At 59.9% G+C, this 121,896-nt stretch overlaps 1 protein-coding gene across 11 annotated transcripts; it reads left to right on the forward strand.

The window, feature by feature from the left end:
* The first annotated feature begins 21,201 nt into the window (after positions 1 to 21,201).
* PTPRS (protein tyrosine phosphatase receptor type S) lies at positions 21,202 to 117,244 on the forward strand. 11 transcript variants are annotated; one of them, XM_055344151.1, is made up of 35 exons: positions 21,202 to 21,400; positions 29,819 to 29,955; positions 58,421 to 58,619; positions 63,927 to 64,072; positions 64,587 to 64,728; positions 69,329 to 69,517; positions 75,376 to 75,486; positions 86,598 to 86,867; positions 88,283 to 88,864; positions 89,771 to 89,904; positions 90,623 to 90,767; positions 95,419 to 95,724; positions 96,992 to 97,185; positions 99,639 to 99,756; positions 101,262 to 101,867; positions 102,307 to 102,404; positions 103,157 to 103,410; positions 104,043 to 104,136; positions 104,231 to 104,446; positions 104,874 to 105,031; positions 105,695 to 105,706; positions 105,956 to 106,068; positions 107,642 to 107,689; positions 108,721 to 108,818; positions 108,900 to 109,023; positions 109,545 to 109,720; positions 110,395 to 110,514; positions 111,774 to 111,928; positions 112,005 to 112,290; positions 112,447 to 112,625; positions 113,282 to 113,408; positions 113,482 to 113,607; positions 115,120 to 115,274; positions 115,442 to 115,577; positions 115,908 to 117,244. In XM_055344151.1, exons 3-35 carry the CDS (start codon positions 58,529 to 58,531, stop codon positions 115,974 to 115,976), a joined length of 5,778 nt encoding a protein of 1,925 aa, XP_055200126.1. In that variant the 5' UTR covers positions 21,202 to 21,400; positions 29,819 to 29,955; positions 58,421 to 58,528; the 3' UTR covers positions 115,977 to 117,244. The 11 variants fall into 11 exon arrangements, with proteins under 11 accessions (XP_055200126.1, XP_055200125.1, XP_055200129.1 ...); XM_055344153.1 differs by lacking the exons at positions 21,202 to 21,400; positions 29,819 to 29,955 and adding exons at positions 51,901 to 52,033; positions 52,793 to 52,821; XM_055344156.1 differs by lacking the exons at positions 21,202 to 21,400; positions 29,819 to 29,955 and adding an exon at positions 51,902 to 52,033 and having other exon boundaries at positions 95,419 to 95,477; positions 95,610 to 95,724.
* The last annotated feature ends 4,652 nt before the right edge of the window (positions 117,245 to 121,896 follow it).

The following is a 121,896-nucleotide window of genomic DNA, read 5'->3' on the forward strand; positions in this document are numbered from 1 at the left end:
GTTGGAATGACAGTGAAGAGGTCCATGTGTCTGGAGCAGAGAGATCAAGGGGGAGATGGGGAGGAGGGAAGAGGCACGGGGCGGGTCCTGCAGGGCCTGGGGGACTGTAGGGAAGACTTGGGCTTTTCCCCAGGGAGGTGGGAGCCCTGGAGGGCTGTGGGCAGAGGAGGGCAGGACCTGGCTCGGGGGCTCACGGGCGCCCTCTGGTGGCCGCTTCTGGGAGGGCTGCCTGTCAGGGAGCCCGGCGTCAGGAGTCTGGCACTAGGGCAGACGGGCCTGTGGGGTCCAGGCTGCGCCCTTGGCGCTGGACCAGAGGATGTAGAGGAGGGAGGAGGATAGATCATGAGGGCAGAGTCAATGGAACGTTCTAAGGAGCTGGTTGTGCAGAGTAGGCAAAGGAGGAGAGCCGAGGGCAATGCCAAGGGTGTCTGCCCTGGGCGCCTGGGAGGGTAGAGTTGCCCTCAGCCTACAAGGGAGGATGGGGGCTGGGTGAGCTGGTGGGGGTGGGGTCAGATCTGAGGTCTGGTTTGGCCTCCTAGCGGGCACCCACCTGGGGATGTCAAGGGGCCAGCTGGATATTGGGGTCTGGGGTCCAGGGGACAGATGCCCTCTCTTCACGGTGGTCCATGATAGGAGAAGGTGTTTGAACCCCTGGGGACAGACCAGGGGGCAGGGTGCAAAGAAGATGCCCAAGGGCTGTCCTGCGTTTGGAAACTAGCAGAAACGGGGAGAAGCTGGCGGAGACATTGACGGGGTCCCACAGAAAGGACAGGGTGGGGCTGGGGGGGAAGCCAGGTGAGGTGCAGGCTCCCGGGGCCCAGTGAGGACAGAGTCCCTGGGAGCAGAAGGAGGGACTGGCCAGGTGAGACGCTGCTGGCGGTGAGCGCAGGGTGGGGGCTGAGGAGTGACTGCTGGATTTGGACGCTGGGAGGTCACCCTGGCAAGGGCAGTCTCGGGACGGCAGCAGGAGGGGCAGAGGTCTGAGGGAAGGGCTCTCAGCCTCCGGCCCGCAGATGCCCCAACGCAGGAGTCAAAGCATCAGTCTGAGGATTCGGTGAGGTCGTGGGCTCAGGACACACTCTGCTGGGTGAGGCCCAGCCCAGCGGCCTACCATTGGCTATTGTCGTTAGAGTTAGGAACGCTGTTTGTCCACCCACCCACCCACCCACCCATCCACCTACCCAACCATCCATTCATCCATCCATCCATCCATCTACCTCTCTCCCCATCTACTTATCCATCTGTCCATCCATCCAACTATCACTCTGTCCATCCAATCATTCACCTATCAATCCATCCATCCACTCATCTACCCATCCATCCATCCATCCATCCATCCATCCATCCATCCATCCATTCATCCATCCATCCATCCACCTCTCTTCCCATACACTCATCCATTTATCCATCCGTCCATCCATTCAACTACCACTTTCCAGGCAATCATTCACCTATCAATCCATCCATCCACTCATCTACCCATCCATCCATCCATCCATCCATCCATCAATCCATCTACCTCTCCATCCATCCATCCATCCATCCATCCACCATCCACCTACCTAATCCACCCAGCTACCTTTCCATTCATCCACTCATCCAACCATCCACCTCTCCCCCCATCTATTCATCATCCATCCACCCATCTATCCACCCTTTTTTATCCATCCATTCTACCACCCATCCCTTCAGCATCTACACACACTGGGTCCTATGCTCTGCTCAATCTCCAGGTCTGACCTGCTCCCTCCCCTGCTCCCTCAGGGCATCCTCCTCAGATCCTCAAACTAGTGCTAACATTCACCTCCATGGTTCCCTCCCCGATTCCCTTGCTCACCATCCTCTACCTGAGTTTGTCGAATGGACCAGAGCCAGCCAAGCTGTGCCTTCCTGCTCCCTGGCTGCGGGCCGTGCTCCATGCTGGACAGAAGTCTCTCCACCTGAGCCCTTCTCTGAAGGACCGGCTCTGGGGTTCAAGCCTTGGGGTCCACAACACTCATATCAGCTGAGAAAAAAAAAATCCCTCCCTTTAGGGGGCTTTTCTGGCCCTGGAGCGAGGTTGGAAAAGCCGACCTCCTCTTGCACCACAAACTCTGAGCGCTGCTGTTCTCCGGGATCAGAAGACCCCTTAGTACCTGCATCAAACATTCCTTCCTTTGAACTGTGTCTTATTTCTGTGTCTCTTATCCCCTGAAAAATGGACAGAATTAGATAGATGGGGGGAAGTGCGAACCCTCAGAGGCGTCTCGCCCCGGCCCTGCCCCTCCGTGCTGCGTGAACTTCAGACACGTCCCCTCTCCAGGCCTCAGTTTCCTCGTCCATACAATGGGGTCACCATCACCCCCACCTCCAGACTAAACAAGTTCTCTTTTTTTTTTCTTTTTATTTATTTATTTATTTTATTTATTTATGATAGTCACAGAGAGAGAGAGAGAGAGAGAGAGAGAGAGGCAGAGACACAGGCAGAGGGAGAAGCAGGCTCCATGCACTGGGAGCCCGATGTGGGATTCGATCCCGGGTCTCCAGGATCGCGCCCTGGGCCAAAGGCAGGCGCCAAACCGCTGCGCCACCCAGGGATCCCCAGACTAAACAAGTTCTGCATCTAAAGCACGTCACGCTTAGTAGTTGCTTAGTAAGTATGATCACTAGATTATTATTATTCAATTGGTAAGTTACAAGTGTTATTTGAATTACTATACAGTGGTTATAAAACACTAATAATGCTTATTACTTATACCGCGGCTCCCAGATAGCAAGCACCACGACGGCTGCCGGGGTGTGTGTTCGTCACATGTTTTTCTAGGCAGGAAAATAGTTTGGGGATCACAAGTGGGGTCGTGTTTAAGACCGCTCTCGCCCGGTGAGATGATTAATCGCAGCAACAATACTCCCAACAGCCCTGGAGAGGAGATGATTTTATTAGTCCTAATTCACAGCAGAGGAAAGAGGCCCGTGACCAGAAGAAAGTCTGGGTGTGAACCCAGATCAAGCAGGGTGGGCAGGCCAGGCCAGGCGGCTGGTGGGAAGGGCGAATGGGGCTCCTCCAGGGGCGCCCCCGGGGGCCAGGCTCCACCCCAGACCCAGACTTCCTCCTGAAGCCATGGCAACCAGCTCCTTCGAGATGCTAATTACGGGCGAGTAGGAGCCGATTCCCACCCTCAACCCTCCCCTGAGGACAAAAATGCCTGGAGGGCCCTCCCTCTCCCCATCCTCAGCGCTGGCAAGGTGTCGCAGGAGCCTGTGGCCGGAGGGACTCGGTTTCCCCAGGTTGCGTCACTTGTTCTAAGTCTGGGTCCCTGGAGGCTGAGGGTGGGAGCAGAGAGGGGAAGGGGTGAGCTCACCAGCTCGGGGATTGCAGATGCCAACCATGGGCTGGGTGCCAGGCCTTACGCACTCTCCACGCACCGTTCACTCGATGTTCCAAAAATTTAGTCTTAGAGATTTCTTTGTTTGGATTGGCCAGGAGAGAACAGAGTGTACAAGTCAAGAGCAACCCTTAGGTGGCACCCGCCTGATGCCAAGCCCTATTTTCAGCACCCGATGGGTGTTAATTCGTTACCTCCTCATCTGCTCGGCCCTCCGAGGCGGGTCTCACCATTCCTGTTTTGCAGGCGAGGATACCAAGGCACAGAGGGGTTAAGTGACTTGCCCAAAGTCACACAGCTGGTCAAAGGCAGAGCTGGGCTTTTTACCAGCATGCTTTTCTGCCTTTTGGACTACGAGAGAGCTCACAGGGTTTAAAAAAAAAAAAAAAAAAAAAAAACACCCAAAAAATAAAAAAACAAAAACAACCCAGTCCTGCTCTCCCAGCTGGCCCCAGCCACCCAGTGCCTTTCCCTGGAGGCAGCATCACTCTCGGTCCCTGTGTTCCTCCCCAGGACCACCTGTGCGCGCAGGAGCCCTGTGTGGGGTGTGGGTACCCAAGTGCTGTCCCGCGCTTTCCGTGCTGTCATTTAGCACGTTCCAGAGAATGTCATCTGGGGCCACGGCCTCTGACCTACGCGGCTGCCTCACTCTCCTCTGACGGACTCACCCAGGCTCTTCTCTCTCATCGTCGTAAGACTCCCACAGTATAAAATTCACCATCATAACTGCCTCTAGGCGCACAGCTCAGGGCACGAAGCACGCTCACCCCGCCACCTACCCTCCCCCACCACCGCCTCCAGAACCTTCCATCTCCCCACACGGAGACCCGTCCCCAGGAAGCACTGACCCCCCGCCCCTGCCCCAGCCCTGGCTCCCACCTCCTCTCTGTCTCTGTGCACGGGCCTCCTCTGGGGACCTCCTGGGAGTGGGGTCCTGCAGGAGGAGTCCTTCTGGGTCTGGGTCCCCTCCCAGAGCCGGGTGTCCTCGGGGTCCATCCACGCGGGGGCAGGTGTCGGGCCCCTTCCTCCCTGAGGCTGGACAATATCCCAGTGTGAGGACGGCCCACACTGTGTTATCTGTTCGTCTGTCAGTGGACATTTGGGCAGTTTCCACCTTTTGGCTACTGTGGCTCGTGCTGCCACGAATCTGTGCCCGCGGGTTGTTGTTGGGACACCTGATTGCAATTCTTTGGGGCTATTAAACCAGACTGTCGGAACCGGTCCCTGGGGAGGGACACTTAGGTGGTGTGCATCTTCGACTCGCTGCTGCCGACGACACGGTGGGACGTGTCCTTCCCCGCTCCGCACCTCAGGCGACACATTCCCTCCCTCGGTTCATCAGCTTCCCCGCCTGGAATGTGGGGCTCATAACACCTCCCACCCCAGAGGACGGTGGGAGAATCAAACGTGGAGGCAGGGCCCGGTATACAGTAAGAGCTTCATTAATGTGCATCCTCCTGGGAATTTTGGAAGAGCCTCGCCTTTCACCCAGGTCCAGAGTGTCCGCTGGCTGACTGTGTGAGGGGGGCGGCGGGGCGGGGGGGGGGGGAGATTAATAGGGCGTGTTCTCAGGGCAATCAGGAAAGGCTTCTTAGCGGAGGTGATATTTAGGATGAGGGCTCAGGGATGAGAAGAAGCTTGGGGAAGCTGTGTCAGCCTGACCTAGTGCATGCAAAGGTCCTGGGGCAGGACCGGGCCCGGCGTGTTGCAGGAGCAGCAAGGAGGACTGGGTGGCTGGAACAGAGTGAGCAAGGGGGAGAGAGGTCGGAGGTGAGGGCAGGGAGGGGACGGGGCAGGTGGTGCAGGGGGAATGCAGAGATTATCGAGAGGGCCCTGGAGACCTGGGGCAGGGGTGACTTGATCTTCTGAGTTAGGTTTTTGTTTTTTAAGATTTTATTTATTTATTCCTGAGAGACATAGAGACACAGGCAGAGGGAGAAGCAGGCTCCCCACAGGGAGCCCGATGCCGGACTTGATCCCGGGACCCTGGGGTCACGCCCTGAACCAAAGGCAAATGCTCAACTGCAGAGCCACCCAGCCCCCCCCCCCCGAGTCAAGTCTTAAAAAAACTCCTGCCACCGCATGTCACACAGGCTGACGAGTGTGATTCACTCATTCGTTCACTCATTCATTCACTCAGCCATTCCCTGAACGTGTGTCGCCGCCGCCACCATCCGCAGAGGAGGAGCCGGTCCAGGGAGGGTGGGAGCCCCAGATCCAATGTCCCGCGGGGCAGCCAGGATGTGAGCCCAAGTCTGGGGGGGCAGGCCTGAGTTCTAGTGGTTTCCATCAGGCCCAGGTCTGTATCTGAATCACGGGAACCTACCCGCCCCCCAGAAGCAGCACCTGAGAGCGACAGGAATGTCACCCAGGACGCACATGTGAGCCGGGAGCGTAGTGATGACTGGGGCTCCGATGGTGCCACGCAGGCTGTGGTAGCAGCCCTGGGCAGGGGCATCAGGCCTCTCCGGGGGTGGGGGCGAGGGTGGAGGGAGGAAGGGGAGAGGGGGGCCCGGGCATGGGGTGGAGGGCCCCTCCGAGGATGTGTGGGATCTTGGACTGAGCCCGGGGACGAGCGCAGCCACGGATGGGATGGGGCTGTGCCAGGATGGGGGGCTCCGTGGGGGGAGCAGGAGGGAGGCTGGGAGAGGCCACCCCTGCCTCTGGTCCCCAGACTGCTTCACCTCCGTGGCCACCCCCACCTGCACTGCTTCCCAAAGTTCCCCCTGGGTCACACACCAACAGGATGCTCCTGAGGGGCCCCCTCCTCACAGTGTCCCCCCAAGGTCCCTGCAGTCTATGCCGCGTGGCAGAGGAGGCAACGCGCTCCCGGCCACCTGCAGATGTACACGCTGATGATGGGACGGCAGTCCAAGAGCTGAGGGGACGGTCCCTACTCAGGTTGGCAGGAGCAGCCTCCCTGGCAGGCCCAGGTTCGGGGGGGGGGTGGAGAGGGGAGCAAGAGGAGGCCAGGTGGGAGACACCCCCTCCCCCAACACACACACGCAGAGTGGAGTCCAAGGCCCAACTGTCCCTGTGCCCATTTTGTCCCACGCATGCCGCCACCAGGTGGGGGCATGATGATGGTGGATGGCAGACGCCAAGGCCCTGGCAGTTCTGGAGGCAGAGCCCAGGTGCAAGATGCAGCCTGGCGGACCTGCCAGGTCCAGAGGGCCGAGTTGGAACCAGACCTGGAGCTGTGTCTGCAGATAAAACTGATTCGGTCTCCGACCCTGGGCTGCAGCAAGGGGGGTCTGGGGAGGCCGACACCAACCTCGGCCGAGCCCATCGCCTGCGGGGCGGTCACACATCCCACTTCATGCCGTCCACGGGATAACAGCACGAGGGCGAGGTTTCTCTGCCTCCTTTGCAGAGGAGGGACGGAAGCTATGCACAGGGAGCACCTTGCCTAGAGTCAACAACACGAGGAGGAAGCAGTCCAGCCGACGTTTTGAGCCCAGATCAGAGCCCAGGATCTATCCCGTTGTCTTTCCCAGAAGGGTGCGGAGGGTGTTCTGTGGGCAGAAGCACCCCCTTCACTCTGGGATGGCTCCCCCACAGCAGACGTATCAGAACCTACCTTTTGGTGCCCAAGACAGGCATCACCAATCAATGACAGAACTCCTTCCCCGGGAGGCAGGGCCCAGGCATTGCTAATAGATTGCAGCATCCCTTTTCTCCCCAGAAGCAGCCGTGGGCTCAGAATCCTCCCCAGCACAGCCCCCGGCAGGCAGCGGCTTCCCGGCAACGAGCAGGTGTGCAGTGGGGAGTTGGGCGGTAAACACAGGCTGACTCCTCTTTTCAGGAAACGCGGAGTCTTCATCTTCTGGAATGACATATATTTTTTTAAAGATTTTATTTATTTATTCATGATAGACACACACACAGAGAGAGGCAGAGGGAGAAGCAGTCTCCATGCAGGGAGCCCAATGCGGGACTCGATCCTGGGACTCCAGGATCATGCCCTGGGCCAAAGGCAGGCGCTGAACCACTGAGCCACTGGGGATCCCCCCGGAATGACATTTTTAAGTCACACGTATACTCTTTCCCTGTTAGACAGCCCTTTAGCTTCATTTCGTCACCCCAGGGATGAAATCCAAAGTCCTGGCCCTCGCTCAGCCCTCGCCAGGCCTGTGGCATCTCTGAGCGCCTCGGGGAGACCTCCCCTGCCCCCCACCACCCTGGCTCAAGTTTCTGCCTCACCCTGCTTTTATTTCTTGGGAGCAGTTGCTGCGATGATCTGCAATGATCCTCTTTGTTCTTCGGTTTGCTTGGCCCTCCCACGAGGCAGGGTGTGGTCCGCGGGGGCTGGAACATACACTGGGTGCCTTAGGGCCCTCTCTTTAACCCTCTGCCCCTCCACCGGAGTGAATAATCGGATTAGCTCAGCCGGGCCCCTGGTCCAGTCCATTGGGACAAGAGGGTGGGGGTCACACTGTGAATGAGGCTGGGGGAGGGCGGGTCACTGCGTTAGTAAGGCAGACAGTTGGGCAATTCTTAGGGTTGGGGAGACACCCCAGAAGAGGGATGATAACAGTAACCACAAAACAATAAGAAGAGCTAATAATAATAGCAAGGAATCGCAGTTAATGTTAAAATTCCAATAGTAAATATTACCCATATGTGGCAGATGGAGAAACTGAGTCACAGGGAGGGAATGCAATGCGCCCAGGCTCACACGGTAAGTAGCCAGGCTGGTTTTTTTGCTTTTTAATTTAGAGACAGAGAGAGGCAGAGACATAGACAGAGGGAGAAGCAGGCTCCCTGCAGGGAGCCCGATATGGGACTCAATCCCAGGACCCCGGGGTCACGACCCGAGCCAAAGGCAGATGCTCAATCACTGAGCCACCTGGACACCCCAGTACCTGGGTTTTCACTAGAAACTTTGCTCCACAGGAGGATAAACGTGCCCCTAAGACCAGACCAAGACAAGACCCCACGCGTGATCGACGACAGGACGCAAGAATCCCGTCCCCTGGGGGCTGTGCCCCTGCCCTTGGCATCTCCTGCCAGGCCCCAAGGACGATTCCCTCCCCACGGCGTCTCCGGTCCTCTGTGACCTTCACTCAGCCTTGGCAGGGCTCCGAGAACACAAACACGTAGGGCTTTAACTCCGGAGCAATTACGTTCCCTTTGTGGCTGCCCCCGCCCCAGCCTCCCTCCAGGGCGGGCCTGCCCCCCCCCCCCGCCCCCCCTGCAGCTGTGGGTGAAGTTTGCGCCTCGAGGACAGGAAGTGTCTATCTTTATATTCCCGGCGCGTTAACTGAGCCCGTCTCATTGAAACGACATTTTCTTTCTCCTCCTAATAAATGAGACCATTTTTTTTTTTTTTAGCTCTTCCGCCATCACTTGATTCTCAAGTCTGAACTGTCTGAAGGCTTTGAAACCCTTCTGACTCCGTCAACGCATTTTTAACGTTTTCCACTCCGGAGTGAGAAAGACAGGAAAAGGGGTTGGGGTGGGGTGGTGGCAAGTGAAACCGTTGTGATTGTATTAGCAGGGGTATGGAGCGTAAACACGGGGAGGTGATTGTGCCACTTCCTCTGCTTGGACCTTCACCGAGGGGAGTGTATTTAATTCAGAAAACTGATAAATGGGAGCACAGAGGAGAAGCAGGCAGGACTGGGTACAACATGTGTCGTTCAGGTGTTTTTTGTTTTTTTTTTTTTTCATTCACCAGCACTGCTTGAGCACTGAATGTGTGTCAGGTGTAGTCCAAGGTGCCGGGGATACAAGTGTGAACAGGCAGGGCGCACAGAATGTGGGGGGAGACAGATGTTCTGAGGTTAATTAGACAATTAGCGCTCACAGTTAATGATTTAAACACAAGCCGTGGCAGGAGGCAGGGAGGCAGGACCGCAGCTGAGTTCTCAGTTACCAGCGAGAGCCAAGGGCCCGGGAAGAGCGTGCCCAGCAGAGGGAACAGCACGTGCAAAGGCCCTGAGCCAGGAAGGAGCTCGCGGTGGAGAAGGAGGAGACAGAGCAGAGAGAGGGGTTGGCTGGGGCCCCGGGGATCCTGGGGATGGGGAGTCACCCTGTGGAGCCCTGGGGTGCTCTAGAGAAGGGTCAGGTTTGGAGCATGCGAGGAATAATCAGCGGGCTGACCCTTGAGAGAGAGAATACTCACTTGACAAACGTTTCCTGAGCATCTGCTGTGGAGCTGGGAGCCACAGGCCTATAGGACCAGCGAGAAGGGGGATATTGCCCTCTCTCTAACAGTTGGAGGAGAAACTGAGGCTCCAACAGATGACTTGGCTTGTCCGGGGCCACGGAGCTGCCAAGCGGCAGGTGGGTGACTCCAAACCTGGGATTCATCTGGTCTCCCATCCTGCTCCTTAGTGAGAAAAGAATCTGAAGGGCTGCCTGGAGGAGGAAAGAGGGGAGAGGGAAGGAGGATTTGGGGGAGGAGGGAGACTTTCCGAGCACCCTCCAGGCAGCAGCGGAACCAGGCCAGGGAGAAGACGTTGACCAGCCAGGTTACAGGAAAATAGCTCTTCGCGACGCCCCCGAACCAAAGTGGCTCTCCCACGTGGGGAGTGAGGGTCCCATCACTGGAAGTGTGCAAGGCCAGCCCGTGTCAGAGAGGGGTTTCTTCTCAGGGAAATGCACTGTCCTCCCAGCCCCCCTTGACTGTCTGGGAGCCCGTGGTGGGAGGGCAGAGGGTGCCTGGGCTGAGACCCCGAGGCAGCCCCCGCTCAGCTGCCCCCAGTGCCACCAAGACCCGGTTTCCAATTCCAGCTCTGCTGTGTGGGCCCCGGTGGGTTCTCAGCCTATTTGTGCCTCACCGCACTTCAGACCCGCCAGGGCTGCAGGGGGTCCCCGGGAGAGCACCAGGAGCGGCGTCTGCAATGGACCGTGCGCCCGGGGGACATCATGCCCGGTGATATCCCTGACTGTGGTCCTCAGTGGGACCGTGGGCGTCGCCACCATGGCCTGAGTGGGTCTGGGACTCACTGCGACATGCCCAGAGCACGTGGCAGGCCCCTGGGAGCAAGGTCGTGGGGGTCCCCAGCTCAGCCCTCGGGGACTGCTGCTCAAACACCTTCACTGAGTCCTGGAGCACACGCGGCCCTGCCCGGACTGTCTCACAGCATCTGGGCCTGTCATCTCCCCACCAGCTCCCACTCTCCCTCCTCCACCCTGTGGTCCTCCCCTGAGCGACCAGAGAGCACCTGTAAACACCTGATCAGGGACCACACTCCTCTGCCCTCCAGGGGTCCCTCCTCTTTGGGTAAAAGCATGAGATTAAGAGCCCACAAAGCCCTGCATGACTTTCCCTGTTCCCTCCCTGCCCCCCTGCCCCCTCTCACTCTGCTGCGGCCACAGGGGTCTCCTCTAACACGCTAGGGTCTGCCCTGCCCCAGGACCTTGGCACAGCCATGCCCACTGCCTGGGATGTTCTTCACCCATTGCCTTCAGGCCTTTGTCCACACCTCACAGCGAGGCCTTCCCTAATCACCCTATTTAAAGGCACACCCCCAACCCTTCCCCTTTCCTGCTCCATGTTCTGTCCTAGCACTCCCCACCCTGGATTTGTTTGTCTGCTTTTGTGTCCGTCTCCTCTTAGCAGAGTCAGCCAGGGATCGTGGCCTATTCTGTTCCCTGCTATGCCCCCAGGGCCTGGCACACAGTAGGTGCCCACTAAGTATCTGTCAGACGCATGGATGGATCAAGGAATGAGCTAAGTGAGACCCGGGACCCAGAGCCCAGCCCCGCGTCTCCCAAGCTGCATGAATGTCAGGCCCCCACCCACCTCTACCCTGAGCCTCAGTTTGCTCTGCTGTAAAAAGGGCAGAAATCCTCAGTCTTGGTGCGTGAAGATGATTCTGGCAGCTCGGCTCTATGGGAAGCTCTCAGCACTCCCCACCCCGCCGCCGCCCTGCCAGGGGCCCATGGGATGGAAGTTTCTGTTGTCGGGTGGGAGACCAGCCCCCCTTCCCCTGGCCAACCCCTCCGGCTAGCGTCCCAATATCTCAGTGTTTTCCTGTTCCAAGGAAAGTCATGACACGACTGGGGTGACAAGGACAGCGACCGTGGGCTGGGGGGCCCAGTGTGTGCGGCGTCTGAAAGGCGGCAGCCCTTGCGTCTCTCCAGCCCCGGGGGGGCGGGGGGAAGCGCCCCCCTCGAGGGCCCTGGAGCGCCAGGCACCCGGAGAGGAGCTGCACGGGTAACTGGGACGCCAGGCGAGCGGATTTATTTAGCACTTCCCGTTTTATCCTGCGCGACATCTCCGCTGCCAGGACGATCCCACTCGCAGCCGCGTGGTCGGGTGGGAGCTTGAGAGGGTGGCGGGGGGAGGGAAGCTCCAGCAGGCCCACTGTGTGTCCTGGCCCAGCTACATCCCCTCTCCCCAGAGAGGCACATTTCCTTGGGAGGGGGGCGGGGGTGTGAGACAGCAACACCTTGATGTCTACCGCGTGCCTACCTGCCTACTGTGCGCCAGGTACAGAAGCACAGGTGACCGAAGAGGCCAACCCAGTGACAGGTGCACCGTGGTCCACACAGGCTGGGTTGGATGCCCTGCCCCGGGCTGCTCCTCATTCGACTTCTGGAAGGACACAAACCCCGGATTAAGGATAGCTCTGTAACCTTCTGGGGGAGAAACACGCTTCTAAACGCCTGCTCTGATTGGCTTGTCCTGGGGACACAGGTGCCCCCCTGACCCACCCCACGGCAGTAAGAGTGATCTGTCCCTCATCCTGCCCACTCGTGCCAGCTCAGAGCCTTCTATCTCTGCCCAGAATAAACCCGTCGCCCCTTCATCTACCTGTCAGGGTGCTCCTGGGCTAGCCCCCACCCCAGGCAGCTGTGATGCAGCCTATTCCCAAGATGCACCTGGGTGTGGTATGCAAATGACGGGAGTTAACCCTTTCCGCACAGAGGGGAGGGCCCGCCCACTCAGCAGGTGTTCAGCTACCCCCAGGGTGCGCTGGGCTCTAGGGATGGGCCCATGAGCCCCCTGCCATCCCCTGTCCCCAGGTCCCCTGTCACCTTTCATAGTGACTTCCACACGGAAGACCAGGGGTTAGGGCTGGAGGGGTTCAGGAGGGCTTCCTGCAGGCGGAGGGCAGGGAGAGGCAAAGACCGGGAGTGGCCAAAAGGGACAGAGAGGGGCGCCTGGGGGGCTCAGTTGGTTCAGCATCTGCCTTCGGCTCAGGTCATGATCCCAGAGTCCAGGGATCAAGTCCCACATCGGGCTCCCTGCTCAGCAGAGTCTGCTTCTCCCTCTGCCCCTCTCCCCCCTCCCCTGCTCCTGTGCTCTTGTTCTCTCTCTCTCTCTCTCTCTCTCAGATAAATGAATAAAATCTTTTTTTTTAATTTTTTAATTTATTTATGATAGAGAGAGAGAGAGAGAGAGAGGCAGAGGGAGAAGCAGGCTCCATGCACCGGGAGCCCGACGTGGGATTTGATCCCGGGTCTCCAGGATCGCGCCCTGGGCCAAAGGCAGGCGCCAAACCGCTGCGCCACCCAGGGATCCCTGAATAAAATCTTTAAAAAAAGAAAGAAAGAAAGACACAGAGAGGGCAAGCCTGGCAGTAGGCACAGGAGGGGAAGACGTCCAGAGGCAGGACCGTCAGGGCAGAAAAGGTTATGGTTTCTGCAGGAAGGCTGCTCTTTGCTCCAGTCTTGTCCCCTGAGCCCGTGAGGTCACCTCCTGGAGCCTCAGTTTTCTTATCTGTAAAATGGGTCTCAGGAAGGCCAGGTTTCAACAAGATAATTCAAGGTGTGTTGGGCTTTGGTGCTCCTCAACAGCAATCTCTCTGCAGGGCTGGACCACTAGTTACTTAGTATTTTCCTTAGATCCACGTGCTTCCAGGTAAGTAAACATCCTTTTTTCTTTTTCTTTTTTCTTTTTTAATTTTATGTATTTACTGGAGAGAGAGAGAGCACGCGAGAGAGCACCAGCCAGGGGAAGGGCAAAGGGAGAATGAGAAGCGGACTCCCCACTGAGCGGGGCTGGATCCCCGGGGCCCTGAGATCAGGATAGCAGCAGATGCTCGAACCCACTGAGCCCCCCAGGCGCACCCCCAGGAAGTAAACTTGCTTAAAAAAGGACCGTTGTATCACACCTCTCCAGTGCAGGATGCAAGTATAAACGGAAGGGATACAAGACAAGTAAAAATAACAAGTCAAAGGAATAAGGTGAAGTTTCAGGAGACAAACAATCAAGTCCCAGGTGCGCAAAATTAACAAATGTTGATGAGAGAAATTATGAGATGGGAGCGGTCTGCCTGTGTTCTCCCGCACGGACTCCAGAGCCAGGCCGCTCTCCTTGTTGGGCAAAGCGTGGAGCAAATGTTAGCAGGTCGGCATTCGGGGCTCACCCAGCACCCACCTGAGACTTTTTCCCGGACAGAAGATACAGGTGCAGAGCTCTGGCAGTCAGCGACTCCGTGGTTCTTCATGCTCTGTGCGAAGTATCTCAATCACCCCGTGTCCTCCTGGGGTCCAGCTGCCAAGTGTGGGGCCTGTGTTTTGTTTAAAGATTTTATTTATTTATTCATGAGAGACACACACAGAGAGGCAGAGACAGAGGTATCAAGGAGCCTGATGCGGACTCGATCCCAGGACCCCGGGATCACTCCCTGAGCTGAAGGTGGATGCTCAACCACTGAGCCCCACAGGCGGCCCTTGGGGCCTGTGGGAAAAGTGATGGGAGGCCCCTGGCTTGGCGAGGCTCGTGGCAGGGGGTCTGGATGGCAAGGCTGGGTGCATCCCTCGGGCCCTGGATGCAGCAGCCAGCACAGCCCCCCACCACACCCCACCCTGCGGAAAATCCAGGTCTCTGTTGCTGAGAACAGAGCCCCGTCCACTCCAGCAGCTGGTAGGGCATGACAGCGGCCAGTTTTGAAGACTGTCATCGGATTCCCCAGTGAGGTGGTGCCATAAAGCCCCTTGATCTCTCCATGTGCCCACCAGGACCCAGACCCGGTCCCTGGGATGGGGTCCCCCAGCCTTCCCCAAAGCCCCAAAGCCCCAAAGCCTGGATCTCATTGCCAGGGTGCTGGTGATTTAGGGTCCGGGCCCCGGCGTCTCCAGCAGTGTGTCTCGGGGATGCCAAGCCCCTTAATTATCCAGGAGCAGCGAAGCGCTAGATGCGTTTAAGCTGAGTCACCTTCTGGGCATGGTTCTGTTATAGCTTGAATTGTGCTCCCCTAAAAGAGATGCATGGGAGTCCTAACCCCCGGGGGGGGGGTGCTCAGAATGTGATCTTATGTCAGAAGTCGGTTCTTTTCAGGAAGTCATTAAGCTAAAACACCGTCGTGTGCGTGAGCCCTAATCAAGTATGACTGGTGTTCTCGTGAGCAGGGACAAAGGACACAGAGGAAGACCATGTGAGCCGTCCAGGGAGGAGAAGGCGGCCGTCTACAGGGCAAGGAGGGGGTCCTGGCCCAGATTCTCCCTCGAGGACTCAGAAGGAGCCAGCCCTGCCCACAGGGCTTCTGACTTAGGGTTTCTGGCCACCAGGGCTGGAGACAACGTGATTCCACTGTTTGCCACCCCAACGGGTGGTACATCATTATAGCAGCCCCAGGAAACAAACAGAGGCTCCCGGGGCTGGGGGTCCTGCAGGGTCCGGACCCTCCACCCCACTAATGCCCTCTGATCTTCTTGCTCCAAAGATTTAGGTTCTGCCTTGCTTTCTTCTCTCACAAACTGTCCCTAAGCACTTACACGGAGAATGGCTGGGATCTGATGGAGAGTTAGGGAAAGCAGCTCACAGGGAGCGACCCGAGGCGGAACGTGCAGCCTGGCGTGGTTCACAGGCCCCGAAAATCGGAAGCAACACTCATGCCCAGCCATGGGGGACACCCTGGACACGCACGCCGGGGGCATGCGTCTTAGCCTTTCGACATGCTCCTTTAAAAACACTTTATTCTGAAACAATTATAGGTTCAGGAAGAGTTGCAAAACTAGTACAGGAGCCCACGGAGCCCCATCCCCAGCTTCCCGCAACGGTCACATCTTCCAAAATCGGAGAACACTGTCAACATCCGGAAATTGGCGTGCTACAACCTACCCATGTCTTTGGGACTTTTGAGGTTTACACATGTGCGTGCGTGTGTGTGTGTTGTTCTTCACCGGTTTTCACACAGCTTTCCGGGACCATTACCTCAACGGAGATGCACAAGTATTCCATCACCACAAAGACAGAAGGTTCCATTTTAAGAAAGAATTGTTTGAACGACCCGTCAATTCCACTCCTCATTTTATGTGGATGGTGGTGCTGACCTGGGTCTGCCCTGACATGCGGATACATGCATTTGCTCGTGTTGCAATAATGGAAAGGTAAGCCGAAAACTTCGATGGAAGGCAGAACACGATCATCAAAGCTCTCCACTTGCATTCGTCACTAACAAATTATCCTGGAGATCCTTCCCCTGGAGCATGGTGTCCATGCTCCCGATCCTTTTTCATAGCTGTAGGCTACATTCAACCGTGCTGACTTCTGCCTTGTTGAATTCAACCTCGTTCCCTCCTCTGGGATATTCAGATTCAATTATTTCTTTACACTTTCCCCTGCGTCATGGCTCTGGTGACCCTTGCAAAAACCATCATCATCACCGACCACCCACAATCTAATTTTAGAATATTTTCTTTCTTTTTTTTTTAAAACATTTTGTTTATTTATTCATGAGAGAGAGAGAGAGAGAGAGAGAGAGAGAGAGAGAGGCAGAGACACAGGCAGAGGAGGAAGCAGGCTCCATGCTGGGAGCCAGACGTGGGACCTGATCCCAGGACTCCAGGATCACGCCCTGGGCTGAAGGCGGCTCTAAAGTGCTGGGCCACAGGGACTTCCCAGAATATTTTCACCAGCCTGAAAGAAACCCCAACAGAACTCATTGTTTGATCCAAGATCATCAAGATCTACACCTATGTTTCCACCCAAGAGTTTTAGCCCTTCTGTTTAGGTCTGTGATCCCCTCTGAGTGAATTTTTATCTATGGTGTGAGGTAGGGGTCCCAATTCATTCTTCTGCATGTGGATATGCAGCTTTCCGGAGACTACTTGCTGAAAAAGACCATTCTTTCCCTCACTGAATTGATGACCTTGTTGAAAATCAATCGACCCTGGGGTGCTTGGGTGACTCAGCGGTTAAATGACTGATTCTTGATTTCGGCTCAGGTCATGATCTCAGGGTCAGGCTCTGAGCTCAGCAGGGACTCTGTTGGGATTCTTTCTCCCTCTCCCTCTGTCCTTCCCCACCCCTCTCCCCCTCAAATAAATAAATCTTAAAAAGAAAAGAAAACCAATTGACACTACATGTTTATTCTGAGCCCTCATTTCTATTCCATTGATCTACATATCTATTTCTACGCCAGGACCATGGTGCCTTAGTGACTGTAGCTGTTTTTTTTTGTTTTGTTTTGTTTTGTTTAAAGATTTTTTTATTTATTCATGAGAGACACACAGAGAGAGGCAGAGACACAGGCAGAGGGAGAAGCAGGTTCCCGCGGGGAGCCCGATGTGGGACTCGATCCCAGGACCCCAGGATCATGCCCTGAGCCAAAGGCAAAGTAGCCCTCAACCACTGAGCTACCCAGGCACCCGTTTTTTGTTTTTTAAGTAGGCTCCCCACCCAGTGTGGAGCACAACACAGAGCTTGGACTCATGACTTTGAGATTAAGACCCAAGCCAAGGGGATCCCTGGGTGGCGCAGCGGTTTGGCGCCTGCCTTTGGCCCAGGGCGCGATCCTGGAGACCCGGGATCGAGTCCCACGTCGGACTCCCGGTGCATGGAGCCTGCTTCTCCCTCTGCCTGTGTCTCTGCCTCTCTCTCTCTCTGTGACTATCATAGTCTCCAGGATCGCGCCCTGGGCCAAAGGCAGGTGCTAAACCGCTGCGCCACCCAGGGATCCCGTGACTGTAGCTTTGTAATACCATTGGGAAATTGCGACGTGCAACCCCCCCCACCCTTTGTCCTTTTTCAAGAGTGTTTTGGTTATTCTGGGTCCCTCAAATTCTCATATGAACTTCAGGATTAGCTTATCGGTTTCCCCAGCAAGGCCAGTTGGGATTTTGATAGGGACAAGATCGAGTCTGTAGTCCAATGTGGGGAATACTGCCATTTTAACACTATTAAGCCTTCCAACCCTATCCACAAATGCACTATCTTTCATCTATTTAGGCCTCCTTTAATTTCTTTCAGCAACACTTTGTTGTTTTTATAGTATAGGTTTTGCATCTCTTTGGGTAAATGCGTATTTTATTCTTTTTGATCAGTTGTAAATGGAATTGGTTTCTCAACCTCATTTTGTTTGTTCATTGCTATTGCATCCGAAGTACAGTGGATTTTTGTGTATCGATCCTGTATCCTGCAGCCCTGAGGAACGGGTTTACTACTTTTAATACTTTCTTAGTGGATTCCTTAAGATTTTCCAAATACAAAATGATGTCACGCACATGTAGAGCTAGATTTACTTCTTCCTTTCCAATCTGGGTGTGTCCGATTTCACTCTCTTGCCTAATTGCAGGTTATAACCTCCAGGACAGTGTTCATTAGGAATAGTGACAGCAGACATCCCCGTCTTGTTCTCGATGAGGGGGTGGGGGGTAGAGAAGAGATACAGTCTTTCACCATTAAGTATGACGTTAGCGATAGATGTCAGGTTGAAGAAGTGCCTTTCTATGCCTTGAGTGTTTTTATCACGCAGCGATGTTGAATTTTGTCACATGCTGCAGCCAAGATTCGAATTTATGTTTCTCTGACTCCGGAGCCCTGGTGTTTATCCGATACACTAAATTAGTGGACCCCCTGGAGGAGCCCCACATGGAATCCACTAAAGAGCAGGTGGTCAGCAAATGGAGTGTTCCCATCTGCCCCTTTTCTCTTTGGCATGTGAGGCAAACCTGCAAAGATAGAGACAAAGAGTGAGCAAGAGAGCACGTGTGCATCATGTTTAATTGGAGGGAATGTGTAATGATGGTGAAATTGCTGGCATAGGGGCAAACTTGCTGGGGAGACATTTTGGACCGGTCTTGTAGGGCTTTAAGGCTAGGTTCTGTGCAGACAATCCTGAACTTGGCATGAAGAGTCCTGTTTATATATGGTAATGGACAGCTGATAGTTCCCTTGCAGTTGCCTGGACAAAAACACGTCGGAGCTAATTACCAGGTTCTGGAAGACGCTGGGGCAGAGGCTGGGCTGGCAGGGAAGGAAGAAGCCTTCCCCACCCTCCTGCAGAAGATGGAAGTGTTCATTGACTGAACTTTTCATCCAACAGATGATGAGTCACACCCACAGCTTGCCAGGTGCTGTGGTCTGCAGACACAGAAGAGACCCAGAGCCCACCAGGCCCCACCTCCCCATCCGACTCATTCCCACAGTGTAGAACTTTGAGGCTTAAGCCATGCCCTGGGGAGAACATTCCCTCCCGGTTCTCTTTGAGCTTTGGCTTACAGGAAGTCTTGGTTTGGTGTTACCGAATCCTTAACACCTTTCTGACACTTGTCAAACTCCTGTGGCTGCCAGAAAGCTGTGACAGTATCAGACTAGAGTGTTCTGTTCTCCTTGTATTGATTTTTATGGTCACCTAGCTAGGTACCCTGGTTTTCCCACTTACAATGGCCTCATTTATCAAGAAACCTCTTCTAGGTTCGGTGCCAGGTGTTTGGCACGATGTAACCCATTTTACCCTCCCAAACACCCTAGGAGATACAGTTACTGTCCCCCATTTACAGATGGGCAAATGGGGTCAAAGCTCCTATGGGGAGACAGACAAAAAAAAAAAAAAAAAGCAAACTGACCAAAATATAAAATCAGTCCAAATTGTAATAAATACATTCATATTGACACAAAATGAATGTTAGCGGGATGGTCAGGGAGGGTCTCTCAGACAACCGAAGGAAGAGGGGTATCTGACCTTGGGAAGAGAAGGAGGAACAGTATCCTAGGCAGAGGGAACAGCCAATGCTAAGGCCTCGAGGATGGACTGTGCCATTTGCAAGAAACAGTGAAGAGGGGGTAGGGGTGGAGTGGGGCGAGCCAGGGGTACAGCTGGAAGTGAGGGCAGCCAGGTGACAGGGGCAGGTTGTTCAGGACCTTGTAGACCACAGGGAGGATGTGGGTTTCATACTCAGATACCATCTATCTCCTTCCCTGGATCATTAACGCCTGGAAGGCAGGAATTTTTTTTTTTTTTTAGCCTGTTTTGTTTACCTCTGTGTCTTCAACCTTTAAAACAGCAGGGCACACAGAGTGACGGCCTGGGCGGACCCGTTTCCTGGGCATATGCTGTACTGGATCTTACGCCCTTTCCTCTGCTGCTCCGGAGAACTCTCAGATGCGGTTGCCCCTTTAGCAGATGGGAACTGCGAGGCCAAGCGGCTTGTTCCAGGTCCCTCCCCTAATAGGTGGCGAGGCTGGGGCTCCTGCCACATGCAGCCTTCCAGAGCCTGCAGTCTCCCTTCACTCGGCCCTCACCGGGCACACACCGCCGCCAGAGAACCTACCGTGTATGAGAAACCATCATCAAGACGGGCTGGGTCTCCCTTGCCTGGATGAGAAAACTAAGGCCAGGCTGCCCCCGCTTAGGTCAGGGTCACGCAGCTAGGAAGGAGAACCAAATAGGCTCTGCAAACCTGGCCGCTGCACTGGCCGCCGGGAAACTCCGAGCTTAATTTAGGTTCCTTGTTTAATTATTCATTCTCTCCTCTCTCTCCTCCTGTTTATGACTTCCGCCTTCTCATTTTGTTCTCGGGGTTAATGCCTTTTGTTTATATCTGCATCTTTGGCCTGGAATGAATGAATCAACGATTTTGGAGGAAAAACCCAAACTCTAAACTTGTGTCCTTTTGTAGGTACAAGGCCCTGTCCAGATACACCCCTTGGAGAAATAAACCGCTTTCAGCGTGTGCAGAACTCACCCAGAAGCGCGCAATCTTGTTTGGTGTCTTTGGGCCCTCCGACCTCCCATGGCCATCCTTCCCCTTTGTTTGTTTCTTTTTTTTTTTTTTTTTCTCTCATTCCATTTTCAAGCCGCTAAGAAGACAGGCAGGGCGGCACACCATCACCAGTCCACCCGGAATTCCACTCTCTACCTTGCCCCACTTCACAGACAGGACACTGACCCCCAAAGGGACAACCCCGTTTTGCAGGCGGGAAAACTGAGGCTCCCGGAACCACCCACACAGCGACTCAGTGCCCGAGCTGGGGTTCCTGTGACGATTCATGCCGACTCCAGCCAGGGCAGCAGGGAACGGTAATGAGGGGGGAGGAAATAAATGCTCCCTCGTCCATTCGACCCATAAAAGGGATCCCCAGGCCCTTTGGAGTCACACCTTCGTGTGACCAGAATGAAAGCAGCCCTGATGGATCAGAGAGTGGGGCGCCGGGAGGCTGGTGGCGGCGACCCAGGAGGGCTTTTCCCGGGAGCTGCCATCGGAGCAGCAGCCGCAAGAAGGGGAGGCCCTCGGGGGAGCGCTCTTCCGGGCGAGGGGGGCCGAGCCGGGAGGGAGCCGGCGGGGCTGCAGCACGGGCACACGTGGGCGTACTCGAGGGGGGCTCGGGGGGCCACAGCGCGTGCCCCGCAAGCACCACGCCCCGGGGGCCGAGCGTCCCGGGGGTCGGACGCCGAGCAGCCGCCGGACGAGTCCTCGCGCCGCCGCCGCCCACGCGCCCCGCGCCCCCCGGCGCCCCGCGCCCCACGTGCTCTCGCGGCCCTTTAAACGCCCCGGGGCCACGTGACCCGCCCGCGCCCTCTCATTGGCCGGGGGGCGTGGCCGCCGCGCGGCTGCGCAGTGACGCGCGCGGCCCGGCCCCGCCCCGACCCCGCCCCCGGCCGGCGGCGGCGGCGGCGGCGGCGGCGGCGGCGGCGCTGGCGGAAGGGATGACGTCACCGGCTGGGGGGGCGCGCGAACCGGCGCGAGGGGAGCGCGAGCCGCAGTGAGTGTCCTCGCGCCGCCCGCCCGGCAGCCCGGCCGGCGCGCGCACGCCGCGAGCCGCTGGCGCCCGGGCTCCGCTCGACTCCCATGCAACAGCCAGGATGTGAAGCGGGGCAGAGCCGGGGGAGCCCAGCCCAGCCAGCCTCCAGGTAAACGGGCGGGGGGGGGGAATAAAACGCGAATTGGATTAAATAAAAAAAAACCTGCAGGCGCTCCGGTGGGGGTCTCGGAGGCAGCGGAGTGGGCAGCGCGCCGGCTTTGTGCCGGGAGAGCCTGCACGGCCATTGTGCTCGGAGGATGCTCCGCTGCAGCCGGCTGCACGCCCAGCCCTGCGCCTGGCTAGCGGCGTGCGAACAATGCCCCGGAGGGGCCGGGCCGGGCCGGCGGGGGCCGCGGGGAGGGCTCGGCGGGCGGGGCCGGGGGCTTCGCCGCGGCGGGGAGGGGGCTGGGCTGGAAGGGCCCGGAGCGCGGCTGGAAGCTGCCCAGCGCCGCCGGCTGCACCACCCGGGCCGCGGGCGGGGCGGAGGCGCGGAGGGGGCGCGCGCGAGTGTGCGGAGGGGCTGCTGGCCCCGGCGGCTCCGGCCCCGGCTTCCCGGGCGGGTCCGGGAGGCAGGGGGCGCTGTGCCGGGGGAGGGGGCTCGCGGGCGCCCCGGAGCGGAGGCCAGCCCGGGACCGGTGCTCCAGGTGGGAGCGAGGGCGGAGCGGCCGGGGCGCCCGGGGGGCTGCTCTGCCCGTCCCCGGCTCCGCAGGCCCCCGCCCCTGGAGACCTCGGACTCTACGCCGCCTCACCTTAGCGCCCTCCTGGCCGCGTAGGTCCCCGGGGAGGCCGCCCCCCCTCGCCCCGGCCGTGCCCCACCCTTCTGCGGCCCCGGCGCCCCCTCCCCGTCCCCCAGGCGGGGCGAGGCTCAGCCCCCAGCCCCAGGGACGCGGACGGACCGACGGACGGGTGCGCGCACCCGGCACCGACCTCCCCTCGGGGATCCCGGGAGAGGGGAAGCCGCCCCGGGAGCCGGCAGCCCAGGGGGTTTTGCGCGCCCCGGGAGCCCCCTTAGGGGCGGGGGGGAGGGGAGGTGACGTCATCCGGGGGGCGGAGCCGCCGGAACCCGGTGAAGGGGGCGCTGGGGGGGGGTGTGCCCTGAGGACAGCCCCCGGAGCCCGGGCGCAAGGCTTTCGGCCAAGTTCGCTGCTCCTTGTGGAAATCTCTCCCAAATTTACCGTCTCACTTAGCACCCCCCAAGTTCTGGTCACTTCCCTCCACCCTAAATCGGAGAACTCCCCTGCAGCCGCTTTTCTCCAGAATTCTCAAATCGGGGAACCCTTCTGCAAACTGGGATTTTTTTTTTTTTTCCAGACAACAGCCTGTGTCGCTCCCACACCCCCCCCCGCCCCCTGGCCTGGAACCTCCTCCTTAGCGACCCTTCCCCCAATTTCAGATTCTCCTCTGGTCGCCCTGTAAATGGGCAGCTTTTGAGAATACCCCTTTCTCAAATGTAGTCACCCCTTAGGGACCTCGTCTCCCAAATTAAGAAACCTCCCCAGCGCCTCCCAACAGGGGGACACCTCCCCTCCCCTTGCTAGGCTCAACTGGGATTTCCCCTGTATCCCCCATCTCACTCTGGGGGAGTCCCCATTCTGGAGCCCAGGGCCCTTCTATCGCCGGGGGAACCCCTGAAAAAAAAAAAACCGGCCTGGCCAGCACGGCTAGTGGAGGGGGGTGTCTGAGGCGTCCAGGTTGTGCGTCCGTTCTCACTCCAAGAAGCCCGGACAAAGCTGGAGGGTCCCCGAGAGTCCCAAGCACGGGGACCCACCTGCTGTGGGCCCCCAGCGGCCTCGGCCCAGACTTTGGCTGCTGGGGTTCTAGCTTTCCCGGCGTGGCCCCCATCACTGCTGTTCCTGGGGTGCAGAGGGCAAGGTCTCCTTTTGTTTGGGGCGCCCTGCTTCCCCCTCATCGCCGCCTCCCGCCTGCGAGGAGAGCCAGTCCGCGCCTCTACTCCTGCGCTACCAGCTGCTGCTGCTGCTGGAGCTTTTATTAATGGCCGAGGGATTCGGTGGATTGTGCTATTTGCATAACTCCCCTCCCCCTCCCAGGGTCCCTTCCTTTGTGCCCCCCTCCTCCTGCCAATCTCGCCCGCCTTCTGTCCCTCCGCTCTCTTCTTCCTCTGCCAGCTGATACTTTGGCTGCCGAAGGCGGGCAGCTGGGGCTGGGGGCGGCTGCTTCCCGCCCCCACCTCCCGGAGCCCACCAACTTGGACTTGGGTCTGGGCCGCAGCCCCCTGCCCCCTACGATGCCCTCCGCCCGGCCTCTGGGCTGCCTGCCACCGGCGTGCATCTCCATCATTCTTCTCCAGAAAGCTCCGTCCTGCCCCATCCCCTGGGCCCGGGGGGCACCTCGCCATGACGGTGCAGTTCTTGGGGCCCCGGCCCCCCATGGCCCCAGGGGGATGCCACGCGCCGTACTCTATTGCCCTGAGACTTGGTATAATTGGGATCAGGCAAACAAAACGTCGCGGGAGACCCGGCCTGCCTGGTGAGCTCATGTGCTTTTCTATTCCTGCCATCCTGGCCCCGATGACATCGGCCCCCCAGGGGGGTGACGGGGGCTGGTGCTGTCATGCCAGTGGCTGTCCTAGGGTAGAGGCAGTGGCCTGACCCACTCCCCACCGCCTGCAGGAGACGGGATGGGGCGTCCCGCTGTGGCCGGGTATGGCCTTGGAGGACGCGGCCCGGGTGGTCGCTGGGCTTCCCCGGGGATCCGTCCTTCCCCCGGGTCCCTTGCAGGGCCCTGAGCTGGCCGTGTGGGGGGTGCGGGGAGAGGGGTCCCGAGAGCCAGGCACCTGCCTGCTGCCCGCCCAGGTCATCAACCATGGCCCGTGCCTCTGCTTCTGTCCCTTCCGGCAGAGATTCCGAGCACCCTTCTTGCTTCCCTGTTTCCCAGGGGATTCCGGGTGTCTTCACCTGTCCCTGGGCCACACGTGGGAGACCTGAGGCATTTTTCTCCCAACCCTGGGACTGTAGCTCTGGATGTGAGGGTGTGAGGAGTGGGTGCGAGGGGAGGAGCTCCCTGGACGTCAAGGATAGTGGTGGCATCTGGGTGGGTAGTTCTGGAACCATCACCATCCGCCCATTTGCAGCCTCTTTGGGTCACACCGAGCTTGGAGCTCAGCCTGGGCTTCTTTGGACCCGGGGCCGGAGATGGATCTACCTCCACTAGCCAACTTTCCGGGGTGGTGGTGGTGGTGACTCAGTTTCCCTTCCTGCTTACTGGGTTGGCAGTGAGGTGCGTGTCACAGGCGTCAGAGTGCAGTGCTCATCTCCGACTGCCGCTGCCTGGGGCCGGGCGCCAGGAGACCTGTGGCTCCGCTGATTGCTCCAGCCGCCGAGTGGCCCGGACGATGGTCAGCGAGGTGGCCCGGGAGGGACGGGGGATGCGCGGGGATGACGAGGCTCCAAGGTGCAGCGTGGCATTTCCCCCCGATTGCCCTGCAGCCCTGCATTCACCTGCTTCCCGTGACTCGTACAGCCGCCGGGTAGGGGTGGGGGTGTGTGTGTAGAGAGTTCGGGATTGGGAGGAAAACCCTAAAAATAAAGGTGGATATTTATAAACCCAGTGGGTTTGGGGATAATTGACAAAGCTTAATGTTTTCAACCGAAAGCGATCCACCCCGCCCCCCCCCCCCGACTGCATTAGTTCCATTTGTAAAGTCATTGCGAACCAGTGGAAGGTTCTTGAAGCGAGCGAGTTGCGGGCTGTGGTCCCTTTCCAGGAGTCTTGTGCTTCTGGAGGGGAGGCAGGGGGCCCAGGCAGGGATGCTGAGACGCCGGAGTCCCCAGCTCTCTAGCGCATCCAGCGCAGCCTCCTGGCATCCCCTCCCGCCGGTGGGCATCCCGTTTCCCAGAATTTGCAAGAAGGAGGCTGCCCCTCTCCTGCGAAGCTGGCGCAGGCTGCCCTTGCTCTGTCCTTCCCCGCAGCAGAGGGTGCCTGGGTGGGGTGTTTGGAGAGACCCCAGCTGCCTGCCTGCCGGGCAGGGTGCCTCAGCCTCCGGTGGAGACGAGGGTGAAAGCATAACCGCCGTGCCTGTGTCGGATCCATGTGCCAATCCGATGGAAGACCTGCCGTGGGTCCCTGGACAAAGTCGCACCATCCGCCTGTATGGGGGTGGGGGGGGTGGGGGTGCAGGAAGGGGTCAAGGGCTTTTCAGATGTTTTTAAAATTTTGTCTTAGCCTCACCTGGCTTTGGTCTGGAACCAGAAAGCTGCCGGCTTGGATTGCATGGCTCGTGGGGCGGGGAAGAGGGGGCTGGAGGTTCAAGTTCATGTCACCCTGTCACAGGGAGGAGGGACAGCCCAGAGACAGACACCTGCTAGCTCTGAGATGCACAGGTGGCGCTGACACTGGGGTCTCTCACCACCACCATCCCCGCACCTGCCCCCCAGTCCAGGTTGTCACCCCCTCCCCAGCCTTCTAGAAGCTCTAGGTATCAAGTGTAGTATGTGGGGTTTTTTTTTTCCTTTAAGGAAAGAAAAGACACTCAGGGAAGAAGGAAAAAAAAAAAAAAAACCCCGACGTACCATTTCTGTCTTGTCTCTGGCTGATATTTCAGAAGCGTGGGGGGGTTGTGCGTGGGGAATATGAAAAATCAATTGGCTTACACTTCTGCAAAGGCGAAAATTAACGAGCGGGCGGGAGTGACTCATGGACAGGGCCTCGACTTTCGCACTGCCTCATTTTTGTCTTTCCTCTCGATGCCCTCCTCCGAGGAGACGCTGGTCCCCCCCGAGATGCTGGTTCCCCACCCGTCCCCGGGGCCCTGGCCAGACTGGACGTTGGAGGGGGTGGTGGGCAGTGGGGGGGGGCGTTGAGGGGATGGTATTCGAGTTCCCAGGAATCCCCTCCTCTGCTCCCTGGGATCCAGGCCTCCTCAGTCCTGTGGAGGCCAAAGTGATTCCGCACCAGAAAATACATCCAGGGTTTTGTCTGGCATTTGCGTGCCTGTGGACTTCACCCTGCTGTTGGGGGGCGGGGTGGGGGGGGAGGCTCGGAGCTTGGGTTTCTGGATTGCAGTGACCCCTCCTCCAAAAACGCCTTAACTGGGGCTCAATCACATTTTTTTTCCTTTTTTTTTTTTTTTTTTGAAGGGTTGAGAATTTGTCTCCAACTCTGTGGAACTCCCTAGGTGGTGTCTGTGGCTTTTTTTGAGTTGTAGATTTGTTGGTTTGTTTGTTTTTTAAATCTTTCCTGCTAGCCCCTTTTAGGAAGGCCAGGAGTCTCCTGCCCTGCTGGGAGAAGTGAACATCCCGACTTTTTCTCCTCCTGCTGGATTGTCCTGTCGTTCCCCCTACCCCCCATCTCCCTCTCCGGTGGCCTCACAGCTCTGCCCCTTGACCTCTCTGTATGGGAGCCTCCTGGCTTGCAGAATGGGGTTATGCCTCTGGCTTCAGGGTCCTGACTTCCGCGGCCCTGCTCTCCTGGAGCTGCGCAAACTGGCAGGTCGGTTGACCTCTCTGTTTTTTCATCTCTGAGATCAGGACAAGCCCAGCCCCCTTCCTGGCCCGAGCCAGGACAGGAGACAGATGCTTCTGGCAAAGCCCCTCCCTCTGTTCTCTCGGATGCGACCGCTGCTGGCCATGCAGGCCCTGCAGGCCCTGTGACGACACCTGGACCCTGTGTGGTGCAGTAGCGACAGCCCCAGAGGCCTGGGGGGCCTAGGACCCTGGGATGGAGGCAGGCTGGGTGCAGAGCGGCTGGGAGGATGCTCTATTGTCATGCTGTTGCGTGGGTAGAAATTCAGGGGTTCTGGGGAAGCGAGGTCGACGCGCCTGTGTGTGTATAATTTAATGCCGCTTATAATTAACCCCGTGATCAGCAAATGAGGGGATGTCGGGGGGATGATAATAGCCACTCCGCCTTATTTGGACTTGGCGCCGTTGCCGGGCCCTGTGCTGAGCAAGCACGCAAGGAGCGTTCTCATCGCCTTTAACCTTCACTCCCCCCCCCCCGCCGCCCCCTACCCAGCAGTGCAGTTTTTGAGCTCCAGAGCCCCATTTTGCAGAGGGGGAAACTGAGGCCCAGAAGGTCACATAGATGAGTGACAGAAAGTCTTCACCCAGGGCCACCGATGCTAGAACCTGAGGTCTTCACGCCTGGGCCTGGGAACAGGGGCCTGGGTCTCGTTTGGATGATGGTTCACCTGCTGGGGCATCTGGGGGTCGCTGTGGAGACCAGGTGCCTCCCTCGGAGGGTCAGAGCATGCATGCCAGGCTGGGGCTGCCTGGGGCTCGCATCCCCGCTCCGGCTGGGCCACGGGGCGAGTTGCTCAACTTCTGTCCTCCTGTTTTCTCGTCTGCAGAACGGAGGATAATGTACCCCTCGCGCGGCCTCGTTGGGGGGCCTAAGTGGATATGTGGAAGGTGCTGCGCTGACCTGCGGCTCGACCCACCTGGCAGGGGCTCCCCGGCGGCCCCTCATGGGGTCCAGCCTGGGAGAGCTGTCAGGATGACTCAGCCACTGCAAACTGGGGCGTTCCCCGTCACTGGCTGCCTAATCAAAGCCGCCCCACTTCTGCGGCAGGATCCGAGCCACAGGAGGCCCGGCGAGGCCGGTGGGGAGGGTAGGCGGCGGCCGCAGGCGGGGAGGGCACGGCGGAGACCCCGGGTGGCCCCCCACCCCCTAGCTTCCCGAGGCCCAGGGTGGGTCTGAGCGAGCACCCCGGGGTGACGTCTCCGCTTTGATGGCCGCCCCATGGAGGGGCACCCTGGAGAGGGGTCAGTGTGCGAGCTCGGCGCAGGGCCATTCATTCATTCGCCAGTTCGTTCGTTCGGTCAGTTAGCATCTGTTGCATACCGGCCGCTAGAGCACTCTGGAGCCAGACCTGGGTTCGAATTCCATCCGGCTCTGCTACGCACCAGCTGCGAGGTCCCTGGCTAGTTCTATAGCCGACCTGTGCCTCAGCGTCCTCATCTGTAAAATGGGTGCTTTGGCACGGCCTCACTCACGCTAGGGGTACGGTGAGTGATATAGGAGCTAAACTGTGCCTGGCAGATGGAGAGCTCTGTGTCCATTCTTTTTCCTTTTTTTTTTTTTTTTAATAAAAGCAAATTGAAATTAAATTCTGGGGATGCAGCGATAAACCAGGCAGTCTTGGTCCTGTGTTCCTCAGACCCTGCAGTTTACTGGGGGGTGTGGGAGGGACAGTGAGTATTTACATAGGCAAGGTGGGGTTCACAACAGTCCGGTTCTGCTGAGACCGGAAATCCAGGCGACACCCAGGGGGACACGGAGGGCCTTTATCAGGGGCTGACCTCAGGCGGATGCACAGGTGTCCGGAACGGCAGGTGTGGGAGGGGTCTCTGGTGGGAGAGGCGGGAGTTGAGTGGGTGGCCCTCCCCCCCAACCTCCTGGCCAGGCCCCCAAATGGCTCCCCAGCCAGGTCTGAGAGAAGCCAGAAATCCTGATTTTACATGAAATCGCCCCATTTTACATCCTTGGATCGTTTCTTTTCCTGCAGATGCCTGCTCTTGCTGATCGTGACCTCAACCCCTCCGTTGCCCATCGCTGGGCCTCAGGTGCCCTCCTGGGCCGTCCTACAGGTTTAGGAGCCACTGCCACCTGGATGGGTGGTTCGGAGGCCCTGGCGAGATAACTCGGGGAGGGCTGAGGACGGCCGGGGCCAGCGTCCGCGCTCGATAACTGTTGGCTCTGATTATATTAATATTGGTCGTCACGATAAACTTGACTTAGATGAAATGCCTCGCAGAAGGGAGCTTGCTGGTCCCGAGGGGCAAGGCTGTGAATTATCTCCTGGCTGCAGGACCTGTTCCTCACACGCTTGCCCTTTTTTGGAACGTAGCCGTTTGGTCTTGGGCCGGGCCGCTGGTCACCGGCATTAGCCGTCGAGTGTGTCATTGTGGTTTGTAACCCGAGGCGGTTTTGCTCCCCACGGGGGACACTGGGCCGGGTTTGGGGACATCTGTGGTCGTCAGGACGGGATGGGGGGGAGCATACTCCTGGCATCACGTGGGTGGGCCCGGGGATGCTGCTCAGCCCCCCACAGCACCTGGGATGTCCCCTGAAAATGATCTGGCCCTAAATGTTGATACGGCCGAGGTTTGGCCACCCCAACTGGTCCTGAAGACCTGCGGCGGCGGGGAAAGGCCGCGGGCAGCTGCCCGCTCGGCCGTGACCGTGTGCCTCCCACGCTGCGCCGCCTGCTGGACCGGAACGCCGGGATTACCGATGGGATCCCGCCGCACACCTGTCCCGGCCCCGCTGCCCGGTTGATTTGCAGAAGCGGGTAATTGCCCCTGACGTATGGATTCTGGAAAGCGTGGCCGGCCAGGCTTTCTGGCGGCGGTGCTGGGACTGGAGCACGGATTGGTGGCCACGGCCTGGCCTTTCTCCCTCCGTCCACCTGGCCCTGGGGACCTGGCCTCTGTCCCCACAGGGAAGGGCTTAGGGCGGCCTGAGCACTTCAAGTTGGACTCCTGACACCGGCCATCCCAGTTGTGTGAGGAGACCCGTGATTCCCCCCTCCCCAGCCCACCCCGAGCCTCGGTTTTCTCATCCGTAGAACGGGGACACGTCTTGCTGCGGCACGGGGATTAAACGGTGTCACGTGGATAAGCCCCCGACGGCCGGTTGCACGAACAGGGGCTCGGCGCCTGTGCCCTCCTACCCGTCATCTCCATGAGGAGGAGTTGGAAGGAGGTGAGGATCCCCCCAAACCTTCAATTTCCCAGACGACCGCAACAGGGGAGACGCTGCCCAGACAGGTGTGGGATCCCGCAGACACACGCCTGGGCCTCCGGCTTCGCTCCCGTTTTCTCCTTTCACCCTGAGAATGGCCCCCAAAGTGGCAGCCGTTGCCACCACGTTGCTGGTGGAGAAACGGAGGCCTGGGTGGGGATGAGAAGCTGGAATAACTGGTCTTTTCTTGGGGCCGCCTGTCCGCCCACAGGGGGGCGGGGGGAGGCCAGCGAGCCCTGCACTGGGTAATGGTCTGTCCGTGCTTTGTGGAGCTGCTCATGTTTGCACCCGGGGCTCTGCAGGGCTCTGTGGGGTTCTGCACGGGCCGCACGGTTAGGTGGCAAATGCGTGGCCGGAGGCTGCTGCTCACGGCGATCGGAGCCCAGGGTCGGGGCGGGGGCACGGCGCTGTTGGCCAGCCTGGGTTCCAGATCTGGTCCAGAGCCTCTCACGAGCAGTGTGACTTGAGCAAAGCCGCACCCCACCACCCCTGTTGCCAGCCAAGCCCCTGCAGGCTTCCGCACCCCCTCCCGCCGCCCTCTCCCCCCACTCCTTCCGCACCAGCCACGTGGACCTTCCTCGCTGCCACCTCCATCCCCGGGTCCTTGCCGTTCCCTCCGACAGGAGCTCCGTTTCCGGCCAGGCCGGCTACTCCGCCAACGTCCCCAGCGCTCTTATTTTTACTTTCTCAGTTGCTGTTTTATACTCGGTCTGCCTGTCCTTTCCAGAAGGGGAGTCCTCCCAGGCCCTCCCCAGACCAGCCTGCCTGGCTTCTGAGAGCCTCCGCCACCCCCCACCCCACCCCACGCTGGCATTGGTGTGTCTCATGGTCCATCCGGATGGGGCAGGTCGTGGTGGGGAAAGCTCACTGGGCAGGGAGGCCAGGAGAGCAGGTCCCCAGTGGAGGTGCTGTGTGACTTCGGCCACTTGCTTGCCTTTTCTGAGTCTCTGCATGTCTCTGGCGTCTGGCACAGGAGTGGTGGGGAGTGGCTGCTGAGAGCCAGGGGTCCTGAGGATGGGGCTCAGGGGGCCCTGGACAGTCTATGAGGTTTCCTGTCTCCCGGGGAGAAGGTAAGAAGCCCAAAGGCCAGAGACCACCCCCCCCCCAATGCATAGTCGCCGGGCCTGGTGATTTTGAGACTCAGTGACCCCCAGCATTTGTTTGATACCCTGTGGGTCTGTCCAGATGGGTAGAGAAGTTGCCAAGGAGCCCCCAGAAACAGGCCAGGATTTCTGTAGAGGAGCATCCGAGGACCCGCATTCAGGTGTCGGCTTGGGCATCCGAGGACCCACATTCAGGTGTCGGCTTGAGCATCCGAGGACCCACATTCATCTTGAGCATCCGAGGACCCACATTCAGGTGTTGGCTTGGCCTCATGAGCATCGTGTCCCCGGGTCAGCAGATTCATCCCCCGGGGCCTCTGTCTCCTTGTCTGTAAAACGGGAGTGGGCCTGTTTGGAAAGTGCTGGTCTGCCCAAAGCCCCCCGATAGCTGGCTAAACGTCGTCCCACACTATGGTGGTTAATACCTTCCGGGAGCGGCTGGGGGTGGGGGACACCCGCATACAGGACTTCAGTGGACAATGGGTTTGGGGCCGCTGGGCAGCGGTGGTTGGGCCCCCATCGGACTCCTCCCAAGGGCGTCAAGTGAGGCCCGGAAGCCTCCCCGCGGTAGAGCCGAGAGCAGGCTGGCAGGGGGCTGGTGGCAGCCCCGGGCATACAGAACCGCAGGCCACGCTGACGCTGTGATCACGGGGACAGGAGGCTGCCCCAGGACCGCCTGAGCCGCCGCGGGGCAGCCCATCACGCCAGCGTGGCCGGGGTACGTGGCGGGCACTGGGGTGACCTCGTAGACCTGTGCTTTGGTCACCCTGCGGGCGGCATCGAGGCCTCTGGACTCCCTGGCCAGTGCTCCGCCAGGCACCTGCCACTTTTCAGCCATCCCCTGTGATGTGTGTGCCTTTTGCGCCCTAATGGTCCCCCCCCCCGCCCGTCCCCAACAATCACCGTCTTTGAAGCCATCTCTTTTAAAAACAACTTAAAAGAGAAAACTTTGGTGTCGCTCTCATGAATGGGGGACCTGGTCCGTCCTTGACACAAGCAGGTGGAACCTTAAAAATAAACGTGATGAGAGTAAAAAATAAAGTAAAATAAAATAAAATAAGGTAAAATAAAATAAAGTAAAATAAAATAAAATAAAATAAACCCCTGACGTTAGGTCACGTTGCTGCCGCTGCAGGCTTAGTGCACAGGCCAGGGGCGACTAAGGCGCGAGGCCACGTCAGCACCCGCCGCACACGTCCAACGTCCGGAGGCCGGAGGGAGCCAGGCACGGGGGCAGCCCCCTTGCTGGCCACAGTCTGTGCCACCCAAGGCGGTGCAGGTGCGTGGGGTCTCGTGGCTGTGCCGGGCGGCTGGGTGCCCTCCCGCCTCCCTGGCAGAGGTGCCTGGCCTTCTCCCTGGCATCTGAGTTTTCTTTCCCGACGGTCTGGGGAGAAGGTTATTTCTCCCTGAATTCAATTAATGAGCCTATTAAAAACTATTTATTTTCCCTGACAGTTGTTTACTGAGGAGAAGGAGATGGATTGGCCGGGCGGCCTCGCCAGGCAAGGCACAAGGCAGGACGGGGTGGGGGGATGCCGGGTGCCCTGGGCCCTGGCACTTTGGGGAGGCGCGGACTGTAGGTGGGGGTCCTGCTCCTGGGGAGCCGGGAAACGCGGGCTCCAAACTTGGGCTCCGGCCGCTGTTTCCCACCTCGGGGTCTTTGGGGAGGCAGAGCCGGGGACGAGTGAAAACCACACAGGTCGTGGAGGCAGGGGGCTGGCTCCAATGACCTCGTCTTCTGCCCACCCCCCCCGCCCCGCACCCCATCCTCGGGCCGGGGATGCACTGGTTTGACACCTAAAGCCTCACCCCGTCGCGCCTCATGTTTGTGGTGGGGTCTCCCCATATCCCTTCACCTCCCCTCCTTGGCGGTTGAAGTTCTTTTTTTTTTTTTTTTAAGTTTTTTTTTTTAATTTTTATTTATTTATGATAGTCACAGAGAGAGAGAGAGAGGCAGAGACACAGGCAGAGGGAGAAGCAGGCTCCAGGTACCGGGAGCCCGACGTGGGATTCGATCCTGGGTCTCCAGGATCGCGCCCCGGGCCAAAGGCAGGGGCTAAACCACTGCGCCACCCAGGGACCCGGCGGTTGAAGTTCTACAACTAATCTGGACACACGGCCACCTGGTCCGGGGGAAAATAAATTTTTTTCCAAATACACATCATCGCTGTCTGTGCTACGTGGTTCGGTGCCGTCCAGTAAGATAGGCCAACAGAAAGTCCCGGAAATGCCTTTGAAGGGAGCAGAATGTGCTCCCTTCTACCCGCCCTCCTTCCCCAGCTGGAACACGGAGGTGATGGCAGGCATTGGGGCAGCTATTTTGGACCAGGAGGCAGGTATCTCAGGTAAGACAGGGGGAACAAAAAGATGAAGGATCCTGAGTTCTGGAGACTGTGAGGTGAGCCAAATAGCCCTGAAAGGTCAACCTAGGAGCTTCCTTTACGGGAAGACAGGAATGATGCCTCCCCTGTGAGTTTTTTGGCACCTGAAGCCCAACTTGGTCCGATGAGTGGTAGTACATGAGCTTCCAGACACAGTGCTCTTCTTCTATCCTTCAGGGTCTCTGCTTGCTGGGGAGCGAGGCCTCCTCGATCTCCCTCGTAAGGTCCGCAGAATCATCATTTGCAGAGTGACGGGTGGGTGAAGTAATCGCTTGCAAAACCCGCCTCTGCCCCACTCCTCGTCCGGCCCCTTACCTGCCCTGATTTTCCACGAAGCACCTGCCACGGGCTTCAGTGTTGTAGGCATCTTACTCATCATCTGCCTCCCGTGTGGGCTGGGACTCCCCAGGGAGGCATTCCCCCCCTTCCCCCCGCCGTGTCCCCTCCGGTGTCCCCTCCGCCGCTGTGGCCACAGCAGCAGCACCTTGCACACAGTAGGGCTCCATAGTTGTGTTTTGCATTAAATGGGCCTCTGCTGGCGGGGGGGCGGGGAGGCGGAGGCCCTGGGATGGGGTGCCCGAGGTTTTCCAGCTGGCTGGTGGCTCCCCAGCTCTCCCCGGTCCCCCCCCAGAGTCGGTCAGTCCCCGGCGGCAGCTCCTGATCCTTCCTCTCGCCCCCGTGTTCTCACCTCGCCTCCAGAAATAGCCCCTTTAAAATAGCCGCGTCCCCACGTTCCCGGGCCTCTGCCTGCCTACGGTCGTGACGCGTGCTGACGGGCCGGCCTCCTTATTGCTGGGGGATTTTTAAAAATATAATTGGTGTTAGGTGGTGTTTTTTCCCCCCTTTTATGCCCAGAGATGCCCAGCCATCGACAGGACTGCTTCCCTGTCCCCGACTCTTCCCTGCGAGGTTTTCATGTCGCTGGGGATGCTCCCTTGAGCCACGGCTCCCCCGCAGGGGTGGGGGTGGGGTGGGGGGGTGGCATCTGGTTTGTGGGGCCTGCAGTTCCAAATCTGGCTGGGAAGCCCCACGTTGGAGTCCCAGTGCCTTCCCTCTTGCTGGCTGGCTGTGTGACCTTGGGCAAGTGGTCGGACTTCTCTGAGCCTCGGTTTACTTGTTTGGAAATGGGACCAGTCAGGGTTCGGTCAGAGGGTGGGGCTTGCCTGAGCCTTGGTTTACCTGCCTGCGAAATGGGGACATCTCAGGGCTTAGGCAGATGGCCGAATCTCTCCGAGCCTCAGTTTATCCTTCTGCAAATGAGACGCATGAAGATTGCCCTCCGGGGCCCGGCCCACTGGGTTTCCTCGAGACGTGAGCCAAGCTCCTTACGACACTCGATCCCCGTGGAGTGAGCGCCGCCACCCCTCTGAGGGAAGGATGGAGCAGAGGGAGCAGCAGCTCTGGGCCTGCCACTTCTGGGGAACCTTCAGGAAACCGCTTCCTCCCGCAGGGACTCGGTTTTCCTCATCCTTAAAATGGGCCCGTTGGCACCAGTTTGTGTGTCAGGAGGCAGCGGGAGAGGAGCCTCCTCTGCTGCTCCCCTCGCCTCCGGGCTGAGCATGCAGCAAACACTCTGGAACGCCACGGACACTTTCCTGCCACGTTTACTCTTGTTGCTGACCCGGACCTCGGGGACCATAGCTGAAAACCGGACTCTGGGACCAAGTAGCCTGCCCTTGGGGCCCAGCTGCCTCCCACTTGCTGTGACTTCGCCTCTCCTGGCTCAGGGTCCTCCTCTGTAGAGTAGGAGAAACTGGTGACCCTGCCCTCCCGGGGTCCTTAGGAGCACCCGAGGTGTCCCTGAGGGTGAAGCCCTAGGGCGGGACTGGGGCCTGAGTGGGGGGCATGTGGCACTTGAGTAGTGCGTGCATCCACCGAACCTCAGGCCCCTTGCATGGGCATTGGGCCCCTTGCACGGGCAGCAGGCCCCTTGTATGGACTTCAGGCCCCATCCATGGGCATCAGGCCCCTTGCATGGACTTCAGGCCCCTTGCACAGGCAGCAGTTCCCTTCATGGAATCAGGCTCTTTGCACAGGCAGCAGGCCCCTTGTATAGATCTCAGGCCCCTTGCATGGACATCAGGCTCCTTGCACAGACTTCAGGTCCCTTGTATGGACCTCAGGCCCCTTGCATGGGCATCAGGCTCCCTGCACGAACCTCAGGCCCCTTGCATGGACTTCACGCCCTTTGCACAGGCAGCGGGCTCCTTGCATGGACCCCAGGCTCCTTGCACAGACCTCAGGCACCTTGTATGGACTTCAGGCCCCGTGCACTCTGGCTCTGCGGGGGGCGGGGTCAGGGAGCCGGACCCTTCTCTAGCCTGTCTGCAGGCTTGGCCTCAGGGTCCTGGCTCCAGTTCTGGGGCCTCCCGCCCACCGGGGCTGGGATTACACCAGCCGGAGGGACGTGCCCAGCCGGCCGCCTCTGCTTCCTGAGTTTGCTCAGCAGGTGTTGGGCTGCCGGCTGGCACAGACCGGGGCTGCCGGCTCAGGAAAGGGCAGGGGGGCAGCGTCCAGGGATGGTTCAGAACTGGGGACAGGAAGGGCCCCCTGGGAGGAGGCGTGGAAGCTTCCGCTGCCAGCCCTGGAGGCCCAGTGGCCGGTTTCATCTGTGGCCGCTGCCTCCCTCATATCAGTGTCCTTGGTTGTCTGGGCAGGTTGCTCGGACGCCTACCTCCTGGGGGCCGGGCTCTCCCCGGGACCTGGCAGGGGACAAAGCACGTGCCTCTGTGGGACCCCAGGTCCGGTCAGGGAGACACAATGAGCAACATAAAATCCTTGTCATGTCAGGTGGTGATCCAAGAAGACCAGAAGAAATGGGGGTTTGGGAGTGAAGGGGAGAGGGTTGTCATTTTAAGCGAGGTTGTAGGGACAGCTTCGCCGAGGACGTGACAGTTTGAGAGAAAGCCCTGATGGAGGCATGGGAGGGAACCAAGCAGATATGTGGGGGACAAATGGTCTGGGCAGATGACACTGTCCATGCAAAGGCCCTGGGGCAGGACCGGGCCTTGTTCATGGGAGGAGCAGCAAGGTTCCCCCCCAGGCACTTAGCAGCTGTCGCTCTTCCCTCACTTACAGATTTGACCACGTGCGTTGAAAGGCTTGTGTGAGTGTGTTCTCTGGCTGTTGCCCGATGTCCCCCAACTCTCATCTCCCTATGATATCGGGCTCAGCTCCTGGCTGGTTCAGACCCGTAACGTATGTTGCATGCCTGCTGCGTAGTGGGCTGTTGTAGGCACAGTGGTCAGTGCTGCCCTGACCCCTGCCGCCCCCAAAGTGTGCGCCAACAGCAGCGAGGGTGGGTGGGAGAGCTCGGGGGGTCGTCCACAGAACGATGCTGGGCTCTGGGGCTTGGAAGCACGGAGACGGGGGCTGGTGCTGCGTGCAGAACCCCGACCGGCCCAGTCTGGGCCACACAGGAACTCAAAAGAGCCAGGCTTGGGGACGCAGAGGGGTTTCAAGTTGAACCTGATTTAGGGACACTTTCCATTTATGTACCTAGTTTGGGAGGAAAAAATGATCAGAACCTATGTGTCTTTTTTTTTTTTTTAAGATTTAGGATCCCCCGGTGGCTCAGCAGTTTAGCACCTGCCTTCGGCCCAGGGCATGATCTGGGAGTCCCGGGATCGAGTCCCACATCAGGCTCCCTGCATGGAGCCTGCTTCTCCCTCTGCCTGTGTCTCTGCTTCTCTCTCTGTCTCTCATGAATAGATAAATAAGATCTTACAAAAAAAAAAAAGATTTTACTTATCTATTCATGAGAGACACAGAGAAAGAGGCAGAGACACAGGCAGAGGGAGAAGCAGCCTCCCTGAGATTTCTTTCTTATCCTCAGCTCTCTGTCTCGCTCCTGATGAGGCCCCATCGTCAAGTGCATTTTATTAAAAAAGCGGATGAAGCAATTGGCTTATATGTCTGAGAAGGCTGATATTAGAATAGCTTCAGGCATGGCTTGATCCAGGGAGTCACACAAGCGTTTTTCACAGATGACAAAAGCAGGGCCGCCTGGTGGCTCAGTGGTTGAGCCTCTCCCTTGGGCTCAGGGTGTGACCCCGGGGTCCTGGGATCGAGTCCTGCATCGAGCTCCCCTGTGTCTCCCTCTGCCTGTGTCTCTGCCTCTCTCTGTGTGTCTCTCATGAATAAATAAATAAAATCTTAAAAATGAAACAAACCAGATAACAAAAGCAGACCCAGGTTCCTCCAACCACATGCCTGCGACCACACAGCTCTGAGGAGGTTAAGCCATGGTTCAGGCTCACGTTGCTCTGAATCTAAAGTCTGTGGCTTGGGAAGGAAAGTGGTCCCGGGTGAGGGGGCGACAACTCCCACTTCACAGACGGGAAGACTGAAGTCCACAGAAGGGCAGTGACTTGCTGAAGTTTACACGGTGAGCCAGGAGCAGAGCATGGACCGAATTCACGTCAGAACCCCGTGGCCTTGGACCGCACAGATGCAGGTGGACTGATGAGTTGGTCCCACTGAGGCAGAGGAGGAGAACACTTGTGCCAGAGGCCACACTGACCTTGTGCCAGCTCTCTCCGCCCGACCCAGGCGGCACCTGCCTGCATCCCTCCTGCCCGCTACCCCGGATGGTTGTGACATTCGTTCCCCGCACTTGATGAACACATCGTGGGTGACAGGTGACAGGTGGGGCGGTCCCTGCCGCCCCTGGCTCGGCGCCCACCTGTCACAGGAGGAAACGGGAGTGGCAGCCAATTGTTCTCGGCCTGGCCAGCCGCCTCGCTCCCCGATGCCCCCGTCCCCGCGCGTTGGTGCCGCTGTGCTCCAGCCCGCACCCCTTCGCCCCCACGGTCTCCCGACTGACGGCTGCCTGCCTGCCTCCCGCCGTCTCCACCTGGGCACAGCCCTGGCCCTGCCGGCTTTGTGTCCTTGGGCGGCTCCGTGGCATTTAATGGGCACCTACTGTGTGCCAAGTGTTGGGCTTGGCCGCTAGCCGACGCGGCCAGCCTGTACCTCCCTCTGCCACCTCCAGCCCGTGACCTTGAGCGAGTGGCCCGACCTCTCTTGACACTGTTTCCTCGTCTGTAAAGTTGAGAGCACGAGGTGAGGTCTTAGGGGTGCAGCGCTTTGAACAGTGCCCGACACAGTCCGCGGCCTTGAACCCCAGCGAGTGTTACCGCTCTCCCGTTCTCGGGTTAGTGAGTGCAGGTCCGTGGTGCCCCCATCCCCCTTTCCACCCATCCCACACCTGTGGTCCCGGGTCGTGCTCTGTCACCCACAGACCCTGCGCGCATGGTCGGAACCGGGGTTGGGGAGATAGATCCTTCTTGCCTGGCGGCTGGACCTGGTCTTCGCTGTCTCTCCCTCCCCTCCATTCCCACGAGATGCACCTGCTCCCACATGGGCTTGGAGCACGAGTGTGAGTGAGGCTCCCCACGGAGGACACCCCATAGCCTTGGCTGGGGCTCGTCGCCTGGTCACCCTCCAGAGAGCCACCAGCTTCCCCTCGACGAGACGTGGAAGGCAGACCGCGCCATGTGGCTGTTCTGTGGAGCCCATCTTGCTCAGGGGACCGCATGGCTTCGGATCCCAGACTTTCCCCCAGGCCCTGACAGGAGCTTTCGAGCGTTGAGAACCATCGCCGTGTCTTTCTGGGACATTCACCAGTGGGTATTTATTGAGCACCTTCTGTATGCTGGGCCCCAAGCCACGTGCCGGGACCAGCGTGGTGAAGAAGACAGAGCCCAAAGCCCTGCCCTCATGGGGGCAGAGCGGGGGGAGGACAGGAAACAAATAAATAGATGATTAACTGTTTAACTAGGGCCTTACCCTGGATGCGATGCTTTTAACAAACTGATGAAAAGTTTAAGAAAATGAAGCCAGGGAAGGGCAGAGGTGATAAGGAGGGGTTATTTTAGGGGCACCTGGGTGGCTCAGCAGTTGAGCCTCTGCCTTCGGCTCAAGGTGTGACCCTGGGGTCCCAGGATCGAGTCCTGCATTGGGCTCCCCCCAGGGAGCCTGCTTCTCCCTCTGCCTGTGTCTCTGCCTCTCTCTCTCTGTGTCTCATGAATAAATAAGATATTTTTTAAAAAGGGGGGGGTATTTTAACTGCCTTTCCAGTGTGGTGACAATTCAGTAAAACTAGCAGGAAGTAAGGGAGTGAACTGTGTGGAGTTCTGGGGGAAAAGTGTTCCTGGGAGAGGGAACAGGCTTTGCAAAGGCCCTGTGACAGCAGCAGGCCTGGTTCACTGGAGGAGCACAAGGGAGCCCTGTGGCCGGGAGCAGAGTGAGTTCGGGGTGGAGGGGGGTGGAGGGGACGGGGCAGGTCCTGCAGGGCCATGGGGATCACTGGAGGGACGGGGCTTTTACCCCGAGGGAGGTGGGAGCCCTGGAGGGCTGTGGACAGAGGGTGGACCTGGCTCAGGGGCTCATGGTGCCCTCTGGGGGTTGCTGGGGGGGGGGGCGGGGAGAGGTGTCAGAGACAGGAAGGGCAGGGTGCTGAGTTTGTCCAGGTGAGGGGTGACGGGCAGGGGCCCAGATGGAGAGGACAGGGGAAGAGGGTGGATCTGGAAAAGTTTTTTTTAGAAGAACTAGCGGAGCCGGCCAAGCAGTGGACCCAGGGTGGGGTTGAGTGGGATCCAAGGTGATGGCCCCAGCATCCACAAGGATGGGAGGGGTGGGGCTGGGCACCCCTGTTACTGACCCCCCGTAGAGTTCCCAGAAGGCAAAAGGGCAGGCTCTTCCTGGAGGCGCTGGGGTGGGCCTCCTGGAGGTGGTGGCTCAGGGCCGTGGCAAGGCACAGGCTCAGTGCTCAGAGCACCAACCCCAGCTCCCCTGCGCCCCAGGGACATGAAGCTCTCCCCGCCCCCTCCCCCTCTGTCCCACCCCCAGGGCTGCCAGCTTGGGCTCTTGGTGGTTTCCAGGCCCCCCAGGCTCCAGCTTGGCACTCACCTCCCGCCTCCGCACACTCGGGGCCTGGTGCCAGGCGGGCTCGGGGGACCGGGGTCTCGGGGAGCCCCCTCTCCCCCTTAAACCCAGGGTTTCCTCTGCCCCTCCCCCCACGCTCCCGCTAATGATGGACGAGGAATGGGAGGGAGCAAGCGAAATTATATACACACGAACATATAAAAATTAGTTTAGGATCTGGGCCAAGAACCACTTGCGCTTGGCCGGGCATTGTGGGTAATTCATCGCCGATTACCATAAAAGCCAGAGCCTGGCTGACAGGCGGCTGCGGGGCTTTTGTTTAAGATTCTGATGAATATATAATCCTGCTCCCAGCCTGGAGTCTGCGGTCGCCCCCACCCCCCTTGGCCGTGCCCCCCTCCCCCCATGGCTGAGTGCAGGTTCCCCCCGAAAGGCTTGGATCAATGGGGGACACCGCCTCCAGGAAGCTTGGCTTGGCATTCAGTGCCCACCGCCATCCCTGGTGACCCCAGGCCCTGTGGTGCCTCGTGCCCCAAGGCCCGGGTCCGCAACCCTTCCTCCACTCAGCATACATTTATTGGGCTCTGTTTGCATGGCCCCATGTGGGTGCTCTGGGTGCTGGGGATGCTGAGGTGGATGCTACCCTTTCAGAGTTTGGGGGCTCATGGCTGATGACTAAGTAAGACACCTTTTATTTTATTTAAAGATTTTATTTATTTTTTCTTGAGAGACACAGAGAGAGAGGCAGAGACACAGGCAGAGGGAGAAGCAGACTCCCTGGGGGGACCCCAACGTGGGACTCGATCCCGGGTCTCCAGGATCAGGCCCTGGGCGGAAAGCAGTGCTAAACCACTGAGCCACCCAGGCTGCCCTTTATCCACATTTTAAAGGTTCCCCATCTCTTGCCCAGGAGATGCAAATTAAAATAATAAGATCCCATGTCTTGTCCACTCACCCGGCGAAGTCACGTCTGAAGCTTTTGTAATATCCAGGGAGGTCCGGGCAGCAGGCTCATGCCCTCCGGGCGACACCGATGGGAGACCAAATAAGCGTCCCCTCTTTGAAACATCTTTTCTAAAAAAAAAAAAAAAAAAAAAAACATCTTTTCTTTTTAATTTATTTTTCTGGCCAGATAACGCATACATGTGGGACATAATCGAGGACCTAGAGAAGAATGCGCAGAGGGGGAAGTCCTCCATCGCCCCCCCCAGATCCTCAGTTCTCTTCCCCTCCTTCCCTGGAAGCAGCTGCCACCAGCCTCCTGCTAGGACCAGGGGTCCGTAGACATTTTGTAGAGGGGCAGATAGTAAATATTTTCTGAGTTCCTCTGTGGGCAGGAGGTGTCCATCGATACTGCTCAACCCTGCCCCAGTCGCGTGAAGGCAGCCCGATTGTGCAGGGGAATGACTGGGTGTGGCCGCGTGCCAATAAAACTTTATTTATACAAACAGCCGGTGGGCCGCGTGGGCCTGTGGCTTGTAGTTCGCGCCGCCTGCCCTGTTGCCCGTCTGTGCGGGCCACTATGACCCGTGTCACCATAGAAGTGTCCCCTCCCGGCATTTTCTTTCTTTCTTTCTTTCTTTTTTTTTTTAAGATTTATTTATTTACTTATTTATGATAGACACAGAGAGAGAGAAAGGCAGAGACACGGGAGGAGGGAGAAGCAGGCTCCATGCAGGGAGCCTGATGTGGGACTCGATCCTGGGACTCTAGGATCGCACCCTGGCCAAAGGCAGGTGCTAAACCACCCAGGGATCCCCTCTCCCAGCATTTTCTAATGTGTATGTGCTGTTGAAATGGGAGCAGCTGAAATGTGGCCCACGTAGCCGTGGACTCGAATTTTACATTTCATTGCATCAAAGTATAAGCAGCCACATGCAGCTCCCGACTGCCGTTGTGGACAATGCGGTTATCTGGAGATCTGGGAGCGCTTGGTGGGTAGATAGATGCACGTCCCTTTGTCTAACCAATTGGTAGCATGTTTTAAACACCTTGTGTTTCTGTACCTTGGTGCGTGTGTGTGTGTGTGTGTGTGTGTTTTCTCCGCCACTTAAAAATATAGCATCTTAAAAGTAATTTCATAATTGTGCATCTGGCTTCCCCATTCCTTTTCACAGCTGCTGTACTGATCTCATAACACTAGGAGATACTAAACTTGCCTGTCGCTCTTTGGTCCCTTGTTCTATATTTAACCAATCCCCCATCGATGAGTGCTTAGGTTGCTTTAAGTTGTTTGCCGCGGGATTTTCTATGCGCGTCATTTCACGGGAATGTGTCTGTGGGATAAGTTCCTGGAGGTGGTGTTAGCAGGCCCAAAGGGCGTGCACAGCTCCCTGCTTCCCAGCCCCACTCCCCTCAGCATCCAGAAAGAAACCTGCTTCCCCGAGAACTTGGGAAGCATTGGGTGAGGTTGAGGGGGGGAAAAAAACAATGGAGCCAACCTAAGTGTCCATCAATAGGGGATGGGGCTAACGGGGCACAGCTTTGTGAGGGAAGATGACATAGCAGGTGAAACAACAACAACAAAAGAGTCTGGGGATGTGTGGGCTCAGAAGATAAGAGGTGTCATGTGAAAGAAGTACTCGCCGGGACACGACCCAAACAGGAGAGCAGAGTTACCTCTGCTCCGTGACTTCACGGCAGAGCTATGCAGAGACTGGCACAAACCCACAGCAGGGGTGGCTTCTTGGGGCAGAGAGGAGGGACTCTCCCTTCCTCCCCTCCACAAATGTATGTGTCTGCGGCGTGCCAGCTGCTCTCCGTGCCAGGCAGGAAGAATTTTAAAAAACAAATTTCCTGCCCTCTTGCAGCTAGCACTCCAGTTGGGGACATGAAGAGAATAAACAAAGCGCAGAAGAAGGAGAAAGAAAAAAAAAATCCCACATCAGATGTCAGGGGGTGTTGTGTTGCTCTAGGGAAAAAAAAATTCAGGGAAAGGGAAGGGGGAGCGCCAGGCGCGGGGCAGGGGGCGCAGAATTTTAAAGAAGGGATCTGGGAAGTCCTTGCTTGAATAGCGGTGGTGAGGGAGGGAGATGGGGACGTTTCTGGGGGAAAAGTGTTCCTGGCTGGACACGGAGCCCAAAGGCGTGGTGGTGAGACCTCCCGAGACACTTGCAGAGCCACTCACGGATGCCAATGGCTCTCCCGTCACTGCTCCTGATGAGCACTGCTTGCCAGAGGCCGCTGCTGGTGAATAATTAATAATAAAAATAAAAATAAAAATAATAATAATATCGTGGTCTGTCCTTATGCCTCCAAGTGGCAGCCAGCCCCTGCACACATGTAGGCTGCTTAGTCGCAGGTGGGCTCCGTTAGGGATGCTGTGAATCTCAGCACTGGAGGGGAAACTGAGCCCCAGAGCGCTGGTGGGAGAAGTTGAGAACCAGATTGGGTTCAAATCCCCCAGCTGTGCCAGTTGTGAGTGGTGAGAATTGGGGCCCCACTCCTGTGCCTCAGTTTCTCCAACTGGAAAGTGGGAGAATAATGAAACCGCAAGCCCAGTCTTGGAGGGGATTCGGGGACGTGCGCACTCGGCAAGCCTCTCCTGTGAGCCTGGCTCCCTTTGCAGGGCTTTGCGCATAGTAGGTGCTCAGTAGGCATCTCTAGGGCTTGGGGAGGTGGGGCGGGGTCCTCATGCAGACCCCTGTCCAAACATGTCCCCTTCTCCTGGTCTCCCAGCGTTGGAGCTGGGAGCTGCCCCCAGAGAGGTTGTGCTGGCCGCGAAACGCACCCAGCAGAGAGCCAGCACTGCTGCCACCCCCCCCCACCCCCCCCGCCTGGTAGCAGGTGCCTGGTCCTTCTGGCTTCTCTACCTGGCTTCTCACCTGTCGGCTGCGACTTGGCCCGAAGTCCCTATTCCCGCCTCTCCCATTCTTCTCAGTTCTGCTCACCCTTCCTCTCCTGGTTTTGCCTTTTCCTTCACATCTGAGATCTGTCACCTCCTCCCTGAAGCCTGCCGCCGCAGGGGAACTCCCTGGGGCTGGGCGGGGGCTGCCTGGGGTTATCCTGTGGTCCCTTCCCTAGCGCTCAGCCTCCGGGAGCCGGGTATACAGTAGGTCCTCTACAGATGCAGGAGTGTGTGTGGAGACGGAGAACGTTCCATCTTCAGGTGACACGCTCCACCTTGTGCCCCGAAAACCCTGTTTCCCAGCTGGAGCAGCCCCCTCTTTCCCTAGAACGGAGCGCGCCCACTTGTGCCTCGGGGCCTTTGCACATGCTGTGCCCGCTGCCCCGAACTTCCTCTTTACTCCCCCTCGAATCCTGGGAGGTTGACACACTGGGTCCCACCTTCACGAGGGGAGTCCGTCAAGGGCTGCACCCAGCTCTGCCTCGGTTTCCATGATCTTACAGAGGCCCTGAACCCACACAGCTCAGCCCCAGGCACCGAAACACCCAGCCCGCCCCTACGCAGGTGGGAAAACAGGCCCAGAGAACTGCAAGGCCTTGTACGGGGCCACGTAGCATTCGGGGAGGTGGGTGGGTGGGCAGAGCAAACGGGAGATACACACCAAACAGAGGCTGTTCTAGGGGGAGGCTGATAGGGCGGAGGCATCTGGCCTCACAGACCAGCGACAACGATGACTCCCCTTTCGTTTGGTGACAGTTCAAGGAGAAAGGCTCAGTTGGGCGCAGGGTGATCTTCACCGCCAACACCTGCCAGTCTCTTTATAACCATCGGGCCTCTGGCTTTAGCAACAGTATCCAGGGAAGATGGAAGAACCGGGGACATGTTTTCATTGTAACATTTTTTTTTTCCTCCTTTCTGGCGACTTTCAGGGCTTGGCAGTTAGAGCCCTGCATTATGGAGTTAGTTTCTAAAGTAAATTAGTTTAAGGGAGAGGCATGAGCCAGTTGAATGAAAGATTTAATGAGGGATTTGGGGGATGTGGCAGGAGTTGTGAACAAGGAGAGGAGGATTTTGGGGGCGGTGTGGGGGGGGAACACCGGGCGCGTCCTCCCTGGGGACCTGGCGAGTGCGGAGGCACCTCGCAGAGGAGGACGCAGCCAGATCCGTGAAGGTTTGAGGTGGGAGATGGGCCCTGGCGGGGCTCCAGCCCGGAGAGGCCTGGGCCTGGCAGGGGGACCCCCCCTCCTGCCGCCTTCTAGCTGAGTCAGCAGCCTGGCGCCCGGGAGGCCAAGTGGAGGCCGGCTGTGGTCGGGAGGCCAGCCTCTTACGCATTTCTGCCCTCGGGGCTGGAGCGGCGGCCCCTCATGGGTGCCTGGCTTGTAAGCCAGGTGGGCCCACGTTCAAAGCGCAGGTGTGTGGGCTTCTGGCTGCAGATGGTGCCTGCCGACCTCTGCTCCGCACCCCCCCCCCCCGCCGCCAGTCACCCCTCCAGGATCACCAAGTCTCGTAAGCCGTTCATTCATTCATTTAGAGGGCATTTACTGAGCACCTACTGTGTGCCAGGCTCTGGGGCCCAGCGGTGACCAGAACTGACAGGGCCCTGCCCTCCCCACCCCCACCGCCACCCCCTGCAGAGCCCCACAGAACTTCCTGCAATGACAGACAGGTGCTCCGTCTGCGCGCCCCCGTGCCGTGGCCGTGAGCCAGGCTGGAAACATGGCCAGTGTGACCCAGGACCTGAGTTTTGAATTTTACTGAATCTCATTTTCTTTTGTTTTGTTTTGTTTAAATATTTTTTTATTGGGATCCCTGGGTGGCGCAGCGGTTTGGCGCCTGCCTTTGGCCCAGGGCGTGATCCTGGAGACCCGGGATCAAATCCCACGTCGGGCTCTCGGTGCATGGACCCTGCTTCTCCCTCTGCCTGTGTCTCTGCCTCTCTCTCTCTCTGTGTGTGATTATCATAAATAAAAAATAAATATTTTTTTTATTCATAAGAGACACAGAGAGAGAGAGAGAGGCAGAGACACAGGCAGAGGGAGAAGCAGGCTCCCTGTGGAGAGCCTGATGCGGAACTTGATCCCAGGACCCTGGGATCACAACCTGAGCTGAAGGCAGATGCTCAACTGCTGAGCCACCCAGGGGTCCCTGAATCTCGTTTTTTTTTTTTAAATTAATTAATTAATTAATTAATTAATTAATTAATTTTAATTTATTTATTTATTTATTTATTTATTTATGGTAGAGAGAGAGAGAGAGAGAGAGAGAGAGAGGCAGAGACACAGGAGGAGGGAGAAGCAGGCTCTCTGTGGGGAGCCTGATGTGGGACTCGATCCCAGGAGCCTGATGCTGGACTCGATCCCAGGACCCCGGGATCACAACCTGAGCTGAAGGCAGATGCTCAACTGCTGAGCCACCCAGGGGTCCCTGAATCTCATTTTTTAATTTAACCAGTCACATTTGGGTAATGGCTCCCATATTGGACAGTGGAGATAGTAAACAAGTGATGCCTTCTGATGAAAATAAGTGTTAAAAGAGAACAACAACAACAACAAAATAGAGGGATGACTGAGGATGACAGGCGTACTATGTGAGCTGGAGGGATTAAGGAGGGCATCTCTGAGGAGGTGATGTTTGAGGGAGACCTGAGTGGTGAGAAAGAGACAGCCATGAAAATCTGGAGATGTTCCAGCTGGACCGAACATGTGCAAAGGCCCTGAGGCTGGACTGGTCCTGGAGCCTTTTGAACCTGATTCGTGCTCACACATGCTCTCTGGTGGTGGTTGTGGGGGAGTGAAGGCCGGAGCTGGAGGTAACGGGGGGTGGGGGGTGCTGGGTGGGAAGGGCGCGTGGAGAAAGATGGACAAATTCCCAAGAAGTTCAGGAGGGAAGCTTGAGAGCACTTCCAGATGCGTGCTATGTGGGGGCGAGGAAAGAAGAGGAGTCGGGGCTGGCCCCCGACCTCTAGCCCTAGCCCTTGGAGGGACGGAGCTGCCATCCGCTGAGAAGGGGAGGCCGTGGAAGGAATAGCTAGGCTGGATCCAGCCACACCTGAAGCCATCCTAGGTTTGTCCAGGAGGGAAGGACGGCAGGGGTGGGGCGGGGTAACCAGCAGGTGAAGGAGGCAGCGGGGAGCCAGGGCGTGCCTGCGGTGGGCCATCCGCCTGCCACGGAGTATCTGGCAGGCAGACGTGGCGCCGGGAGCGGGCATGAGCGTGGGTGAGGCGGGCTTCTGGCCGGTCGGCACACGCTCATGGCCCCAGGCCCTGAATGCCACGCTGGGCGGGAGGGGCTGTTGGGCAACCCCCCGGGGCGGAGGAGTCCTAGGGCTCGGAGAAGGGAGAAAGCTGCCCAACCAGTTTCTCTCTGTCTCATTTTCTCTCTCGCTCTTGCTCTGGAAGCAAAGGATGTGCAGTTTGCTGCTGGCCCCTAAATAAAACTTTTATGAATTTTTTTTAAAGATTTTATTTATTCATGCAAGAGACACAGGCAGAGAGAGAAGCAGGTCCTTGCGGGGAACCCAGTGCAGGACCCGATCCTAGGACCCTGGGATCACACCCTGAGCCCAAGGCAGACGCTCCATCGCTGAGCCACCCAGGGGTCCCAAACTTTTACAAATTTTGGCCACAAATGTAAGGGAGGTGGGACAGCTTGAAGGGTATGGGGTGGGGGGATGGCTGGGCCTGGGGGTCCTGCCCCAGGTGTGCAGTCTTGCCTGCATCCACTTCCGGGCCCGACAACATCCCACCAGAGTCATCCTTTGCTTGGACGTTACCGGCCAGCGGGGGGAGCCACAGGTTCCTCTGTGGGGGCCCCCTCTCCCCTTCCTGTTGTTCGCGAGGGGTGCGGTGGCGGGGGGAACTGATTAAACTCTCTGGGCAAACAGGCTCATGATATTGATCCCCTGTGGGCAAAAGAACAGAGCGCACTTGCGCTAGGTTCACTAGGACAGTCAGCCAGCCCCAGGACCTTTGTACTTGCTGTTCCTCCTGTCACAAACTCTCTTCCCATGGGTCTTTGTCCGTCTGGTGTGCTTGCTCCATCCAGACCGTCGGAGATATCCCCTCCCAGACCTCTCTGGGCTCTCGGAGCCCTATAGTGAATCTTATTTTCTTTTTTGGCATCTCCTGTAACCGCCCGGCCTTATGTAAGGACAGTGTTTCTGCGTGGGTGTCCGTCCCCCCACACCCCCACTTATCTGTGAGTCCCACGAGGGCAGGCCAGGGCTGGGGCTGGGTCCAGGGGTAGGAGCTGGCTCTGGCAGGCCGCCCACTGTGTCTTCAGCAGCCCCGCACACAGTAGGCGCTCAGTAACTGGTGGCAGCGGGTTGAATGAAAATGACCACATGCTGCCGGTTTCTCTCCCTCTGGGCGAGGGGTGGATTGTGGGCAATTTTTATTTTCTTCTTTATGCTGATTTCCCCTAATTTTCTGCTGCACGCGCCTATTTTATAATTAGACGAAAAGTTATTTTGAAAAAAAAAAATCCAAATGTCCCAGCTGCGGGCGCTGACGTGATGTGGCCCCATGCTCCTCCCCAAGGGCAGCTGCCTTCTGGGTGTATACAGAGGACACACGAGCTGCGCCGTCGGGGGGCTCCCAGAACCAGCCCCCGGGGGCACTGGTGGGGGACGCGGTCAGGTAGGTCTTGTAGGACTGGGCTGCCCTAACCTACGAGGTGTCCCGGGGGCGGGAAGACCCGAGTACGCCCTGTTTCTCTGCCTGCACCTGCCCCACAGCCCCCTGTTCGCAGGGCTGAGCCAGTAGTATCACCTCCTCTCTGGTCCCCAGCTCCCGGCCCCTGCCCCCCCCCCCCCGCCTGTCCCCCTCGCAGCAGCCACCAGGGAGCCCCGTTGAGCACCAGGCCGGGTCCCACCCTCCTCCTCCATTGGTGCCAGGCCGGTCCTGTGCCCTCGCCTGGAATGCTCCTCCCAGACACCCCTACCTGCTTCCTGTTCTCTCCGCTCTTTCAGGTCTCAGATGTCACCTCCTCACCCCCCACGCTCCCTCTTTAGCCTCGCATCCCACCTCGGCCAACATCCCCCCCTCCCGCACACCCACACACTTTGTTCATTTCTGTAGCCCTTACCACCAACGGACCCACCCTGGGTTTTATTTCTCTCTTTGCCCATCTGTGGCCCGCACTGGAGTGTCGGCTCCGTCAGGGCGGGGATCCCTGCCAGGCTTCGTCACTGCTCTGTCCCCAGGGCCTCAGCCCCACCTGGCACACAGTAGGTGTTCAAGGAGGTTTGTTGAGAAACAACGTGGGTGAAAATGGCTGCAGCACCAGGGTGCCACACAGTGCAGCCCTCTGGGGGGAGAATAAGCTCTGTCGAGGGCTGTCCTGGGTGAGGAGGGTCCTGGCCACTTACGTAAATGTTTGCTGAGGGCCTACTGTGTGCCATCAGGCCCGGTGCTGGGGATGTGCTCCGCCCCAGACAGGCTCAGTTCCAGCTGTGCCCTCTGAGGTCACAGTCTGGGGGGAGAGGTGGACCCCTGACCAGGCAGGGAACATGTGGGGTGATCAGAGCTGTGGTGACGGATGTACGGGGTGCTGTGCAGATGGGGCACCCGGCGGGGACAGGCCAGGCAGGTCCAGGCCTCCTGCCCCAGAACTCCCCACCCCGACCGTGGAGGTGGCTGTGGTCAGCACGACTGCATGGAGGCAAGAGGTCATCTCCAGGGAGACATGGGCAAGAGGCCCAGATAGGGCAGAGCCAGTTGGGGAGGGGGGGGCAGGTCCTCAGGCACTTTTGCCCCAGGCCACACAGCCTTAGGCGTCTGACAACTGGAGTCTTCGAGGGCCTGATGGATGGCTTATATTACAGATGGGGAAACTGAGACCGGGGGAGGTACAGGCTCTTGCTTGAGATCACATGGGGGAGTGCCTGGATTCAGACCAAGGTCTTCAGGAGCCCTGTGCCTGGGCCGTCAGCACGCAGGTGCAGGCGGAGCCCCTACTTCACTCCTGGGGGCCTGCCGTGTGCCTTGCTCAGCTGGGTGACATTTTGCTGCCAGAATCCACCCCCATGTTGACAGCGGGACACCCCGTATGTCCCACGTGGTGCTGGGGTGCCAGGCATCCCACCTGAAGCACCTACTGCGTGCCTCCCGGGGCTGGGGCTGGGGCTGGGGCTGGGGCTGGGGCCGAGAGAGGTGGGAGCGTCCCTTTAGCGGGACCCACCCTGTGTCCCTCATGAAAGCGGCAGGTGGAAGGTTGGCGCGCACACATGCCAGGGCACCTGCTGTGTGCCCAGCGCCTTGGGGACCCCAGCACGGGCCTCCCCAGTGCTGCTGGCGGTGGGATTAGATGCTCCGCTTTGTAGAGTGAGAAACTGAGGCACAGGACTCGGAAGGGGCGGCTCACCTGGTGAGTTTGGGGGGGAAGGTGGGGAGTGGGTGACCGGCCAAGGGGCCCGCCTCGGGGAGTGGGTTGTCCCTGGTCGCCTGTGCTGCCTGTGTGCCCCTCACCCCAGCTCGCTCGCTGGGCAGCCAGCTCCGGGAGGGCGGGGCCTGTCTGTCTCCTGCACCGCCTTATCCCCAGGGGCTTAAAATTTTAGTGGTTTGTTATTTTTGGGCTCCCGCCGCCCGCAGCATTGTGGGAAAGGGCTCAGCCTCGAGACCCAGGCAAACGTTGGTTCGAATCCCTGAGCTGCCTGACCTTGAGCAGGTCATGTTCTCTGTGTTCCTCCTCCCTTTCCTTTGCAAAGTGGGGGTGACGGCAGGGTGGCGGGAGCGCGCTCAGCGCGGGGCAGACGCTGGGAGCCCACTACATGTGGGTTACGGGCTTCACCCCAAGCCCCGTGGTGGCACCCGAAGCATTCTCGCCGCAGAGGGGAGCCGATGGGGAGGCCGACCCCCTGCGGCAGCCGCCGGGCCTCCATCAGGGTCCCCGGCCCCCCTTGACCGCTTCCCGGGCCCCTGGACCCGCTGGGCCTCCGCCTTCCCCGCCTGGCCCGCCCCGGGAGCTTTCAAAGCCGCACGGGGCGGCAGCGCGGGCCGGGATTGGCTGCCTGTGTGGGTGGGGCCGCCCCTCCTCCTCGCGGTCCCCCCCCCCCAGTCCCGTGTCTGGGACCTGGCACGGTGACCCCATCTGTTTCCAATCGGGCCCTGCGTGCACTCCCCGCCCCTCGTCGGGGCTGAGGCGGGTGTGGGAGCCCCCGCGTGGAGCCCCCGGCCATCCTCCCAGACCCCTGCGGGGCTCGGCGGGGAGGGGGGAGGGGGAGGGGGAGGGGAGGGGAGGCTTCTCTGTGCCCGCACCCCTCCCCCACCCTGGGGGGCTGCGAGGGCATCCTTCTGCCCCTCGGCTGACCTCCTGTCCCCGGGTGTGTGTGGGGAGCCCTCTGCCGCTGCGTCCGGCATCCTGCCCCTTCATCCGTTGCCATGGCCACGAGCGGTGCCTGGAAGAGCAGTGGGAGCGCGGTAGGGGCTCCCTCCGGGGTCCGCCTTACGAAGCGGGGGTGGGGGGTGGGGGCATCCTGGCTCTGCCCCCTGGGCTCCGACCCCCCGCAGGTGTGCGCGCGGCGCGGGAACACAGCTGCGCCCCCAGCCTGCACCGAGGCTCCCTCCGCCCGGGCCCCCTCCCGCGCCCCGCTTCCGGCCCCGCCCCGCCCCGCGCCCCCTCCCCGCCCGCCGGGGCCGCCCCGCCCGCAGGCCCCGCCCCGCCCCGCCCCGCCCCGCCCCGCCCCCGGCCGAGCTCCTGGGCCGCGGCCTCTCCCGAGTCCTCGCCGCGCCGCGCGCCGCTCCGCGCTCGGGCGGACCCAGGGCCGGGCCCCGCGGGCCGGGGAGGGGGCCCGGGCGGATCTGCGAGCCGGGAGCCGCGGGGTGAGTGCGCCCGAGCCCCGAGGCCCCGGGGCCCCGCGCTTTGTCCCCTTCCTCGCCCTCCCCCAGGCTGCCGGGAGGGGGACCCCCGCGCGCTCCCCACCCCGCGGCGCTCGGGCCTCCAGGGCGGCTGCAGCCCGCTTCCGCCCGGCGCCCCCACCGCACCCCCACCGCACCCCCGTCCAGGCGGGGCGCGGGGACTTGGGGAAACTCCGGACCGGACCGTTGCGCTCCGCGGGTCCCCTCCCCCGCCCGGCCCCCAGCCCGACCTCCTCCCCCACCCCTGGGGGCGGAGCCAGGCCGCGGGCAGCCCTCTGCCAGCCCAGGGGCGCCCTGATGGGGGCTTCGGCCTCCGGCCTCCTTCCGCCGGGAAGCGGGAAGCGGGATGAGGCGCTGGGGTTGGGAGCCCTGTTCGCGGCCACCCCTCGCCACCGAACTCACAGAAGTTTCCCTCTTTGTATTTGCCCCTGTCCCCCTGGGGTTTGAGGATCCCAGGTTCATGCTATCCCTTCCTGGGGGGAGGGGGTTAGTAAGCCGGGGAATCAGGGCAAGTGCACTGGCTCCCACCTCCCAGCTCCCTGTTGCGGCCCTCAGCTCCATGCCTCAGTCCCCGTCATTCATCGCCCACCGGACTCATGCCTCAGCACCCCCGTTGTTGCCTTCAGAGTCCTGGGCTTCCTGTGACTTCCTGGCTAGGGGTCCCGCCCCCCCCCCCCCAGTCCTGCCCTGTCCTGAGCCTCGTCTCCGTCTCCATCCCCTAAGGCTGGATCCAGCAGACCCTCAGAGCAGATGTAAGTTCCAGCTGGAGGCCGTGTCCTTGTTGACCTCCCCTGCTTGTGGTGTCTCCTTCTGGCCTCAGTTTACCCCTCTGAAATGGACGTGACCACGAGAATGATGTGCGTAAAGTGCCAAGTGGGGCTGGGCGTGCAGTAGGTGTCTGATCTACGCAGGGGCCTTGCCGCCACCCCAGGGTGGGGAGGAAGCTACCGTCTTGGAGGATGATCGACCTGTGACGGGAGACACAGGGTGTAAGGGGAGCCCTGAGGGGGCCCTGATCCAGCCTGAGACACCCAGGAGGGTATCTTGGAAGAGGTGACAACAGATGAGCGTGAAGGCCATATTTGGGGGGCGGGGGATGAGGAAAGGTATGCTGGGTAGAAGGAATAGCAAGTAGTCCTCCACCCATGTGAGCCAGAGGGGAGTGAGTAGAGGTGCCAGTCGGGCAAGTGAGGTGCTGGGGGTGCAGCATGGTGGGGTCAGCGGTTCTGAAGGCTGAGGCTAGGAGGCTGGATTCTAGCGAACGTTGGTGGGAGCCATGGGATGTTTGAGGGCAGAGGAGGGCCACAGTCACGTGGCCACTCCCAGCCCCAGAGTGGCGGGTCAGGGCTGGGCTAAGGAAGGGATGGGGGTCCAGATTCAGTCTAGGGCAGGGGAGATGTGTGGCTGTGCCTTGGGGGATAGTCCACAGGTGGACCAGCTGGAAGGGGGCACCTGGTGGGGGCACCCGTGTTCATAAAGGCCCAAAGGCTCAGAGGCCTGAGGCACAGTAGTGCCTCTCGGGAACTACAGTGAACTGTGGGACCAGGTAGCAAGGGGGGCCCAGATGCCGGGCACAGGAGCTGGGAGCCCTGGAGGGTGTGAGTGGGCAGGAGGGCACCAGGTCTCAGCACCTCAGGCTCCTCCAGGGAGCTGGCGGGTGGAGGCGAGCCTGGCAGCCCGGGCACTTAGGAGGTTGATTGAGAGCTGGTCTCTGGCCTCAGATCTTACCTGGCCCCCCGCGCTGCCTGCCCCTCACCGAGCTCACTTCGTCTGTCAAATAGGAGGACAGGTGGGGAGCACTGAAGAGGACTCCGCACACAGTGGGGGCACCTGGCTGGCGTTAACCGATTCCGCCCCGTGGGACTGGGCCTGGCTGCCCATCCACACCTCCTGTCCACTCCCAGCTGCGGGGACCCTTGGGGACAGCACCCAGTACAAATCTTTAGTTACTTAGAGGCGGATCCCTTGCTGGTGTTAGCGCATTCTCGGAAAGTTGGTGCGGCTGGCCTCACTTGGCCCCTCCCGGAGCCCTATCCATGGGTGGGTGGGGGGCACCAAGGGCGGGGGAGGGCTTGGCTGGAGCTCTTTGGAGCCCGCTGGTGACCACAGAGCTGGAGCTTGGACCTTCCTTGACATTCTGGGGACACAGGAGTCCAGCAAGCCTAGAAGCCTGGATCCTGCCCTTGAGGGTCTGCCTTGGAAAAGGATCTGTGGGCCCGGGTGGGGGGCATGGGGGATGGAAGGTTGTGCAGGATGGGGGGCTTTTCCCTAAGACCCACAGCCAGCGTCACCAGCCTTCCCTTCCCCCTCCTGGGCCATGGCAGTCCCTGGGGGTCAGGGTGCTCCCATGAGCCCCTGGCCCCCCTAGGGTAGGACAGATCTTGAGGTGGGGACGGGGAGAGGCAGCGGGGTGTCCTCAGGCCTCCGGAGACAGTGTCTCGTGCGGGTGACACAGAGCCTATTTGCTGCCTGGTCTTGGGTCATAATTGCCCCTTTATGCTTCCTGCGCCGCGTGGGTACACAGGGCTGGCTCCGGCATCTCGTGACCCACGCCCTGGCGACTGGCGAGCTCGCATCTCTTCCTACTCCAGTTATCAAGGCCTCCGAGCCCCCAGAGGCCGCCCAGCAGGCTGTATTGAGCCCAGAGAGGATCGCCCACTCTCCTGCGATCACAGAGGCCAGGAAAGGACATGGTCTTGTGATGGGGAGCGGGCTCTGGACCCAAGGTCCCACCCAGCTGGGGGCCTTGGGCGAGTCCCTACTCCTCTGTGAGCTTCAGTTTTGTCATCTATGAAAGGGAGCATCTGCCTCCGGCTGGCTGCTGGGAACAAATGGGGAGGGGGGGCAGTTCCACACCTGCTCTGTCACTGATGTCCAGGCGGGTGGGGGACCCTCCTTGGCCCTGGGGTCCAGGTCCAGAGGTCATTCACCCCCCTCCCCCATCTTCCCGAAGCCCAGCCTCGTTTGCCATCCAGGTTACTCTCTGCAACTCCCGCGGGTGGCTGCTCCGTTGTTAGTGGCCACACCACCTTCTAGGAACTCAGGGATTGCTGCATCACGTGGCCCCAATATGCCTGCCTCAGTTTACCTTTTTTGGCAGTGGCAGGGGTGGTGGTTCAGGCTGCTTTGGTGCAAGAGGTGCAGGGAGGCGGCTTGGCCAGGGCCTACCCAGCTAGGCCCCTCCCAGTGCAGAGATGCCTAGGGCTCCTTGATGCCCTGTCGGTCCAGTCCATACCTAACGTCTCTGCCCTGATCTCTCTCCCAGGATCTCTGGGTACTGCGTTCTGCCCTTCCTCCTGCTGCTCCTTGTGCGGAGACACCCTCCCTGATCCCATTCACCCTTCCATTCGCAGCCGTGTAATATTAAATCTGTGCAGAGGGCGTAGCATATGGAAAGGCCCTGGGGCAGGACCCTGCCTGGCATATTGGAAGAACAGAAGCCTGTGTGGCTGGAGCAGGGGTGGGGGGTCAGGGGAGGGCTTGGGCTTTTATCCCAGGGTAGGGGGAGCTCTGGAGTGCTCTGGGCAGAGGAATGTGGCATCTGATTCAGGCTTCAGGGGAAGACAGACTGTGGGGGCGAGAGGAGGACGTGGCTGCATTGGTCCGGGTGGGTGATAGTGGGGCAGGGGCTCCGGGGCCTCCTCAGGGGCTCTGCAGGGGCCTGCCTCGGTCTCTTGGGCAGACCCAGGACCTGTTTCTCTTCTGTGCCTGGGGTGTGCGAGCCTCTCTTCCTCGAGTCTGGTTCCACCCCCACCCCCCAATCCCCATTGTCCCATCCAGGCCCCTGTCCAGGCCCCCAGCACCCCCAGCGCTGCCCATTCCCTCCTGCTGCAGGCCCGCGTGGCACATTTGAGGGAGCCTTCGCCCAGATCAGCCCCATCCTGCCCAGATGTTGAGGAGGCGGGGGTTCTGGGAGCCAGGGGATAATTAGGGGCCGCTACGATCTGAAGGCGGCTGCCCCTGGCTCTCCTGGGGTGTGAGGAGTGGGGGGGTGGCTTGGCCACGGCCCTCCTGGGGGGGGCCCTCTGTGCAGGTGGCCGCTGCCCATGCCTGCGCTCTGGGGAGGATGCTGAGGTGGGGAAGGAGGTCACCCTGTGGTGGCAGTAGTCCCTGGTAGGCCTGGCAGCCCAGAGTTTGAGCCTAGGGTGGCTGCAGCCTTTCTGCGTGGCCTCAGTTTCTCCAGAGGCTCTCTGAGGGCCTGCCCTGCTGACCCAAGTGGTCTGGGCCACAGCCCCCTACTGGGATGTACAGCAAGGGTGCGTCTGTGGGCCGGGCCGGCTGCCTGTGTGTGTTGTGGCAGGGTCACCCTGGGCCTCCACCTTCCTCCTCTTTGGCCCCCTCCGCTCCTAAAAGGGCTGGTGGTAGGTGGGGGTACCAGCCGGGGGTAAGGGGCTGTGTCCGGGCTTCTCTTTCCCCACCTGCCCCCCAGACCCCCCTGGCCGTATCTGAGTACATACCTGGAGTGGGTCAGCGTGCGGGTCCACCTGGGTGCTTAGAGGCGGGTTCTGGCTTGTGCCTCCAGATTCACTGTCCGGGTGGTACAGGTGCGGTGCGCTGACCACTCGGTGGGTCCCTGGGGCCTGACCGCACGCACACAGCTGAGCCTGAGCTTCGTGGGTTCTGGGTGCCTATGTGCCCTGTGGACCTCTGACCTGACGGCGCCCCGTTTGTATTTGCCCGCAGCCCACCAGTGTGTGTGTGTGTGTGTGTGTGTATTGTGTGCCCGACTGCGACCCTGTGTGTGCATCCGGTCGTGCTATTGGTCTGTGGTCTCTGCCTGGACCCGTGTGTCTCTGATCCCACTGTGCTTGTGGTCTGACTGGTGTGTAGATTGTCCACCCCACGGTGACCTGTGTGTGTGTGTGTGTGTGTGTGTGTGTGTGTGTGGTCTGACCCCGTGTTTCCGAACTCTGATTTTGTGCCTGTTTGTGGTCTGTGTGCAAGTTTCCTCTGCCTGACTGTGCGTGTGGACCTCTCTGTGTCGCCCGACTGTGTGAAGACGTCTGGCCTCCCGGTGTGTCTGTGGTCTGTCTGCCTCCGTCCGTGGTTCCCGTGCCTGTCCGCTGGCTGTGTGCAGGCCTCCTTCTCCTGCCTGGTCTGCAGTCTGACTATGTGCCCACCCCCGACCCTCTCACCCTCCCATCCTGACTTCCCCACCCCCACCGCCGAGCCCCAAGCAGGCCGCCACCCGCCCAGCCTTCTCCTGAGGCCTCTCTGGGGCCAGGCGAGGTGACCGCAGCTGGGTATTTTGGGAGCCAGAATCACAGGGGCTTACCCCATCATTATGTGGCACCCATCCCTATGGTCATGGCCTGGACCCGCCCGGGGCATGGCCTGCGGTGGGTGTGGGGCTGACCCGGCCACGGAGGCCTGCCTCGTCCTTAGGCCTCTTGCTGCCTCCCCCCAGCCCTCTGCCCTGGCTCTGGCCAGCGTGGAGATTGGGGAGGGGCTTTGGCCCTGGGACGAGGGACTCTTCGACCCTAGAAGAGTTGAGATTCTTGTGGGAGAAGCAGACCCAGTGACGAGCACTTGCAAACCAGGGTAAAGGCGTGGAGGATGGCCTTACTCATTTCTGCAGCTGTGGGATGTGGAATGGGTGGTGGGGGTGGGCTGGGGAGCTTCTGAGGGAAGTGACAGCTGAGCTGGGACCTGTCATGTAGTGGTGGTGGTGGTGGGGACAGCAGGGGCAGGGGATTGAGCTCAGGCAGCTTGGCTGCACCTCCGTGAGAGGAGGAAGTGAGATCAGCAGGAGTGGCTTCCTCTGGGGGCAGTGGGAACCCCGGAGGCACTATAACAGGGCAGGGGGCAAGGGGCAGGGGGCAGGGGCAGGGACGGGCAGGTGTGCCGGGTGGGCTGCAGAGGCAGCTGGCCCGTTCCCTGGAGCCTCGTCCCTCCGAGGCCCAGCCTGGGAGGAGAGAAGCCAGGATTGCGAGCACCCCGGGCGCTGGTGCTCGGTCCTGGCTTGGGGTTGGCCGGGGACCGGGAGCTGGCTCTGTCCGCTCAGGGTGCTGTGCAGAGTCCCACAGGCCGGGTGGCTTGTGGACAGCAGACACGTATTTCTCCCGGTTCTGGAGGCCGGGAGTCCCAAGATCAAGGTGCCGGCAGATCTGGGGTCTGGTGGGGGCCGCTTCCTGCTTCCCCACCGGCCCTCCTAACGCTGTCCCAGGGAGCGTGGGCCTCAGTGTGGGGATGTGAAGCTCCAGGCCTTCAGCAGGGGCTCTGCGCCCACCTTCTGGCTCCCCCACCCCTGTGACTCTCCCCTGCCCCCCTGTGATCCTCCCGCTGCCTCCCCCACGGAGGCCCCCTGGATTGCCCCTCTTCCTTCTCACGCTGCCTCCCTTGTCTCCGCAGACGCTGCCCCGTCTGACGCTCGGCTCGGCTCCAGGCCTCTGTGTGAGGGACCGGGGGGGACCGTCCCCCTCCAGGGTGGAGGCCGGAGGCTGCAGGTAGCCGCCAAGCATGGCGCCTGCCTGGGGCCCCAGCGTGGCATCTGTGGTTGGTCCCATGGGCCTCCTCGTGGTCCTGCTGGTCGGAGGCTGCGCAGCAGAAGGTGAGTCCGGTGTGGGGCGTGTGGGTGTCTGAGTCCGTGTTGCGTGTTTGTGAGCGCACACGTGTCCCCACCTCCTCCCCGGGGCCCCTGGTTTTGCAAGCAGAGCCTCTGTGCTCCACGAAGGCGGCTGAGCGTAAGTGCCTACTGTGCGCCAGTCCTGGGAGGCTCAGAGGCCAGTAATGACGACGGTCATAAAAGCAGTAGCAGTAATGACGACGAGGTCCGTTTCCCCAGCCTCAGCTCCGTACCCAGCCCAGTGCGAACTACAGACTCCGCCTGCTTCATTCATCTCCCTCCAGCCGCCAACCCTGAGCCTGCTGGTTCCATTCATTACCTTGCACGTTTTCCAGTAAGAGAAACTGAGGCTCACGGGGTGGGGACTCACTCGAAGTCACTCCTTGAGGCTGCGGAGATCACCTTCCCTTGCCACACATAGAGACACCAGGGCCCCAGGTGGCGGATACACAGGTGACCAAACCTTCCCAGGTGGAGCCAGGCAGGAGAGGCTGCTCGGGAAGGAAGGCATTGGAGCTGGGGCTTTGCGGGTGTGTAGGAGTTCTCTAACAGAAATTGCATCACTGGTGAAGGTGCTAGTGTGCGGAAAGGCCCGGAGGTGAAGAAAGGGGTTGGTGTAGTTTGGGGCAGGCCAGGTTTTGTTTGTAGCAGGCACATGGAAAGGATGACGGTGAGATCTCAGCCCAACACCAAGCTCAACCCACCACGAGGGGCCTAGGGGATGTGTCACTCAGGCCCCTGGGGACACACAGGGTCGGGCCAGCAGGAAGGAAACTGGGATCTGTAGTTAGTCTGGGTTTGAAATCCCAAATTTGCCATCAACCTGCTGTGTGACCTCGGGATAGTGACTCAGCCTCTCTCAGCTGCCGTTTCCACCTTGACTGAACGGGACCCATAACGTGTCCACGCCGTGGCAATCCCACGGCGGGGACACGTGAGAAGCCCCCTGCGTGCTGCTTGGCTCGTAGCAGGCCCACAATCCCACGCTCTCCCCGTGAGCACAGTAGTTACTGCTGGTGCGTGAGAACACCGGGCACAGGCACACGCACATTTGCCTCGGCCATTCTTGCAGCTGCTTGTTTTTTGTTTTTTTTTTTAAGATTTTATTTATTCATGAGAGACACAGAGAGAGAGGGAGAGAGAGGCAGAGACACAGGCAGAGGGAGAAGCAGGCTCTATGCAGGGAGCCCGACGTGGGACTCGACCCTGGGTCTCCAGGATCAGGCCCTGGGGTGAAGGCAGCGCTAAACCGCTGAGCCACCCGGGCTGCCCTGTGCTGCTTCATAGTAGATGCCTACCACTCAGATCAGCCACCACAGGCTGGAGGGATGAATGCTCTTCTCATCGTTCCCATTGTACAGATGGGGAAACTGCGCCTCGCCGAGGCTTCATGACAGTCGGGAGGTAGCCACACAGAGGTTTGAACCCGGGCTGCGTGGTGTGAGCGCCCTGACCATCACACCACACTGCCTGTGGGCCTTAGCCAGCCGTGGCTGCGCCCTGGTCTGTGTGGTCACCTGCCAGGGCCTGCGCCTTCCTGGGCTCTGTGCCCCGCAGTGAGAACAGCAAGCCAGAGGCGATAGGCAGTTGAGCGTTTCATCCATCCATCCCAGGGTCAGCCCGTTCCCTGGGGTGGGGCATCCAGGGCACTGTGGGGGGTCAGCAGCATCCCTGGCCCCACCCACTCCATGCCAGGAGCACCCCCAGTTGTGATGACCACAAGGTCTCACCCCCAGCCCCAGGTGAACATTGCTGGTTTAACTTACGCTGGTGGGATAAATAACGCGTTTGCTACTTTGACGTCTTTCTCTCGCGATAATTAACCAGCCTCAGGGGAAACTGAGTCTGCCCGAGCTGGAGACCCATCGTGGTTGAGGGGAGCGGCTACAGAATTTGGAGACCGCCTCAGCCTGGGTTCAGATCCTGGCTCTGTCATGTGGCCACAGTGGACCCGTGCTCTCATTCGTTCAGTGTGCCTTTAATAAGCACCTACTGTATGCCGAGCACTGGCTTAGCCACAGGGGACACTACGAACCCCCCACCCCTTTACGGAGCTCGTAGTCTAGTGAGGGAGACGCACTACGTGCCTCTGATGGTGGGTGTACTGGGGATGTGGGTGTGAGGGGAGGGCTGGGCTCTGCATTTCCAAGGGGTGAGAGAAGATCTGGGAAAGGTCACAGTGAGGTGGCGTCTGAGCAGAGACCTAAGGAGCTGAGAAGTGCACCCTGTGGGTGTCTGGGGGAAAGGTCCCGAGCAGAGGGAACGGTATGTGCAAAGGCCCTGGGGCAGGACCCAGGCATGTAGGCTGGAGCAGCGTGGGCGACAGGGAGATGGGGCAGAGAGGAGGGCAGGACCGGGGACGGACGGGGCGGGTCCTGTAGGGCCTTGTGGGATTCAGAGAAGACTCAGCTCCTACCCAGGGAGGTGGGAGCGGGCCCTGGAGGGCAGGTAAAGACTCGAGTGCTCACAGGCACCCCCTGGTGGTCCTGTGGGGAGCACAGCAGGGCCCCGGGGAGCAACGAGGGCATGCGCCCCAGGATATTAGGCCCTGGCGTGCAGCTGGAGCAGCCTCAGCGGGTCCCCCCAACAAGTCCTGGGAGTGGCATCACCACTCTGATACCCGGGGTGCTCCCAGGGATGAAGACACAGCCCTGTTTATGGAATTCCTGGGGGTTGGTCGCTGGATCCGGTCCGGCTGGAGTCCCAGCTCTTGTCCATCGCAGGCTGGGTGACCTTGCGCCCGTCTCTCCCCCTTCCTGACCCCTGACCTGGCTTCTGTGTGGCCCAATGGACCCGGGGGACACACCGGGGGGCTGCTCCCCATAAGTAACTGCCGTGCCCCAGGGTGTCTTTCTTGTGTCAGGGGCCCCTTAGCCAAGAAGAGGAGGGAGAGGATTTGTCCAGAGGAGAGAGCTCAAGCGTCTGCAGGGGATTTTCTGATGGGGGTGCAGTGAGCAGACAAAACTCTTGCAGGTCGCCTGTGACCCCAGGGCCACCTGGAGATGGGCTGAGGAGACCTCAGGGCCGCCGGGGATCTCAGGAATAAGTGGGTCCAGTGTTAGGTGGGCAGCAGGGGTCACCAGCTCCCCGGCGCCAGGGCAGGTGGTGGGGGGCTGCCCTGTGCCCACCCTGCTGAGTGGCACGTGACCAGCTCTTTGGGCCCAGCTTGATCACAGCGTGATGGGGGGATGCCCAGGCAGCTGGAGGAGCTCCTGCCCTGGCCTGTGGTAATCTGAGAAGGCTCCCCAGGGGAGGTGCTGGCCTGATGAAGGGAGGAGGGAGGGACTCCAGCGGGAAGGACCAGAAGGACCAGCCAGGCTCCCTCTGTGTCTCCTCCCCTCCCCACCCAGGGTGCCGGGGGTGTGTCCCAGCTCTGAGGCATAAACAGGCAGCTGGATGCGTCCAGTCCCGTCCCATCCAGTAGCACACATCTGCCCTTCCTCCCAGGGGCTCCCAAGGGAGGAGTTTTCCCCAAATTAAGATTCCTGACCCGGCCACAGTGACTTTCCTCCATGACATTGGCTGGGGACACTCAAGGCCCCAGTCACCAATCCTGAGGCTTGGAGGAGGGGCCACCCAGGCCGCCAGAGCCAGGGAGGAGGAGGGCCCAGCCCCAGGCCTGGGGGTGACGGGAGCATAGGACACATGCCTGTGGATGGGGAGACTGTCACCTCTGGGCGCTGCGGGTGCGGCTGCAGCTTCTGCGCCCTGAATCTGCACGATGTGATTAGCCACCGCGGCTTCGCAGGGCTGCGGGAGCTGAATGAGGCCCTGCATGCCCACGTGGCGATTTTCAGAAGAGACGGACACACGGTCACATCAGTGGGTGTGGAGCCTTGGGTAGAGGGAGGCGAGGCCAGTCAGGCCACTGGGGTGGGCACCCCATCTTGGTCAAAGAATTATTATTACTATTTTTTAAAGGTTTTATTTACTTATTCATAAGAGACACAGAGAGAGGCAGAGACACAGGCAGAGGGAGAAGCAGGCTCCCTGCGGGGAGCCCAGTGCAGGACTTGATCCCAGGACCCCGGGATCACGCCCTGAGCCAAAGGCAGACACTCAACCACTGAGCCACCCGGGCGCCCCTCAAAGAATTATGTTAAAAAATAATTTCTGTTAACCTTTAAGCAGTTATAAATCTCAAAAAGGCACCAAGTAGGAAGAGTCTCCCCCTCCGCTGTGTCCTGCACCCCGGTTCCCTTTGCCTCCCCTCCTGATTTTTCTTTTCACACAAACTGTAACCTTCCCTACACCTTCTACCCCTCGCAGTTTTGCATCTTACGGTATCTCTACCTTGCTGTTCCTGCCCTGCTGGCTAGTAGTGTCCTTGTCCCCTTGTGCTGCCTGCTGTCCCATTTCGGGGTGGTCCCCTGTCCACAGTCCCCTTTTGTTGGATAGATAGGTAAGTGGTTTCCTACAGGACCCCTGCCTGCCCTCCTGCTGCTGCCCTTGAATCTATCAGTGAAAATCTCAGGACTCACCGAGCTCATTTAATGGGCTCCGTCGTAGCGTCCCCGCCCCCCAAGTGGAGGTCCAGTGTCGCTCAGAGATTTCGGTGTGAAAAGTCAGCAGCGAGAAAGCAACAGGAATATACTTTCACAGGATGCCCAGGTCCGTCCCCGGTGCAGGGTGGAGGCTGTAGGGGGTTAAGGACCCCGTAGGCCCCACTCGAGGCTCTCTCACTGGAGGGGCCGAGAACACGATCACGGGTCCAGCCTGGTTCGAACCCTGGCTCAGCCACGGGCTGGCTGCGTGTTGAAGCAGAGACTGTGCCTCTCCGTGCCTTGGCTTTGCTGTGTGTCGGACGGGGACCATGGTGGCCCTGTGCTCCGTGCCATCGGAGGGTTAGATGTCACTGAACTACACACCCCTGCATACAGTAGGTGCTCAATAAGCGCTTGCTCTGGTGTTGGCAGCATCTTACCCTTGGGAAACCCGGTCAGCCTCTCTGAGCTCCTGCCCCCAACCCCTCGTGTCTGGATGCCTCCCAGGATGGAGCCAAGGACCCCCCCTGCTGTCCTCCCGCCCCCCGCAGGGTTTGGCTGGTCACCACTAGGAGCCTCCAGGTGCTAAATCTGAGGACCCAGAGTCTTGGGGGAGGGCTCCCCTCCCATATCCTCTGGGGCCCCTGTGAGGTTGGAAGCACATGTGAGCGTGCATAGCTGTGGTCCAGGGGTGGGGGTATGCATGGGGACGGGCCGGGGCAGGGGAGGTTTTTGCACGGCCCCGTGGGGTCCTGGCCTCCTGCTTGGGCCCGCCGAACCCCTCCTTTTCTTGCTCTACCCTCCCCAGAGCCCCCCAGGTTCATCAAAGAACCCAAGGACCAGATTGGTGTGTCGGGGGGTGTGGCCTCCTTCGTGTGTCAGGCCACAGGCGACCCCAAGCCACGGGTGACCTGGAACAAGAAGGGCAAGAAGGTCAATTCACAGCGCTTTGAGGTGAGTCGGGGGCTGAGGGGGGTGGGGGGACAGTCTGGGGCCAGCACCCCGTCTCTGGACGGGGCCACGGGGGCTCAGCCGCAGATGTTGCAGAGACGGCTCCCGGTGTAACACGGGTGGCCAGGCCGGGCGTGCCCCACTGGTGCCCACTGTGGCTGGGGCAGCTCTCACACCTTCCTGCCGCGTGTCCCACCTGCCGTGCCGCTGCGTGCTGTGTCCCCTCAAGCACGGCTCCAGCCTCTCGGTCTCCTCTCACAACTCCATGACACGCACCACCAGACACACGTCTACGGCCAACGTGCCTCCGCACGCCTGTCACGCGGACTTGCCTGTGCTTCTCACCTCCCCCCCGCCCCGACCCTCATACTTGCACAGACGGGACCCGGTTTCTGTGGGCCGTGCATTTGCACAGGACGGCCCTCCACGTGCACAGCACTGCCCCCTGCTCCTCTCCCAGCAGCCCCACCCCCCGGACCGCAGCCTCACCCTCCTCTCTCCCTGTTGCCCACGGCAGACAATCGAGTTTGACCAGAGTGCGGGGGCCGTGCTGAGGATCCAGCCGCTGCGGACACCCCGAGATGAGAATGTGTACGAGTGTGTGGCCCAGAACTCCGCCGGGGAGGTCACGGTCCATGCCAAGCTCACTGTCCTCCGAGGTACTGGGCTCCCCAGGGTGGGGGGTTGGGCGGGGGGATGCATGGGAGGAACCAGGCCTTGGGTCTTTGGGGACAGACGCTAAAGGAATTGTTGAAAATCTTGCTTTGGATTTTCTCTCTGGGGGACCTTGGTCTCCCTTCCCCAGCCCGTTACACCGGCATGGCCCAGAGCCTGCCAGTAGGGATATAAATCCCTTGGACTTTGATAGGAAAGAGCAGCATTAAGGGACCAGTGTCATCCCCCTTTGTCACCTTCGTCACTCTCCTCTGATTATCAGAGCCTGATCCGCCTCAAACTGGTTCACGTAAGAGAGAACACATTCACTGACCTGTGTGTTGAGAATGTCGGTGGAGTAGCCAGCTTCAGGTTCAGCTACATCCAGGAGCTCATACTGTGTCTTTAGAGCTCACCCTCCCTCTGACTCTGGGTGGGTTTCCCTCCATAGTGACTGGGTCCTCTGTGGGTTTACCCCCAGTAACTCCAGACTCCCAGGCCCTCACCCCAGAGAGGACCAGGTGATCCAGAACTAGTGCTCATGGCGCAGATTGGGTGAGAGGGCCATCCATCCCGGCTCCAAATACTCCAATCGGCAGAGGCCTCCCTGGAGTTGGGGGGGTGTCAGCCCACACAGACCGGCTCAGTAAGGGGCAGTTCCTCCCAGAGGAAGAAAGGAGGAATAGATGTTGGACGGGTGCAAACAGCCACCCACCGCCTCCCATACATTGACTCCGATCCTTCGGGAACGCTCCCTTGCCCGGCTGTTTGCTAGCCTCGCTCCGGCGGGCCAGGGGGCAGCAGGAAATCGCTCTCTCGTTGTGCGGCAGCACCCTTCAGACAGCCTCGCCACAGACCCCCCACCCTCGGCTGCTCCCTCCTGCCTGCCCAGTGGCAAGGGCCCCTGTAGCCGCATGACCCGGGCAGGTTAATAAACCTCCGTGAGCTGCACTTCTGCACCTCCCAAGGTGGGAAGGGGAATAAGGATGCTCCCGTGGGGATGCTCCCCACACTGTACACGAGGGGTGGTCATGTGAACCAGGGTGAGCCCGGTGGGTGGAGCCTGCGCGGGAGAGACTCTGGCCACCCAGTGTCACTCCAGGGTGAGCGGGGACGACTGCCGCTGCCCTCCTGTAGCTCTCACGTGTGTGGGCTCTGCCCGGGTCAGCACCCCAACCCTCTCGCATCTTCCAGAGTGAGCCACCGACGGCGCCTGGGTGGGAGGTGGCTCTCAGGGGTGGCACCCCCCCCCAGCCTCTCCCAGGGCCGCAGAGCCGGGGTGGGTGGCGCACAGGCCCCCGGGGTAGGGCGGGCACTTTGTCTGGCACCCTGGGCGCAGCCTGCACGGGGTGTGTCCCTCAGAATTCTCGCCCGGACCATCTGTTTAGCAAGAGGCCCGTGGGTCCTGGAGCCCGTCCTGCGGGGAGGGGGGGTGCAGGGAGCCCGCGCGGCCCGCCTCTTCCCAGCAGATACTCCCGCCCTGACCTTTCTCGGGCACAGACGGAACAGCCTGCCTCCCGCTGCCCGTGCCAGCCTCCGTTGTGAGCGCTCCGAGAGTTAAAAGGCCACGCTGTGAATCTATTAGCCGCCCGGCCGCCCCGAGTCTGGGAAAGAGCCGAGCGCGCTCCCTGCCCCCCAGCAGGGCCTCCTTGGCTCCGCTCATCCTGGGGCCCCTCATCCTGGGGCCGGATGCCCAGCCCGGGAGGCCTTTGACCCCGGAGCGCCTGTGCCCCCCTCCCCGAATGCAGCCGGCGGCGGGGGGGGGGGGGGGGGGGGCTAGGCCCAGGCCGCCGGGCCCCCTCTGCCTGCCTCCCTCCCCGCCCTCTGATCGGGACTCCGCTCACGCCTTCCATGCTGTTGTTTTAATTAAACTCCGAGGAATCGGGCACAATGCGGTACGCGGCGAACATTTTTGTTTAATTAGGAGCTCTCGGTAGCGCCGGGCGGCGGCCTCCCCCAGTGCCCGCCCCGCCGGCGGCCACCCACACGCTCTCACGGGGACCCCCCCGGGGGCTGCACGCGCAGGGGAAGCACTCACGTGTGAGCACGTGTGGGGCGTGGATGCGTCCTCGGGGGAGCGGGCGCGCACATGCCCGCCTTGAGCGCCAGGACGCGGGGCCTCGTGGTTTTGGCCTTCACTTCCAGTGACGTCATGGGTAGCCAATCAGAACCACCTTTGGGGTTCGGGCCTCGGGCCCAAGGAGAACAGACACGGGGCCTGGGCCACACTGGACATGGTCCAGCCACCCGCTCAGACTCGAGTAGGTCCAGTCCGGGGGTTGGAGGTTCCAGCCGGCCCCTCCCCAGCCTCCCCAGGCCTGAGCGCAAATCCCAGCCTTGCCGTGTCCTGGCTGTATGAGCTGCAGCGCCTGTGTTTCTGCCCCAGCCTCAGTATCCCCCTCTGTGAACGAGGTCCCATCCTTGAGGAGGGCCCAGGAGAGTGCCTGGTACAGAGTGTGCCGGGGCCATTTGCCCTCCAGGCACCCCTGGACCAGGACCATAGCTCTCCTTCCGCCAGAGGAATGGAATGGTGCTGCCCAGCCTGCCTCTCCCCTGCCCCATCTTGGCCTCCCGACCTCCCTCTGCGCTGTGCCCCGGGCTCAGATTCCCTGCATGGTGGTTTCTCACCCATCTCTCCCCCTGTCCCCGTGCCCCAACACGCCCACCCATGCCCACTGCCCCTTCTGGGCATCTGTGAGCAAACACCCGTGCACCATTTCCCTTTGCACAGATAGCAGCACCGTCTGTTCCAGGAGGCAGCAGGCCTTTTCTGTAAAACACCAGATCGCAAATGTATATATATATTTTAAAGATTTTGTATATTTATTCATGAGAGACACAGAGAGAGAGGCAGAGACACAGACAGAGGGAGAAGCAGGCTCCCTGTGGGGAGCCCAGTGCGGGACTCGATCCCAGAACCCCGGGGTCACGCCCTGAGCTGAAGGCAGATGCTCAACTGCTGAGCCACCCAGGTGCCCCCAGAGAGCAGATATTTTTGACTCTGCGTGCCAGTCTTCATTCATCGCAGCTTCTCAGCTCGGCTGTCCTAGCCAGGAAGCTGCTGTAGGTGACGTGGACGCAGATGGGCATGACCACGTGCTAATAAAACTTTATTAATAAAAACAAGCCAAGGGCCGGGTTTGGCCTCTGGCAATAGTTTTCCCTCCTTTGTCTATATTATCTTTGACTTTGAACCCCGTCCACTTAGCATGCCTGGGACCTCGTAAGGCAACAACTGCCTGTTTCAGTATCGCGTCCCATGGGTGGCCTGGGGTGTGTATGTGACAGGTCCCCATTGGCAGCTGTTTAGGCTGCCGGCAGCCTCCTGCTGTCCGGGGACACTCTGCATTCCTCTTGTAGCGCACAGCACGTGGAAACCATAGATGCGGAGCTGAGGGTTGGGGTCTCTGGTGGGTGGCCCCAGAACACCCCTCCTCGTACAGTTTGTACCACCCACATTCCCACCTGTTTGCCTTCGGTTTAGCAGCACCACGTGTGATCAGTTTTGTTGTCACTTGGCCGTCAGGCGGGGTGGGGACTGCACGGGTTTGCCGTAACTGAGTCCCACCATCTGGGCGGCTTGAACCACATATTCTCTCCCAGTTCTGGGGGCGGGGAGTCTGAGATTGGCGTGTGGGCAGGGCTGGTTCCTCCCGGGGCCTGTCTCCCAGGCGTGCCAGCGGCCGTCTTCTCCCCGTGTCCTCACGCGGTCAGCCCTCTGCGTGTCTGTGTCCTCATCCCTCCTCCTAAGGACACCGGTCAGGTTGGATCAGGACTCACCCAGCGACCTCATGTTAATGTAGTCACCCCCTTAAAGACCCGACCTTCTGAGAATCACGTTCTGAGGACTTCAGCATATGAACTCGGGGCGCGGGGGACGCAGAGGGAGCTTGACATCTGTGAGGAACAAGGAGGTTTCTGTGGCTGGATGGGGAGAGCGTGAGGGTGGCTCAATATGGGGCTGCCGAGGCCGGCGGGGCGGTGGTGGGCAAGGATCCTGGGTCCCTCCAGAGGACAGTGGGGGCCAGAATGGAAGGGCATGCAGCCAGGGGGTAGTGGGGTTCAGCTTATGTTCTAGAACGAGGGCAGGGGGAGAGAGAGACTCCCCAGTAGACTCCCCGCTGGGTGTGGAGCCCCACACGGGGCACAAGATCAGGACCTGAGCCGAGATCAAGAGTCGTTCTCTTAATCCACCGAGCCACCGAGGCACCCGAGTTTGTTTTTAAAACTGCCCCTGGGTGTTGTCAGAGACCCCCAGGGTCTCCCCCGCTGGGCACTGCTGACTTGGGGGGGCGCCGCAGAGGAGGCATCCTGGACGTTATGGGATATGAGCAACCTCCCTGGTCCCCAGCCCAGGTGCGACACCTAGAATGTCCCCCAGACATCTCCACTTGTCCCCTTGGTGGCAGAGTGGCCCATGGTGAGAAGCACCAGCTGGGCCTGATGCCCCCCCGCACCCCCCCCCAGCTCGCCCTTGAGTGGGAATGATCCACGCCCCCCCACCCCACCCCCCTGCCCCATGTGGCAGGCGGGAAACTACCCTGGAGGGCTGGCCATGTGGTGACCCGGCCCCCGCCCTGTGTTCTTCCCCTATGTCCCCCTCAGAGGACCAGCTGCCCCCCGGCTTCCCCAACATTGACATGGGCCCCCAGCTGAAAGTGGTGGAGCGGACGCGGACGGCTACCATGCTCTGCGCTGCCAGCGGCAACCCCGACCCCGAGATCACCTGGTTCAAGGACTTCTTGCCTGTGGACCCCAGTGCCAGCAACGGGCGCATAAAGCAGCTGCGGTCAGGTGAGCAGCAGTGGCCGGGAGGGTGCGGGAGCCACGGAGGGCGGCGTCTCCAGGGCCCAAGCCCTGCCGGCTAGTGGGAGGCCGAACGGCGGAGGGGACGTGCAGCCGTGGGCGGCATTGGCGTGGGGAGTGTCCTCAGAGCTGAGCCGGCAGGGGTACCGTGGGGCATCCCCAGGCAGGGGTAGCAGGGAGCTAGGCGGATGGTAGGGGGAGAGCTTGTCTGCACCCAGTGGGGGTTGTAACGGTGCACCCCGCTGTGCACAGTGATGGGGAGCTGGGGAGACCGGCAGGGGCAGAGTGTCCCCAGTCCCCAAGCCCTGCAGTCCTGTCAAGGCGCAGACAGTTGTAGGTGAGGGAAAGCCACAGAGGTGGCGGGTGTCCTCACGGCCCTCGCAGCGGGGACACAAGTGCGGCTCACGCAGAGGTGCGGGGGAACCAGGGAGAGAGTGGCGAGGGTGGCCGTCTGCAGGGCCTCCCCACTGGGGGTGTCACGGGGCACAGACAGGATACTGGGGCGGCTTGGAAGGTGGTGGAGGGAGAGAGAGGGTGTCCCCTGCTGAGGCCGTAGGCACGTCCAGCGAGGATATAACGGGGTCCAGAGCCGTCCGGCTGCTTGTCAAGGCCTTGGCTGCCTCGGGATGGGCGGTTCCACGGTCGTGTCTCGGCCTAGTGCCCACGTGCCCCATCTGTGAGTCTGTCCGTCTGGGGGGCTGTGTGTGTGTGTGTGTATGTGTGTGTGTGTGTATGTCATGTCGGTTGTCCCTCCCGCTGCTTCATGACAAGTCTGAGTGTGTGTGTCTGGCCTCCCTGTGCCGGCCTCACCTGCTCCCCGGGGGTGTGGGCCTGCCAGCCGCACACGGGGGGTTCGCCTCCTGCCTCCTCCCTCCTCCACGTGCGTCCCTCCCGGGCACCCCTCCACTTAGCCCTCTCTCCCCCTTCCTCTGAGGACCCCGCCTGGAGCCATCCCTGCCTGAAGGCTTCCCGGTTGTTCTTAACACCCCCATGCACGCTGCCCCGTCTCATCCTCCGGGGGCGGGGGGTCCGTCTGCCCGTCCTCTGCACCCCACTCCTCCCCAGCGACGACCCAAGCTGTGAGAAGGGGCAGATGCTGAGCCCAGAAATGTCTCCCCTGGGGAGAGACATGGCCTTTCCCCCTCCCGCCCCCCCATCCTGTCTCCAGGTACCTGCCACTCTGGGTGGGGGTCCCACTTGGGAGCGACGGCAGCCCCGGGATCCAGCTGCTTCCCTGCTGGCCTCTGCCATCGTGGCCCTGAGGGGGTGAGCCCATGATGAGCATGGAGCCTGGGCCCCGTCGCCTGGGCCAGTGTCACCTGCGTCCCCAGAGCAGGGTCTTTCATCTGGGTCTCCGGGTCACCAGGTGCCCCCCCCCCCCAGGGCACGGACCAGGTGCTTGCTGCTTCCTTGATCCTAATAAACCTGATGATTATTCTGGCCTCGCCTCCCCTCCCACCCCCGAGAGGATACGGGTTTCTGCCTCACGCCCATTAATGATCCTGTTCTCTTTTCTTGTCCCCCTGTTGTAAACGTTCAGAGACCTTTGGTAAGTCTCGTTTCTTCACCACGTCAACAACTAACGTCCCCTCTTGGTTCCCCTCCCCAGCCCACCCCCCAGCCCCCTCCCCCCAGACTAACAGCCACTGTGACAGTAACGGTGACCCACACTCCAAGTGGCATGTTTACTAACGACCCCTCCCCCACCAGCCGCCCAGCCCTCCCCCGTCAGGCACCAGGGGGCTGCAGAGAGAGGAGTCCAAAAGGAAAAGAGGAAAACACACAAGGCCGCAGAGGGGGCCAGTCGGACCCCAGGACGGGAAAAGGGGTGCTAAGGGGAAATTAGCACAATCCTAGAGCTCGTGGGGTTCCTGGCCTTGATGCTGCTGGAAAATGAGGGACTTACGGAAGTTTGGGAGCTGGGTCTCAGGGCTCCTCTTTAACAGCATCTGGCCTGAGTCCCCTGAAACCAGCTGCTGGGACTGATTCTTACTAAAGTGAAAATGACTGATATTGGCCCGTGGAAGTTCTTTCTCCTCTTTCTCAGAGTAAGCCGTAGAACCACCTTTCACACCTAAGAGGTTTATCCTCTCCTCTCGATATAGTGGCCACGGGCTGCTTGGCCATCTTGGGAGGTCCCGTTCTTTGGCCTCTGGAATCCCACTCACCTGGGTTCTGGTCCTCATTGCAACTTCCTATTCCTCCCCCCACCCCACGTAAAGAGGAGAAAGGGGCCTCATCGGGTTGAGGATTCTGTAAGAAATAAATAAGACGGGCCTGGGAGGCTGCAGAGCTGGGTTCTGAGCCCACCCACCCGCCTACTCCCACCCAACGCCTGGTATAGGACTTTGCTGGCCCTTCGGGGCTTCGGCTTGGCCACCAGTTTGCCCATGCCACGTGGAAGGAGCTATGTTCTCTCTCTCCCGGGGGCGCCTCTGCCCTGGCCTCGGGGTCCCCTTGTTCTTGGCGGGGCATCTGCAGTCCGTTGGCAGAGAGAGGAGACTGCACCTATCCCAGGAAGATGAGCGAGGGTGGGGTAAAGCGCCCGGGACCGCCTGTTTGTGTGTGTTCCGAGTTGCCCTGCCCCCCCCCCCCCAGGTCGTCCTTTCCTCTTTTCCTTTTGGACATTACGGGGGGGCGGCAGCGGGCCCTCTCCCCTGCCCTGGTCCCCTTTCACTGCTCCTCCCTGTCCCCCTTACTGGCCTGTCTGTGATGCCTCCCCTTTGCTTTATTAATGCCCAGCCCTGGGGCACTAACCCCCCTCCCACCCCTGTCTCTAACAAGACCCTGAGCCCCTCCTCACTCCCGTCCCTTCCAAGAAGGAAAGAAGGAAGGGAGGTCCGTGACCTCCCTCCTTCGGCCCACAGGGAAGGCAGCCGCCAGAGCCGGGCCGTAATCCTCCCCGGGGCCATAGTGACCCCACTGAGGCCAGTCTAGAGGGGCTTCTAGACGCAGTCCCTCCTTCTCCAGGAGACGGCCGCCTCCTGTGAGAAGCCTTCCTGACTGCCCAGCCCTCAGATCCTGCTCTGCACCTGCAGGGACCCCTAGGCTCAGGGCTGGCTCCGTCCCCCACCCCCCTGGGGGCAGAGTGGACGGGCCTGGCTTATGGCCAAGCCTGGCCTCCCTGGGGCCCCCCGGCCCCCCAGGACTGCCTTCTCAAATTCACCTGACTCTCTCTGCTTCCCTTACAGAAAGCACTCCGATCCGAGGTAAGAGGCTCTTTCCTCACCCACCCACTCTCTCTCTCTCTCTCTCTCTCTCTCTCTCTCTCCCACTCTCCCACTGCCCACTCAGCCCCCAGGCTCCATGGGGGGCTTATGCCCAGGCTTCTTCCACATATTTCCCCATTGCCACCCTGCCCAGTGTCTGTCCAGTCTCTGTCTGTGTCGCTGTGTGTGGCTGGGGGGGCCGAGTGTGGCCTCGATCGCCCCTCACTCAGGACCTGGCCGCAGGGCAGGGGCCGTCCCCACAGGAGGGGGCAGTGCCTCCCACGTCCCCCCACAGCTCTGGGAGCCAGGCTTCTGATCGTAGCTCTGTACATGGGCCTTGTCTTTCTCCGGCCTCAGTCTTTCCATCTCTAGAATGGGCACGCAGAGGGGGCCCTCTGGCTCTACCGCTCCTTTGGTTCTGGGGGGTCCAGCCCAAGGGAGCAGAGAGACCTGCAGTCTCAAAGGCCACCCCCACCCCCACCCCAGTGCTGACTGGAATAGACTAGAATAGGCCTGGGTGGGAGTCAGTGGCTAGTCCTGGTTTTGCCATGAAATGCTGTGCAACCTAGGGCAGGCCCCCTGCCCTCTCTGGGCCTCCGCAGTAGTGCCTGCCTGCCCGCTGTTCAGAGCCCTGGAGGTTGGGGGGAAAGTAAGAAGTGGGGTATGGGGGGCAGCCTGCCTCTGTAGCCCCCAAAGAATCTATTCGGGGGTCCTCCTTTGGGGTCCCTGTCATTTCCATGGGACAGCCACGAAGAGCTGGGTAGAGGCGTCTCCTTGGGAGCTTGGGCTGGATTTTTGTGGCCTCCTGGTGCCAGGAACTCTGATACCTGTGATTCAGACACACTTGGAGATAGTCACTCGTCTTCCCTTCACTCGTGGTCCCCACGCATGTGCGGCCAGGCCTGTGATTCAGACATTCGTACAAATTTAGTTATGAGAACGAAGACTTTTGATCCAGGCCTTCGATTTCAAACATACTCGTGGAAACATTTGCCTCATCTTTTATTTACTCGCGGGCGTTGGAGTGTCTTACCGAGGTCTGTGATCTCAAACTTCCTCAAAGATGTTCGCGCAGCTTCGCTCACTTGCGAAAATGAGGGCTCGTTCCAGACTCGTGGCTTCAGAGATCCTCGAGGGAGTGTTAGCCTCGTCCTCGTTTACTCGTGGGCACGGCGGTGTTTGATCAAGGCCTGTCCTTTCGTATGTTCTTGAGAAGGCTCATTCATTTTTACATGTTCGTGGCAAGTAACGTATTTGACCGGGGCCTGCGATTTCAAACACAGACGGGAAATCGACCCTCTTTTCGTAGAGTCGTGGGCATTAAAACCTTCGACTTGGGCCTGCGATTTTAAGTATCCTTGAGAAAAATTGGCCCCTTTAAGCTTTTAGTCACTCACGGCCAACGGATTCTTTTTTTTTTTTTTTTTTCTGGCTTGTGATTTTCAAACACGTTTGTGGCATTTCAACCTCAGTTTTATTTGCGGGGATCCGAGGTTTTCATTCGGACGTCTGATTTCAGACACTCGGAAAGTTTCCCTGTTAACCCACGAGTACGGTGGATCCGGGTCTAGGACTGTAATTGCAAACACACTTGAGGAAGTTCATTTGCTTCCTTGTCAGCACCAAGATCCTGAATCCAGGCCTGTGGTTTTAAGACTTGTGGGCGAATTCAGACCCGCTTAGATCACGATGTTCAGGGGAGTCCATGGAGAAAGCCAAGCTCCTCTTCAATTGGTTTCAGGTACAATACGGGGACTTTAATCCAGTTTTGGGTTTTTTTTTTTTTAAGATTTTACTTATTCATGAGCGACGCGGAGAGAGAGGCAGAGACACAGGCAGAGGGAGAAACAGGCTCCCTGCGGGGATCCTGATGCGGGATCCTGGTCCGCGATCATGCCCTGGGCCAAAGGCAGGCGCCCAACCGCTGAGCCACCCAGGCGTCCCAATCCAGGTTTTTTGATTTCAGACATACTTGATGTTTTTCGGTCTCAACGTCTTTTATCTTAGCTCACGTGAGAGGTTTCCCGGTCCTAAAATTTCAGTTAGACAACCTCATCTCTCCATTCATGGGCACTGCAGGCTTTGAGACCTGTCATTTCAAACACACTTCGAGGATCCCAGACCCCCGTTCATTTACACATGGGCAGTGGTTGGAACCAGCAAAGCAACCAGCAGCTTGGTGAACCTGTGCTATTTCCTGTGGTCGCCCCTTAGGCCCCAGGGTCTTTGAGATGACTGCTGTGGGTAGTGAATGCCAACTCCGCGTCCCCCCTTTCGCCCGGAGAGCCTCGCTCAGTGCTTTTGCAAACCCACCTCCGTGGCACATACCTCGTTGGTAAACTTGGCAGTCCTTTCTGACGCACCAGCCGTGCGTCCACCGGGTCTCACAGTGAGGATGGAGCATTTCGGGGGAGAACGCAGCGCATTTAGGCTGGTGTTGGGCTAGGCTTGGAGTGGGGGGGGACGAGCCAGGGAGGCCCCCAGCCCGGCTAGGGCTTGCAGCCTAACTCATCTCTTCCGTCTGCCTCTCGGGCCCAGAGAGAACGAGAGATGGACGCAACAGGGCTCTGGGACAGCCCGCCCAGCCCGTGCCCAGGCCCTCCCTGACTGGCCAGGCTTTCTCCCCTCTTCCCACAGGGGCCCTGCAGATTGAGAGCAGCGAGGAGACCGACCAAGGCAAATACGAGTGCGTGGCTACCAACAGTGCCGGTGTGCGCTATTCCTCACCTGCCAACCTCTACGTGCGAGGTAGGGAACGCCGAATCCAGGTCGAAGGCAGGGACCCGTCCTCTCCTGTTCCCCCTCCCTCCTTGGGCTCACAGCCTCCGGGCTCCCCTGTTCCCTGCAGACCCGAGCGGGAGGGCCCCCCCCACCCACCCCCTGGTCGCAGCAGGACCTTGGGTGAGGGCGGCATCCCTCTCCGGACCTCAGTTTACCTCTCTAAAACGGGGGCTGTTTACACCACCCCGCCCCCGTGCCTGTGACAGACACCCCACGGGCTGCAGGACTTGGTGGGGAGGCAGGAGGGAACGGGGCAGGGCCAGGGGGTCAGCCTTGGGCCCACAGGGCTGGGGGAGCCTGCAGGCCTCTGCCCCGCCCGCCCGCCCGCCCATCTGAGTCGGCTTCTGTGGTGTGTCGTGCCGTGCCTTCCCTTCGCTGTGTGCTTGCTTTGCTTCTCCAGACTCCGTGGCCTCTCGTAGCTCCCCGCTTCACCCCCCCCCAGCACCCTCAGTCTGAGAGCTGGGGAGGGGTCCCTGAGGCCGCCCCCCGCCGCCGGCCCCTCGCACCTTCGGCTGTCCCGGAGCCCGGTGCTCTATTTTTTCTCCTCGTTGCCCTCAGGAAAGGACTCGTTTCGGCCCAAGCGAGGCCGGGGCCACAGCAGGCGTCTACGCCTGGGGCTTGGCACCCCGTCAGGCTGCGGCAGGCACGGCACGCCGGCGAGGCTTGTCGCTCTCGTCAGGCCCGAAGCCCGGGTCCTCGCCCCAGCACCCCCCACCCCCCATCCCGTCCCCAAGGAGGCCCTGGGAAGCGTCTACATTGACTTCCTTCTGGGTCCCTTGGTGTCCCTCAGAGGCACCGGGGGGCTCCCTGGGTCCCCAGAGGCCTGCGTCGACCCCTCTCCCCGCTGTGTTGGTTCTCTTCGGTTCTTTCAGAAATTTTAATCCGCCTCCTCCTCCACCATTTGCTCTGCTCCCCTCCCCGCCTCCCAGTGGCTGTTTCTGATCAGATTCGTGGTAGAAACAGCTCCTGCTGCCAGGAAACAGGGCCCCCTTCGAGCCCCAGGGCTGCCCTGATTGGCTCCGTGTACTTGACCTCACCCACACCTCCCTGGGCCTCAGTTTCTCCCACTTGAGGCACCGGTTCCCTGCCATTCCCCAGCTGGGAGGCTGGGCATCTCCTCCCTACCCCCCACAGACCCTCCCTGCTTGGTCCCCACCAAGCACAGCCCCACTGGGGCTGTCTCTGAGGAGGAGGCCGCGTGGCGGGAGGGAACGGGGCCACGGGCGCGTGGGTGGTCAGGGGGCACACACCGATCTGCTGCCACGGCACCTCTGGTGAGTTATAGCGCGTCCGTGACTCCAGCTGACTGGTCTTCGTCTAACCTGCTTATTTCTCTGCAAACACCTGGGATGGGGGTTTGTAAGTCTGGCAGGGTTCGAGGAGAGCGTGGACGGACAGCAGGCATGGGATGACGGGGTGGGGGGGAGGCCTCTAGCAAGGGTGCGACGAGGGAGGGGGACCCCTGTGTCCTCAGCCCCCTGGAGGTGGGGTCCCCAGCATGAGCCTCTGATCTTTTGGGGGGTCCAGCCTCCCAATCTTTGCCTGGGTCTCAGACGCTCCAGAAATGAATTAAAAAAAAAAATCGTGGAAGACAAATGTAATATGTCAAGGAAAAAAAAAAAAGGTCATTGCTGTTCTTTTTTATTTTTTAATTTTAATTTTTTTTTTTGGTTTAAAGAGAAAAAAACAAACTATTGCAGCTTTTAGCCTTGGGAAGTCCTCTTTTTACTCTCTGTATCTCCCCTATTTTTTCTCTTTTCCCCATGTCATTGTGTTCTGCATCAAACCCCCTTTACATCCCTCAGAGCTTCGAGAAGGTTGGTGTGTTTTTTTCTTTTTTACTTTCTTTACCCACATTTTTACATTCTGAAAGTGACACACACACACACGAAACGCACACAGACACGCACACGCGCACACACACAGACACGCACACGGAAAATGATAGCAAAAGAGCTAAAAAATAAATGAATGACGGAATATGAATAGTAAGCACAAAGCGAACAAAACAAAACAAAAAACCGCCAAGCGAGAGCAAAAACCCAGAAAGACACGAAAATTTCAGCCGCGCCCAGCCCGGCCTAGGGCCGGCCGCACACATGCGATGCTTGCATTGTGGTCGCCTCTATGCATCCGTTGGTAATGTTGTTGCTAAGTTTTTTGCACTCCTCGTCGTCATGGTAACTTGGGCCTGATGCATGCCGGGAGAATGTAAAAATTTCTCTGCATGCCACTCTTGTCGGTTTGGTTTGGTGAATTCCCAGCGCCTTCTGTTGGAGTGTTTCTCGTCTCCTGTTCTGTTTTTCTCCTTTGGTTTTCTTCGTATTTCTTTCTTTTATTTAGTTATTATTACTATTATTTTGGTTTTGTTTTGTTTTGGGGGGGAAAAAACCGATCAGTTCGTTTTTTTTTCCCCCTCCCATCCCCGTTCACCCGGTCCCCTTCTACCCCCAAAGCGTTTCGTCTTTGGTTCTGTCTTGTGTTTCTGTGCTATTTGGTTTCGGTTTCTTGGGCTGAGCTGTTCTGTGGTTGTTCTCCAAACGCATTGTGACTTAAAAGCCAGTGTTCCTGTCCCAGCTACCATCCGGGAGGGCGGTAGGGGTCCCACAGCTGGGATGCCGGGGCAGAAAGTGACCGCCCGGGCTCGAGGGCACAAGGGAGGTGACCTAGATGGACGGTGGGGTGCGTGGGGAGAGCAGCCCAGTTGGCCTGGCCTCGCCTTGGCCAGCCCCCTCTTTACCCAGAGCTGGCGCCCCAGCCCCGCAGCGCAGCCGTGTTGGAAGGGGGCTTAAGCAGGCCTGTCCCCATCTTTCTGCCTCAGCACGAGACCACCTCCCACTCTTCCCAGACAACCCAGAAAACAGGCATTTGAAGCACAGCTAAACGGGCAACCAGCCTTTTGAGTTCTTGATCAACGTAGCCGCAGTCCAAATATGGAAAGTGGTTGCCTTCAAATTGGACTGTCCTCCCCAGATGACGCATGCTCGGCACATAGGCCGTGCTCAGGATGGAGGCTGGCGTGATGACCGTGGCATCCTGGCTGGGCACAAATACGGAACCGTCTGTCAGAAAATGTAGCATGAAAAAAATAAAAAAGAAAAAGAAAATGTAGCATGACCTGCTTAGGAAGAGATACGCAGGCAGTTATCCTGCCCCTTAGTGCTATGCCTGCGCCTCCCAGGCGGTGTTGGCCGCTTCCTCCACCCCTTCACGGGCTCTGGGCCCAGTCACAGGCATCTTGTCCAACAACCCAGCACGGTCACTTTCTGAGTACCTGAGCATCAGAACTGTGGAATTCTGGAGAAAACCCAGGGGAACTCTGGACGTAGCCTCTCCCCCCTCTCTCTCTGCCTCCCCGACTCTCCCACTGCCTGCCTCTCCCTCTCCGTCTCTCTCTTTCTCTTTCTCTCTCTGTCTCTCTGTCTCTCTCTCTCTGTCTTCCCCACCCCACCCCCACCCCCGCCTTCAAGTGTCTCTCTCACTCCTGCAAACCTTCGGAGATTCTGAGGTGCACACTCCCATCTTCTCCTTCCCTGAAGAAAAAAAGCAAGCCCTTGAGGATACTGCTCCAGCCCCAAATAAAAAAATTCATTTCGATTTCTAGCTGCCCCCATTCCCCAACCCCGACCCAGGCCCCCAGCTGATGGACGACCCACCGTTTGTGGTAGTTGAGAGAAGAGGCCAGTCTGTCGGGGCTGCTGTTTTTCCCCCCTTGTCCCTCCCCTTCCATCCCTAATCACCCACATACTGTGAGGTCCAGGGCCAAGTTGGCGAGAGGACTTTAGATGCGATGAGAGATTGATTTCTCCGGTCTCCGTATTAACCCAGCGTGAGAGCTGTCAGGCTGACCCTCAGAGGAGCTCCAGAAAATAGGAGAGAGGGTCTCCCAGCCCGTCCACCAAAGCTGGGTCCCAGTTGAATTGGAGCTAAGAGGTGGCTGAGGGTCTTGGGCTCCGGCCAACCTGGATTCAAACCCTGCTGCTGCCCCTTCCCCGGCTGTGTGACCTTGGGCCAGTCGCCTGATCCCTTGGGGTCCCACATCCTCCTCTGAACAAGAAGGAACATCCTGCACTAGCTCATGGGGCAGTTGGGGGGATCCCATTGAGCTAATTAATGTCCAAGTGCCTTGGGTAGTTTGTGGCACACAAATCTACCAGTGGGGTTTTGTAGAACGGGGACATAAAGAATTCAAGTGGTCACTTCCCTTCTTTGGGGACCTCATTTGGCCCATTATGTACCTTCACAGCTCTGCTGTTTGAGTAAGATGGGGATGGTAATGGTAAACCGCTTTGAAAAGAATGGTAGGGCAGAAGCTAATTCCTTTGCTCAGATCTCATTCTTTTTCCGCTGGTGCTCTTCTGAACCCATCCCATGATTTCATTTTCTCCTGGTTCCAACCCAATTCCTGTGAGATCAGTGGCTTCCCTAGAGCCACAGCTTTCATCTTGCCCCCTGTCACTCCACCCAGGGAGTTGGGTAGCCACAGAGTCAGAACAGGGAAGGAAAAAAAAAAAAGGCCCAGCTTGGGTGCTAAGCTACCCTTGCAGAGAATCACCAGCCCTGGAGAAGAGGTGGGCCACAGGGGCAGCCTAACCTGAAAGCTGGCAGCGAGGATCCCCAGCCCCCCCACCTCCCAGCCGAATCCCTTTAATTCACCGGCACCAGGTCCTGCTGACCCTGGGTGAGTCCGGGGGTGGGGGCGGGCTACTCAGACGTGCCCTCCCCTCCTCCTTGAAATGTGTCTCTGAGATGCCAAGGGCCTGAACTCAAAGCCGAGCCCAGTGTTTAACACAGCCGGCAGTTGCGCTTCCAGAACTTTCCCCCCGGGGAAGACCCAGCTCAGATTTTTGCCGAGGTGGGAAGGTGACGATCAGGTTACACTCTACCCGGCTGTTGATCTTCTAGTCCGTCTCCTCAACACTGTAAGGCTCTAACGGTCCTGCTTAGTGGCCACACTTGACATCTTTACCGCTTCGTCCGGTGACCATAGCGTCACCTGAGCCGTGGTGCACAGGACCTAGTTAAATAGTGTGCCACCCCGCTGATGTCGTGAGAGCTTGCGGGGAGAATTGGCAGCGAGCTGGAGACCGAGGGCAGGGCGTTCCGGCCCCCCAGGGCCTTGGGGTATCTTTAGGGTTTGGGAGGAGGCCAGATGGGGCTGGGATGCCTTAATGACAGGTCTCGAATCCTGAGCTAAGGCGCGGGACTCGATGCTCAATGCCAGCGGTGGGTGTAGATTGCCCCGATTCACAGGTGTTGCCAGAACTCTGTGACCCATCCCTGGGCCTTCGCAGATCAAACCGTGGCGTGGGATTCTTTTTTTTTTTTTTTTTTAATGGGGCAGATTATTTAATTTTTAAAACTTCTGGCATCCAAGCCACGTAAAATTGGTGGCTAGGACCTCGAGATGATTTCCTTACTTCCTGCCCCCTCCCCCCACCGTCCAAACAGTAGTAGATACAGGTATGGGGCCTGGAACCCACCTCACCCCCCACCCCCACACCCCAGAACCTCCTGTAGCTCTAGAAAGGCTCCCACTGGGGTGTGTGGGTGAGCTTCCCAGGTCCCATTGATCACGCCTGGCCGTGCCTCCCCCTGCCCTGCCCCCAAGGCCCCTGACCCGACCCTTACAGGCCCCAGCCCTCCTCCTCCTCCCACCCTCATCCCAAGGGGAGAGGGGGCTCCAGGGTGGGGAGGCAGGCTTCCCCCTGGGCGTGGCGGGCGGCAGGGAGGGGGCGTTCTGCAGGAACACTGAGCTCTAGAACCTCTCGCCTGCTGCCTGCCTCACACTCTTTGCATCGCTGTCTCCTCTGTTTTGGGGGGTGGGGGGGAGTGAGGGAACCATTAGATTACACCTTGTCGTTTGGAGAGCCCCACGTCTCTGGCGGCCGCAGCGAGGGAGGCAAGGAAGTCACTCGATTGGCAACATGTCATCCCGTTTTCTGCCAGAACCAAAACCAAAACAAAAGGTGGGGCAAGAGAAAGGGCACCCCCCCAAAAAAAAGTGGAAAGAAAGTAAAATAACGTCAATACCTGTAGTGCAGCAGAAATGCTAAAAATGCTAACAACTTGCCAAGGCCCCTCGTCAGCCAGTGGGCCGGAGGTGGGGGGGGGGCGGGGGGCATCCGGCCAGGTCCCTCCAGGCCTTGCACGCTATCTTGATGGCGGAGGGAGCTGGCAGTGGGAGGGAGGAGGAGGCAGGATGGGGGACAGGAGCAGGAAGATGCCCAAGGCAGGCCGTGGGGTGGTGCCCCCCCCACTCCCTGGGCCACAGGCTGGGGTTCAACGGAGGGGGTGAGGATCAGGCTCGGACCCCCCTCCCTTCCCAGGACAGGTGTAATCTAAGCTTCAGTGAGCCCGTGGGGGCTGCAGAACTTGTTGGCATCTCTCCCCCACCCTCCCCACCCGCATCCTCATTTTGGAGTCTGGAGGAGCACCCAGCAGCTTCTCTTACCCCAAAATGCCAGGCAGCGCTCCCCCCACCCCCCCACCCCTTGGAGCTGCGGCTTGCCGAATCGTTGAGATGTCTGACACTGTTCCCTAACCTAGTGCTTCCAACCAGATCACCTCACTTTTGAGTTTTCCCTCACCCCTCACCCCCTCCCCACCCTTTCTCCCCCGAACCCCACCCCCCTTTTAGTTTTTGACTTTCTGCCTCTTCCTGCCTGGGGGAGGGGTCGTCTCCCGGTTGCTTTGACGGTTTTTGAGTTGTTTTTCCATGTGAATCGGGGTTTGAAGCGACCCACCCCCCCCAACCTGCCACCCCCCCCACCGCCCACCCTCCTGACCCCCCTCACCCATGCGGGTCCCCCCCGCTGGGACCCCCGCTACTCGGTGACGAGAAGAGCTGGAAACGAGAGCCAGCTGGAGCGTGCTGAGGACCAAGGCTGGTGTGGTCCCCTTATAACCTGCCTGGACCCTCCATTCAGGTCGGTAATTGGGGGCGGGGGTCCCGCGGGGCCACTCCATCCTGTGGGCTCTGCGCCCACCTTACTTCCTAACCCGCACCTCAAGCTTTCAGCCAGGGGTGGAAAGATGTCGTGGGTGGGCGTCAGCACCATATTGGGCAGAACACAGCGTCAGCCGCCCGCCCTTGCTGGCTGGGAGGTTGCCCAGAGGCCTCGTGAGACCCACTCCCCCCCCCCCCCGCCAGGGGGTATTCTGAGCCCACCTGGCGCCAATGGGCACGATCCCCACCCCCAAGCTCGTGGCAAACCAGCCCTCTTCCTACAGCACACCCTCAGAAGCAGATGAGGTGAATGAGAAAGCAGGTAGGCAAAGTTTCTCAGCTGTCAGCTTTTACAGAGCATTGGCAAGCCCATTTAACTGATGGCTGCTGGCCATGCTTGGGATCGTGAGCACGAGAATTACTATTGTTGATAAACGCCCTTGCACATCTAACTGACTTCTGGTCAACAGCCCTAGGCGGCAGGGCTTTTACATATTCAAGATATATGCTTGTCCCTGCTCCTGAAAAAGGTTGGAGGTGTCTTCCAAAGTCTCCCCCAACGTGGGCAGAGATATTTTAAGATAAGTTCCGATGTGAACGGGGTCTCTGGGGCAAGATGTTGAGCCTTACACACAGATAAACATGGCTCATATTTAACTTTTAAATCGTAAAGCTGGCCCTTACCCCCTTTGATATTCCGATAATCCCTCTCTGTGTGGGTGTCTTACTCTCGTGGCTTCTGGACATTTGTTATGATCGCTGGATAGTATTCAGCCGGTGGTCCCTGGTTATTGTACGGTTGGTGGGATACTTTTGCCCTCTCTGCTGTCCCCAGAACCTAAAGACACGTGGGTCTGAAAGAACCCGGTGCCAAGAAGCGACACCTGGCCGTGATTCTTGCTACTTGCCAAGGCGGGAGAAGGCTCGCTTTATCTGAGAGGTAGAGCCCAGGCAGTCCTGGCTTTGAGCTCTGGCCCCACCGCTTCTCTGAGCCTCTCTTCCTTCATCCACAAAATGGGCCGTACAGATATTTGCCACACAAAGTTGGAAGGAATAAAGTGACATGGGGATTCTACAGAAATTCTGTTTCCTCTTTAATTCATCCCAAACTCCCATAAGGTAGAGAATCGAGTTGATCTCCATGCACCCGCGTGCCCACCCTGGAAGGCCAGGAGGAGACGTCCCTGGCCCCATGCCCAGGCTGAGTACCTTCTGCGTGCTGGGCACTGCCTCAGTCAACGTGATACCTTCTGAGCAGGTCCCCAGTTACCCCCATTTCATAGATGAGAAATCGAGGCAAGTGAAGGATCTCCCGTCTCAGCCTGGAGAGGTTTTGTGTGAGACTGGTGAGGTCGTGAGGAATTGCCCTGCCAGCGTGATCAGCGTGTCTGTGACGAGCCCTCAGCCAGGGGCAGGGCAGGGCAGGGCATCCCTGAGAAGTGGGGCTGGGCTGGTTTGCCCCGAGGGCTCTTCCTCTGTGAGGCTCTCACCTCTGTGGCCACCTCAAACCCGCCGCTGGGGCTCTTGGGTGCTGGGCAGGGAGGCCAGACCCTGTGTTCTGCTGGGGGTGGGGGGAGTACCTCCCTGGGGAAGTCACAGCCCTCCTCCCTTTCAGACCCCGATTTTCAGCCCCACACATTCCATGTCTTTTTGGTTTTTTGTTTTTTCTTTTTGGCTTTTGTTTTTGGTATTTTTTTTTTTCTCCTTCTTCTGCTTTTGGGTGTTCTGTTTTGTTTCAGAGGGGATTTTTTTTGTTTGGTTGGGTTTTTTTGTGGATTTTTCTTTTTTTTCCACTTTGTGTTTTCATTTGTTCCTCCTGGTTTTGTTTTGGACGTCGAGGCCGTTTTCTCTCCTTGATTAATTAGCTCCCCCACGCTCATCCCCCATCGTGTTCTGTTTCCATGACAACGCAGCGTCGGGCATCCCACTCGTGCCTCGCTGTGGATGCCGGCGGCTGGCCTGGACCGCGTCCGCTGGCTGGCCAGATCCCATTCTCCCCCGACTCCCCCCACCCTCCACCCAGCCCTGCCAGAAAGCCACCCCCCATCTCAGCGCCCTGCCCCGCCCCTCACCCCCAGTCTGCATGGCCCCTCTGTCTCCCCCTCTCCCACTCCTCCCCTCCAGCGACACCTTTCACTCCTTCCATCCCGTCTCCAACGTGACACTGGACTTTTCGTGGGGCTTCCTTTTCCGAAGGGCTGCCGCTTCCTTGCCCTGCCTCCCCCCGCCCCACAGAGCTGCCCTCTCCTCTCTGCCTCCATCCCTCCGCGGGTTCAGGGAGCAAGGAAGGGTGGGGATTTCCAGCTTAGGAGCGGGGCTGCAAGAGCGGGAACCGGGCTGCTGCCCTCTGGCCCCTGGAGCCCCCTCCTCCGTAAGGCGAGTCACAACCCCGACGGCCACCCCCTACCAGCAGTGCGCAGTCAGAGGCAGGTCAGGGTGCCCAAAGGCGTTTCGTGGCTCCGTTGACCCTCGACTTCCAGGTCTGTCATCTCGGTAGTTGCAGACAAGACTCTGACCCACCGAAAGCTGAGGACCCTCCCATGCACGGGCAGGGGGGGCTTTTGAGACCCCAAGCTCTCAGCCAGGGGCAACCTCTTTCTGGCTTAGAAGGATCTCTCTACCTACCAGGTCAACGCAGGTCCCTCCCACTGCAGTTGAACACCTCCCGTGGCGCAGCCACGCCTTTTGGAAGTTCAGGTGCCCATTAGCACCCCCCCCCAGGCCCAAAACCTGTCCAGCTTCCGAAAATGGAGCCCCCGAAATGCATCCTGCTGCCTTCACGGTCTGCGAGGTTGGAACAGAAGGCTGCACCCGCTTCCCCGCTGAGAAACGCACAGAACATGTCCCTGTTTTCTCAACGTTCCAGCTCATTCCCTCGTTTTATTATTATTATTATTATTATTATTATTATTATTATTAATTATTAATATCCTATTTATGATTCTGCTAGGGTTGTGATGTGACAATGTGACATGTCACATTGGGTCACATCCGCTAGAGTTAATATGCAGCATTGAAGTGGGCCCCCTCCTCCCTCCTTCTCTGTCTCTGCCTCCCTCTCTCTGGGCCTGTCTTCCCGCTCTCTCTCTCCCGTGGCTCCGCTCTCTCTCTCGCTCTCACTCTCTTGCTCTCGCTCTCGCTCTCTCTCTTCTCCGGCACCCATGAGTGTGCACCGAAGGCCCCTGAAACCCAGGCCTCTTCCCTTGCATTACCTCTCTCTCTGTCCCTCCTTCTGCCTCTCTCTCTCTCTCTCTCTCTCTCTCTCTCTCTCTCTCACTCAACCAACCTATTTTGCATGCTGTTTGTGATTCTGAGAGCTGCATCTATCAATGGAAACTTGTCAGACCCGACAGAAGCTTTTAGAAGGGTTTCTAAACCCAAAAACCACAAAAATTTCATTAGAGTTTCTCATCTTTTCCCTGAGGGCCCCCCTCTCCCCGGGAAGTGGGCAGGGCCCCCGAGTCACCGGCAGGGACAAGGGTCAGGGGGCCGAGGTCCCGGCCCCCTCTGCCTCCTGGCGCCGCTGGCCTCTGTGACCTCCCAGCTCCCAGGTCCAACTTCCCCCAGGGGCCCCCGTCCCCCCAACCTGCAGCCCCGACACCTGCAGCCAGAATCTTCCGACGCTCCCCACTTAGGAGAGCGGGCGGAGGGGCTGCTCCCCGAAGCCACGTCTGTCAGCAAAGATGAGAAACAGCTGATAAATTTTTGTGTTCGTAACTGTGCTGTGACCAGCCACTCTGGTCTCTGAAACCCTGTTGCTATGAAATAATGCTTCATGTCTCTTTTTATTATATATCGATATATCTCTCTATATATTGTTTGTGAAGTACCTTCCTTTGAAGTTTTGGTTTCTTTGTGTTGAAATTTGATTTTTTAATTTGGTTTTTTTGTTTTCTTTTCATTTGGAAGAAAAAAAAATTTCAGCTTGGGGGGAAAGAAACAGCCCTGTTTATATTTAAATTGTTTTCCACTTTTTTTTTCCTTTTTTTCTTTCTTTCTTTCCTTCCTTCTTTCTTTCTTTCTTTCTTCCTGCTTTTCTTTCTTTTCCCCTCTGCATCCCGTCTCCCCACCCCACTCCCACCCTGCACCCTCCCTCCCCCCAACCCCACCCACCGCCGCCCACCCCCAGTCCGCCGCGTGGCTCCGCGATTCTCCATCTTGCCCATGAGCCACGAGATCATGCCAGGTGGCAACGTGAACATTACCTGCGTGGCCGTGGGCTCACCCATGCCATATGTCAAGTGGATGCAGGGGGCCGAAGACCTGACGCCTGAAGACGACATGCCCGTGGGTCGGAATGTGCTGGAACTCACAGATGTCAAGGACTCCGCCAACTACACGTGTGTGGCCATGTCCAGCCTGGGCGTCATCGAGGCCGTGGCCCAGATCACAGTGAAATGTAAGCGGGACCCATGGGGCCCAGGAAGGCAGGTCACCTCTTGACCCCGGGCCCAGGTTGGGAGGGTTACAGGTGGAAAAGCTCTGCCATTCTGGCTTTGGTCATTCATGGCTGGGAAGGGGACACTGGTTTATGAACAGGTATTTATGGGTTACACGTTATCCTGGGCCTGGCCCTGTGGAGGGCGACATGGCCTTGTTCTGCTGAAGGGAGAGTCCGGCGTGAGAGACAAGGTAGCCAGGCAGCTGTGATACAGCCTGATGGGGATGGTGACGGGGACCATGTGGCGCTGTTCAGACCCCCCAGAGCAAAGGTCTCAGCTCCCAGGAAAGTTAGGTCAGAGAACGCGCCAGAGAAGGTGGAGAACATTTCTAAGGGAAGGAAACAGCCTGTGCAGCAGACTCAGAGATGGGGCCGGGAACAGGGGACTACGATTCTCCTGGCGTCTCAAGTTTGTGGTGAGATTTCCAAGGTGCCCCCAAAGACTTTTCTAGCTTTAGAACAGGGGCCGGCAAACTACCACCTGCAGGCTGCATCTGGCCCTCCACTTGTTCTCACAAATAGTTTTATTGGCACACAGCCACACTCATTCATCCATGCCTTGTCTGTAGCAGCTTTGGGGCTCCAGGGCTCCAGGAGCAGAGCTGAGTAGTCCCAACAAAGACTCCCTGGCCTACAAAGCTGAAAATAGTTAACCGTGTGGCCCATTGCCCACAGAGTTTGCCTTGTCCTAGGGCCCTAGAAGGTGTCAGCATCAGCTGGTTGGTTGGTCATTTTGCTGAGGGATTGAACTTCTCCTGGGGCCTCTGTGACTTGAAGACTTGGGACAAGTAGGAGAGAAAGTCACGGTTATCCACGTGCCGGGGACACAGCTGTGAACAAAACCCAGGTCCCTGCTAAGAGCCAGGCAAGGGTGCCGCTAGCCAGGGTGGTGTGGAGGCTTTAAGGAATGAGGAGGAGCTGGCCATGTGGGGGGATAGAGCATTTCAGGTATGGGGCACAGCAGGTGTGACGTGGGAGCAGACAGCGTGGCTGAGCAGAGTAAACCACAGAGAGAGGAACAGACCAGGGGCACCAACAACTCAAGAGTCAATATTTTTCTTAAAGAACACATTTATTTTTTTCTTTAAGTCAGTATTTTCAGCTATACGGGCCATCTAGTCTCCTGCAGCACCCTCCCACCCCGGCTCTGCCCCTGTAGTGCAGAAGCAGCCATCTGCTCTACGTAGGCACGATTACGTTCCAATAAAACTTCATTTATAAAAACAGGTGCTGGTCTTCAGACCATAGCTTGCCGGACCCTGCTCTAGATGATGGGACGGGGGTCATTAGGGCAATTGCATGGCTGAGAGTCCTGCAGCCTTTGGGGTCTGCAGCCAGCGTGCCTGATGTGTCACTGTGCCTCCCACCCACAGCTCTCCCCAAAGCCCCGGGCACTCCCGTGGTGACAGAGAACACAGCCACCAGCATCACCATCACGTGGGACTCAGGCAACCCAGACCCTGTGTCCTACTACGTCATCGAATACAAATCCAAGAGCCAGGACGGGCCGTACCAGATCAAAGAGGACATCACCACGACACGTTACAGCATCGGTGGCCTGAGCCCCAACTCGGAGTATGAGATCTGGGTGTCCGCTGTCAACTCCATCGGCCAGGGGCCCCCCAGTGAGTCAGTGGTCACCCGCACAGGCGAGCAGGCCCCAGCTAGCGCCCCACGTAACGTGCAGGCCCGCATGCTCAGCGCCACCACCATGATCATCCAGTGGGAGGAGCCCGTGGAGCCCAACGGCCTGATCCGGGGCTACCGCATCTACTACACCATGGAACCCGAGCACCCCGTGGGCAACTGGCAGAAGCACAACGTGGATGACAGCCTGCTGACCACCGTGGGCAGCCTGCTGGAGGACGAGACGTACACCGTGCGCGTGCTGGCCTTCACCTCCGTGGGCGACGGGCCCCTCTCGGACCCCATCCAGGTCAAGACGCAGCAGGGAGGTGAGATGCCCGTGGGAGGTGCAGCTTCGGTGGGGACGGCAGGATTCGGGGCCACTGAAACAGGAGGAGGCAGTGGGGGGGGGGGCAGTCGTGGATCTCGGAGCGTACAGCTGGCTGATCTTGCCTGGAAGCCACAAAGTGGTTTATTCATCCTGCGTGGTGCTTTAAAATATTTTCGTGCTAGCGTTTCAAAGCAGGAAGTTGTCCCAGAAAACCCACATTTCTCTCTTCTCTTGGGAGATTCAATTTGGCAAGCCGGCAGGGCTATGATTGGACATCCAGACAGATCCCAGCGGCTGTGTCTGAGTTTGAGATCCCCTGCTCTCCCTTCTCGTCGGAGAGATTGCTGCCACCTGCTTTGAAATTATAAAGGGAAAGCGTATCTGCCCAAAGGCAGCGGGCTGGCCTCCTGGCCGCTCAGGTCAAGGGGCAGGGTGGGGGTGGGCCGTTCAGGCATGTGGGGCCCCAGCTCTCTGTGGGTTTCTGGACGGGCTCAGCCTTCAGAGCCTCAAATCCAAGACCGCTGTGGCCCGAGAGAAGGGACAGAGGGGTTGGTCCCCTGCTGCCACAGAGCACATACAGGATGGGGAATCCATGGTTGGAAACATCACCCCCACAATCTCCGGCATTTGATTTAGGGGAATCAGAGAGGGTGGGGGAATTGAGGTGGGCCCCTGACAATGGGGTGCTGGTAGGGGTCCCCCCTGGGGAAGATAAGAGAAATAAGAAGGGTGGAGAACATTCCAGGAGGAGCGTCCGGGAGCGGGCAGCCTTTCCTCCGGGGCAGAGCTGAGCTTCATGGGGCTCTCTTTGGGAGAACGGGGGCCACCCAGTGGGTTGGGCACCTCAGGTGGTGTGGACCCCTCCCCGGCCACCCCCATTTCCCCTCTTGTGCCCTCCCCGCAGTGCCTGGCCAGCCCATGAACTTCAGGGCCGAGGCCAAGTCCGAGACGAGCATCGGGCTCTCGTGGAGCCCCTCGCGGCAGGAGAGCATCATCAAGTACGAGCTCCTGTTCCGGGAGGGCGACCACGGCCGAGAGGTACTGGGGCCGGGGGGGGCGTGGTACTGGGGGTGGGGGTGGGGAGGGGCGGGGCCTGTGGGGGCGGGGCATGGCAGTGGGGTGGGGCCTGCGGGGGCGGAGTGTGGTGCTGGGGGGCATGGAGGGGTGGGGCCTGCAGGGGGCGGGGCGTGGTGCTGGGGGACATGGAGGGGCGGGGCCTGCGGGGACGGGGCGGGGTGCTGGGGGACATGGAGGGGCGGGGCCTGCAGGGGGCAGAGTGCTGGGGGCGGGGCCTGCGGGGGCGGGGCGTGGTGCTGGGGGACACGGAGGGGCGGGGCCTGTATGGGGGCGTGGCGTGGTAGTGGGGCAGAGCCTATGGGGGCGGGGTGCTGGGGGTGGGGAGGCGAGCCCTAGAGTCCTGCTGACCGGGTGCCTGGGTGTCTCTCGTGACCCCCCCCCACCCCGCATCCCCCCACCTCCACCCCCCCATCATCGCGGATGCTTCCCCCTCTCCCCCCTACCCCCTCTTCCCCTGTTCCCCTCTCCCCCCTACCCCCTCTCCCCCCTCCTCTCCCCCCTCCTCCTCTCCCTCTCTTACCCCCCCCTTCCTGCATCTCTGTCCCGGTCCCTCGCTGTCTCTGTCCGTTCTCCTCTCTTGTGTGTGTCTCTCACAATCTCTGTGTCTCTGCCCTCTGGCTCCCTGGGTCTCCCGTCACCCCCCCCCCCCCGCCCCACCCCACCCCACCCCCGTCCCCAGGTGGGGAGGACCTTCGACCCGGCCACGGCGTTCGTGGTGGACGACCTCAAGCCCAACACGGAGTACGCCTTCCGCCTGGCGGCGCGCTCCTCGCAGGGCCTGGGCGCCTTCACCTCGGTGGTGCGGCAGCGCACACTGCAGTCCAGTAGGTGTCTCGTGGACCCCGCCCTTCCCCGCGGGGGGGCCCCGGCGCTCGCGGACCGGCCGAGCCTCCGCAGCGGGTGGGGGGCGCCTGGCCCCGGGCGGATGAGCCCACCCGCGGCGCTGGGGGTTCCCGCAAGCCCCGCTTCCCCGCGGGCCCCTGGGCCTGGAGCCCTGGGGGGACGAGGTTCCCCCCTAGGGCGGGGACGGGTGTCATCTGCACCTTCTCCCTCTTCCGGGTCCGGCCTGAATCTGGGGCTTGCGGGCGGCCTTGCTGTGCACCCACAGGCGTTGGAGGGCTGTGGGAGGCTCGTTCCCAGGGAGCACAGTGCATAGAGATCAGTGCCTCCCCAGATGGCCCTGCCCGCCCCCCCCAGACAGGGTCCCCATTGCCAGGGGCAGGCCCCAGGACAAGGCTCTTGCATCCCTGGAGTCTTTGCCGTGCCCGCCCTGCCTCCCTGTCGCAGACGAGTCACCCTGTGGCCAGAACACCGCAGCCGACAGCTGCCTCTGGGCCACCGTGTGGCCCCTACCGCTGCCCCCCCCTTGCCTGCTCTGAGCTCAGGGCCTAGGCAGGGCCCTGATCCCGCAGTCTCCCTGCCTCCCCTCCTCCCTCTGCCCCTCTTCTGCGCTCAGCCTAGCCTGCCGTGGCCCCTTCCCCCTCTCCCCTACCCAGTCAGTCACCCGCACCACCCCAGGCCTTGTTCTGGAAGCAGCCTCGGTGTTCAGACCTTCACGTCCCCCTGGGTGTGCGCACACAGGGCGGCACGGGTCAGTCGCGAGAGACGGAAGCTTGGGCCTGGGTGTCTAAGCCGCTGGGGTCAGGGGCCTCGGAGACACGGCAGCCCTGCCACCACCTCCCCCCCAGCCCCCTCCTGCCCTCCCCACTCCCCCCACCCACCCCCACCCCGTGCCGAGCCGAGAGCTCTGCAGCTCACAGGCATCTGGGCATGTTTGTGTGCGACGCGATCAGTGAGGGTGTCCTGTGGCTTGGGCGGCCACGTGAGAGACTGGCACAGGTGCCGCGAAGGTGAGTACGCGCTGGTCTCAAGCAGGTTCACAAACACGGCCCACCCTGCGTGCCCCCCCAGCCTGGGCTCCGGCAGCTCTGGGCTGCACAGAGTCCAGAGCCCAAATTTAGCCCCCAGAACTCTCCACCCCACGGCCAGGAGCCACATCTGGTCAGGAATGGGGAATCTGGAGCTCCCTGCCACCCGTGCTTGTCCGTGGGGCCATCACACCGTCTCCCCCACCCCTGAAGATACCACGCAGGTTGGGCCGGATTGTGAAGGAGGCGGCCTCCGTGGTCGTCAACAAAGCGGCTTTGGCCCAGCCACACGCGAACCTCCGGGGCGGCCCAGGACAGGGAGTGGGAGAGAAGGGACTCCCCACTTCTCACCCCGAGACGGGTGGGGCCCGAGAGAACTGGCAGCAAGACTCAGGGCCAGGCATATCCCCCTGGGGACTGCGGGCTTCTTAGGCTGAACTCAAGGGTAGGTGGAGGCCAGACCACTCAGCCGTGGGTCTCCCCACACCGTCTCACCTTCCCGCCTCGTCGGCGCCAGTCCGGAACTGCAGCGTGCCCACACTGGGGGCCAGAGCAGGGCTTGGGCCCGCTTGCGTCCGGAGACCCACCCAGAGCTCGGTCTGGCCTTGTAGCTCAGCACTCCGCCAATCCCTCCCTCGTAAGAAAGTCTTATAAGTTAGCAGTTGAAGAGTGGAAGGTAGGTAACCAGACTGGGAGTTTTCTGGAAGGCGTCTTTCTTTCTTTTATTATGGTTTTTCTCATCATCATCACCATCACCGTTGTTTCTTATTTTATTATGGTTTTGATTTTATTTTTCCTCCCCCTTTCTCAGTGAATCCATTCCTTCCGGCACATTCTTTGGTTGGTTTTGTTTTGTTTTTTTTTTCCACTCCTACCTGATTCCCCCAGGCACTTTTGGTTGGGGTGGCTGGTCAAGAAATGGGGGAGAGGGCCCCAAGTATCTCATATCGAGGAGGGGACTCCGGCATTTCACTTTAAGTGAGGCCAGAGGGTCATTCTAGTTGAAATAAGCCATCAGAGAGGCCTCTGGGCTGTCTTGTAGCCTGATGTCTTTGAGGACAGGAGCCTCTGATTCATCTCTGGATGCCCCTGCCTTGGGGTGTGCATGTAACGAGTACTCTCTAAACACAAATGGGGCTGCCATCATGGTGAGGGTTGTATGTACCTTGACGTGAGGCAAAGCCAGTGGCCTCTCTGGGCTTCCCCGCAGGCAAGGAGAATTCTGGAGCTAAGGGCAGTTGAAGTAGTGTGGCTCCAGCCATCGTCAACTTGCCTGAGGCTGAGGTCTGAGTCCTCATCCACAATCAAGGCAGCCCCTCCACAACAGCCGAGCCTGGGTTCAAATACCTGGCTCTCACCACATGCCCTTGGGAAGACAGCTTGCTTTTTCCGGCCTTAGTTTCTTCATCTGTGAGGTGGGAGGTGATACACGAAAAGCTTAGGTGGGGTCTGGCAGCCAGTAGGTACACAACTGGTGATCATAGAAAACCAGGCAGGTGGACTTTGAAATTGATTTTCCCACCTGTAACGTGGAAGGAGGCTGGAGGGGTGATAGCTCCAGCCACTTATGTGTCCTGAGAATTAAATGAGGTATAATTGGGGGACACATTTTGAGCGTAAAGGGCGTAGGGTATGGGGTGTGCAGAAGAGGCGATGCATAGACTGTGAGGTTTATTGCTGGTGATGGCCTTAATACAGTCTCATAGTAGGTACTGAGCAGATGGGGACTTAATGTTATTTAACAGAGCCCTTAGCACACTGCCTGGCATACCACAGGTGTTTCATAAATGCTCTTTTAAATCTAAGCACAGATTGGCACAGAATTGGCACCCAACGAATGGAAGCTGTTAGTCATTTTTAACAAGCTTTCCCTGGTGCCCGGTGCACGGTAGGTGCCCCCAAACATGGGGGCTAAGATTATTGTTCCGAGAAGCCCTTGACATAATGGCTGTCATACAGCAAGTGCTCGATAAGTGGCACTTTCTTTAAGGAGGTTGACCTGGCTCTAGGCACATAGTAGGCGCTCAGGTCGGAGCCATTGTGAGTCTGACAGGGCCTAGCATGGTCTTGGCTACACAGGTTTTGCTCAGAACGTGAGGTTGTCCTCTGTAAAGCCTTTGGCAACTGGATGCACAAACAGTAGGTGCTCAAGAGTAAAAACTATTACCATTTATTTATAAAGCCCTTAGCACAGCATTCGGCACGCAGTAGGTGCTTAAAAAAGCGAGAACTATGTTCTACAAGGCCCTTAGCACGGTGCCTAACACATAATGTTTAGTAGGTGGGGCTCTGTTGCTGTTTTTTCAGTAAGGCCCCTCGCACAGGGCCTGGCACATAGTAGGTCCTTTTTATGTGGACCTGTTTTTTAAAAAAAAAAGTCCTTACCACACTGCCTGGCCTGCAGTAGGTTTCATGTAAATGAGAACTGCCGTGTTTACCAGTAGAGGGCTATTACGATGCCCAGCGCATAGTAGGTGCTCAGTAAGACTTGCCATTGTTCTGTGGTGGACTTACTGTGGTGCCAGAAGAACTACGATCTGTAAAGACCTTGGCACACAGTAGTTGCTAATCGGGGCTGTACTATCTCTAAATCCCTGAGGCTGGTAGCAGCACAGCAAGTGTCCAGTTAACAGGCGCTGGTATTATTCTTTAAAGCCCTCAGCCTGCTAACTGGCCAACAGTAGGTGCTCAAGACATGTGCATTATTTTGTCTCCCACGTGAGGCCAAAAGGGTGGTCCTAGTTGAAGTAAGCCCTGGGGTGGCCTCTGGGGCCCCTGATAGAACCCAGGTGCCCGGTACACAGATGCTTCTGTTGTTAACCTGTGAAGCTCTTCCTCTGTGCCTAGCATACAGTAGGTGCCCAGTAAATGGGGCTTTTGCTGCTTTTACCCTGGCAGTGCTGCTCTCCTGGCACCCCATTTACTGTTACCCTAGAAGGCTTAGCGCTGTGCCGAAGCACACAGTAGGTGCCTGATATAGTGGGGCTTTTATCACAATCACCTGGCGTGGTGCCCGGCACACAGGAAACGCTCGGCCAATTAGCGTGTTTACCGTTGGTCTATCCCTGTGCTGCGCCCGGCGCCCAGTGGGTGTTCATTCAAGAAGTATTTTAGTTTGCTTCCGTCCTTGGTGCCAGGGCCGGCACACAGTAGGTGTTCAGTGACTAAGTATAGTCTGAAGCCCGTGGCCTGCTGCCTGGCACATCGCAGGGGTTCATTAAATAGACGCTTTTTGTGTTATTCCGTGACGCCCCTGGCGCCGGGGCCTAGTGCACGATAGGTGCCTCCCGAGTGGGGATGTTACCTCCGCTCCCCACGCGCGTCCATGCGTGCGCACCTCCCGGGGACTGGGGCGGCCCGCCCCCAGGACCTCCCCCGGGCGCTGAGCGCAGTGTTCTTGGCCAGCCCTCCCGGCCCCATCCCCACCCGTCCATCTCACCTTTGGTTGACACCCGCTTCTTTTGGGTTCGACTTCTCTTTGGTTTGGTTCTGTTTTGTTTGTTATCATCTTCTGTTTTATTTTCTCTTTCCCATCTTTTGTTTCCCCGCCCCCCTCCCCGCCCATCCCGCCTCCCCTCCCCGCCCCCACGTTCTCCCCCCCCAATAGAACCGTCAGCCCCCCCTCAAGACGTTAAATGTGTCAGCACGCGCTCCACGGCCATTTTGGTAAGTTGGCGCCCACCGCCGCCGGAAACGCACAACGGGGCCCTGGTGAGCTATAGCGTCCGCTACCGACCGCTGGGCTCGGACGATCCGCAACCCAAGGAGGTGAACGGCATCCCCCCGACCACCACCCAGATCCTGCTGGAGGCCTTGGACAAGTGGACCGAGTACCGCATCACGACTGTCGCTCACACAGAGGTGGGACCAGGGCCCGAGAGCTCGCCCGTGGTCATCCGCACCGACGAGGACGGTAAGCACCGGGCCCTGCCGGGGACCCCGCAGGCCCCAGCCCGCCCCGCGCCTCGGCACCTTCTGCAAAACTGGGCTGGCCGGTGGTCAAGAGGTAGAAGCCGCAGTCTTGAGGGGCAGACGTGAAGCAGGCGGCCTCCCCGAGGAATCCCGGGCTCCTTGATCCTGGAATTCTCCATCCTAGACCTTCCGGGCCGTATTTCCTCCCCAGCCCTGTGCCTGGGAGGTTCAGCTGGCAGCCCTGTATTTTTGGGTCCGATGGTGGAAAGTATGGAAACAGTGTGGGGAACGGGCCGCAGCACTTGCACCAAACTTAATGGTCCTTGACCCCCAGAAGCGTAGCTTTTAGATTCTTAGGATAAGGCAGGGGAAGCCAGGACCTGCAGCTCAGGGCTGAGCCATCCTATCTGGCGAGTAGGCTGCGGCGCGCCGGTGGTGTTAACAACCAGCTCTGGGGCGCGGAGACCTATCCGCAGCCATGGCCAGCTTCTGTGGTGTAAACACCCCCGGTGTGGCTGTGGCTGACTTCCAGCTAGAAAGTTTTGAGCTGCAGAGGGAGGTGAGGCTCTGGTCTGGAGTCCGTTGGCAGAAACTGGGCTACAGGGGGGAAAATGCAAGCAGCTTGTCCCATAAAAGCGCAGGTCCGTGGCGTCGGGAACCCGGCCTGCCTCTCGAGAGCCCAGGCCGGAGAGGCTCGGCGGCAGCCCCCACACTAGGAGGGAAGAGGGACGAAGAGAAGCGGTTGTTGGTGCCAGACCTTAGGGGTGTGGTCCGGGGGGCTGGCTGCGTCCTGGAACGCATTGGGGCACACAGCTGGGCTGCCTGGGTTCAGACCTGGGCTTTGTTTCTACCTGACCCTGCGGTCAAGGGCCCAATGCTCAGGGGGCCCCGTTCCCCCATCTGTAAAGTGGGAGCGAGAGCCCCTGCCTGGAAGGGGTGCTGTTAGGATGGAGGCAGGTGGGTAACGCCCGTGGAGCGGGGCGAGCAGGGCCCACTCCTGTTGTGTGGCCCTGGGCGGGTGTCTTAGGCTCTGGGGGGGCCTTAGTTGCCCATCTGTATGTGGCGTCCAGCACTGGGCACCCCCCCGCCCCCCTGTGGGGCTGTGGGATCCGGGAAGGAGGCCTGTCCTCCCAGCTGGCGGTGAGCGCTCAGACCGCCCAGTTACCCGGCAGCCGCTTGGCACCCTGGCATCGGGCAGCGGTGCTGCCCGGGGGCAGGGCCAGGCGCCCCAGTAACGGCCCTGCCCGCCCCTCCCCTGACCCCGCCAGTGCCCAGCGCGCCGCCGCGGAAGGTGGAGGCGGAGGCGCTCAACGCCACGGCCATCCGCGTGCTGTGGCGCTCGCCTGCGCCCGGCCGGCAGCACGGCCAGATCCGCGGCTACCAGGTCCACTACGTCCGCATGGAGGGCGCCGAGGCCCGCGGGCCGCCGCGCATCAAGGACATCATGCTGGCCGACGCCCAGGTGGGCGGGGTGCCGGGGCGGGGCGGGCCGGGGCTCTGGGGGGCGGGCGGGCTCCCCGACCCCCGCCGCCTTCTCCCTGCTTCTCTGCCCCTCTCGGGCCACCTGCTCACCTCCTCCTCTCTCCCCTGCCGCCTCCTCCCACGCTCAGTGGGAGACGGACGACACAGCCGAATACGTAAGTAGCACCCCTGCCCGGCCATTGCAGTGCTGTCCCGCGGGCCGCGCAGTGATGTGATACCCCCACACCCCTCCCCTGCACGCCCTTGTAAGAGGGTCTCCTCCCCTGGGCCCCAGATGCCTGCCGGTCACCTCTCGGTCTCCAGTCAGGCACGCGGACGTAGGAGCCCTGCCGGGGTCCTGGCCTCAGAGGTTATGCATCAGCCCTCCTACCCCGGCGGCCCCCAGACCCACCAGGCTCGTCCCGCCCAGCCCCCAGCCCCCAGCCGTGGTTTCCACCCCACGCCTCTGCTCTAGCTTCTCCTGCCCTCCCGCCCTGCCCCTACACCCCAGTCTCCCCCCTGGGCCCAGGTTGCAGTTGGGCCACTTTCAAACCCAGCTCAGCCTTCTCTGGCCTCGAAATTTCTCTCTCTGGCTAAAGCATCCCCTTCACTGCAGCCCTCGAGTGGGGAGAGGGTCAGCAGGCCCGGGGCAGGGAAGGAGGCCTGCAGGACTGTCCTTATCCTCCCCGCCCCATCCCATCACCCTCCCCCAGCTTTCTCCGGAGGCCCCGAGCCAGTCGGCGTGGCCACGTGGCACTTCGGGCACGTTGCTGCCTCTCCTCAGGCTGTGCTCCCGCCCCAGACAGACCCACGGGCTCTTCTGAGAGCCAAAGCCTGATGTTACATCGACACCAGCCCCACCCATCACATAGGCCCTGCCTCTTCCCTACCCCCAGGCCGGAGGGGCGTGAGTTCCCACAGGGGCTCAGGGCCAGGAGACCCTCTCCATCCCCCTGTCCCCCTCCTCGTGCTCCTGACCCCAGAGCCATCCCCCCCAGCCCCAGGCATGCTGGACCGTGTTTGTGGGTGTGCATGCGTGGGGACATGGGCACCCATGTGACTTGGCAAGGGCGGATGCAGCTACGTGTGCAGGTCGGGCGGCTCCAACATCGGGCGGGCGGGCGCCTGCTGTATGTAGGTCGTGTGCCAGCCAGGCAGTGTGGGGACGCACCCCACTGAGCCCGCCGTCCCGGCCGTCGCAGGCCAGTGCGGGAGAGGACGGCTCACGGGAACAGGACACAGATACACTTGACCTTGGACGACTCGGGTTTGAACCGCAGAGGCCCACCTATCTGCCGATTGATTTTTTGACTAAACACGGACGGTGCTGTAGGCGTGCTTCCTGCTCGTGAGCTCCTTGCTCGTCCCTGAGCTGCTTTACTGTCCAAATACAGTCCCTAACACACGTAACATGCATAACAGGCAAAAGATGTGTTAGTCGACTGCGTCCTCCGTAAGGCTTCTGGCCGACGGGAGGCTCACAGCATTGGGTTTAGGGGGGAGTCACAAGGTATATGCAGATTTTCGATGGCACGGGGGTCGGCGCTCCTAAGCCCCACGTTGTCCAAGGTCAACTGTACGTGTCCAGTTACGGCTCTGGCCAGGGTGGGTATAGACCGTGCTGTGAAGGTTTCCCGAGGAGCTCCCTAGGGGGCTGGGAGGGTGGGTTGCAGACCTGATGTGTAGCTTTTCCCCATTTCTGGGATATAAATACTCCCACCGTGGCAATTTCGAGCTCCGTGGGTGGTGGGAATGGGTGCAGGAGGTTGTCACCCCACAGCTCTCCATTCAGACACAGGCGACAGGATGACCTCCAGAGCACGGACGTAGTAATAAATGTGGTGAAACAATTAGGAGAGACGGTGGCTTTGGAGCATTTATTGCCCTCGTCCTTAGTATTTATTTGTCAGCACGTTTATGGAATTTGCCTTCTGATAACGGCTGTGTTTAAAACTGGCTTTTGCAAAATTCCTGAGACCCTAACTCCTGGCCCTCGTGGCCTGGTAGAGGGAATCCCTGGTTCACCTGCGGGGGCAGCGGAGGCCCTAGGCTGGGAGTGTGCCCGGTGGCTGGAGCGGAGCGAGCGAGCCAGGGGGAGAGTGAAGGATTTGGGCTCCCCCCCTGCCCTGCCCCTGGGAGGTGGGAGCCCTGGAGGGCTGTAGGCAGAGGGCAGGGCCTGGGTGAGGTGCTTGCAGGTGCCCTTTGGTGGCCGCTGGGGGCCGGGGAGGCCCCCCGAGGCCGAGAGGTGATGAGCAGATGACGGGGTGTCAGGCTGCGTGTGCCCATCTTAGCATGGACGTGCTGTGTGTTGGGGTCTGTGCATGAGCTCAGACGCACGCCTCTGCCCTCACACCAGGCCCCACATCCGTCTTGCTTGACCCCAGCCTCGGGGACGGGGGTGGGCAGGGCCGGTCTCCCTTCGCTTGCATCGCTGACCCCCAGCCCTGCCCGCAGGAGATGGTCATCACAAACCTGCAGCCCGAGACCGCCTACTCCATCACGGTAGCCGCCTACACCATGAAGGGCGACGGTGCTCGCAGCAAACCCAAGGTGGTGGTGACCAAGGGAGCAGGTATGAGACCCTCCCGCCGCGACCCCTCAGCCCCCAGAGCACCACACTGTGTTCTTAAGCTCATGCAGGGGGAGAGGGCGGCGGGGGCCCCAAGAGGCAGAGCAGCCCCCCTACCACCTCCTCACGGGTCTCCCAGCCCGGCTTCCCCCCCCCCCGCCCGCAGCCCGCGGTCTCCGTCCGGGGCTCCCCTGGGCACGCCCAGCACCCCATGCCCCGCCCCGGTCCCAGCTCTGATCACCCTGGGCAGCTTAGCATTTGGAGGTGGCATGCCTGGCTCCCCCACTGCACCGCGCAGCCACTTCTCACGGCCCTGCCTCAGTTTCCCTTTCTGGCCCTTCCATCCATCCCAAGGGACCATTGGTTTTTGTTTCTGTTTTTTTAAATATTTTATTTATTCATGAGAGAGAGAGAGAGAGAGAGAGGCAGAGACACAGGCAGAGGGAGAAGCAGGCTCCACGCAGGGAGCTCGATGGAGGACTCGATCCCGGGTCTCCAAGATCACACCCCAGGCTGAAAGCGGCGCTAAACCGCCGAGCCACCCGGGCTGCCCTGTTTTTGTTTTTTTTAACCCCATGGTAAAAACGCAAGGCGGAGGTGGGAGAGGCAGCCACGAAAACACAAGGGGCAGGTGTTGTGGGCAGATGGCACAACCCGGGGAGCAGCTCGATGTGTTTCAGGGATGTCAGGCCCCGAGGCCTCCGACCCTTCCTTCCGGGGGGCCTCCCTCAGCCTGCGTGGCCCGATGTTCCAGGCCAGCTGGACGCGGCCCCTGCCCACACTCCTGCCAGTCCTTATCCACGCTGTTCCCTCCGTCTGCCTGGCCTCTATATCCTTCAGTTTCCGGCACCCTCGTTACCTCCTCCAGGAAGCCTCCCCTGATCTCTCCCTCTTCCCCCAGGCACGACATTGCCCCACAGCCAGGCTTGTCAGGCAGACCTACCACGTATGCCGTGGCTGCTCAGAGCCCGGTTCATGAAAGGTCCTGATAAGTCCTGCAGGAGGAGAAGCCTGGTTTTACTTGTAGAGCTTCTCCTCCTGCAGGACTTCCCAGGACCTTGGCACATTGATTGCTACCCAGGCTGTGAGAACCGTGGGGCAAGGGCAGGGTTTTGGACGTTCCTGTGTCCCGTGGTATTAATCATGTGCTGGCTGGAGGGAGAGGGAAATCAATGAGGCAAGAGATGGCTGACTTATTAGCTAAAACAAGAGGTAGACATAGGAGGGCCTGCTCTGACACTGCGGATATTTTCCTCCATCGGGGTCTCTCAATCCCCGGCCTCCTTGCTCTTCCTTCCACTCACCCAGCCCAGGCCACCCCAGGGCCTTCGCACAGGCTGTTCCCTTGCTTGGAACACCATTTCCCCCAGATCTCCCTCCACTTCCCTTGAGGCTTTGCTTTCTGAGTGCCACCCTCCTGAGACCCACGTTTAAAAATTGCAGCCCCACCCCCGGCTTCCAGACTCGGGTGGCCCCGTGGTCCTGATGCCCGCCCCGTGTCCCCACAGTGCTGGGCCGCCCCACCCTGTCGGTGCAGCAGACCCCCGAGGGCAGCCTGCTGGCACACTGGGAGCCCCCAGCCAGCACCGCCGAGGACCAGGTGCTGGGCTACCGCCTGCAGTTCGGCCGGGAGGACTCGCCCCTGGCCACGCTGGAGTTCCCACCCACCGAGGACCACTACACAGCCTTGGGTGTGCACAAGGGGGCCACGTACGTGTTTCGGCTGGCGGCCCGGAGCCGAGGAGGCCTGGGCGAGGAGGCGGCTGAGGTCCTGAGCATCCCCGAGGACACTCCCCGCGGCCACCCGCAGATCCTCGAGGCGGCCGGCAACGCCTCGGCTGGCACCGTCCTGCTACGCTGGCTGCCGCCCGTGCCCGCCGAGCGCAATGGGGCCATCGTCAAGTACACGGTGGCCGTGCGGGAGGCCGGAGCCCTGGGCCCCGCCCGAGAGACCGAGCTGCCAGCGGCGGCCGAGCCGGGCGCCGAGAACGTGCTCACGCTGCAGGGCCTCAAGCCCGACACGGCCTATGACCTCCAAGTGCGGGCCCACACGCGCCAGGGCCCTGGCCCCTACAGCCCCCCCGTCCGCTACCGGACGTTCCTGCGGGACCAAGGTAGGCGCGCGGCGACCCCCGCACCAGAGCCGGACCGGGCCTCGTGCCCACCCCCACCCCAGCCCCCTCCCTCTCCCCCGCCCAGGTAAGTGGTCACTTTTCTGCTTCCTTGTGGACACTCGAGGCGAGTCCGGACCCCGAGGCTCCGGCGTTGGCAAAGGTGGGACGTGCCTAGGTGGCACCGCCGCCCCCACCAACCCCCCTCCCCTTCCCCTCTCCCTCCTGCTCCGCCTTCTCTCTGCAGCCGCGCCGTCTCCCCCAGCAGGGACTTGGGACAGGGCCAGGCAGGGCCAGGCAGTAAGGCCATGGGCACAGGCCCAGCGGAGGACAGGGAGCGCCTGGGCCGCCCCACCCCACCCCACTGGCCCGCCCTGCCCTACCCCCAGTGCTTACGGGGCCTTTCTTCTGCTCTCTCCCGCTTGGCTGCTGCCCGGCACAGTCTCACCCAAGAACTTCAAGGTGAAGATGATCATGAAGACGTCCGTCCTGCTCAGCTGGGAATTTCCTGACAACTACAACTCACCCACACCCTACAAGGTGCGGCCCTCCCCTAGGGAGCAGGCGGGCCAGGGTAGGGGTTGGGGCTTGGCCAGGGTTGGGAATCAGCTGGACCCAGGGCTGAGTGGGACCAGGCATTGGCAGGGATTGAGGCTCAGAGTTGGGGCTCATCTTGAGATCAGGGCTCAGCTGGGATTGAGACTCCATCTGTGGTCAAGACTTAACCTGGGATTGGGGCTCAGTCTGGGATTAAGGTTTGGTCAGAGTTGGGAGTCAGCTGGGATTGAGGTCTGATGTGGGATCAGGGTTCAGTCAGGATTAGGACTCAGTTGAGATTAAGGCTCCATCTAGGAGTGGGGCTTATTTTGGGATTAAGGGTCAGTCAGGATTGGGACCTGGTCAGAGCTGGACCTCAGCTGGGATTAAGGATCTGTCTATGGCTAGGAATTCACCTAGGATTGAGGCTTATTCTAGGATTAGGGCTCAATCAACACTGGGCTTAAAGTTGGGGCTCTGCTGGGATCATGGCTCAGTGGGGCTGAGGCCCAGTCTGAGGTCACGGCTCAGTGGGGCTGAGGCCCAGTCTGAGATCATGGCTCAGCCAGGCTAAAGCCAGGTCTGGGGTCGTGGCTCAGTCAAGGTTGAAGCCAGGTCTGGGGTCACGGCTCAGCAGGGCTGAGGCCAGGTCTGGGGTCATGGCCCAGTCAGGGCTGAGGCCAGGTCTGGGGTCACGGCTCAGTCAGCATCAGGGGCTCGGCCCAGAGCCCCACTGAGCCAGTCTCGGCCCGCAGATCCAGTACAATGGGCTCACACTGGACGTGGACGGCCGCACCACGAAGAAGCTCATCACGCACCTGAGGCCCAACACCTTCTACAACTTCGTGTTGACCAACCGAGGCAGCAGCCTGGGCGGCCTTCAGCAGACGGTCACGGCCTGGACCGCCTTCAACCTGCTAAGTGCCAAGCCCAGCGTGGCCCCCAAGCCCGACTCCGACGGCTTCATCCTGGTGTATCTGCCCGACGGCCAGAGCCCCGTGCCCGTCCAGTACGGTCAAAACCAGCCCTGTCCCGTGGGACCCCTCCCACCCTGTTAGCCAGCCTGGGGCCGGGCCCGGCCATTCAACCTCACTGCTTCCATGTCCTCACCCGTGTGTGAAACGTGGGTCATGTCAGCCTGGCCCGTGCAGTGCCCTGATGCTTCTCGTGGGCCCTGCCAGCATGTGTGGCCTTCAGTCTTCTCCTCCCACGTTCCTGATTGTCCCCCACCTGTCCCGTCTCCTTTTGGCTCTGGTTTCCCCAACCGACAGGGAGACAGAAGCAGAAACGGATACTTTCAGACCCATGGTGTAAGAGCGAGAGTCACCAGGGTTGAGAGTCCCCAGGGAGGGGTGAGGGGGACCCTGCCTGGGACACACAGAATCAAGGATTGTGAGGATGTGTGGGTATGGAAGCTGGGGCTTTGAAGGATGCGTAGGAGTTCAAGAAATACAACTGGGGTAGAGTTTCTAGCCAGAAGAACACGTACTGAAAGCCCGGAGGCTTGAGTCCAGAACTACGGTCCTGTATGGCTGGGGTGTAGGGGGTAGAAGCACAAGGAAGACTCCAAGAGCGGGACCCCCCACACCCACCTCCGGAAGGCGTTCTTTGGACGTGCCCTGACCCTTCTTCTCCCCACAGGAACTACTTCATCGTGATGGTGCCGCTGCGCAAGTCCCGTGGTGGCCAGTTCCTGACCCCGCTGGGCAGCCCGGAAGACATGGATCTAGAGGAGGTAAGGCGGGCGCCCAGGCCCACCCCACCCCGCCCCTCGTAGGCCCTGGGGCTGCTGGCCAGCCTCTGAGCACCCCACGCCTCCATTCCCACAGCTGATCCAGGATATCGCCCGGCTGCAGAGGCGCAGCCTGAGGCACTCGCGCCAGCTGGAGGCGCCCCGCCCCTACATCGCGGCTCGCTTCTCCATGCTGCCCCCCACCTTCCACCCCGGCGACCAGAAGCAGTACGGCGGGTTTGACAACAGGGGCTTGGAGCCCGGCCACCGCTACGTCCTGTTCGTGCTGGCGGTGCTGCAGAAGAGCGAGCCCGTGAGTGCCCCCCGTGTCTGCCCACGTCCCACCATCCTGCCCCCGTCCTCCCAGCATCCTGTGGTCAGGGCTGCGCAGAGGGAAAGACTGGAGGTCGGGTGGGGGGCCGGTATCCCAAGGAGGAAGGCTCTTTTGAGGAAGGGGCTTTGGAACTAGGGCTTCAGGGGCTGTGTAGGAGTTCACCCAGGGAGAGGTATCTTCTGGGTCGGTGTGCGCGGAGGGCTAGAGGTGCGGCCAAAGCAGAGGGAGGGGTGGGGGGAGTGGAGGCTGCGGAAGGTCCATGCAGGCCACCAGGGTCAGGGCTTTCAGGAGGCGTGGGGGCGCTGAGAGGAGGGGAGGGACGTAGGTTTGCGTTCAAAGAGGCCCCGTCCGGCCAGCGTGCGTAGGACGGGCGCTGACCGAGGCCCCTCCTGCCCCGTTCCCGCAGACGTTTGCGGCCAGCCCGTTCTCGGACCCCTTCCAGCTGGACAACCCAGACCCCCAGCCCATCGTGGACGGCGAGGAGGGGCTCATCTGGGTGATCGGGCCCGTGCTGGCGGTGGTCTTCATCATCTGCATCGTCATTGCCATCTTGCTCTACAAGAAGTGAGCCCCCCAACCCGGCACCCCCCCACACCCCCCTTGACAGGAGGGAGGGCCTCCTGGAAAAGGCGGGAGGTTCCAGAAGGTTCTGAGGGAGGGCTGGTTCCGCGGGAGGACCACTGCAGTAGAGGCTCAGAGAGGTCGAACCACTGGGCCAGAGTCACGCTGCCTGGGGAGGGGCAGGGCCAGGGTTCAGACTCCTGTCGGGCTTCACGTGCCCCTCAGCAGGAGGGTTTGGGGCGGAGGCTCCCTCTGAGCGTGGTGAGGGTAGGAACCATCGCGGCCACATGGGATGCGTCTCTGCTCGGGAAGGGGAGGCCGGAGCTCACCTCCTTGAGATGGGGACCCAGGTGGAGGGATTAGGCCCGTTTCCCTGTAGACCCCAAGGCTCCCAGTGGTTAAGAAAGCCCCACCCCCCACCTCCCCTTCCGTACCCATTGGGGGGTTGGGGTAGCTGGGTGACGGGCACTGAGGGGGCACGTGATGGGATGAGCACTGTGTGTTGGCAAATCGAATTTCAGTAAAAACAAAAAAAGAAAATTAAAAAAAAAAAAAGAAAAAAGCCCTACCCACCACCGTCACAGGACACGTGCGGCGTGGCCAGCGCGCCCGCCCTCATCTGTCTCCTTTTCCCTCCTTCTAACCTGTGTCTGCTTCTGGGAGCAGCAAGCCTGACAGGTAAGGACTGGCCTCGTCCTGGGAGGCTTCAGGCGAGGGGCCGGGGATGGGGAGCGGGCCGGGGCACACCCAGCGGGTGAGGGGACGCCGTGTGTGGTCCCGGGAACCCCAGTCGCGCCAGTTCGCAGTCCCTTCCCCCACCCCTGGCTGGGTCGCGCGTCCGTGGGCCCTGACGGCTGTTCTCGCGTGCACACGTGCGTCTTGGGCACACGCGGGTGCTCACCGCGCCCCCCGCTTGCTCCCACACAGTAAACGCAAGGACTCGGAGCCCCGCACCAAATGCCTCCTGAACAACGCTGACCTCGCCCCCCACCACCCCAAGGACCCCGTGGAAATGAGGCGCATTAACTTCCAGACACCAGGTATGTCCCTAATCCCGGGATCAACGCCGCCGGGGGCAGGTAGCGCGAGAGAAGAGGACGCGGCCCCCTCGGCGGGCCTCGGCGGCCCCTGGCGGAGCCGTTGGCTGCAGTTTAGACGCCTGGTTCCCAGAGCCCTCGGTGGACCCCGGCTTGGCAGTTGCCGAGGATGGGTTCTGGTTGCAACCAAGCGAGGCTTCTGGAAAGCTGCGCTCACACAAGTGGCGGTCGGGGGCGTCTCTGGGAGCAGGAAGGACACCTAAAAACAAAACCGAGATGAGCCAAAGGAGCCGCATTTCTTCGGCCAGAAAGCGCGGTGCTTCTGGTTCCCACTCCTGGTCTTAGGGACGCTCTGTGGAGGGTGTTTGGGGTTTTCCTTAGCCTTTTCCCACACCCCCCATGGGATGTCCCATCCCTCCCGCCCCCAGTGAGGTACAAAGACTGTGCCTCCCCCCTGCCCTGCACATCTCTCGTCCACGGTGACCCGTGCTCCCTGGAGATGCGCGGGGGCTCCGCCCAGGGTCCCTGCCACGCCTGGGAGAGCCCCGATGAGCCAGGGTCTTGTCCTTGATCGCCGGCACGCACGGTGACCCCCACACGCCCTCACCATTCTCCCCTCTTACTGGGCCTGTGCCAGCTGCTTCTAACCAAAGGGAGGAGCTTTCCATTTAACTGATGGCCGCTGTTCTCCTTAGGCGGTCGCGCAGAGCGGTTACACCTGTCCCTCCACCCGCCCCAGCCTCTGCTTCCTGTCTCTGAACTTCCTGTCTGCTTCCTGTCTCTGTAGTAACCGTTTCCAGCCCCACGGAGGGCTTTAAACATTTGTGTGTTAACTGATGGCTGCAGTCCCCGTCCAGGGCTCGCGCATGGCCTCAGACGCTATCCTTACTATACGCCTTTTCTCTCTTCTGCGGCCAGACTGACTCGCACCGGTTCTGTTTTTATGCACATGAGGGTCTTGATCGCTCCTATTTAACTGGTGGCTGCAGTCCTCCCGAAGGGATCACGAGCGGCCCCACGCGGCACCTCGAATGTACTCCCTTCGCTTTTCTGTCCCTGGACTAGGTCACGTCGCTTCTTTTTTCACTCGAGTGAGGATTTTTAACTCACGTGCGTTTAACTAATAGTCGTAACTCCTAGTAGTTGACCCTGTAAAGCTCACGGCATGGGCCCACGCGTCCCCCTGCCCTCAAGTTCCGCCCTCACTGCACTGCACCTCATTTGAAATCTCCTCTGCTGACCCCCCCCCACCCCAGCGGGGGACCTGAGGCCCGGTTGGCTGGGGTGCAGGGAGGGGAGACACATGGACAGAAGGCCTAGGGCTTTGGAACCTTCCCGGAATCCCAACTGCTCCAGAGAGATCCCCAGCGGCTCCCGTAGGTTCTCGGGGGGGGGGGGGACAGGGCACCGGGGGGCACCCGGGCAGCGTGCATTCCCTTGTGCGAGTCTCTCTGCCCCTCTGCGTCTGTCGGCCGGCCGTTGTGCGTGCATCCTGCGAGGGGTGGGGGAGGCGGGTGTGTCCCCCCCCCCCCCCCCCCGTGTGTTTTCATTTATTTATTGTTTGCTGTTTCTGCAGATTCAGGCCTCAGCAGCCCCCTCAGAGAGCCGGGGTTTCACTTTGAAAGTTAGTTCCTGTGTCTCTCTGTTCTTGGCTTCCTTGCGCGCCCCCCACCCCCACGTCCCCCCGTTTGTTCTCATCTTGGTTCTCCATCCCGCCCCCGGTCTCTGTCCACCCGTCCTGCGCTGGCTTCTCAAGGGAGCTGGGGTCTGGTCTGTTGGGTCCTTAGGTCGCTGGTTGTGACTGCGTGGGTGTGTGGGGGGGGTGGGGGGACAGGGTGGTCCTGCATGAGAGGCAGGGGGACCCACAGGGCAAGCAGGCGGACCCCAGCTTCACTTCTCAGATAAGGGCACTTCTGGGGAGCGCCCAGGGGGGCCAGGGACGGCAGGTGCCCACCAGCCTGCAGCCTGCAGGGTTTGCCTCTGTGCCAGCACCGGGCTCAGCCCATTGGGCCCCAGGACAGGAGCAAGGTCTTGGGGAGAAAGAGCCAGGTCCCCCCCCCCCATTGCCCCCAGCAGCTCCCCTGCCCCGAGGGGGTCACCGTCCTCGCAGCAGGTGCAGAGCCCTCAGAGGTCAGGGGCTCACATGAAGAAATGGGGAACCCCCCCGGGCACACAGCCTGCCCGGTTCCTCAGCTCCCCACTCTGAACCCAGACGGGCAGACAGGGGTGTGGGCCCCCCGCCCTGGGGAACGCAGCCAGCTGTGTCTGCTGCTTTGTGTGTCACTCACCTGCTTCTTGCCACGAAGCACCAGAAGCTTGGAGACTTCGGGGGCCACCCCTCCCGGGCCCCCTGCATCCCCCAGCTGGGTTGGGGGCACCAGGATGGGCCGACATCATAAGCCGGGGATGTCAGACTCAGCTGGGAGCCGCTCCTCCAACAGCCCACCTGCAGACAGGACCCCCCCTCCCACGCAGGCCTGGGCTCCGGGCTCCAGCGTGGGGGGGCCATCCAGACCCCTCCTCTCCCCGCCACGTGCTCTAACCACAGCTCGTCCATCACAGACTCACACCGCAGAGCGCCCCCCGCCCGCCGGCCCCCGGGCTGGCTGCCGAGTGACCGGCCCGCACCGCGGGGTCTGCTCTCCCCCCCACCAGGCATGCTGAGCCACCCCCCGATCCCCATCGCAGACATGGCCGAGCACACGGAACGCCTCAAGGCCAATGACAGCCTCAAGCTCTCCCAGGAGTACGAGGTGAGCCCCCCGCCCGCCTCCCGCCCCCGCCACAGCCCCCCGGCGCCCCCCCTGAAGCCTCCACCTCACCTGCCCCTGCAGTCCATCGATCCGGGCCAGCAGTTCACGTGGGAGCATTCCAACCTGGAGGTGAACAAGCCCAAGAACCGCTACGCCAACGTCATCGCGTATGACCACTCCCGCGTCATCCTCCAGCCCATCGAAGGTAGCGGCTCGGGCCCTCCCTGCCTCCCGGTGCCAGAGAGTGTGCACAGACCCCGTGCGGACGAGCTGGGGCACAGATGGGGAGACACTGAGGCCCGGTGCTGGCCACAGGCCTGGCCCAGCTCCAGCCAGGAGCGACTGGGAATTTCGGGACATGTAGTTAACTGATGGCTGCCGTCCGTAATGTGGCTCCATCTGTCCCTCGACGTCAGTGGCTCTCAGTGCCCAGAGAACGTTCAGCGATGTCTGGGGACATTTATGTGCTCACATTCTGGGGGCAAGGGAACTAGTGGCACCTAGAGTTTGGAGGCCAGAGACGCCTGCAATGCATGGGACGTCTGGCTCCTGGGGACAGTGGTGCTGAGGTGGAGAGACCGCAGAACTCAGGCCCCGTGGTTCCTCTCAGGGGGCAGCTTGGGGCAGTCCAGGAGGGCTTCCAGGACGCGGTGGGCCAGATAGAACTGGTGTGGAAGACAGCAGCACCGACCCAGCCCCGATCTCTGGCTTCTTCCCTGGCCGTAGGCATCGTGGGCAGCGATTACATCAACGCCAACTACGTGGACGGCTACCGGCGGCAGAATGCCTACATCGCCACGCAGGGGCCGCTGCCGGAGACCTTCGGCGACTTCTGGAGAATGGTGTGGGAGCAGCGGTCGGCTACCATCGTCATGATGACGCGGCTGGAGGAGAAATCACGGGTGGGCCCCGACCCTGCATGCAGCCCCCAGCCCCTGCCCCTGCCCCGGCCCTAGCAGCCCCTGCCCCTGCAGCCCCCACACCCCCTTGCCCTGACCCCAGTAGCCCCCGCACCCCCTAGCCCCTGCCCCTGCCCCAGCAGCCCCTGCACCCCCCCGCCCCAGCCCCTGCCCCAGCAGCCCCACACTGCCCTGTCCCAGCAGCCCCCATGTCCACCAGCCCGCCCTGGCCCCTGGCCCTGGCCCTGCCGCCCCTGAGCCTTCTGCCCCCAGGCCCTATCCCTGCCCCAGCAGCTCCTGATCCCCTCTGCCCCTGCCCCGGTAGCCCCCATACCCCCCTGTCCCTGCCCAGCAGCCCCCATGTCCACCAACCCGCCCTGGCCCCTGGCCCTGCCCTACCAGCCCCCACGCCTCCCCAGCCCACCCCATCCCTGGCCCCAGCAGCCCCTGCACCCCCCTACCCCAACCCCCCCTGCCCCAGCAGCCCCCGCGCCCCCCAGCCCCTTTCCCTGCCCCAGAAGCCCCCACATCCCCAAACCCCAACCCCTGCCCCAGCCCCAGTAGCCCCCATGCCCCCCTCGATCCTGGCCCCTGTCCCAGCCCCCATCCCTGCCCCTGCCCCAGCAGCCCCTGCGCCCCCCAGCCCCTGCTCACCTCTATTCTCTCGCCTCCTGCAGATCAAGTGCGATCAGTACTGGCCCAACAGGGGCATGGAAAGCTATGGCTTCATCCAGGTCACACTGCTGGACACCATCGAGCTGGCCACATTCTGTGTCCGGACGTTCTCTTTGCACAAGGTGGGGCCCGGGCGGGGGACGGGTTGGTGATGAGGGCGGAAGAGGAAGAAGGAAGGGCAGCTGCCCGCCCGGGAGCTCCTGTCAGGCAGAGGAGCGTGTCGGCCCGGGCTGACTGGCCTGGGGCAGCGAGGCCCAGAGAGGGCACCGCTCGTGTCCGGCCACAGCAGGAGGACAAAACCAGCCCAGGCCTGTGACGGGTGGGAGGCAGAGCTGGAAAGTCCCTGCCAGCCTGGGCAGTTGGGCCTGGGCAGAGCGAATCTTTAGACGCGTATTTAACGGGCGGTTGCTGCCAGCTCCGTCTTCTGTGTCGCCAGTTCGTAGCTGGGGCAGTCTGGCGTCCAGAGGACGTGTTTTCATTGCTGTGCTGGGGAGGGCGGGTGCTGCCGGCATCGCGGCGTTCCCCAGACTCCAGCCGGGTCCTGTGTCGACACGGAGCACTCACTGTGTGTCAGGCCCTGACTAGGGCACTGAGACGCAGCAAGGACCAGGGCAGACAAAATGTCTTGCCCTTTTGGAGCATAGTCTAGCGGAAAAGCGTTGACAGTAAATACGTAAAGTGATGCATCTTAACGTGCAGAATGAGAAAAATAAAGCGTGTGTCAGGGAACCCGGAGATGGTGAGAAAGGGAGTCAAGAGATCTGGGAAAATAGCACTGTTGGCAGAGGCTGAGCCTGTGCAAAGGTCCTGGGGCAGGACCATGCCTGGCATGATGGAGACACAATGGGGAGGCCGATGTTAGGTTGTAGCAGAGTGAGGGAGGCCGAGAGGGCAGGGCCTCGGGGAGGACTTGGACTTTTACCCTAAGGCGGGTGGGAGCCCTAGAGGGTGGGCAGCAGACCTGACTCAGGTGCTCACTATGGGCCCTCTGGTGGCCGCTGTGGCGGGGGCAGTGCAGAGTGTTGGGGCGAGGGTGGGAGCAGTGGCCCCAGCACGGAGGGGACTGGACCCCAGGTGGCCACCACGGAGGGGGTGAGAAGTGGGCGGGTTTGGGGTAGATGGAGGCAGAGCCGGCGGGATTGGGAGGGGCAGCGAGTCTAGGGTGACTCCTGAGTTCTGGCTGGAGGCCCCAAAAGATTGGAGCCCCCACCAGCTGCGCCAGCTGCGATGGGGGCAGATTTGGGGAGCAAGTCGGGGCATGGTGTTGGCCACACTGTGACAGACCCATGAGTCCCTGGTGGGGGCCCCCGGGCGTGCACTTGGCCGCCTCCCTACGCACACGGGGGGCCGCTGTGACAGGCCGCGTCCCTGTGGCCCCCAGAATGGCTCGAGCGAGAAGCGTGAGGTCCGCCAGTTCCAGTTCACGGCATGGCCGGACCACGGGGTGCCCGAGTACCCAACGCCCTTCCTGGCTTTCCTGCGGAGGGTGAAGACGTGCAACCCACCGGACGCAGGCCCCGTCGTCGTGCACTGCAGGTAGCTCCCAGGCCGTCCCCCCCGCCCACCCCGGGCGCTGCGTGGGGGGCCCTGACCCGCGTGCCTGTGCCCACAGCGCCGGCGTGGGCCGCACCGGCTGCTTCATCGTCATCGATGCCATGCTGGAGCGGATCAAGCCGGAGAAAACGGTGGACGTGTACGGCCATGTGACTCTCATGCGGTCCCAGCGCAATTACATGGTGCAGACGGAGGACCAGTACAGCTTCATCCACGAGGCCCTGCTGGAGGCCGTGGGCTGTGGCAACACGGAGGTGCCCGCCCGCAGCCTCTACGCCTACATCCAGAAGCTGGCCCAGGTGGAGCCCGGCGAGCACGTCACCGGCATGGAGCTTGAGTTCAAGGTTGGTCGGGGTGGGGGGCCGGAGGTCAGGGCTGCCCCCAGCGACGGCCGGGAAGGTGCTGCGCCCCCACCCACACTCCACGTCCACGTGCCGGCTGGGAGAGCACCTGGCAAGAGGCTGTCCTGCTGGTGACCCCCACGCCCCTCGTCCCCACAGCGCCTGGCCAACTCCAAAGCCCACACATCCCGCTTCATCAGTGCCAATCTGCCTTGTAACAAGTTCAAGAACCGCCTGGTGAACATCATGCCCTACGAGAGCACACGGGTCTGTCTGCAGCCCATCCGCGGGGTGGAGGGCTCCGACTACATCAACGCCAGCTTCATCGACGGCTACAGGTGCCTTGCCTTTGCCCTGCCCCAAGGGGTCTCCGGCCTCCCATGGGAGACAGAGCTGGGCGCGCTCCCCGCCTCGTGCGGTCACCCCTAAGGTGGAGGGAATTGGTTGTGCATTTAAGTGATGGCTGCCGTCTGCATCGTGGTTCCATCTGTCCTTATGCGTCAGCTTCTCAGTCTGGGCGTTTCCGCCACCCAAGGAAAACTGGGCAGCGTCTGGTGACATATTTGTCACAGTGGGAGCCGGGGAGGGCAGCTGTTCCTGGCATCGGGCAGGTGGAGGCCCAAGGTGCCGCCCAGCACCCCACAGTGCCCATCACGGGCCGGTCCAGCCCCCAGTGTTGGTGTCGAGGTTGAGAAGCCCCGGCCCAGGGCGGGCGTTGGGCGCAGAAGGCCCCGCCTGCACGGAGGCTGGGGGTGACCGAGGGCTTCACAGGTGCAGACACCTGCAAGGAAGGGAGGCAGGCGAAGTCAGCGGCCGTCCTGCAGCCTCCTGGGGGTGCTGGAACTTCTCCCGAGGCCGATGGCTTCCCACCTGCGCAAGACGGGGTTATGGGGAGGCTCGGGGAGACGCGGAGGGGCCGGTGCGCCGGCCCGCGAGCCTGAGGAGGCAGCGGAGGCCCAGCCGTGGCCCCGGCCTCACACGCCCCCCACCGCAGGCAGCAGAAGGCCTACATCGCGACGCAGGGGCCGCTGGCGGAAACCACGGAGGACTTCTGGCGCATGCTTTGGGAGAACAACTCTACCATCGTGGTGATGCTGACCAAGCTGCGCGAGATGGGCCGGGTGAGCGTGGGCCCCGGGGCGGGGAGGGGCGGGCCTCAGGCCGGGCTGACCGCAGCCGCCGTCTCCTCCGCAGGAAAAGTGTCACCAGTACTGGCCGGCCGAGCGCTCCGCCCGCTACCAGTACTTCGTAGTGGATCCGATGGCGGAATACAACATGCCTCAGTATATCCTGCGGGAGTTCAAGGTCACAGACGCCCGGGTGAGTGTGCGGAGGGATCGCCGGGAGATGTGGGACCGCCGGGCCCTGCTGCACGGCGCCTCGTGACGGCAGGGGCTTCCCTATTTGGGGGCAGAAGCCAAAGCCCGGGGGAGGAATGAGCGGTGAGGGTTGGGAGGAAGAAGAGGGTAGGCCTGTCAGTCCTACCACCACGTGGTGAGAGCACGCTGGTCCCACCGTGTCCCCCTGCACCCCGCGCTCCAGGGACAGAGGCCCAAGGGGATCGTGCAACAGGGAGTGAGCAGCGTGTTCCCCACAGACCATGTGGCAGCGCTGAAAGCAGGACGGGGGAGGCAGGACGGGGGTGCAGGAGTTGGGCCGTGGTGGTCAGCGGGCACTGGTGGTAGCACCAGGGCAGGAAGTGTGGGTGGAGGGTAGCGGTGGTGGTGGGTGAGGGGTTTGTCGGCAGCCAATGGACAGTGGCAAGTGGCAGGTGGCCCCGGGTTGGGGGGGATCACTCAGTGGCGAAAGAGAGGGCATTGGAGGATGCAGGGGTGGGACAATGGACAGTCACGGTGACGCCAGCGGATGGTGAGCAGCATGGGTGGTCGTGGCACTTGGGTGGTAAGAGACGATGCCGTTGGATTGATGGACGTGGGGCTGGAGAATCGGGCAGTGCTGTCGCACATGGCAGAGGGGACACGCGTGGATGGTGTGGGAGGTGGGGGAGGCAGGTAGGGTTGGGGCGGCGACACCAGGACGGGCAGAGGAGGAGGATGCTGAGAAGGGCAGGCGTGTGGCCTGGGGCCAGTGGAGACGATCGCGGGAAATGACTGAGTAGCAAAGACAAGCTCCCGTTGACCAGGAGAGAGGGAGGGGGGATGGAGGGTGTGGGGGGGGAGGGGGAGGGGGTTATCCCTGGGGGCACCACCGAGGGAGAGACAAGGCGATTGGGAACAGGTGCATGAAGAGGTGAGTGGAAGACAGCGCCCTCACCTGGCGGGGTGAGCGCTCACTAGTGAGGAGTCCCGGACTTGGGGCCATTGGGTCCCCCTGGTCGGAGCCCACGGAGGGTGACGGCGTTGGGTGGCGCTGCCAAGATGGGGACGGTGGGTGGTGGCGGCCAGGAATTATGAGTTACGCACAGTGGGCAGCGGGGAGGAGACGGGACGGGGTATCAGGTGACAGTAACAGTAGACAGTGGCGTTCTGTTGGGCAAAGGGCAGAAGGTGGTGGAATGGCTGGTGCTGCTGCCGGAGGAGGAGCGAGGAGGAAGGGGAGGCGGGGACTAGGAAGGGCAGGTGTTGGGTGCACGGTGGGATGGCGGCCGGGTTGGTGGCCGGTGGTGGTGTTGGATGTCACTTAGGCGGTGGCCGATGGTTCTGGGAGATGCCAACGGGGTGGGGGCATGTAAGGTGATGTCACTGGATGAGGAGGTGGGCTCCGGGGAGCAGCCCGGGGCTGAGGGTGGTGTTGGCGGGAGGTTGGCCCAAGCGGGCAACCAGCCCCGACCGCACCGACCTCAGTGGTCCCGCCGGCCTCTCCCCGTTCCAGGATGGCCAGTCCCGGACGGTCCGGCAGTTCCAGTTCACGGACTGGCCGGAGCAGGGCGTGCCAAAGTCGGGGGAGGGCTTCATTGACTTCATCGGCCAAGTGCACAAGACCAAGGAACAGTTCGGCCAGGACGGCCCCATCTCTGTCCACTGCAGGTGAGCGGCCTCTCAAGCCCCCGTGCCTGTTGTCCAGCTGGGGAAACTGAGGCCTAGTGAGGCTTCACGCAGGCTCTCAGGTTGGGGTTCTCTCTGTCCCTGATGTATCGGGCGGTCAAGTGGGGTTCCCTGAACCCACCCCCGAATGCCTGTGCTCGCCCCAACAGCGCCGGCGTGGGCAGGACGGGCGTCTTCATCACGCTCAGCATCGTGCTGGAGCGCATGCGGTACGAGGGCGTGGTGGACATCTTCCAGACGGTGAAGATGCTGCGGACCCAGAGGCCAGCCATGGTGCAGACGGAGGTGAGCGCGTGAGGTGGGCGCAGTCCACCTGGACTCGGGGTGGGCAGAGAGGCGCCCGAGATCCAGAAGCCCCCCACCCCGGCTCCCCGGATGGGACTTGCCCGCGATCACGTGCTGGGCATCCCAAGTGTCCTCGAGGCCATCCCGTCCCGGGGCCCTGCCACGGGTGGTGGGCGGGGAGGGGGGCTTCCAGGCCAGCGGAGGGGAGGGCGGCCGGGGCCAGAGCCCGGCCCGTGGGGGTGTGGCCCCTGCAGGAGCTAAGAGCGATGGGGACCCCAGGGGTCGCCGGGCCGCGGAGGCCCTGACAGCCCCGCTCCCGCCGTCCCGCAGGACGAGTACCAGTTCTGCTACCAGGCCGCGCTGGAGTACCTCGGAAGCTTTGACCACTATGCAACCTAAAGCCATGGTCGCCGCTGGCCAGACTCCACCGGCCCCGGATGCCTCTGCCCCTGCCGGGCTGGGCCCTGGAAGCCTGGCCCCCCGGCGGCCAGGGCGGGAGGCGGCAGCGGCCACGTTTCTGCACGGTCTCCAGGGACGCCGCGGCCCCGAGCCCCCCGCGCGGCACCCAGCAGCCCCCTGGCACCGGCCGCCGCCTTCCGATACTTGGCACATTCCTCATTTCCTTCCGATTCCAAATGAGAGATTCTGGGGTGGGGGGGTGGGGGGCAGCGAGCAAACAGGGGTTCTCCCCGTAACCCGAGGAGGCCGGGGCCGTGCGCTTGAGCCCCCCCGGTCCTCTCCGGGGCGGGGGGAGCCCTCTCCGCCTGCAGCCTTGGGGGCGCCGGGCCCCGGGGGGGGGACGGGGTTGCGAAATTCAGCTTTTCTTTTCAGACTCTGTGTAACTGTATCCAGTGACATTTCTTTTTTTAAATAGTGTATTTTTTTTCATTTTTTTTTTTAAGAAGAAACAAACAGAAAAGGAAAAAAAAAAAAAGACTTCGCCAGTCAACAAATTTAAAAAGAACTTTGCTTATTCCTGTTCCGTTCACAGACAGTCTATTTTTTCACCGTAGAGAACGCTCTTGTGCGGCGGCTGTGCTGGCAGGTGCGCGGGCGTGCGACCCGCCCCCCGGGGCCGCCTGAGCCCCCCCATCTCCTGCCCCCCCGAGGAGGACGATTGAACAAAGTAGAACGCCCTTGTGCACCTGAATTCTTCCCTTTTTGCATTTTTCTTTTTTTTTTTCTTTTTTAATTCTGAAACATATCAAGGACCAGTGGGGGGGGGGCAGCGGCGAGTGGGGGGCTCCGGCCCACCAGCGTCAGGTTTAAAATCCCATGGGGTGGGTGCTGCCGCCGAGGCGATGGCAGTGACCCCCGCCCCCAGCCCCGCCGCCACCGCGGCGCTCCCGCCCCCATCTCCTGCGCCCCCGAGGAGGAGGATCAAACAAGACAGGAGGTCCCACTTCTTCTGGGAGAGAGAGGCCATGTTCTGCCCGGATCAGGGACCCTTTCCCCCCGGGACCATGGGGCAGTTTGGGGGCAGAAGCAGAAGGATGGGATCCCCCACCCCCAGACCCCCGAGCAAGTGAGTTTTTCCTCTTTGTACAAGAGCGGATCTGCCGATGCTTTCAACACTGTTTATTCAAACGGAAGCAGCCGGGTGGCTTTCCCACCTCTGCGTATGTAGATATATCGACTTTGTATTAAAGGAAGATCGTCTGACCCCGGCCGGTGGTGGAGTGTTTGTCGTGCCTCCGTCTGTCCCGCCCCGTCCCTGGGACAGGAGGGCGCCCGGAGAGCTGGTGTGTTCTCATCCCATCGTGTAAGTGGTCCGGTAAGGAAGGTGGCCCAGAGACGTGATGGGTGCCCGAGATCGCACAGCACCTCGGGGCCGTCGTGGGCGCGGAGCCCAGATCCGAAGCTCCCGCGTCCGCAGGGGGGCTGCCTCACGTTCTTGGTCATAAGAGTGACCCCGCGGGGCGTCGGCGGTGGCCCAGTCTACAGATAAGGAAGCCAGGGCTCATAGAGGGGCACACGCCACCCCACAGTCGCAGGGTGTATGGGAGTGGAGCTGGGGATCGCGCTCGGGCCAGTCTCCTCCCCGGCCGCCGCGTAGCGCGCCGTGCTGCCTTCCCCGGAGGGGTCAGCGCTGGAGCCGGTGACCTGCCCGCGCCGTGGGCCACCCCGGGAGTGGGTCCACACGCCGAGCCCGGCAGGCGCTGGGGCGTCCTCGTCGGAGTCTGCTCCTCCCCGGGCATGGGGGCTGGGTGTGGGTCGAGCCCTCCCTCCCAGGGTCAAGCACAAGCTCCAGAGGCAAGAACGGGCGGTCTTGGCGAGGGCAGGGGCCCAGCCTAGGCAGGTGGGGCCACCCGCTTGAGAAGCCATCAGATCCAGGAGTCCGTGGATATAAAACATGTGACCGGTACCACAAATCAGCTTAGGCCCATAGATTGATCAGGTCCCACGTCCCCCACCTGCAGAATTCTTGCACACACATAAGAACACTCAACACAGGTGAGCTGTCGCGGTCTCCACAAGTCCCAAGAAACAAATACTGGGGAAGAGAACCAGACCTTGGCCCCCAGGAGTGGATTCTGAGATAAAGCCAGCCCTCCCCTGGGAAGGGCCTCTGGTGGGAAATTTTTAAAGTATGTTTCTAAACAAGGCACAGGTTAAAGAAGGAGCCACATACAAATCACGGAGCCATTGAAACGGAGCCCATCAGTGAGTGCGTCGCACGGTGAGAAGGGGGTACCCAGCGGAACGTGCGCAGCCTCGGACGCACTGGAAACAAGTGAGCTCCAGGAAGAAACGGACCAAGCTTTGCATTCAGATAACGAGAACAGACCAGAATAAGTCAAAATAAGATAAAAGTTGGATTGGATTTAACTGGGGATGGTTTTGAGGTTATTCTTTTGTGTTAACAAAATGAAAAACTTTTTGAAAACACCAGAAGTAGATAAGCCATAGGTTAAGTGCAATCAAGAAAAGGGACGCCTTTGGGCGGGGGGGTGCTCAGTCGGTGAAGCCTCTGCCTTCTGCTCAGGTCATCATCCTGGGGCCTGGGATCGAGTCCCACATCGAGGAGTCTGCCTACCCCCTCTCCTCCAGGCCCGTGCTCTCTCTTGCTGTCTTTCTCTCAAATAAATAAGTAAAATCTTTAAGGGCACCTGGGTGGCTCAGTGGTTAAGCGTCTGCCTTTGGCTCAGGGCATGACCCCAGGGTCCTGGGATCGAATGAGTCCCACATCAGGCTCCCTGCATGGAGCCCGCTTCTCCCTCTGCCTCTGTCTCTGCCTCTCTCTCTGTGTGTGTCTCATGAATAAATAATATCTTTTTTAAAAACTTAAAAAGAAGCATGTGGGACCACAGTGAGCAGCTCCTGAGTTCTGATGACAAGTAGGGGGGTTGGGATCCTCTTAGATTGTGGGACAAAAGGGACAAAACAGATTCTACCCCAAGCCTGTTCTTCCCTGAGTCATCCAGGACTTGACCAAGAGAGAACCCGGAGAACCTCTCTGCCCCGAGAACCCAGCCCTCAAAGCCCCTCTAAGGGAGCATCTCCTCTTTCCCTTCTTCGGTCTCCTGAGCCACTGAGACTGAAGTATCTAAATAGGGTCTACTTTCCACTCCCTACTGGAAACTGGACGAGGGGGTGGAGATCTTCAGGGAAAGTGAACGTGTGTGGCCCTCTGCTCTGGGGTTCAGCCCTTGAGATGCTCATGCCGATGGCTGGTGGTGGGCGATGGCAGGTAGGGATGGATGTGAAGACCTCTTGGAAACTGAGGATCCCAAGGAATTGCCTCAACCCACGGATATGACCACTGGGACAGCATCTCCAGTCGCCTCGGCCCTGCCACAGGACATACGGTCACATCCATCCCCATTCATGGAGTAGTTGCTGTATGATCGGTGCCTAAGGTCTCATGTAATCCTTACAGCAATGCATCAGTGGGCAGATAAGGAAACGGAGGCCCAGACAAGTCCAGTGCCTCACCCAGGATCACACAGTACGCGGTGGAGCCTGGACAGGGAGCCGAATCTGCCCACTTCCCACAGCCACCGTGCAGATGTTCCAGACACCTGCGTCCCACCTGCCCGAGGCCAGCCTCACCCACGCGTGGCAGCGCCAGGCTGGAAGGGACAAAGCCTGGAGCACAGCCCATCACCAAGGACTTGTCAGGGGGCCAGAGCGCACTGGGGGGTGCCATACACACACTGTCCTCAACAACATCATATTAAAATGTCTAAGGGAAAAACACCCCTGAGAAGAAATGGATCAAACCACAGCAGAGCAGGAGACTGCATCTAACTCGGGATGCAAAGACCAAGCTGACCAAACAATCGAGGTCTTGAGATGATTAATGCTGTTGCAAACGCATCAAATCAACATGTACGGGACTTCGTACCCAACAAACAAGGTACATTCTGTCCAAACGCTTGGAACCATCACAAAACCAGACCATGTGTTAGGCCATAAAGCTGAGCCCAACATTCAGACTCCACTCACCAGCCCCAATGCAATAATATTCTACATTAGTGTTGCCCATGTTCCTCGAGTCCACGGAGTCGAAAGGGTTTAAATAGGAGTGAAAGGTAAATCATATTTACCAAGTAAAGTCCCAGATATTTAGGGCTGGAGGACGAGACCATTGCAAATGAAAACCAGAAATGTACTCAGAGGTCAATTTCAAACCTTAAATGCATTTATGGGGGAGGGAGATCACCGAATGTAAACGAAATAAGCGGCCAAAGAGGGACTCAGAGGCTAACACGTAGCCTTTATATAAATTTATGAAGTAAGGAAATAAACTAGTAAAGATATCGCCTCAAAAAAAAAAAAAAAGATCTCACCTCGATCATCTACTGAGAAAGACCAACTAAAGGAAAGTCTAGGGAAAATATTAAGAAAATTAAAAATTAGGGGCTCTTGGGAAGCTCAGTCAGTTAAGCATCGGACTCTTGGATTCAGCTCAGGTCATGATCTCAGGGTCCTGGGATTGAGCCCTATGTTGGGCTCTGTGCTCAGCAAGGAGTCTGCTTCTCCCTCTGCCTCTGCCCCCAACTCATGATCATGTTTTTTCTCTCTTTCCTTAAAATAAATCTTAAAAAAAAAAAAAGGAAAATCAAATTAAGAAATGTGGAACTACAGCAACAATTGACACAAAATAATATAAAAAGCTGGATCTTTTGGGGGTGCCTGGGTGGCTCAATTGGTTAAGCATCTACCTTCGGCTCAGATTGTGATCCCAGGGTCCTGGGATGGAGCCCCACATTGGACTTCTTGCTCAGTGGGGAGTCTGCTTCTCACTCACTCTGTCAAATAAAATCTTAAAAAAAAAAAAAAGTCTGGATCTTTGGAAACACCATAAAAAGAGGCAGATCTTTGGTAGAAAGACCACATAGGTACAAGTCAAAAACAGGTGGGGAGGGATCGACTCCTTTTGCAGGGAAGCTATTTTGGAAGATGAGCATATACCACATATGTACAACTTGATGCCACTAAAATGCATGAAATGATAAAATAGAACCTAAGATAATAAATATTAAAATCACGCCACAAAAAAGTGAATCATCTTTGGGAATACCGAAACAATGGTCGAGGACCTATTCCCCATACAAGGCACCTTCCTGGATGGTTTCTCGGGTGAGTTTTGTCAAATCTTCAAGGAAGAGATGATTTGCATCTTTTATAAATTATGTCAGCTTGTAAAAAAAAAATGATATTCAAACCACAAGAAACACCAAGGAAAAACAAGAGGAACATCCCACTTACGTGCCCACAGGCAAAAAGGCTAAGAAAACACTGGCAAATGTGGCATCTCTTTAAAAGAATAGGATGTTAGGGAGATCCCTGGGTGGCTCAGCAGTTTAGCACCTGCCTTTGGCCCAGGGCGTGATCCTGGAGACCCGGGATCGAGTCCCACGTCGGGCTCCCTGCATGGAGCCTGCTTCTCCCTCTGCCTGTTTCTCTGTGTGTCTCTCATGAATAAATAAATTCTTTTTAAAAAATAAAATAGGGATCCCTGGGTGGCGCAGCGGTTTGGCGCCTGCCTTTGGCCCAGGGCGCGATCCTGGAGACCCAGGATCAAATCCCACGTCGGGCTCCTGGTGCATGGAGCCTGCTTCTCCCTCTGCCTATGTCTCTGCCTCTCTCTCTCTCTCTCTCTCTCTCTGTGACTATCATAAATAAATAAAAATAAATAAATAAAAAATAAAAGAATAGGATGTTATGACTCAGTAGGGAAGTTAGAAAATTTATTAAACCCAGAGTGAGAAGAAATTCCTGCCTCAGAACAATTTGACAGTAGCCAGTAAGTTGAAGGTGTGCATGACCTTGACTCAGCAATCCTGCTGCTGGATACATATTTTATAGAGAC

Source organism: Nyctereutes procyonoides, unplaced genomic scaffold (genome assembly GCF_905146905.1).
Source record: "Nyctereutes procyonoides isolate TBG_1078 unplaced genomic scaffold, NYPRO_anot_genome, whole genome shotgun sequence".
NCBI classification, from domain to species: Eukaryota; Metazoa; Chordata; class Mammalia; order Carnivora; family Canidae; genus Nyctereutes; species Nyctereutes procyonoides.

Coding starts and splice junctions, on each gene's coding strand:
- PTPRS (XM_055344151.1), top strand. CDS start 58,529: ATGGCGCCTGCCTGGGGCCCCAGCGTGGCATCTGTGGTTGGTCCCATG. Junction 88,865..89,770: donor GGTCAAGACGCAGCAGGGAG/GTGAGATGCCCG, acceptor CCCTCCCCGCAG/TGCCTGGCCAGCCCATGAAC. Junction 115,275..115,441: donor CCCATCTCTGTCCACTGCAG/GTGAGCGGCCTC, acceptor TCGCCCCAACAG/CGCCGGCGTGGGCAGGACGG.